The sequence below is a fragment of the Homo sapiens genome, chromosome 20 (genome assembly GCF_000001405.40).
Source record: "Homo sapiens chromosome 20, GRCh38.p14 Primary Assembly".
NCBI classification, from domain to species: Eukaryota; Metazoa; Chordata; class Mammalia; order Primates; family Hominidae; genus Homo; species Homo sapiens.
Genome location: NC_000020.11, coordinates 39,751,779 through 39,895,957, shown reverse-complemented (window position 1 = coordinate 39,895,957; position 144,179 = coordinate 39,751,779). Strand labels below are relative to the sequence as shown.

General features: G+C 40.0%; 2 long non-coding RNA genes across 3 annotated transcripts, besides 2 other annotated features; one reads left to right on the top strand and one right to left on the bottom strand.

Annotated features, from left to right (window-relative positions):
- Positions 69,805 to 69,934: an enhancer, noted in NCBI's record as "active region_17879". NCBI's record gives its function as "activates an Ori minimal core promoter by ATAC-STARR-seq in GM12878 lymphoblastoid cells {active_cell/tissue: GM12878}" and the evidence as "EXISTENCE:reporter gene assay evidence [ECO:0000049][PMID:35858748]".
- Positions 79,930 to 138,756, bottom strand: LOC105372614 (uncharacterized). 2 transcript variants are annotated; one of them, XR_936714.3, is made up of 6 exons: positions 138,478 to 138,756; positions 131,954 to 132,003; positions 130,300 to 130,370; positions 126,191 to 126,327; positions 124,111 to 124,213; positions 79,930 to 82,997 (listed from the first exon to the last, which is right to left on the bottom strand). It is a non-coding gene; the product is annotated as an uncharacterized LOC105372614 (long non-coding RNA). The 2 variants fall into 2 exon arrangements; XR_001754592.2 differs by lacking the exon at positions 131,954 to 132,003 and having other exon boundaries at positions 138,478 to 138,702.
- Positions 94,434 to 95,633: an enhancer, noted in NCBI's record as "CDK7 strongly-dependent group 2 enhancer chr20:38428967-38430166 (GRCh37/hg19 assembly coordinates)". NCBI's record gives its function as "activates an origin of replication core promoter dependent on BRD2, BRD4, P300/CBP, MED14 and CDK7 cofactors, with strong dependence on CDK7, by STARR-seq in HCT116 cells {active_cell/tissue: HCT116}" and the evidence as "EXISTENCE:reporter gene assay evidence [ECO:0000049][PMID:35650434]".
- On the top strand, positions 107,675 to 115,058 carry LOC105372613 (uncharacterized). Its single transcript, XR_936713.3, has 3 exons — positions 107,675 to 107,753; positions 108,568 to 108,679; positions 110,117 to 115,058. It is a non-coding gene; the product is annotated as an uncharacterized LOC105372613 (long non-coding RNA).
- Positions 138,757 to 144,179: the final 5,423 nt, after the last annotated feature.

The following is a 144,179-nucleotide window of genomic DNA, read 5'->3' as shown; positions in this document are numbered from 1 at the left end:
AGTTGAGAAACTTAGCACATTTTATTTATTTATTTTTTTACTTCTTTTTTCACTTCCCAGTATTTCATAGTGCAATATGTGGTCTTGGACAACTGTTATTGTTTCCCACAGTATTTTACATTTTGGGTTATATTTATTTTAAAATTTAGAAAATCCTCCCTCTCATTTCTTTTAGAAGCATTCTTGGCCTTGTTCTTATTAATTTCTACTTTAATTGTTTTTGTTCAGTGTTCTTTTCCTTTGTTTTTGCAGGGTTCTCTTATGTGGATTGTCCCTCCAAGGCTGGTGTCCTGGGAACTCTGTTTTATGTCCTTGTTACCTCTCACTCCCTTTAGTCTCTTGGGTGCCCTCATAGATGCTCATGTGTGCGGCCATCACCCCTGTGCTTGTGTCTATTGGATCTCTATCCTCAAATCAGATTCTCTCTTGACTGCACCATTAGTATAACCAACTGCCTACTGGATAATATCTTTAATATCTCAGAGACACACACAGAACTTCGACAGAAATATTTACAGAAATACGGATGTCTAGCGTTATTGTGCTACCTCTCTAAGTTGGGGAATAGGTGTGAAGAACTAAACAATATTGAGGACCTATGGTATGCTATGGTATATTCATACATCACACCACTCCATTCTCATTTTGACACCCTCTGGTATAAAGACGTAGGTGCGTGCTCAATTCTAAAAGTGGACAAACTGAACGTCAGGAAGGTTAAGAAACGTATCCAAGACTTGGTTTGGGTTCTAAAACCCCTGATCTTCTATTTCTTCCACATTAAAACTTTGCTTTATCATTTCTCCTGATTTCCTTGACCTCTGCAGCTTGATTTCCTTTCTTTAAGAGCAGATCTTAGTCTTTCCATTTGGACTCATCTTTCTGGGTCATCCACTCCTTCCTAAGGGTATTTCTAGGTTTGATTCCACATGTAGAAAGGATGAAGAAGGAAGAGTTTCATTGCCTGCAATTGGCCAGGAGACCAAGTCCACTCTGCGGTGGGACTAGGGGCTGTTCTAGATCCTCAATTCCTCTGTTGTCAGGTCCTGGATCTTAAGGGGAATGGATGGGACCAACCATGGGAAGGGCATCCTATAGGCTTCTAAGAAATTAATTAGCATTCATAACTATTTTTCTTCCACTCTTTCCCACTTTACCTCAGAAGATGGGTGGGACTAGAATAGTACAGAGTTCTGCAAAACTGAACTACTGTGTTTGAAGTGCCATGTGGAAGCTTCTGGTTTGGTTTGGGTTCAGATGGATTCTTCCACTGGTCCTGTTTGTCCCCAGCTAGGTTTCTTTTCTGTGATATTTCAGGCCAACCTAAGATAGCACATCATTGAAATCATCAAGCTAAAGGATCTCTCAAGCTTCCATGTAAAGCAAATGTTAAGAATAGATCTTTCGTCTACCTATATTTTGGGTGGTACAAAATGCCTACATTCCTGAAGTCCTGCTTCTGCAGACCAAGGCCAACAGATTGTTCTTTGAATGTCTCAAAAGCTCTTTTTTTCTTATAATGCCAAATGCAATATTTTTTTGAAAATTCTACACCAGAAGTTTCCCAGCTGAGAAAACAGGCTTGTGAAAAATGGTTTCAGAAAATGTAATAAACCATGCAAAAGTTGTTCAGGATGCGTTTGAAATGAACATCTGGATATGAGTGCAAAATTACTCCTTTCCCCTCTTCCTCTTTCTCACAGCTGTTTGAAAGACTCCTGAGGGCAGGGAAGCAGGTCAATGAACTAAATTGCACCTTCCCCCCTCTTCCAAATCCTTTTGCACCTATGCAAGGAATCTAGCTCACATATGTGTTTAATAAGTGAGCACAAATACAAGAAAAAAAATTATCTCGATTCCTGTTGACTCTCTGCAGCAACTCCAAAGGAAAATAAACTCTGGATTTTAAATTTTTTCAAACAAAACTTATGGTTCTAATAAAATGTTGCTTTAAAGTTGACTTCTTTATATCAAGAACTGAACAAACCACCCATTTCTCTTTATTTCTTAAAAATGAAGGATTATTACATCACACTTTCCCCAAATGGAAGAAAATCCAGTTACCAAGGCTTTGCCTTTTAACTTATAATTGAGAAACATAAATGATTCTCTATGTTTTTACTGAATTTATCATTGCATCTGTTTATTACAAGTCCCTTCCGTAACTACTACTACAATACATACATCTAAAGATGGCATCAACTAGTTAAGTAGATCAGAAAGGAACACGTTGACATTTAATAGATCTTCATGAGATTATCAGTGTTCACAACAAATGCAGCAAATATGAAATAATTACCTCATATCAGAAGAATGTTTAGAGAAGTCTTTGGGGGGACCAGACAGATGTTTTCACATGAAAAGAGGCTGACTCATCAACCCTGTGCTGTCAGAGGCCAAAGTGGGCCTGAGGAAAAGAGGAGATTCACTACTTAACACAGTAGCTTTTGTCATTTGTTTCAAGCACTTGTCTCCTCTACTGGTCTCTGGGATTTTCTATGGTAGGGGAGGAGCCTTAGTCATCCCTGGATCCTTGTGCTGTACTGTCAACAGTACACAGTACATTGCATGTGTTCATTTGTTGAGCAAATGACTTGCTGAATAACTGGAAGCAATTCCTCATATAGATTTTCCAATTACTAGAAAAACTCCCTTATGAAAAAATGGCCAAACACTTGCAAAACATGTTTGAGGACTACAGAGGGCGTATTTCTTAGATTATGTGGAATCCAAGGCCCTCCCATCTTTTTGGTGTCTGAAATTCCTGTCCACATGCCAGAATTATCTCTCAGCAATCTTTCTTCCTCATATCCCTCATGTATGTTTACAGACATACCCTGGTTCTTACTAGGATCATTGTAGAAACAGTCTTTGAACTTGACCTCTGCTTCAAAGCTTCTTCTATCTAATCTATCCAGTTCTTTTCAGCTGGTTTTATTTTTATTTTTTTGAGACAGAGTCTCATGCTGTCACCCAGGCTGGATGCAGTGGTGCAATCTCAGCTTACTGAAACCTCTTCCTCTAGGGTTCAAGTCATTCTCATTCCTCAGCCACCTGAGTAGCTGGGATTACAGGCATGCACCACAATGGCCAGCTAATTCTTATATTTTTAGTAGAGACACGGTTTCACCAAGTTGGCCAGGCTGGTCTCGAACTCCTGGCCTCAAGTGATCCACCTGCCTCTGCCTCCCAAAGTTCTGGAATTACAGGTGTGAACCACCGTGCCTGGCCTTATTTTGTCTAACTGAGTTCCTACACAGTGCCAAGCACTGTGCACAGCAGTGAATACATACTAGGGTGCTATTGAACTGTATGGTAGAGATCACCTGCCCAGAATAGCAAAGTAGGCTTTCTGGGAGAAGCAAATTAGAAGGAAAACAACAATGAACCAGATGAAGAAAGCATCAAGGAAAAGGGTATTTGAGTATGAAGGAAAATTATTAATGGTATCTGATATAGTTTAGACATTTGTCCCCTCCAAATCTCATGTTCAAATATAATCCCCAGTGTTGGAGGTGGGGCCTAGTGGGAGGTGTTTGGATAATGTGGGTGGATCCCTCATGAATGGCTTGGTGCCCTCCTCTGAGGTAATGATGAGCTCTTGACTTTTTAAAAGAGTGTGGCACCCCTCCTCCTCTCTTTCCTTCTCTCTCACTGTGTGACACGCTGACTCCCCTTCCTCTTCCACCGTGATTGGAAACTCCCTGAAGACCTCACCAGAAGCAAATTCTAGTGCCATGCTTCTTCTAGAGCTGCAGAATCATGAGCCAAATAAATCTCTTTTTTAGTAAATTACCCAGCCTCAGGTATTCCTTTATAGCAACATAAAATGGACTAATAAAGTGTCATTGAGTTGAAACAGCATGGAAGAATAGAGGTACTATAAAAAGCTGTGGCTAAAGAGTAAAGCAAAAGTGATAGAATTGTGTGATGGGAAGAAGGGAGCAGAGGCCATGGTAGGAGTCCATATAAGTCATATTCATACATTTGAACTTTACAACAGTCCAGCCCAAATGGATTATGTGAAAACCTAGACTCACCATTTATTCCTCAGACCAAAGTCATTCTTCAGGCCATTCCTACTGCTAGGTATAGTCCTCTTCTAATTTCTGTCTTGTAAACATTTTCCTATCCCACAAAACCAACCCCTAAGAGCCACTCCACAACCCCACCCCCCTGCCAATACATTCTCTCAGAAGTCTTTGATGATTTCCTTGAGTGGGCCCACCTCTCCAGAGACCACTTCCATATCTTGCCTCATGTCATGAGACTGGGCTGCATGACAGAGGGGATATCTCCTATCACTTCTCCTACCCCCATGCAACTAAGGAAATATTTACCAATGAACTGTGCATAATGGTCTGCTAAGAAAAGACTACTGGCCAGAAGGAGCATTGGTCAGGCTTCTCGTTTCAAATCTTGATGCTGTCATCTGCTCCATGTGGAATCCTGGACAAGTTGCTTAATCTCTTCAAGTGTCATTCAAGTGTGAAAGGGGGATCATGGTAATACGTACCCCATAGGGGTTACATGAATATTAAAAATAATACTTGTGATTGACTTAGGGCTCAAAAATGTTAGTTGTTATCCTGGCTTGACAGTTCAGAGACAGTCTCTGAACTGTCAAGCCAGATAATGCAAAATCCTCAGAGGATTTTTGCACCTCACATGTCTGACTCTACTGTCTTTGTCCTCAACAACCCTATAATAATGCAATCAGGAGAAAAAAACATTAAAGAGGAAAAGAATGATCATGGGTTTTTGATTTTTCACATGCACATACATACGTGCAAAAGTTGAGCTGAGGGAGGAACAAACTATATGAAATTATAGACTCACACAAAATAAAAGATGTTTGAGGAATCATGAGACAATGCTCCTCCTTGGACCCCAATTCTGCCTCTTGGTTTGTATTCTCTCTTACCACCTGAAGCTTGGTCTTCCTCAGGGCCTGTTTTTACCTCATTAGATTGTGCCCTCTCCAATCTCTCTCACTGTGGGTTAACCAGGATGATCATAGTGATTATGCAATGATTGTTCAAACCAAGATACTTGGGGAGGGAATGGATGCCCTGTTAAACATTATCCTGGGACCAAAGGTATAAACTGGACAGTCACTGGCAACTTAAGCTGTGTGGTCATCCAAGTTAGAACCAGCAATCTTGCTGACTGGGGTCGCACAGCTTTCAGTATCTTTCAAATCCCTTCATCTCCCAACTAAAGAAGAGTAAAGGCTCTTTCTGATCCAATTTATTTTTAATTGTATCGGAACATTTTAAGCTCAATATTGCACATAGGTTTCCTGGAAGGCCATGTCAATATATTGTGAAACAACTGGATCTTTGGGTATCAGGATGTTAGACTATAATGAGCAATTTTCATCCCAAATCTTTAGAGTCATGTAGATAAACCGATTGGTTTCGATTCAGGGAACTTAACTGCCAGCTTCAATTAGCTCGGCTTCTTTAATATATTCTTTTTCTTATATAGTAGGCAACTTCAATAAATTATTATTTATAGAGTACTTATTAAAATGCTACAGGGAAATCATTCCTGGAAACATCTCACTGTGTAACTGTAAATGATCAAGCCCTCGCTTACTGATTGAGTGTTGGAGGACTTAAGTCAGATCACAGGATCACAGCAACTCATGCCTAAGGGAGACCTCAGACAGCATGCAGGCCACCCACCCCATTCCATCTCCAACCCCCTGCAACAACATCCCTGCCATGTAGGTATCCAGGAAATATCTGACGTATCAGCGATGAAGGGACTCATTCCTGCCCAGAGTAACTTTTTCTTTGCTGAAGGGCTTTGCCAGATAAAAACTGGCTCCTGATTTTAAATGGAAATTAGTGTTTCCTAAACATTTACGCACTGAGCCTCATTCTCTAATATCGACTGCATTTTTCAGTAAAATTAATCTCTTTCAGCCCTTTTTTGTTCTCACTTCACATATGGTGGTGAAGATCTACATCATCGGAGCTGGTGAGAAACAAGCGTGGCCCATAAAGTGACAGACAGTGGGCAAAGTTGTTTATCCCATGGACTAGAGCCAAAGTACTTGAGTTTGAATCCTAACACCACCTGTAATAAGGCAAGGCATTTAACCTTTCAGAATCTCAGTCTTCTCATCTGTACAATGGGGAATGTTAGTGATATCTATTTCGGTGTATTTTTGAAAGATTATAGGAGGCAGTGTATGTAAAGTGTTTAGAACCGTGTCACCTGACATATGGTATACATAGCTATTATCACGTAGAATCCCAGCAAATAGAATCTGGACATTGTCCTGCTATTGTAAGATTAGTGGTCAGTGGGCGATGGCTTAGTCTTATTGCATTGGGTAGCTCTAAAATTCAGCCTCCGCAAAATACCCCACCAAGCATTCCTATTTTTTTTCTTTGTTTTAATGTCTAACTTAGTCTCTGGAGGGTATAAATTCTGGTAATTAAGAGTCAGAGCCTAGGAAATTGTACTCAACTCAGATATATGTTAAATTCATTGGACTGGTTTTTTTAAAATAGCAGTGAAATAGGAATTCTTGAGGGTTCAGAAATGGATATTTTCCGAAAGCTCCTCAGGGAATTCTAATGTGCAGCCAGGTAAGAACAACAGACTTCAAATGAGCCTTTATGGATCAGAATCTGGGCTCCCTCAACTGCCAGCGGCACAAATTAGGGCAGGGTTCTTAATCTCTTCAGGCCTTGGTTTCCATAACCATAAAATGGGAGTGAAATGGAAAGTTCCTTTCTCATTAAACTGCTATGATACTTAAATGAAATAGCACACGTGGATAACAGAGTACTCATTAGGTATTAATACTGAGTACCTGACTTTACTATGCAGCTTCCATCCTCACCCCATCTCTTTCAATCACTTTTGCCTCAGCCTGTCAGTAGGTATCAAAGGGTGCTAAGCACTGCCTCAATTATAGGTGTAACCCACAGTCCTGGACACAAGAATCTATCAAGAGATCTTTACCTAACCTGAGTATATTTCAGGCTGATGGTGATCCACTTTGCTTTTCTGATAATTGAAAATGATTTGCATTTACAGACCATGGGAGCAGACATGGGACCCCAGTGGCAGAGCACTTAGGAGGGATGAAAGCAAACTTGCCAACCTGGGCCATGGTTTATATCAGCCCTGGAATCATTGTCCTGGATGAGTACTTGGGTACTACAAGTGATGAGCAGAAGGGTACTACATACCTGCCACTCAAACCAGCAGCATTGACATCACCTGTTAACTTATTAGAATGACAGCATCACTAGACTTACCTCAGGCCCACCAAATCAGAAAGTGAATATTAGCAATATCCCAGGTGATCTTTTTGCACATTCACTTTAGGGAGTGTTGTTCCTTATCAGTATCAAGAGGAATTCATTCCCAAAGTTTGTAAAACTTTCCAGAAACGACCTTCAGCCTGCCACCTAGGCAGCTGGGTTGACGCTTACATAATACTCTTAAGCAACCCTTTGAATCAAAGCCCTCTAAATTATCAGCTTTTCTCCCTCTCTTGTGCACCCTATACCACTGTCTCAGAAAGTATATAAATGCCTTCTTTGAGTTATTTTCTGACTTGGGGTTTCTACCTGGTTTCTGGTCCTTGCTGGAACTCAGCACCTGATACTTGGTTTAAAGGAAGCCTCAGGTCTGTTTCCTACTTCAGTCACAGAGAGAGAGAAAGTTATTGACTAATACAGTTTCTCTCACTAATTATTTCCTACCTCTGATTTTCCACTCCAGGAGTCTATGATTTTTAGGTGGTATGGAGTCTGAATTCAGTTTGAAATAGAGAGAAGTTGGGCCCTAGACAGCATGTGCTAAAGGCCTTTGCTGAACAAAAGGACCCCAAAACAAAGTCAGAGAATAGTTTCTTCCAATTATCATTTGGCTTTACATTGTCATTACATACATATTGAAATCCTTGATTTCACAGGGTTTTACATAGCTAAACTACAGATGGAGGGAGTCAGTGAATTAAAGCCTTTGATGAAGGCCAGGTGCTGTGGCTCATGCTTGTAATCCCAGCACTTGGGGAGGCCAAGGCAGGCAGATCACTGGAACTCAGGAGTTTGAGACCAGCCTTGGCAACATGGCAAAACCCATCTTTCCCCAAAATACAAACGTATCAGCCAGGAGAGGTGGCGCACACCTATAGTCGCAGCTACTAAGGAGGTTGAGGTGAAGGATAGCTTGAGCCTGGGAGGTAGAGGTTGCAGTGAGCCGAGATCACACCACTGCACTCCAGGCAGGGTGACAGAGTGATATCCCATCTCGAAAAAACAGAACAAAACAAACAAAAAGTAAGAAAACCTTGGGTGAGTCCTGGGGTACAAAAGAGAGCTGTTATCCTTACACATACACACACACACACACACACACACACAAATACACACACATTGAGCATCTATTATTACACTGGAAAATGTTGATCCAAAGGTGAACAACTATGAGTTCTGTCCCCACCTCTCACCTCTGGCCCTATGAAGCTTATACCTTGATGGGGAAACATATATGAATCAAATAACTACCAAAATATATGTTACATATTAACAGTGATAAACACTTCTAAAAGAGAGGTACACTCATGCATGCTGGGCTTAATAACTAGGTGGTAGGTTGATAGGTGCAGCAAATCACCATGTCACACACTTACTTATGTAACAAACCTGCACACCCTTCACATGTACCCCACAACTTAAAATAAAATTTAATAAGGAAAAGAAAAAGAAAAAAAAGAGAGAGAGAGGTACAAGTACTGTGAGGACATATTAAAAGGGAGATGGTTCTACTCAGAAAGGTTTTTCTGAAGAAGCAACAAAACTGAGGGGTACATAGGGTTAGCCAGATTCAAGGGTGTGACAGGGAATGGAAGCCCAGCTGGCACTGAGGTCCTGTGACCAGGGGAATCCATGCTCTTTTGAGGAACTGAAACAAATCTGGTGTGAGTGGAGTCCAGAGAAGAAAGGAGGGGGAGGAGGGGCTTGACTCCAGCTGAAGCTGGAGTGATTGTGGAAGTATGTTGGTCTTCATTTTAAGAATCCGGGGAAGTGATGCAGGTTTTGAAGCAGAGGCAGCAGGGCCAGATTTCTGTTCCTGCACGAGTGGTCTTTCTGCCATGTGGAAACAGATTGGAGGAGGGCAAGAGAGGATGTGAGGAACAGGCCAGTTAGGACTGCACTGCAGTCTTCAATGGTAGAGACGGGCTGCTTACACTGTGGAGGTGATGGGGCAATGGGAAGAAATGGGGAGTTCCAAGAGGGAGTTAAGTGATTAAATCAAAAGAACTCACATTAGCATGGCAGGAGTAGGGGAGAGGGAGGTGTTAAGGATGACAAACCGTTTATAAAACAACTGGATGTTGTTCTCTGAAACAGGGATCTCTGAACAAACACCAGGCAGGGAGGTCAGGGTGGCCATGAGTTAGTTTTTAGATATTTTGAGTTGGAGGCGTTCCCTGACCTCCCAGACAAAGATACACAGTTATGAAATTTGAATGAGCATTCTAACTTGGAGGGAGATATTTTGTAACGGGAATTTAAAAAGTAGAAATGACAAAAGTTACTATTTGTTGAATATTTACTCTGTCCCATGGTTAGGAATCTATTATCTAATTTAAACGGTACAGGACTCTGTATGAAAAGACTGATTCTCCCATGTTACAGATGAGGAAGAGGAGGCCCAGAGGGAGCAGCATCTTCAAGTTCTTAATGACTGTGTCACACTGCCCCCTGCTGAGCAGCTATTACGTGCCAGGCTCTCAGGGCGTTTGCATTCCAGTAAGATGGGCTCACGGGTTTTTGTGTCTTCCATAGCAAACTGAAAGAGAACTCATGTGGTAGGAATTTCTGCCATGTGCCTATTAAACTGACATTTGTCTGCAACAAACAACCCACTGGTATTCACATGCACAAGTACATAGGCACACCTGTGCACACAACTTTCTCACTAGTTTCCTCTCTTCACTTTTCTCCGCCAGGATTATTATTTATTTTCTTCTGATACCTGGTTTTAGGTTGCCCAGTGGCAGGTAGGCTAAACATGATGAACTTCGCCGTGCATCCAACAAGAAACACACTCTATCAGCCTTTAATTTCAGAGTCTTAGACAAACAGGGAAGGGATGGGAGACCAGCAGTACTCTTCTTCTGTAAGGTCAACTAAAACTCTTGCTTGCTGTAGGCAGCTTCCTCCACTTACCTATCTGAGTATTGTTCTGAGGATGGTAAGAATGCCACTTCTAAAACTAGCTGAGAAGCAGAGATAGGCTTACTGCAGCATCTAAAGAAAGAAGAACATTTATACAGCATGATCCCTTCAAGCATGTTCTGCTTTTGCCCAAACATTTAACATGACCATGGAAGAATTTCACTATACCCATTACTCAGAAAAGTTTGAGATTTGAAACTGCAAAATTTTTCATAGTTTTCATGGAACAAAACATACAGATCAGTACTGAAAATATAAATCACTCTTAAACATTTGGTTCTTACTATTTTTGTAAAAAGTAGCACAATTGGAAGATAAATTATGCCCCTGTGTTGACATGTATGTATGTGTGTGTGTACAGAAAAAATAAACAAATTTTCAATGATCCATTTTGGATTTAATTAAAATTCAGTTTTGTCTGTAGTCAAGCGTATTTTTGCTGTTTGAAATAATATAAATCTCCTAATCTAAAGACCCTGGCTGGGCACTGTGGTTTATGCATGTATTCCCAGCAATTTGGGAGGCTGAGGTGAGAGGATTGCTTGAACCCAGGATTTCAAGACCAGCCTGAACAACATAGCGAGACCCTGTCTCTACAAAAAAAATTATCCAGGCATAGTGGCATGTGTCTATAGTTCTAGCTACTTGGGAGGCTGAGGCAAGAGGACTGCTGGAGCCCAGGAGTTCGAGGTTGCAGTGAGCTATGCTTATGCCACTGCACTCAAGCCTGGGTAATAGAGCAAGACCCTGTCTCTAAAAATGAAAATAAAATTATTGTCTATAAGATCAGTGACAGTGATGACAGGAGCAATTTTTATCACAAAGTGAGAAGTCTCAAACAATTGAGACTATTGCTGGAATTTTCTCCTATAAATACTATACAACTTGTCTTCCTATATTCAATCATAGTTTTCATGTATTTTAATTCTCCTAAAACTTATATCCAAAAACATAAAATAAATAATATTTAGATTACCCATTGTTAGACAATTCAAAACAATGCCATCTTTAAGCAGAAAATCAGTGCTAACTTCAAGGATTATCTGAGGTCATTGGCCTTTCTCAAACAAATGAGAGAATACACAAACCTATGTTCAAAGGGGAACATATCATTTGAAGAAATTTTTTTGGCAATGTTATTATGACTTATTTTTACTTAAAAAGTAATATATGCTTATTATAAATCATTCAACTATTAAAAGGGATAGAAAATGGCCCCATTTGAAGGAGGGTGGAGAGAGAATATTAGCTGCTTTTCCCACAGTTTCCCTTATTATAAATCATTCAACTATTAAAAGGGAATAGAAAATGGCCCCATTTGAAGGAGGGTGGAGAGAGAATATTAGCTGCTTTTCCCACAGTTTCCCTAACGGCATCTGAAAGCAAAGTTCAGTATAACTCATTTAAAAAATCATAAAATTGTTCACATTGGTGGAAATACAATGCAGGTAATGCTACCAAACCCAGATCAAAAGCAACTCTAAGAGGTTCCATATTTCTGTCTGAGGCCAGTTCCTCCACCCACCTGTGCTCTAGATGCCATTCAACTTTGTTTCATCCCTAACTTTGCACTCTTTCTACAGTGGATCCTCCCAGAATATCATCTGCTCAAATCTCTCTTTTCTTAAAAAAAAAAATCTTTGATTTTACTTTCCTCTATTTTTCTGTGTTTTTTTAACAGCAGCATTCTCAAAAAGGTGTCTGCATCACTACATCCATTTCCAAGAACTTTACTCCAATTTGGTTTTCATTACCATCACTCCAGGAAATAGTGTCTGGTTAATTCCATCAGAAGTTATCGGGTCATTAAATAAAATGAACACTTTTAAATCTTTTTAATCATTCATTCAACAACTAATTTTTGAATAATTTCTATGTACCCTAGTTCTTTATTAAACATCAAAGTTGATTTATCAAACAAACATTTAAAAACCAATTTTGTCTTAGTTTTAACGTTGCTGCAGAGGGCGTTTTCCATTGTACCTATTAGTGCCCCCATTAGAAGGTTTTATGTAATATATTTCTTTTCAACTGTATCTGTGGCAAGATACATAAAATGAAAAATAATATATTATTTCTCCCTAAAAATCATTCTATTTCCTCTTTTTGTTAGACTTTTCTTTTAACTCTGGCCACCAGGAAGCTCAAAAGCATTACCCAAATGTAATAACTCCATTAGTCTTAAATTTAGCATAATTAATTCTCCAAAGGTTCTGATTGTTTGTATATTTCTAACGCTCTTTCTTAATGTTATATGTTTTAGCTACCTCAAGTCCATTTTAGAATGTATTGTGCATAAGCGAGCAAGGCTTTTCTAATGCTTAACAATAGTTTAGAACCAAGTGTCTGCAAATGTGTCAAATCTAGACCAGAAGCTGTTTCTTAAGGACCTCAACTTAATCTCTGCAACCTGTTATATGGTCTTTCATCCTCAGCTTTAGAAAAGTCATCAGTTTGCTAACTGCTTTAGGGATCATAAAACAAAGTTTGTTCCTAAACAGAGGAAAAGTGTCTAAGAAGGAGAAACTTATGCACAGAGCACAGGGTGAGAAAAGGCCCCTCAGAAGCTTTGCTGGCATAAATCCCAAGCTCATGTTACCAGAAATATTTACATTAAAAATATATCTCCAACTTGACCAACTGCTCTAAGGTCAAGCTCAAAATCCTGCTTGGGAATTCTTTGGTTTTATGAACATTTGTCAGCTCAAACTTTGGCTATGATTTCTGTGCCTTCTGAGGCATGAAGGCAAATAGGGCAGAGGGACAGCTGAAAATAGCAGCCCTGATAGTGTGAGGTGAGAGTGAGGGGTTTCTGAGATTTTTCAGCAGGAAGTGTCTGGTTGCAGCGTTAGTAGCCAAGAACTTTCCTTTCACATACTGACCTTTTTATGTGCAAGAATATGCCCACCAGGAGATGAGTGAGTCTTACCTTCTCTTCTGAGGCCTGCTTCTGGTGATGAACTCATTTGGTCCCCTTTTCCCATCCACCTGGAACTCCCTAAGAGGTCTTGCTGGCTGTAGGAGTAAGAGAGGGAGCGATTTATGCAGTTTCCATTATAATTATAGCCCTAGTTTTACTAGGTTCCTACTGAATCTTAAATATTTTCTCCTAAGCCTGACATTAGTGAACACCATTTAAGAAGGCATATAAAATATAATTTTATTATTAATATTCTTTTAAAAAACTAATATACAGATCTGTGTTTAAAGAAAAATTCAGTGAATAAACTATTGCTGTTTCAGTGTCTCTCAGTAACACCACCAGTTGAAGTAATTCTGTGAGAGACTGCATGTACACAGTACCAAAAAGATCATGGTCACACAGAATTGGGGTTAGGGAATGCCACCACTATGCAACAATGTATAAACAAAACTCCAGCTCCCACTCATGTTCCTAGTATTAGTTCTGAACATCTTGTCCCAAACCATGCCTCATATTTTACTCAGTGCAGTTGTCAGGCTTCTTAGTAGACTACTTTTTCACCAGTGTTGGCCATCTCTTGCAATTTAGACCTGACGATACATATCAATCACCTTTTTATTTTGTAGTGCTGCATTCAGATCTGTTTTCCAGTTCATAGGTTCTCTCTTCAGCTGTGTCTATTCTGGTGTTTAATTTGTTCATGAAGGCTTTAAAAAAAAAGTCTTTATTTTCTCTATTCTTTTCTAGAAGTAGTATTTGGTTCTTTTCTTTCTTTATATCATATTTTTATTACATTTTCTGCTATCTCATTTAATTTTAGTCAGATTTAACATATTTATTGTATAGACACTTCCAGACTTTCATATTATCATCAATTATTAGAGTTATTAAATATTGTGTGTGTCTGTGTGTGTGTGTGTGTGTGTGTGTGTGTTGACTCATTGACTCATTGACTCTCTGTCATGGATTTTTAGCCTGACTTGGTTCTTCTTCCCCTCTAGGTAGCCCTATAAGTAAAGCCACCCCTTTTGGGTGGTAATAAGAAGAGGAAAAGCCAAATATTTGCAGGCAATAGACAGTTCCGTTTCTAGGTTAACTGTCCCATGAAGAGCAGCATTTTTGTAAAATTCTTTTCTTATATCACAATTCCTTCTGGTTAATTACATGAATGAATTGAACAGAAGATAGAATGCGGATGTGCAACTTCAGGATTAATTATCTACATGCTCTCGAGATCGTGGCACAAACAACAAATAAACAAAACAGTATCTAGAAGCTCTTTGGAGCAGATAGTCTCAAGTTAATTTTTTTTTTTTTTTTTTTTTTGAGGGAGGTCTCACTCTGTCACCCAGGCTAGAGTACAGTTGTGGGATCATAGCTCACTCCAGCCTTGACTTCCTGGGCTCAAGATATCCTCCTACCTCAGACTCCTGAGTAGCTGAGACCACAGGCACACACCACCACACACACTAATTTATTTTATTTTATTTTTTGTAGAGCTGGAGTCTTCCTATGTTGCCCAGGCTGATCTCAAACTCCTTGGCTCAAGCGATACTTCTGTCTTGGCCTCCCAAAGTGCTGGGATTACAGGCACGAGCCACCGCTCCCAGCCAAGTTAATTCTTTATAAATGCAAATCATCGACCTCATCATTTTCTTTGCACCCACAAACTGCTCCCCATGCATCCCCTAGGTGGCACTCACCAGGCTACCAGTGTCTCTTCCTAGCATCCTTGCCAGGAGGGAGGCCCATTAATCAGGAAGTGAGGTATGTGCATTGTAGTTTCTGTTGGCCACTCAACTATGTTTGCTCAGATTTCAAGTATGATCTTGACTCATCCCACTCTTGAAGGTGCAGAAATAAATACTTTAAGCAGTTTTTTGTTTGTTTTTGTTTTTTGTTTTTTTCTTTTTTTGTTGTTGTTGTTTGTTTGTTTGGTTTTTTGAGACGGAGTCTCCCTCTGTCTCCCAGGCTGGAGTGCAGTGGCATGATCTCAGCTCACTGCAACTTCTGTCTCCTGGGTTCAGGGTTCAAGTGATTCTCCTGCCTCAGCATCCCGAGTAGCTGGGACTACAGGCGCATGCTTTAGGCAGTTTTCTTCTCTATATCTCGTCTTTGTATCCTGAAGATAGTGTGACCTCCAGAAACTCCCCTGTTCCCAAATATAAAGAAATAAAAGCTTAAGAACAGTGAAATAATTTCTCAAGGTCACACACGTAAGTAAGTAAAGGAAATAGAATGTGCACCCTGGTCTTGCTGGTTGCAGACTCTGTGTTTACATTCTCAGCAGTGCAAGGCATAGGGGAGTAGATACATAAGCCTACTGGATGAGAAGTCTTCTCAAAAATGAATAATAAAGGCAGATTTGCTTTATGTTTTTTATTCATATCTTAAAAACTCATGTGAATTTTATATTCTACTTCATAATATTTTGTGTGACTTTTGAAATGAAACTCATATTGAGTTAAACTACCCTGTTTTTATTTTAGTCCCTTTGCCTTTGTAGCATTTCTCTCTTTTTGTTGAGAACTTGGCTTGTTGTCCATTAAGAACTCATGCTTCTTCTCCATAATATAAAATTGTGGTTGGAATATAGCCACCCTAGCAGGAACTAGATTTCCCAGACCTCTTGCATCTAGGTGGGGTAATATGACTAAGTTATACTTCATAGAATATGGGTAGAAGTAATGTATGCCATTTGCAGGCTTGGATTATAAATACCCTTTGGCCCCCCTCTTTCCCCCATCTTCATCTGAGTCCTTGATGCAGATGCCCAAGACAACCTCAAAAGTCATCAATTAAAGTGTTCTCACTTATAAGTGGGAGCTAAATGTTGAGAACACATGGACACATAGAGGGGAACAACACACACTGGGCTGTATTGGAGGATGGAGGGTGGGAGAAGGGAGAGAATCAGGAAAAATAAATAAAAGGTACTAGGCTTAATACCTCGGTGATCCTTGGTGATGAAATCATTTGTACAACATGCCCCCATGACACAAGTTTACCTATATAATAAACCTGCTCATGTACCACTGAACTCAAAAGTTACAATAAAATCATGCAGTAAGGATGGCTGAGCCTCCATCAGTTGAGTCCTTCTCATGAAACAGAATCTCCACCCTCACCATTGCTGCCAACCGGGCTTTATAAGAGCAATATGTAAATGTATATTGTGTTACAGCATTAAGATTTCACCATTCGTGTCTTAGAGCAACTGGCTTTACTTTACTGCACCAGCCCCCAGTTCCAACTTCTTGTCCTTAATTCCAGTCTCTCTTCAGTTCTGACCAGCCTTACCTCTGACTAAGCCCTTAGCTCTGCTCCAAGGGAAAAGAGTAGGGTAGCATTCCTGAATTAGATTCCTATGACTGCTGAAACAAATTACCCCAAACTGGGTGTCTTAAAACAACAGAAATGTATTCCCTCATAGTTCTGGAGGCCAGAGTTCAAGATCAGTTTCACTGGGACAAAATTAAGGTGTTAGCAGGAACACACTGTCCCTGGAGGCTCAGTGAAGAATTCCTTCCCTGCCCCTTCCAGCTTCTGGTGGCTGCATCGCTTAAATTTCTGCCTCCATCTTCACATTGTCTTCATCGCTGAGTTTATCAAATGTCCTTTTTCTCTCTCTTATAAAGACATTTATGATTGAATTTAAGAACCACCTGGATAAAACAGGATATTCTTCCCAGGTCAAGATCCTTAGTCACATATGCAAAGATCCTTTTCCCTAATAAGGGAACACTTAAGGTTGTAAGGATTAGGAACTGATGCCTGTTGGGGCCTGTTGTTCAGCCTACTACACTACCCAAAGTAGCTTGAGTTTAAGACCAGAGCCAAGGACGACGCAGAAAGAAAGAGCTCTTGAAGTCAGGAGGATGGTGAGTCAGAGGATACTAAAATCTTTCACTAACTTCTTTAGTAAAGACAAGAAAACATACATTACACACACATAGTGAGGAGAGAAGTTTGGGAGCTCCAAATAGAGACTCAAACCAAGAAGAGACCCCCACAATTACCTGGCCTGCAAACAGTAGTCCTGAAAAACACCTTGCTGAGGGAAGCTGCAGACTCACCTCTATTTCCTGTCATTTACTCAATTAACACATAGTGTTCCAAACCTACTACAAATCGAACACACTTCTCTGCACTGGGATATTTCAATGGAAAAGATGCAAGCAGAAGTCCCTGTCCTTTTGGTACTTACATTCCAGGCAGGATAGACAGTAAACGACACATTTAATTAGTAGCTAAATCATGTGTAAATAAAAACATTCCTTGTATCCAGTTTCCAAACTCCTGGCATCTCTCCTATTCCCTTGACTCCCCAAAGATTAAAAATAGAAACCAATAAATCACATCTGAGGGTTCTCTCTTCACTTGTTTTGCATTTGGCCTGTGTTTAAAGAAGCTGTTTTTTCTCCTACCAATATTTTCAATTTATTTTTATTTGGGGCAAGTTTTTTTTTTTTTTTTAGCACACAGTAGGTTATTGCATAACTTTCTATTGATTTTTAGGTTAGAGAGAACTGTCTTAGGGCAAAAATGTATTTTGCACTGGACAGCTCCAACTGCACAGCCTTATACTTCAGTATTTATATTTTTGTTCATCTTTCTTTTCATCATTACATTCTCTTGGCCCTCTCTCCCCATTTCTCCCATATAAGTTCATATGGGGCTGTACAGTCAGCAAGAGACAGACACAAGCTGTCATTGCCCTACGGACACCCTGGCTACTCCTGTCTGCCCTGCTCTCAACAAAACCTGATGAAAAGATGTCTCTGCAGTCAAGCGTTTAACCTCCTCACCTCTCCCCTTTGCCCTCTGCCTTGTCTGAACAGCAGTGGGGGAAGGTGGGAGTGAGAGAAGAGATTAAATCAGGTGGTTGAAAGCTAATACCATCTCCCAGCAACTCTCAAAGTCAACCCAGGAATTTAAACTGTAATATTATCCCCTAGGAAAAAGGAGCAAGAAAATGAGAAAGTCATTGTCTTCCTGGGTTTAGGGTTGGGGTGCTCAGGCAAGGCTGATGACAGGGGTGGGACAGCCTGGCCTTAGCTGGGGTGAATCTGGGAGAGGAAAGAAAAGTGGGGCTTCCACAGACATCCATGTGGGAGCAATCCAAATCGTGCCTGCCAAGCCTCCAGGGCTCTGGGGGACATTCAGAAACTCCAAACAAGTGCATGGAAAGATATGCTTTGTTTTCTTTTTGCCCCCGCTGAGAAATGCTGCCCATTGTGTTTCCGTGGGAGGCTTTTGTGGCTAATTTTGAAAAATGAAGTGAACAGGTAAACTGGAGCTAATGGCCTCAACCTCAGGGCAGACATCTGGGGCGATGTTGACTTTGTTGCCAGAGAACCAGCTGGCCTTTGCACTCCACTCCCCCTTCCAGGCCCGCTCCCTGCAGGCCTCCAGGGGGGCTTCAGCTTCTAATGAACCAACTGCACAGTCCCTGACGCTATAGTTGCTGCTGCCCAGACTCTTGTTGAAGCTCCATAAATGTTTGTTTTATGAATAAGCACGCACTTGGCACTCCTCGAAGATAATTCTCCTTTATCCTGAGAGGCAACAGTTTCCCAGCTGCCCTTCTCTTGCCAGGGGAAAAGAGTACCATCATATATACTCGCAGATCCAGGAAGAGACAGACTCGGCAGAACTGGAGACCAAAACATTCCTCATGAGTTTCTCCTAATGACCAAAGTGATGGGAATGAAAGTAACCTCCTATATGCTGGACACTGCTCTGATGAGGTGTCTAGCACATATCCTTACAAGAATCGTGGGACACACTATGTTTTCCATTTATAGATAAGAACAGTGGAGGCTAGTGCATGTAATAGACCTAAAACCACAAAGTCATCTAGTGCTAGATGTAAAGTTAGATATAAACATGAGTCTAATTATTCAGTGCAATGCTTAAGAGCGTTGCTTAGAAGGCTGAATTCCTGGATTCAGTTCAGATTTGCCAATAGCTTGCATTGTAACCATAAAAAAGTTAATTTACCTCTCCAGACCTCATTTTCCTTATGTACTAAACAAGAGGAGTAAAGGTTCCTGCCTCTTGGATGTTGTGATGACACATGAGATAATGGCTGTAGAAGATTTTAAAAGTATCCCACGCAAATAAGTGCTCAAAAGCTATTTGCTGTCGATATTACAATGTCAATGATCCTTCCACACAACTGCAGATTGTTCCTAGAAGGTAAAGAGTTGCCCAATTTCTAATAAATACTAGAGAATACTAAGGTATATGTGGATGTCCCAGCTGGACTGTTGGTCTGATTTAGATGATCATCTTTGGGTAGAACAAAGGGTCCTTCCCCATTCAAAAGCTGCCAGCCCTGAGTGTGAGAGGATGTGGGGTGAGAAGAACTTGCCATTTCTGGGCTGAGGACTGAGGTCTGCCTTCCCCACATTACCCTGGTTATGGTGACATTGATCTTTGGCACCAGAAGGTCCGGTAAGCATCAGCCCTACCAATGACTGGGAGTCTCAAGGACATTCTAGAGTGGAATTCCCCAGTGCCACTTCCCTATCCTTTGCCCTTGTCTGGTTCCATAGACAAAAAAGAGAAAAAGAAGGTTGGCAGGTCCTTCTTCCTGCTAAATGGTCCCATCTTTGAGCCATTTATTTCTTTATTCATTCAACAAAGTTTTCAACATTTATAATGTTCCAGCCATAGGGTTAAATGCAGCACAAATAACAAAGAGAAAAATAAAGACACGTACAATTGCACATGTATAAGTTCACTGCAGGAAGAGTGCTCAGCCCCTTTGTAGGCTTCACTGTGGATCGGAAGTGTGGATGTCTACACAAAAACACACCACAAGCAAAGAACAGGGAGCCTTCTGTTGATGTGGATGTCACTAATCATTTTATGTTACCCACATGGAAAACTCTTATGCCTGTTTTTCCTGTTCTGCTCCCTGCCCTTGGGCTTCCAAATTTTGCCATCTCAACACTTCACTGTTCTGCTTCTTTCACACAATTGTATTCCCCTGACTTCATGTCTGAGCTTACAGGGACTGTCAGGCAGGCCTCCAAGTTAGCCCTCATACTTTCACAAAGAGCAAGTCTGCATTTCCTTCATCCAGAACATCAAACAGAGTGTCTCCCCTGGGCCCCTGATATCCTTGTTACCACCTCGTTAATGACTGTATGGGGGGAAGTTTTATGAGGCATCAGGGCTGATGTAAACAGATATGGGAGGATGGATGTCTTCTTGCCTGCATCATCATGGGGTAAAAGCAGTACTGACCCTCTTGTGTATCCTCCCAAGGCATCAGCATGAACTTCCTGGGCTTTTACCCTGTGCTACCATTTGCTCATGAGTCTGGGGAGATATAAGAAGGCAGTTTGTTCAATTCCCACCTATGAGTGAGAATATGCGGTGTTTGGTTTTTTTTGTTCTTGCGATAGTTTACTGAGAATGATGATTTCCAATTTCATCCATGTCCCTACAAAGGACATGAACTCATCATTTTGAACAATGAGAACACATGGACACAGGAAGGGGAACATCACACTCTGGGGACTGTTGTGGGGTGGGGGGAGGGGAGAGGGATAGCATTGGAGATATACCTAATGCTAGATGACGAGTTAGTGGGTGCAGCGCACCAGCATGGCACATGTATACATATGTAACTAACCTGCACATTGTGCACATGTACCCTAAAACTTAAAGTATAATAATAATAAATAAATAAATAAATAAATAAATAAATAAATAAATAAAAGAAGGCAGTTTGCTGGAGGAGTTTGGTGGCTCAACCTCAAAGCACACTGGAAATTCATGTGAGGATAGAGTGTCAATCCTTCCTGCTGTCATGGTGGCTGCAGTGGAGGGTTACAGTATTACAGTGTCCAGAATAGCAAAGGCATGGCTACCTCAGTTTCCAGATAGTGTTACCTGGTAGTTGTAGACAGAGTGCCCATCACAAAGTGAATGCTTAATAAATCTTAGTTGAATGGGTGATTCAATAAATTAATAAATGAGTGAGTGATGGGAGGGGTGCGGAAGTTTCTGTTCTCCTATGATGACAAGAGTCAGTACAGTCTCGAAACAGGGGTTAGGGTGGACAAGAGCCTGACTCTGGAGGTGACCCAAGTTAAACTGAGTTTTGTTTGTTTTGCAACGGGAACAGAGCTTCAGGGCAGGTTTCTAATAATTTCACGAAAACTGAGTCATAAGCCCAGGCATCAGTACTAAGCACAAATAACTGGTGTGATAAAACAGATAATAATGGGAAAAATATATTAAGCTTCTACTATATGTCAAGAATTTTCCAAATGCTTTACATTTACTCTTCATAAGCAAACACTATCACATACATATTATTTTTATTTATGAAAAGGAAGAGAGAAGTTAAAAAAAAAAAAAACTCTTCCATTCTTCTAGTGCTGAAGTTCAAATCCAAGTAGTCTTATTTAGGAGACTGCATTCTGAAGACAACTACAGGGGCAGGGAAAAAATTCAATTGAGTGGGCAGGTGAGTGTTTAGGGCTGCCCCTAGACAAAACAGCAAGACCATGCTCAAACTCCACCCCTAGGGGGAGCTAGACCAGAGCTAAAGGGTTGACTCAGGCACTGGACAGCGGTGTGATTGCACGTAGCCATCTGCCTCCAGGGGGTGGGCATGGAACAAGCTGTGTCAGGCTGCAGCTGTGGACAATGGTGGGAAATGATGCTCCTGACTTTCACTTTCCTTTCCCTCAAGTCTCTAAATCACCCTCCTATCTACTCACGGAACATCGGATCTCAGCTCCATGCAGGTGGATCCCAGATATACATTTTCATTTTTAATTTATCCTCCATGTTTCTGTTGCACATTTCCAAGTTCTTTCTGATTATCTGCCCTATTTCCTGTCAGCTCCTCAAGCTTGACTCAAAGTTCAAATCTGGGCTCATCTTTCTACACAGTTCGAACAGTCTACTTTCCCCACTCGTTTTGACTGTCCTTGACACTACCATTCTCTCACTTTTAAGAGAACCAGAGCTCAGAGTCTCAAGATTCATCTCTTTTTCTTTGCACAATAAGAAATCATTGATGAAACCCTGTTAATTTTCCTCTTTTAACTTAAGAAATATTATTACTGAAGGTTCTGTTAGTTTTCTACCTCTGCAGCTGCTCTTTTGTCTGCATCTCCACTCCTCTGTCCATCCATGAGTTCAGTTGCTTCTTGTTTAAAATAGTGCATGGATTCTGGATTTATTCTTGCCTCCAGTTTCTTTCTCCTTGGTTCCATCTTCTACCTGGTGCCAAACCGATCTCTCTAAGTACTTTTCTGAATATGTCACTCCCCTGAGCAGCAAGCTTCAAGGGCTCTCCATTGCCTGCCAAATAGCATCCAGATTCCTTGTCATGGCTTTTCACATCCACTTAGATCTGGTCTCAACTCAGTGCACATTTATTGAGTCCTACTTAGTGCCAGACCCTGCACTAGGTGTTGTAAATGTAAAAATAAACCCTGCATACTTCCGGCCCTTGGAAAAGAAAAGGAAGATAAGCTGGTCCCACAATCTCTAGCCAGTGCTTCCCCCAAATCCTGCCCACTGCTGAAGGTGTAAAGTTGGATTTTTGCTGTTCTCCAAAACTTCCTCAGCACTTTCTTACTTTTGTGTCCAGGAACTTCCTCACTTCAATCTCTGAGTAACCCCTAACCCTCTTCTGCTGTAATAATTTTTCCTTCATGAAGAATCCATGAAGCAGACACATTTGGAAGAGGAATGCTTCTTGGCAGTCACCTTTACACATCTTTTGATGATGGATCATGATCCATGTGCATTATAGCTTTGTGTCTACCTATTATCTCTCCTACACTGACATTCTCATAACTGATATATAACAGAATGCTATTGCATACAGTATTAATTTATGCATGTTATTAAAAAGAAAAATACATGATTTTTGGTTACATTACATTCAACACAATTTAATAGTGTTCTCTCCTGAATGCTTTCTTACAGACTACCAGTTGCATATTATGCATTAAGAATAGCCAAGAAAACAGTGGAGTATGTATTTTCAAAACACACTGAAATATAGGATATTTTCTTTGCACTTATTTGTTTGTTATATCAGTTCACAGACTGGACATGGTGGCTCACTCCTGTAATCCCACTTGGGAGGCCTATGTGGATCGCTTGAGGCCAGGAGTGCACGACCAGCCTGGGCAACACAGTGAAAACCTGTCTCCACATACAAAAAATAAATAAATTAGCTGGACAGGATGTGGTGGTGTTTGCCTGTAGTCTCAGGAGGCTGAGGAGGAAGGATTGCTTGAGCCCCAAGAGTTTGAGGCTGCAGTGAGCTATAATCATGCCACTACACTCCAGGTTGGGTGACATAGTGAGATCTTGTCTCAAAACAACAACAAAAACAAACAAACAAACACAAACCCAAACATCAATTCACATCCATCGTCTGGTATTAGTGTTCTACAAAACACAGTTTTAGGAAGCACTGTCCTGGAAAGTAAGATCATTGAATAATAATGTTAATAGTAATACTTTTTTTAAAAAGGTTTTTATTTGTTTTATTTTTAATATTTGCTCCATGGTAGCCACTGTAGCAAGTGTTTTTATATCCAGGTTTTTATCTAACTTTCATGACAATCTGATGTGTGGATGCTAATTTTAACCCATTTTTCAGATTAGGAAACAGAAACTCAGAGCAGTTAAGTAACTTCCCAAAGTCATTATCATTAGGGAGGTAGTAAAATTGCAACAGGAGCACATCACAGCCTACCCCAGAGCCTGTGCTCTTTGAAGGAGAGTCTGTTTTTAAAACTTCTGTATTCCCTGTTCCTCCAAAATTCATAACAGCCCATGATTCTTGAACACACTTGTGATTTCAGTTTTGCAGTCAGATTTTGTATTTGTGCTTTGATGCTTTACAGCACAGACAGTAGAAAGAATACTGGTACCCTGCTCCTAGTCTCAGGAGACCTAAGTTTATGACCCCAAATCTGCCTTTAATTAACCATGTGTCATTAGGCAAAGAATTTCTCCCCTCTGGGGCTCAGTTTCCTCAGCTGTAAAATAAAGTGAGGTTGGACTCACTGGTATTTCAGGTCCTTGAACCTCTTTATGCCATACTCTTCTCTTTGCCAAGTTTCTGTGATTAATAGAATTAGATGAGCCCTTTGTTACCCATTGTATCTGCCACTGAGAGAGCTGGAACCATCCTTCAAAGGAATCCACGACATGGCCAATTCATTGTGTTGACTCTGAGGCCACTTCAGTGACCCACAGTCACTAGCAGCATGAAGAGCAGAAGCACTTGCCTTTTACCAAATATGTTTTTCCATTATAGTGAATTTTTCTTTAAATTATAGAACATCAAATACATTTCAAAATTTCATTTGGACAATATAAGTGAGTAAAAAAAATCAGATGGAATATATTTCCCTTGTAATATATATGTGATTAAAAAATGAAAAGAAAAATATTTGTAGCAAATATGTTTTGGATTTACAGAACTCAAAGCTCTTGTGGAATAGTTTGAGACTTCCAAAGCACCAATATGCAGCTGCTTTGGCCATCCTTCTATGAACAATCAAACCCCCAGTTGTCTTGGAAACCTGCCTGCATCCTGGGATGTGTTCTCCATTGAGCAGCTAAAATGGCTTGAAGTCTTCCAGGGAAACGTGGTTTGACTGCAGTTCACCCCTTGGGAGCCTTCATAAAAACAAGATGTCTATCTCCTGACCCCAGAGCCATAAGTGGCATGGCTTAAAGAAATAAAACAACAATAGTAGCTAATGTTAGTTTGGGGGTTTTCCTAAGGTGAAGCACAGAATTTCAGAGATGGAAAATTTAGTCTGCAAAAATGGTTCCCATTTAATTATTCCTACCCTAAGAATGGAGAACTGAGGGTTAGTTTACACAAACATAAAGATTAAACGAGGGAAATACAACCATGAAAAAGAAACATGAAGATTCCCCCATTAATTAAAATACTCTGAGACCAGAATTCACAAAACTTGGATTTTAATATGAGTTCTGCACTAGTTATGATAGTGCTAATGCTATCATTTTAATTATGGCAGCTAGCATTTATTAAGCATTTATATGCTAAATCCTTAAATGTGTCATCTTATTTATTTTTTTAACATCTGTAGCAGATACTGTTGGTGTCTGGCCCTGTCCCCCATCAGCTTACCCCAGAGGTCACCTAACAAGAATCCCCATATACGTCAAAGGAAATTGTGTCTCTCTGCCACAGAATGTCCTCTGGCCACAGGAGAACTGTGGCCCACTGCGCTGGACACCCAGAAACCTGAAGGTGTTGACACCACCAAGGGTAACCTTATAATAATTAAGGATAAAAGTTGGTGATGTTGATGAATGACATTCCAACTTCTTTGCCCCATAGCAGGCCAGTTCCAAGGTATGTTCTGCACAGGCTCTTAGGAGTCCCCAATGGAATTGAGGCCCATCTTCCTGTAGCGATAACACACTAGTTAATACCACTTTTATTGCCTCTCTTCCTTTCCCTGACTCATTTCTCCACCCCCTCACTGTGCCTGCTGGGGTCGCAACCCAGATAAACTACTTATGCTGAAATTCCTATCTCAAAGTCAGACTTTGGGGGATACTCAACCAACACATCCTTTTTACAGGAGGGTGACGTGAGGGAGGTTCAACAGCATGTTCCAAGAGCACTCAGTTATCCAGCGAAAAACCACCCATAAGACTTTCCATAGAAAGAAGCCTAGAAGGGTTTGTCATACTGATCTGGGTGCCACCAAAGCTGGAGATTCAGAGGGCAAAGAGCAGGCACTGATCTAATTTGGTTGATTATACCACCAAGTCTATGTGCCATTAAGGTATATTGGAGGATGGCCTCAGGGCCTTTGCAAATGCCTTAGCAGAGTCGGGGTTTGGTAAATGTCACATTCAAGAGCCATACTTCTGGTTTCTTTAAAAGAAAATTAAGCCTAATATTGTCATTGTTTTTAAAATAGCATTTATATTGTAAATATAAAAGCCACATAGGCAATCTTATAAAATATGAAAATATTAAGAAATATATACCCATAATCTCTCTACCCAAAGAAAAGCACTGGCAATTAATATTTTGTGAGTGAATTTCCTTATCTATAAAATGGGTGTAGTAAAAGAACAATACTTCATTGAGTTGTTATGAGAAATAGATTACTTAATGCTTATATTTGCTTAGAACAGTACTTGACACAGAATAACTGTTCAATAAAGATTAGCTATTGTTATAATTTTCAAAATATTCCATTTCCTGTGCTAATGACATGAGATCTAATTTTGTTTTCACACACAAAAAAGTAATCCATATGAGATGTACATCAGTTTACCTGTGTCTCAACTGAACCAAGTGAATAATCTCAGAATGCACTGTCTTCATATTTTACAACAAAAATATTGCAAAGCCAGGATTTAAACTCACATTTTCCTTGCTATGATTTTTTTTTCCTGAAACACACCATGTGTGTAATAACATGAAAAGGTTCTTGAACCTTTGTTATTTTGATATATTTGTTATCCTTGTTCTTTTTTCATCATTTCTCTCTAGTTAATAATTAGTAGTAAAAGCACTAAAACAAAAATGACCAATATTCTTCTCTTTCTTGACAACAAAGCACAGGAGAACAGAAGATCCTGTTCTGGGTCACTTCCTTCTGTGCCGCAGGGAACTTGCTCTAACGATTATCCATTCTCTCATTTGCTTCTTCAATTTATATTTCATGGCACCATACCCTTAGCCTCTAAATGTAGTCAAGACTAGCCTACTCTAAGGAAAAAAATTTTCTTTTAAATTTTATACCACATATATTAGTTGGAGTGTGCTACCTAATTTCCCAAACAACTCCAAAATCTTAGTAGTTTTATAAACAACAGTTTGGTTCTTGCTTACATCAGAGTACAGTGTGGGTCTATGCAGAGGGTCTCTGCTCCATAAAGTCATTCAGGGATCCTTGCTCATTTCCTCTGGAGGTTCTGCTCTTCTCTGGGCCCTTGTATTCCTCTCCATTCTGTTGCAGTATGGGGAAAGATAAAATGGGGAATCTTCAGTGGGCAGTTTTATGGCCCAGGAGAGTAAGTCATGCATATTTCTTCTGTTCACATCAATACATTGGCCAAAAATAATCACATTGCCACACCTAGATGCAAGAAGGCTAAGGTGCATAGTCAAGTAGAGTGCCAATGGGGAAAGGAAATCTCAGACACCATGAGCAATATCAGTCTCATCCATGCCATTTTGAGCAATACCTCATCTCTTTCTGTTCTTGCCCTTCTATAACTCTTGAAAAAAAAGTTACTAACCTCAGTATAATGGGTTATATTTAACACAGCACTGACCCACCTCAACTCCCATCCTCCTTAGCATTTTATAATCCTTTATTAGTGCCCCTGCCCTGATTGACTGTTCTTAAAGACACCAAAGACCAATTCCATCTATGTAAAAATCTGGTGCCTAGAACACAGTCTGTCACACAGTAGATGCTTAACTTGTATTGAACAGATGAATAAAATATGCAACTTTGAGGTCACAACTTGTTTCTCTACACCAAAGGTACTAATCTCTTTTTGTATGTTAGATCTTGTTCTAGCTACTGAGGACTTTCTCAGTATCTAGACTTAATGGCTAGGTCTTTCACAGCAGACGCTAAGACAGGGTTTAACATACAATGTTTTATTAGGGATAGACACTTTTGGAAGGGAGAAGCAAGAAGCAAAATTAGGTGGATGGAGTAGTCAGCTTGTGGTAGAGGTCTGACTTGGACGACCTAGGAGAAGCTCTGGAGTGGCCCATGGGAAGCTCTGGAATACATCCCATCAGAGTTTTCCACATTGGGATGAAGCTACCAGGCCTTTTTACCGCACCTTGATCAGCCCACTGGCTATGGGCTGCCATGGGAGATGCATACCCTTGGACAAAGCACATTCCTGCAGCTGAGGCAGATTCTGCAGGAGCTGAGAGTTGGGACAAGTTCTTCCATGAATGAGGATCTGAGTGGCACAGCTCTATGTCTACAAAATGGGGCCACAAGAATACATGTAATGTGGTCTTTGCTTCAAGGTTTAGTTAGAGATAAGATAGTAACTAATCAAAATAATACAGTAAATATGGCAATAAAGACACGCAGAGGGAATTTTGTGTGTTCTGAAGGGACATTTTTGGCATGTCTGCATAAACAATGGCATGGGGGTCATTTCTTCTCTTATTTCTTTCTTTTTTTTTTTTTTTTTTTTTTGAGACAGAGTCTCACTCTGTCTGTCGCCCCAGGCTGGAGTACAGTGGCGCGATTTCCACTCACTGCAACCTCTGCCTCCCGGGTTCAAGCAATTTTCCTGCCTCAGCCTCCTGAGTAGCTGGGATTACAGACGTGTGCCACCATGCCTGGCTAATTTGTGTATTTTTAGTAGAGACAGGGTTTCACCATGTTGGACAGGCTGGTCTCTTGACCTCGTGATCCTCCCGCCTTGTCCTCCCAAAGTGCTGGGATTACATGCGTAAGCCACGGTGCCCAGCCTCTTCTGTGATTTCTTTGGCCACTCCTTCTTTTTTGCCATACCAGTTCCTTTATTTTCCCTCTTGCTTCCTAAATATTAGACCTACCTAATCTTTTTACCCTAGGTCCCTTTATACATGAGTTATACTCTTTTTATTAATGTCTTCATTAACCTCCATTTTTAGCAACTATTATCTTAACATCAACGTTTCTCAAATAAAATCATGTGAGAAAATTAAGCCCTAAAAAGTGATTTGAGTTACCCTTTCCTCAGTCTTCACAGAGATGGTAGGGAGCTAATCTTCTTTTCCATTCATGGAAGCAAGTTAATTCATTACGTACAATGGATGCCTTAAGACATTAGTGTGTTTACTTTTTTTTTTTTTGAAACCTGATGGAGAAGGGCCACTGTAGACTGAAGACTAAATTGATATCTCCAATCTCAGCCTCCTTGTCCAATTTCAATGCTGTCTAGTCAACTTACAGCTTCTCCTGTTAAATTTATAATATCACGGATCCTACCTCCTACCTCCTTGCTGTTTCTCACACTGGCTCCTAATTTTTGTCTCTCTGTTTGGTTCAGCGGCATCAACATCCACCCAGACACCAAAGTCCTCAATCTCCCTTAATAGGCAACATACCCAACAGGCTATCAAGTCCTCTAAAAATGTTCTTCCATGGTCCTCTTTGATTCCCAAATGTGTGCTTTATATCTATCAAATTATTGCTTCTTCCTACCCAAACTCTTGTAAAAACTTTCTCTCTCTCTCTCTCTCTCTGTCACACACACACACACACACCTCTTTCTGCTTCCATAATCTCCCAAGTCCAATTTCTCCTGGCTATAGCCACTAGTATTAAGTTACTAAATGGAATCACATATTATTCCCCTGTTTGAAAAGCTTCTGAGCTCCTTGATTCCTTCACACATAGTCTCTGCATTGAAAGCCAGATGCAAGTTATGGCTTTCCACTTTGTCGGCATGTCAATACTGTATAAAACTCCCAGATTAGGAGGACTATTTGATAATATCTGAACAATCAGCTATGCTTAGTTACTTGTAGCTCCTATTCACATGATCAATGGCTCTAACCTGGGATTATTCATGTTCCGCAAATATCTTTGCACCAACAGACTTAGTAGGTGACTAATAGGTGTACAATAAATATTAATTATGAATAAGTGAGTGAATGAATGAACAAGTGAATAACATTGTTCCATCTATTCGAAGACTTCCACTACAATATTTTCACTTTTTTTGCCTAATGCCCCACAATACCATGATTTATAATCTATGATCTAGTCAAATACAACAGCTTGTAATTGACTGACTGTTTTATGAAGTATTGTTCTGAGAATTTCTCATTGCTATGCCCTCCCTGTCTAAGTCTTGGTTTCATACTTTTACTTGTTAAAATCCCATCCATGCTATCATATCATATTCTTCATGGCATTTTCTCTGATTCGTCGCCAGATGTTAATTCTCCATTCCTAGAAACTCTGCAGTACATAAATGTATGCCCTTATCATATTCTTTCTTGTAATATGATTGCCTCCACACACATAATGAGGCCTCCTCTGTGTACCTACCATGAGAATTCCAGTGTGAAATTTCAGTTGAGGTTGTCCAAGATTCTATTTAAGCAGAAACCCTATAAGCCTTGTGGAAATGATGATGATGGTGATGATGATGGTGATGGTGACGATGCTGGTGATGGTGATGATGATGGAGACAGAGAGAGAGGGAGCGAGAGAGAAAGGAAAAGGATATTTGTTTCCCTATTTTATTCCTGAAACCAGCATTACCTGTGCCTTACCTGTAGTTTGGTTTTAGCTATTCTCTTAATGTGTTCTATAATCCTACATTTAAAAAATAAATCTCACCTTTTGCCTGAGCTACTGTGAGTTGGGTTTATGTCATGGGAACTAAAAAATTTTTCTGCCTAGTACACAGAGAGAGACAATATGAGGTGAGATTCAGTATGTATCTCCTCACACTGACTTCTGAATCAACCTTTCCTTCCTTCCTTCCTTCCTTCTTTCCTTCCTTCCTTCCTTCCTTCCTTCCTTCCTTATCTTCTTTTCTTCTCTTCCTCTTTCTCTTCCCTGTTTAAATATTTCTTGGCCTGGCATGATGGTGTACACCTGTAATCCCAGCTCTTTGGGAGGCTGAGGCAAAAGAATTGTTTGAGCCCAAGAGATCTAGACTAGCCTGGGCAACATCGAGAAACCTCATCTCTACAAAAAATACAAAAATTAGCCAGGCATGGTGGTGGGTGCCTGTAGTCCCACCTACTCAGGAGGGTGATGAGGGTGAGGTGGGAGGATTGCTTGAGTCTGGGACAGCCTGGGTGACAAAAAAAAAAAAAAAAAAAAAAAACCACTAACAGATAAACACACACATGCAAGCACACATAAATAAAATCATTTCTTGATACTCTCCTCTCCGATACTCTGTGAAGATAGAGACTCTGAGAAAACACTCCAGTAAAAGGTCCTAGAATGTATGCTATGACTAAGTTCCTGTAAGATGATGGTGAGAAACTAAACAATGCATATCTTAGTACAAAGGACACAGGCTTTGGCCAATACAGGCTTGGGTTAGAGTTATAATTCTGTTACTTGCTGTCTGTGTGATCCCAGAAAATTTATCAACACCTTTATGTTACAGTTTACTTTTTCAAAAAGTTCCTGTGATTGTGACTATTTCACCCACAACCCTTCTAGGCCAGGGCCAGGACTAGGGTGAGGCAAGAGGGACCCCTAGGGTGCCACGTTTAAGGAAGCCCTTACTCTTTACAACTGACAGTGAAGGCCTCCTTAAAAGTTATCCTTAGGGGATTCGCAGCTTCACTTTAGTTCAGGCCTTGAGAATTGTGGTGAAGATTGAATGACTTATTACATACAAAGGGGTCCCAATAGCAAATGGTACATAGTAAGTGTTTAATAAACCCTAGGGATTGTTGTTTTATTATAATTACTCTGACTACTTTTCTTTTTTAGTATTACCTGCCCCAATCACTGTTATTACTATTTTAACTACCACCACCACGAATGTCGGTAATGCATTGGTTCTCACTTGGGTTATAATAAAATTATTTTAACTTTTTTTGCAGAGAGGCTTTCCTGTGCCTCATACTTTTTGAGCAAAATGCCAGCCAAACTTACAGCCTGGAATGTGGTAGCTCTGCAGGGAAAAGCACAGCTACTGCAAAACCAAGGAAAGTTTTATCGGCATAACAACGGCACAAAGCAGAGACTTAACCCAGCTTAAAGTCTGGGGGAGGATGTGTCCTAGAAATACAGAAAATTGCAAACTAATACATCTCCAGAAGGCAGGTGACATGACAGCTAAGAGCTCAGGCTTTGCACACCTAGATTCAAGAAATGGCTTTACTACTTCCTGACTGTGTGACATTGGGCAAGTCATTTCTTCTTTCTCTCAGCACCTATTTTCTCCTCTGTTATAATACGCACCAGCTCAGTTGGATTTGTAACAATAAAATGGGATGATGCCTATAAAGATCTCAGCACAGGAATGGCACATACAAAGTGCCTCACTTACAGGAGCCATTTCGCCTTCTCTGTTGTCTGTTAGTGTTGTCGTTGTTGTGCTACTACTACGCTGCTGTCCCTCATCCCTTTATTCTTAAACCCAGTCTAAAATCACATTCTCTAGGCTACTGTGGTCTGGGAAACCACGACACCCAATCCTTCTGTCTTTGATGAAACACTGGTACAAGGAAGCAGGACCAGGGAGTTTGGCCTCACCAGCATCTTCCACCAAGCCTCACACATGGTAGCACCCATAAATGTAATTTAGATTTAAAAATCCAGATCCCTCAACCAAGAGAGAGAAACACAATATCCCTAATTTTTTTTCTAAGTCTGGCCAGACAGCCTTCTCTTTACTTTTTGTGGGTCTCCTCTGTTTGGTTAAATAACTGACACCTCGGTGACAGCATTCTACAGCTGCCCTTCAGCTCCTGGATTGGGGATGCTGGTGCCCTCCATAATCTACCCCTCTGATGAAGAACATGTATCTCTGCTGAACTCCTGGGTGGAAAAGCTTTGACTCTGAGCCATAATTAAGATTTCATATACTCTCAGACTGAAATTGAGTGGAAGGCGGGAATGTTGCATTGGATGCTGCATAGGACTGGATGGGATTCCGGAGTAGACTGTCCCTGTAAAACAAGCTATATGGTTTTCCTGGCCACTATCAAGTACCCTTTGCGTGGCCACCTTGGGGCATGACTATGACAATGTTTTATAACAGCCTGTATTTGGGCTCCTTTCTTGAAGTATATCCCAGAAGCTGAAGGCTGTGTCATCAATAGAAGTAGTCTTTGACATGTGCCTAATGGAAGGGGAGAAAAGTGGCCTTGGGTCCACTGCCTCTGAGCTTTCATTCTGGAATACAATCTTGCTCCCTGGGAGCAACAAAAAAAGAGGTTGGTCTAGACCAAGGCGATGCAACACCAGGCCTCTTGGCTGAAATTCCATGTACATCAGGGTGTTCCTTCCCTCCCACATTGCTTAAGGGAACCCACACAGAGAAACATCTGGCCAGATGCAATCTACAAAACACGCTGTGAAACATATTAGCTCCCTCAGGCCAATGGGGGCCCACCTAGTAAACGAGCAGGAAAGGACCCCTCAGTGAATTCTGGAAGCTGAGATCCATTCCACATGGGACCCATCTTTCTGTAAAGAGTGAAGTTCAAGCCAATAATTTGTGCTGAGGTCTGACAGCATCTGGGAAGCTGTCTTAGGAGTCAGGACCATTAACATAAGGGATCAGTCAGGACCTGGAGCCATTGTCGTGCAGTTTGTCACAACAGAGAGGAGGAAGGAGAGGGAAGAAGCAGGCTTGTGTTGTCAACAGCAAAGTATTCACAAGGAACTGGCCTTAACTCAGAAAGTGCTGCATCTTCAATTACTGTGCTAAGTGCTTTGGAGGCAACATTTCATTTTATTTTCACAATCACCACAAGGTCTGTATATCCCATTTTGTGAGTCAGGTATACGAGGAAAAAGAAGATACAAAACTTACTCAAAGGCACTTGACTAGTGAGTATGGCGAGGAGGGAAACTCATGTCTGCCTGCCTTGAGCCTTTGTAGCCAGACTGTGAGTAAAGCATCAATTATCTGCCTCTAGACACTTTCTCTAGATAACACCTAAGCTTGCAGTCCTCAAGATTAGGGGAGGACCCTGAGTTTATGCCACAAGCTCGCTCTTCTCCAAAGCACCATTTCCCAGACCACCGAGAATCTGGATTTATGTTTTCTAGGGTGACCGCAATGATAGATAAGTGCTGCTGACTTCTCAGGTTAAAGGTGGACATCTGTGTGCAGCAAGCCCCCCGCTTTTTTTTTTTTTACTGTCCATTGCTCAGGTGTGAAGACAAAAAGGGAGAGGAAAAGGGAGGAGTCACACATAATTAATTGGACAATTTAATAGGTTCCGAACTTCTGATTCCAGTTAACCCCTGAACTTAGTTCTGGCCTGACCTGCTGGCTCTCAGCATGATGGACTCAAGCCTTAAAACTGGTTTTGGGTGTGATTTTCAGCGGCTTCCATAGGGGCCTAATGAAGAAAGGAGTGGTCATGATTGAATTCATGACCAGAACTGTTGTGCAGAAGAACAGGCCAGTGATTACAGGGAGAGACCTCAGACTCAGGGAAGCTGGTACAGGGCCAGTACCTTGATTGCTTTCAAGCACAGAACATTGGAGGACAAACAAATAAATGACTCAGACCTGTGAGCCTGAGATCTGAATCAGCAGCACCACAAATAACCACCTGTCCATTTGCACTTCTCTCTCCCACTTAACTGCTGCATTGTCAACATCACACTTTCCATATCTCTTATTACTTCTCATTTACTGAGGCTGATGGGAAGTGAATACTCCTTGGAATAACTCCAATGGACTTTCTCTCCCTGAGATTCTCCAAGCAAACCAGGCCACAAGATTTGGCATTAAGATGGCCTGGTTCAAATCCTTGCTCCACCTCTTCTCATCTGTGTGACCCTGAAAATAATATTTAAACCCTTTAAGCTTTAAACCTGGGTTTCCTTGTCTATGCAATGCGGATAATAGTGGTACCTATCTCATAGGGGCATTTGGGAGGACAAAAATTAAAATAATGCACAAAAAGACCTAGCACATGGCTGGTGCATAACTATTGTTCAATACAGAGTTTTTTGTGATTTATTATTACTACTATTATTAAGAGTATAATTACAAATGCATTAGTTTTCTAGGGCTACTGTTTAAAAAGTACAAAAGAATTGGTGGCTAAACAACAGAAACTGACTGTCTCACAGTTCTAGAAGCTGGGAGTCCAAGATCAAGGTATCAATAGGGTTGGTTCCTTTTGAAGACTGTGAGGAAGATTCTTCTTCATGCTTCTTCCTTCCTTCTGGTTTGTTGGGAATCTTGGTGTTTTGTGGCTTGCAGATGCATCACTCTGATCTCTGCCTTCATTTTCACATGGCGTTCTCCCTGTGTATTTGTCTTTCTCAAAATTTCTCTTTTTTTAATAAGGACATCAGTCATATTGCATTAGGGGCCAATTCATCTCTAGTATGTCCTCACCTTAACTAGTTATATCTGCCATGACTCTATTTCCAAATAAGGGCACATTCTGAGGCATAGAGTTTAAAACTCCAGTGTATAAACTTTGAGAGGAGAAAACTCAACCCATAACAACAAAAGTAATACTGACTCTACTTAAAGTGACATCAGAGCTGTGTGATTATAAGCATGTATTTTTCAACTTCCTTCAGATTGCCTGTTCATATTTCAGGATGCCATGTTGTCATATTAGGACTTAAGCAAGAACTAGTGGAGATGGCACAGAATTCAGAATCTATAGTTGGAACAACATACAGCTAGAACTTGTGGACTGGTGAAATGTCCATCTACCCAATAGAAAGTGCTCAAATTGTTGCAAAATCAAGTTTGATTCAGATTAACGTAGATCCATTCTAGGTAGACAGATGATACACAGTTTATCTCCACCAAGTAAATAGCAGTGGGTCTATAGCAGATGCTCTGGCTCCAGGTGAAAAGAATGGAGAGCTCTCCATCTACCAGGCAGAACGAGAATGCCAGAAGGAGAAAAGCACCCACTTCACAGCTTACAGCTTGTACAATATATAAAACATGTTGCCATTGTATAATGGATGAGAACTTGGATTAAAGAATGCTCCAATGTGTGAAAACTAAATATTTCATTTCAGAAATATTATTTCTTGCTTTTATTTCTTCTCCATCTTGAGATTTCACACTTAGGCACACATATAGGCAGATGTGTATATCTCTCAAAGCATTTTCTAGAATTTTTTTTTTTTTTAGTTTAACTTACTCTTCACACTAACTCTTTTATTTTGTTCTATTATTATTAACATTTGATAGATTTAGAAATTGAGATACAGAGATGTTAAGAAATCATCCCTTCACATTACCCAGTTATTTAAAAGAAGAGGAAAAGAAGAGGGAGAACGTAAAACAGAAGGAAAAATAAACAAAGAGAACAAGTAGGGGAAGGAAGAATACTAGGAAAAATTCATGTTTGACTGTAGGTATGATCTACAAACTCTTGGTCATTTAGTAATGAACACTAAAATTATCTAAACCAGGGACCAGTAAACGATGGTTCATGGGCCAAATTTGGCTCACTGCCTGCTTTTTTGCAAATAAAGGCACATTCATTTTTGTGTTGTCAATGACTGCTTTAGAGGTATGACTGCAAAGTTAAGCAATTATAGCAGAGACTGTATGGCCAGAGAGCCAAAAATATTTATTAATACTATCTGGCCCTTTACAGAAAATGTTTGCTGACCTTATTCTAAATCAGCTCATGATGTTGGTGTTTCAGACTTATTCTATGCCGGTACACTCTGAGCTCTACCTGAGCAGTAGAGTTAGATTTGCCCTGAACTGTCCGTATTTTTCTCACCATGGTCTTTGAAATCAAAATAACCCATTGGTAAAATGGTGACATGTATAACTAGCAGGGGAAAAAAACAAAAACAAAAAATCAAAAAAAAAAAAACAACAGTAGGCTGTGTGTGGGTGTGGTGGCTCATGCCTGTAATCCCAGCACTTTGGGAGGCCAAGGCGGGCGGATCACCTAAGGTCAGGAGTTGGAGACCAGCCTGACCAACATGGCAAAAGCCCGTCTCTGCTATAAATACAAAAAATTAGCCAGGCATGGTGGCACATGCCTGTAATCCCAGCTACTAAGGAGGCTGAGGCAGGAGAATCGCTTGAACCCAGGAGGCGGAGGTTGCAGTGAGCCGAGATCACACCACTGCACTCCAGCCTGGGCGACAGGGCGAGACTCCATCTCCAAAAAAAAAAAAAAAAAAAAAGAAAAGCGAAACAAACCACTAATCTGTACATAGACATCCCTCTCCCAGCCTGTTCCCTTTCATCCAGTGAGCTAACCATTAGGGATCTAGCCATGCTGCAGTAAAAATCCCCATACCCGTGACTGACACCTTTGGCACAGCTTCCATGATCGATAACTTTCATCTAAATTTCCGTCTCTATAGGTTGCACAAATTTTCAGACATATGCAAATATGACTGTGACTTAATCACTAGGGCTGACTGGTGATTAATTTTTTGATTATGATCAATCACTACTCACAAATCACAAGAAAACACTCAAGGCAATCGGCAGCATGCTCATAATGTGAGTTTTCCTCAAACCTTGTAATGACTTCCCAAACTAGTCAGAATAAGCTCTTTGTTGTAATCTTCATTTTGGAAAGGATCTTATCTGAAAAAGGGAGTTCATAGGAGAAAAAAGTCAATAAAACTATGAAAAATGCTTAATGTTACTCATAAATAAAGAAATGCAGTATAAAGGGAGTAATGGTTTTAGCCCATCAAAGTGACATTTAAATGTTAATAATCCTTGAGATGGAAGCAGATTTCAAGATTAGACCTACTAATAAACACTGATGTACTATTTTTGAAGATAATTTATCAAATTTGCCCAAATTTAAAATGTACTTACTCTTAGACCCAACAATATAACTTCTAAGAATTTCTCCTAGAGAATTTTTTATAAAGTTTTTTGTATATGTGGTAGCTATATATGTATATGTGTATGTGCATGCACATTTAGATATATACATATATCATAATACAAGGCTTTTTATTTTAATTTTGTTTATGACGCTAAAGAAACTTGGAAACAGAGATCAATGTGAGATTGTTTAATGAAGTGTGGTATGTACATAAGATAAAGGACCAGATGGCAGTTTAAAGAATGTGTCAGACATCTATTCAATGACATGAAAAGTTATTCAAGGTCTGCAAAGTGAAAGGAGCAGATTGCAGAGTAATATGTAGAGTCCAAAGACTTTATTATGCATCAGAATCACCTGAATATTTTGTTAAAACACAGATTGCTGTGCCCTCCTTCAGAAATTTTGATTTAAGTCATGGCCAAGACCCAAAACTTTGTATTTCCAACAAGTTTCAGGTAGTGCTGATGCTGCTGATTCTAGTACCACACTTTGAGAACCACTGAGGCAAGATATGGTATCACTATATGCCTGCTTATATATATACAGGCATAGTCTTAGAGAAATTCATATTGCTGGTTTTGCCACATAGAACTGGGGCATGGAAGACAGACAGTTTAAATTATACTTCATAGTATGTATACTATTTGAATTTGTACAACTAACATTTATGACTATAGCCATATTAATAATAACACTTTGGTTTTTAAATATTTGCTGTCACTTGATTCATTACCACTTGCATTTTATGTTAAATACTTATTTGTTATGATCAATTTATAAGTTCCATTTTTTCCTCCTTGTCTGTAAAGAGAGAACACATTGTTGATATGGACTGTATTTGCTTTCTACTGCTCGGTATCAAATTACCACAAACTTAGCAGTTTAACATTAGGAACAAAGATTTATTATCTCATACAGTTTCAAAGTTTTAGGAGTCTAGGAGCAACTTTGCTGGGTGGTTCTGGCTCTTATAAGCTCTCAGTTAAAATGTCAATTGAACCTACCATCTTCTCATGCCTTGAAGTGGGGCTGGGGGAGAGAATCCTTTTCCAAGTTTAATTATGTGGCTGTTGTGAGGAGACTTCTGTTCCTCACCGAGTAAGTCAAGTAATTTTTAATTACTTTCTGGGCTCCCAGTAGATAGAAATTGGTAATATGATCGCTGATCCCTAAAATAAAAGTGTTTATTGTTCATACAACAGGAATATTTCTCCAATGTAAATTAATAAATTATTATCTTAGTATCTTAAGAAGAAAAGGAAGGAAAAGAGGCTAGAAAAGAGGAAGAGGAAGATGGGAGGAAAGAAAGGGAAGGGAGGGAGGAAGGAAGAAGAAATAAAGAGTAGAAATGAAAAATAAGGGAGAGGAAGGCAGGGCCTTCATATTTGAGGTTAGAACTCCTCCCACATTTCATGTAGTAGGATAGTCAGGTGGTATATTTATTAACAATTAACTCAGGATTGGAATTCACTTATTTGCTTTTTTTTTCTTTTTTCCAACATCATCATGCAGCTAGTAAGTGCTAGGCCTGGTCTTGGGAGATCAGCATGCACAGATGCAAAAGACAAGGGCTCTGCCTTCAGAAACTCACATGAAAGAGTAACCTACAGAGAGAAAAGCAAACAAAAATAGCTGGTATTAATTTAACACTGGTATGCTCTGCTACATATTCTTCTTGCATGATTTCATTTAATTCTCACAATAACTGTGGATAGCAGCCACTTAATCATCTCCATTTTTTAGAGGAGGAAATTGAGGCATAGCTAGGTTAAGACTATGTGACCTTAGAGCCCGACCTCTTCATCATGACATTAGCCTAAACATCAGATACTTACCCTATATCTTTGAGATAAACTCTTAAATAGAGATGGGGGAGAAAAAGATATGGGAACACAGAGGAGACTGACTCCACCTAAGGACATCAAAGAAGGACTGTTGACATTGTGACTGGGTCTTTAAGGATGACTTGAGGCTTACCATAAAGAAAAGAAGGTAATCGATATCTTGGCCGAAAGAAAAAAATTACAGAGGAAACCACAGATGGGGACATCTATGCAGCTGTTCTGACTGGATTGGTAAATTCTGGTTTGGTTCTGAATTCTGATTGGTATATACCATACACAGAAAAGTAAATTGGAGTGGGCTAGAGGGCAAGTTTGGGGCAAGTTATGAAGGGCTTTGTGCACCAAGCAAAAGATTTAAACTCGGTAAATTGGAAATCAGTAAGTTCTTTACGCAGAATGAGTCATCGTGACTCATATCTTAAAAGGGTCTCACTGGACCAAGTTGGAGAATAATCACAGGAGGAGAAATTGTTGATAGGGAGACAAGCTGGGAGCAATGTTTGTCATGAAGTCAGAGGTGGTGAAGGCAAAGTCTGGACAGTCATTTTTGTGGATGGTAAGAAGAATAGGCTGGATCAGAGAGTATTTGAATGGTGGGTGTGAGCTGGAGAGAAGAGAGACAAGAAAGGAAGAAGGCATCACAGATGCCCCCAATATACTTTGGCCAATTGGAGGTGGGTTTGTTGTTGTTGTTGTTGCTTAAATTACTCCTTATCAGATATATAGGTTGCAAATATTTTCTCCCATTCTGTAGGTTACCTTTTCACTCTATTAGTTGTTTCTTTTGTTGTACAGAGCTTTTTAGATTAAGGTGATCCCACTTGTTTGTTTTGCCTTTGTTGCCTGTGGTTTTGGTATAATAACCTTAAAAGCATTGCCAAGATCAATGTCATGAAGCTTTTTCCGTATGTCTTCTTCTAGAACGTTTACAATTTCCCCGAAAAAGACAGACAAGTGGGCAACAAGCATATGAAAAGATGTTCAACTACACAGGAAAATGCAAATCAAAACCACAATGAGCTATTACATCACACCTGTTAGGATGACTATTATCAAGAAAACCAAAGATAATAAGTATTGGTAAGGACGTAGGGAAATTGGAATCCTTGTGCACTGTTGATGGGAATACAAAATTGTCCAATGGCTATGGAACAGTTGAAGTTTCCACAAAAAAATAAAAATAGAACAATTACATAATCCAACAATTCCACTTCTGAGTATGTATCCCAAAGTGTTGAAATCATGATCTCAATAAGATCATTCCAGCATGATTCACAGTAGCCAACATAAGGAAACAACCTAAATGTCCATCTATAGGTGAATGGATTTTTTTTAATGTGGTAGGTACATACAATGGAATATTATTTGATTTTTTTTCAGACAAATTTTAGCTCTCGTCGCCCAGGCTGGAGTGCAGTGGCACGATCTCGGCTCACCACAACCTCTGCCTCCTGAGTTCAAGCGATTCTCCTGCCTCAGCCTCCTGAGCAACTGTGATTATAGGTGCCCGCCACCAGTGGGCTAATTTTTGCATTTTTGGTAGAGACGGGGTTTCACCATGTTGGCCGGGCTGGTCTAGAACTCCTGACCTCAGGTGATTTGCCCGCCTCAGCTTCCCAAAGTGCTGGGATTACAGGCACGAGCCACCACGCTCGGCCTATTTGATATTTAAAAAGAAGAAATGGAAAAACATGAATGAACCTCAAGACCATTATGATAAGTGAAATAAGCCAGTCACCAAATGAAAAATACTACATAATTCCACTTAATATGAAGTCTCTAAGATAGTCTAACCCGTAGAATCAGACTGTAGAATTACCAAGGGCTTTAGGAACGAAAATATGGAGTTGTTTATCAACAGGAATAAAATTTCACTTATGCAAGATGAATAATTTCCAGAGGTCTACTGTATAGCATTGTGCTTATAGATAACAATACTGTATTGCACACTTAAAAATCTACTAAAAGAGCAGACCTTATGTTAAATGTCCTTATCAAAATAAAATAAAATAAAAGCGGTGATAAGTTCTTGAGTGCTTACCATACAGAAGACACTGTGCTAAGTACTTTACAAGTACTACCTTATCTTTTATCCTAAGAAAAAGTTACCAATTTTATCAGAATTTTGCAGAATGAGAAAATTGAGGCATAGAAAGGTTTATTAACTTGCTTGTACACACACCACTCACAAATAACAGAGCCAAGATTTCATTCCAGGCCTTTAAATTCAGAACTTATGTCTTAACCACTGTTTTACATGGGTGCGTTATTTCATCTTTGTTTTAATAAAGATGTCTTTGGAAGAAAGGGATGTGAGTAGGTAACATTGTTGAGATGGCAGACAGTGTTAAACTTCATCCAAAGTGCAAAGGAGGCATCAGTGTCTACTACATATTTTCAGAATAAAAGATGATGGTGTTCAGAGGTGACAGATTCAGCATGGCCTGTTCTTAGTTAGAGAGTTTCTTTTCCCTCTCCTCCCACACTAATTGTGAAGATGCATTTGCTCTGAATCATTAACCCTCTCTGGCTGGGTTGCCCTGGTGACCACTGGCATTTGCAAGGCAGCTGGCTGAGGTCATGGGTCAGGTCCTAACTATAGAAAACACACCCCAGGCCTTTGCCTCCTCAATAATCAAGCTGGTCTTACCAACTGGGAGGGCTAATTGGCCCCATCCTTTGAAATGCGGGCCCTGCATCCCTCAGAGTTAATAAAATACACAGGCCAGTGGTTCCTAAGCCTGGCTCACATCAAAATGACCAGGGAGGAGTTGGGGACATACGAATCCCTGACATCCTCTTGAATCAGGATCTCTTTAAGGAGATTCCGGGAACCTGTATTTTTTAATCTTAAGTTTCACAGGTTATTTGTTATGCAAAGCTAGATTTGGGATCCACTAAAGATAGCCTCCTCCCATCTTCAGTGTCTCAGAGAATAATTAAATGGAATGGGCACTTCAGGTGCTGAGCTGGAAAAAAACATGGAAGGAGAGTCAGTGCACATCGTATCTGAAGTTTATTTCTCAGGAGTGCTTGTGACTGGAAAGAGAGATAACAATAATGGGGGGCAGAGGTATAGTCATGAAGAGGTGACTTAACATTCCTGCCTTGGTAGGAAGGAAGGAGCCACTGCTTCTGGATTCCTCCAGGGCCTACATGCTAAGTGCTGGGAGTACAGAAGAGACTGCCACTGGAGATGCAATGTCAAAGCTTGCATTCCTGAAGAAGGATCCCGTCTGATGGAGGCAGTGGTAACTGGAGCTTCCTGTAACTCCCAGGAGCTCCTGGTATAGCAAAGGAAGGAAGGCAGCTGCTCTTCCAAGGGCTTGACTCTTCTGGTGTAAATGACATCCGTGACTCTTGGTTTCCCTGTTTCCCAGGCTGCAAGGGACCATCTATGGGGGGCAATTGGCAAAAGAGGCTGGCATCATTTTAAGGTTTTTGCCCTGAGCTACTCTGGCAGGCAGCAAAGATGAAGCCCAGACCACATCTTCATCGGCTTGTGGATCTTAGTTTCCCTTAACATGTATGGGTATCCAAAATTATGCTTCTGTCACTGTCACTTTCTAAACTTGAGGTCATATAGAGACTGGCAAGCTGGCCTCATTCAGCATCCCTGCCTATCCCTAAAGCATTAATCTTCAGTCATGGTTATCAAGAGAAAAGTTTTAGCATCCTTCAAGGAACTTCTGTGTTGCTGGTACCTTTTTTCGTAGGCATTAGACTGAGAACCAACCAAGTTCTTACTCCTAATGTATGTTCCTTCTCCTGAAGTCTGGGCAGGTTTGATGGTGGCTGTAACCAACAGGATGCAGCAGAAGTGATGTACTCTAGGTTCGAGGCCCAAGCTGCAAGAGACCAGCAGCTGTCACTTCCTATTTCTGGAAATATACACTCTTGGATACCTGAACAATCATTTAAGAAGTCCAACACCTTGACCTAGAGGTTCAAGACTGCAGTGAGCTATGATCATGCTACTTCCATCCTACCCCTCACCCAACCAAACCACTGCCTGAGTGACAGAGTGAGAACCTATCTCAAAAGAAAACAAAGTCTAATAGCTGTTGGAAGATCACTGGAGAGGCCCTGAGAATATAAAGATGTAAAGCAACCCAGTTAAGTACAGCATTCAAAGAGAACCCATCCTCCCCAAGGTGTCAGGCACATGACCAAAGCCATCTTGGAGCTTTAGACAAAGCCAGTCACCAGCTGAATAAAACCTAGAGACCCCAGCCAGTGCCATAAGGAGCAGAAGAACAGCCCAACTGAACCCTGTTTGAATTCCTAACTCACAAAATCATGAGGTACAATAGATGGTTGTTCAATAAGATGGCTAGGTTCTGGAGCACTTTATTACACAGCAACAGACAACTAGAACAGCACCTGAAAGAGTAAGTGAAGCTCTCCTGAAACGTTGGCTGGTCGTATCCCAAGTAAAATTCATCTCAGAGCTAAAGTATCAGCTGCACTTCACCAGATAACAGCACCAGTATGTCCTGGGAGCAGAGTCCATCAGTTCCCATGCTATGAGACAGATAGCCTACACACACAAAAGGCCTGACGGATCAACCTATTCCATAAAACTGCCTGCTCCAACTCATGTTCACAGTCTCCTTCCTTCCCTAGGAGTAGAGGAGACTTTGAGGAAAGCAGTCAAATACTCCACGGAAAAGAGTTATCCCTGTTCAATGGTTTTTGCTGAAATGGTGTCAAAATAAAGGAAAGTCCCTGGAAGGCCAAGAGGGGTGACTTAGAAAAGTAAAATGCAGTGACTTTTGTTAAGATGACTCAGCTGACCTGATCCTACCCCGCAAAGTAGGCTGGATTTGGGGAAAGAAATGAATCCCTGGAACTCAGAGCTGCGGGTAGAGGATTTCAAACAGAACCATTGCTAAATACAGGTTCCAGCACCAATGTCTCCCAAAGAGAAAGCAGTAGTGTTTTTTTGTTTTTTTGGTGTTTTTTTTTTCAGCTAAATCACACACACATTCCCTCTCTTTCTTCCCCTCTCTCATTGTTCATTAGCCTTCTTATTTGATGAAACCAGAAGCACCTGGATCCCCTAAAACTTCAGTCCCAGAAAGACAAAGGCAAACCCCCAGTCATTAGGTCCAGTGAAAACCAGACCTGTACATGCAAAGAGGAAGTGCCAAGGCAAGGGCCCTGCTAAGATTACGGGCTGTTAATAAGGAAAGACAGAAGCCAGAAGGTTTGATGTACAACTCCACAAGCAGAGGTTAAGGGGAGAGACGGGGCAAGCTCATTTGCAAACTTGGTCCTGTTTCATTAAGTGAGAGCAGAGACAGCCTGTCTCAGTCCAGCAGAGAAGGAACTCATTATCCATGTAGGGAGCAAGAGATAAGAATCTTTTAATAATTGCTGGGAATTTTTTTATTATGATGTGGAATGCCAATTTAGGCCTCTCCTCGCAGGCTGGATACAAACAGCCTCCTTGGGAGTTAAAGCCTCTCCCCCCTACCCAGCTGTGGTCATTAAGGACAAAGAGGAGAGAGACTGATGTTTGCTCTGAGAAAGGCCTGCTGCTCAGGGGTGCCCCGCTGGCTTCAGGAGCCAAGTCTCCACCGGACAACTCTGGCCTGGCTGTCCTGCCACCTCCAGAACTTTCCCAGAGCTGAGGCTTGTCATCCGAGACCCCGTTTCCCTACCTCCGGTTGTCCCTGCCTCTCCTCAAGATGTTCAGAGTATCTGCAAAGGGCTGAGCTGTGATTTCCTTTTGCTTTTAAAAACTTCATGTATAGGATCTAAACAGAAACTTTAGACAAGAAATACTTCCTATTCTAAAGGATTCACTGTCAAAATGAGTATAATGGAAACTAGGCAATTCTATTTAGGTTTTACCAAGACACCCTTGCCTACCAGAGATTGGGCTTGTTGTTTAAAAGGGAGCTTAGCAAAGGATTAGGTGTGTTTCCCAATCTGATGCATTTCTGCATCTCATCCCAATCTGATGAGAAACTGAAAGAGAAAGAGAATTAAAAGGGGAATGCTTTTTTTTATTAATGCAATTTGACCTCACAATTTGCAGAATGATCCAGATGGACGACTCTACCATTTGCAGGCCTCTGGTTGGAAGGCTGTGCAGGCACTGAATTAGAATCCTGTGTCCTGAGGCTGCATTTTCTCAGGCAGTGACTGTAGTTCTCCTCAAAAGCTGAGAAAAAGGGAAATCAAGGCCTAACTAGGCCTGCAAGTTGCTGATCCTCCAGTCATGGGCTGTGTTGGGGGCTCCCCTTTGATCCCACCCAGATGGGCTTTTAGCCTCAGCACTCCAAAGGATTTTCACAAGTGGGTCCTTAATGCTTTCTCCAGCTCGGTTCCTCCCTCTGCCCTGGCTCTGTACGGCCCTTCCCTTTTTTATCCCCTCCTCTCTCCCTGCATCATGCCTGGCAGGGTGGATGCTGAATGACAGTGATGGTGGGTTTTAAGTCTGAGGTGTCAGGGGCAATGAGGAGTCTTTGAGTCAGAAGGGCCTTGCTGTTTCCATCTCCACCAGCTAGGGCACCGTGCCCAGGGCCGGAGGCTCCGGGAGCTATCTGACTGTGAGCTCAGCGCCTGTTCCTTGGCTGGATTTCAGAGAGGCCTGAGGAAGTGAGGGGCGTTGCTGGCTCCCTGGTGGAATCTGTGCTGACAGCTCTCAGGCTTCGGCGGGTTCCTGGTGCACAGCAGACAGCAGCTCCAGGGCAGATGTGGCCGAGCAAGCTGCCCTGGGCCCTGCTAGCCTGCTCGCTGCTGCACTGCTAGTGTTGCCCCAAAAGCAATAACTCTATTAATAATCATCATCATCATCTAACAATCACAGCTACTGGGTATTGGGAGGCAACGGAGTGCTGCCCTGAAGAGCAGATGTCCCCAGGTTTAGTAATGTGTTGGCGACTTCCTAGCAATGTGACATTGGAGGAGTGGTTTAACATCTCTGAGCCTCGGTTTGCCATCTATAAGAATGGGTAAGTGCAGTACCTACCTGTGCTGAAATTCAAAGAGACAGAGAGAAAGCTGGCTGCAATCTAAATGCAGTAAGACACAGCAGGTGCAGGATAGGACAGATGAAGCTATGTGCTGACTATGAAGACACGTGACATGAGCCCAAGCTGCTCCCGCTCCTGTCAGTGAACCCTCCTAAGCCTTAGTTTCCTTAGCTAGTAAATGGGGATAATTATACCTCCCAAAGCTATTGAGAAAATGGAAATAATAGCTGTGAAATCTCCCATGAGGAGAATAAGAAATAAGTCCGGTTAATTTCGAAGAAAAAAAGAGAGGAAAGGGTGGAGTTGCAGGATGAAAGTCCTCCAATTTGACTTTCTAGGACCCATGTTTTTGGTCTCTGTCCAATTCCATGCCCCTAACCACAACTTCTCTCCCACACAGACCTGCTCTAACCTGGCGTGTCTCCACATGGGCATAAACCATTTGCAAAACTACCCAGCTTGTTTCTTCTCTCTGGAACGCGCATCTTTCTCCTTTCCATCAGCTGATCCCTTATATAAACCCCTACGTCACCACCTTCAAAGAGGCTTCCTTGACTGATTTTGAACGCTGCAATGAGCAGTGATTAATATTTTCACATAAAATAGCTTGTTGAGGTTTTACAAAGAGGTAGCACTGGAGGTGGCAGAGGTCTCCTGCTCATTGTGAACCTGAGCCAGAAGCCCTGATTATTGTAGGCTGGCTTCAGGGTTAACATCCAGATTGTTTTGTTGATCTGGTGTCTTTGAACTGAGGAAATTCTCCAATGGTGTGTTCTCAACTCCCATGAACACCAGAGATAAAACGTTGCAAGAGGAGGAGGCTTAGTTTAGGTACTTAGAGATTGAGGAGAAGAGAAAGAAGGCAATTTTCCTGGATCACTCAGGATGCATAACCATAGTATTCAAAATTAAATTTTGGAGACAGTGTTACTACCATCCTCATCTTGTGCACTCCAGACGTACACAAGCTCCTTAATTCCGCAGCCTCCATCCCTGTTTCTGGCTCCCCATATCTTGAGCCCTCTTTCCCGCAATCCTCAAATACCCGACTTCTGTTCTATCTTCAGGCTTCCATTTAAATGACCCTTCCTCCAAGAAGACTCCCTTGAATGCACTATAGAAAGTCAAGCAATCCTCATTATTTTCTCTCCCTACCTCCTATTAAATATTTTTGATAATACGTATTGCAATGCAAAATTATTTTATATTTCATAATTTTTACTGGGTTATATTTTTGTCTCTCCCTGTATAATAAGCATTTCATAATTTATCTTGCTTGTCACCATAGCTATAGTGTCTATAACAGGATTTGGTATCAATGAGTGTTTTTTGAATACATACGTGAGGGTCAAAAGAAGTTCTGAGTGGACTATAGAATGCTTTTCTTGAAGGGCTTCCTGAGAAAAAGAAGTCCATAAACTGCTCAAAGAACCTTGGTGACTTTATCTTTGCTCACTTTGCCTCTGCTTACTACTTTCAACCACAAATAATTGCCCCCAAATCAGGACCAGGGCAAAATTAAGCGTTGATAATGATTACTGATTAATCATGATTCCTTTTGTGCCTGAAAACTCTAAAGAAAGGACTCTGGCTTGGATGGTGAGGTTGCTAAGTATAATTTGGGATTATAGACAAAGTACTGGGCCAAGCCATGTAAGTCTTCCTCATTTTGTGCTTTAAATGGTTGACAACCCAGAGAAGCAAGTCTGCAAACCCTATCAGAGGCAGACACTTTGTAGCCTCTGCTGCAGTCGCTTCGACATAATTCCTCAAGTCATTGCAAGCCCAACCTCAGAGCTCATCATACATAGGCCAACAGGTCAACATCTCCCAGTGCGAGAGGGCACATTTCTATAGTGACTAAGAACTCATGTGTTGAAGTGGGATGGAGTGAACTTTGAATTCTGGCTCCCACACCACACTTGACTTGTGAGACACTGGGCAATTCAGTTAGCCCCTCTACGTAAGACTCAGTTTGGCATCTGCAAAACAGGAATAAAAATGCCTTCCCCATGGGACTTATGTGAAGGGCAAGTGAGTCCATATCTGCGACACACTTTACATACATGAAAGATTAAGGAAAAACTTGCAAACATTATTATCATGTGCTTTGGGATTTTCTTTCCCTACTGCAGGTGTGACTCACTGTGTCGTTATACCCTCTTCTCCTCAGATCTTTCTAGATCTACTTAGGATGAAATCAACAATACCAAATGCTTAGTGCATGGCAGCATGAAAGAGTCACTGCCCTCAAAGAATTGATGCACCAGTGAAGGAGAATGCCACACACAGAGATAATTAGAAAATAATTTGGGATATCTGAAATGAAGGTAAAAAAATGAATGGGGTACCTGGAGGAGTGAGCAATCTCACTTTCTGGGATACTGATATAAAACTTTATGGAAAGAATGACTTTTGAATTGGATGCTAGGTCATAAAAATGACAGGAGAGAGGGCATGTGTAAAGGTATGGAAGTGTACATGGGGGCAGCGTTCTCCAGGGAGCTGAAGATTCTAGTGGGACTGCAGAATGTCTCACAGTAGAGTGGTGACATGCAAGACAAGTCACACAGCTGCACTTTCTTCCAAGGCCCTTGGAAAATTAAAAAAAAAAAAAGTGGGGAGAAGTGGGAAGAGCACTTGCTCAGGTTTGGATTGGAAAGGGGGCAAGAGTGATGGCAGGTGGAACATTCAGGAGGCTGGTACCTTAACCTATTCCAGAGATAATAAGGCCACATCTTCACCAGGGCATTGGGAGCAGAGGGAGAAAGGCTGGGGGATATTCAGAAAGCTGTATGGAAGGACACGTTAACTAGTTGCATTGCAGAAATTTGAGTGATGGCTTCTTAGAGCAACAAACAAGTAAATCTAGTGAACCTCATGAGAATGGACCTGTTCTCATATTCCTGCCAGCTGTTTAACAGTCTCAGGAGGTGTTGAGGAAGTTGACATGAGCCCCTTTCTGTTGCAGCAAACCTGTGAAGATGGAGACAGCTTATGACCAAAAGTATGGGTACCAGAGAGGTCAGGGAGGCAGCCTAAAGGATGAGTCTAGAGCCTGCCTATCATCTTCTCAGAGAATATTGTCTTTAGAACACACCCGTCTCTACCTTTTCCTTTGTTTGTTAATTTGATTTGTCCGTGGCATCACCTTTGAGGTAGGGGTAGTGGGGTCTCAAAACCCAGCATTTTGAGAATTAATAAACATCAAAAATAGCCTCTCCCTGCTGCCTTCTCTCTGGAATTTCAGGCCACAAGTAAGGTCAGTCTGACCACCAAGTGAATAGGCCAGGGGCAATAAGGAGAATGGGCAGAAAGGTGCTCCATAGATAAGGAGAAGCTTTTGCATTTGGGCCCAAGACTTTCAGGATACACTGCATTTTGGAATCCACATCTCCAGTAATTAGCACCAGCACACAGGGACCAGTTCCTAAGGCTGAACTGATTCCCTGATGTCAGAGCACTGGCTCTGCAGGTGGACAGCAGCAGAGTGCTTCTTATACAAGGACTGGGAAGGCTGGGGCAGGAATCCTGCATATGTACAGGGGCAAAAGGAGAGACAGAGAAATAATAAGAGAGTTCCTATGATGGACATAGGACGACACCATCTCCTGTGACCTTAACTTGTCCCAGTGACATTCATATGAGGCAGGGTTGTTACTATCCTCATCATCTTTCCCCTGGATAACTACGGTGAGCTCCTTAGAGGCCCCATTTTTACCTACACAGTGGCCAGGGCTACTCCTACAAACTGTAAGTCAGGTCGTGGAGCTGCTCTTTTCAGACTCCTCGGATGATTTCTCATCCATCTCCTTCAGAATAACATCCAAAGTCCTTATCATGGCTGCCTAGGACACCTGCTCTCGCTCAGCAGGTACCACTCCCTCCTCTCTGCCTATGTTTCAGCCCCTCCAGTCTTCTTGCTGCTTCATCTTTGCATACTGAAAGCACATATCTGCCTCAGGACCTTTGCACATCTGTTTCCTCTGCCTGGAAGCCTCTTCCTGCACAAGTGTGCATAGCTTACTCCCACACTTACTCACATCTCTGCTCAAACATCTCCTCCTCCATAAAGGCTTTAGCTGCTTTAGCTGAAAGAGCACTCCCATTACTCTCTATTGCTTTAGCCTATTTTATTTTTTCCTCATAACCTTTATCACCTGACATATCACATCTTTTGTCTTTGCTTATTATTTTCTTCCTCAACTAGAATAAAAGTTTTATGAAAGCAGGGACTTGTTACTCTTCTCTACTGTATTCTCAGTGTTAAAAATGTGTCTGTTTCCTATGGTGTGCCCAATAAATATTTGCTGAATATAAGAGTGAGTGTAGAAATTGTTATGGGCCAGGATAAATGCCTTTCGGTAATTTAATCCTTCCATTAACTCAATGATGTAGGTTTAATTGTTACTCCTATTTTATGAATGAGGAAATGGAAGTTTTTGGAGGTCGAGTAACTTGCCCAGGGTAGCACTGCTAGTGAGCAGCAGAGTGGGGATTGGAAACCAGGTCGCCCAACTCTCTGGCCCACTAGGTGAGGTGATCTAGAAGAAAATGAAAGTAAATTAAGATCTCCTACCCCTGAAATTACCCAGGTAAAGGATAGTTTCATGCCCAGGTATTTGCAATCTGGCCTCTGCCCAGAGTGAATGATTTGGGGAAAATTAGGATAATGCTTCCAGAGAAGGCAGAGGTGTAGGGACTAAAGAGGAGAGAATGTCGCTTCCCCACTTAACCCCATGCCTGCAGCCTTCTGAGTACCCATGGCTCACTCCTGCAGGCTCAGCCAGCCTCAGCCTCAAAGCCAACACCAGCATCAGGCAAACGATTTCTTTATGACTTGGCAGTGGTATTGGGTCTGCATCATTTCTGATGCCGTTTCTTTCTTGCAGCTATGTCTGGTGTTCACATGGTGAGATTCTCACTTTGTTTCCTTGCTCAGAATCCATGGTTTTCCATAACAAGGCCAACCCAGCACCATTAAGGTATTGCCAAAACACATTTTTCATATGACCTGGCACCTTCTACCTGCTTCCAGACTTTCTTAATACCAACTTGCTACCTGCCCTTTCTCCTGTGCCACCTATTTGTACCTTCCTGGATGCCCACCCTTTGTCTTATTCTCTGTAACTCGCTTCTTTATGTCTTTCTCATTTCCCATCTCTGGATTCCAATAAACACACAGTGCATGATGCCACCCCAGTCCCAGTTTGGATATTTTAATAGAAACTCAAAAACCAATGATTAGATACTGGAAATTTGGCATCATTAACAGAAATTGCAAAGTCTAGGATATTTGGGAATACTAAGGAGGGGCTAATTTAAAATTTAAATTATTTGCACACTTGGAGCCTGCACATATATCTTGGTATTGATCATGGCTCTTTGGAAGCTATTTATGTTTTCAGCACACCTATAAGGCTGAGATTTATACTGCATTTGGTGTTTAACTAGCCTCTTAATGCATCCTGTTGAGCCATAGTATTGGTGGCCGTATTGTAAATTTCAGCCTCAGTGCTGAATTGATTTGCTTAGTGGAGTTGAATTTAGGCCATTAAAATAAATAAATAAAATGAATAAGAGGGACTTCCAGGACCTCATGTCATATTAAAATCAACCAAAGGCAGAGAGACACAACCTCCAGAGTCATGATTGGGTATGGTGTGCCAGACACAGAACATGAATGAGTCCTTTTGATATGGCCACATGCAGTAAACACTAGCAACGTGGAATTAAGGAAGGGACCAGGGTACAACGTACATACATGCTGATGTGAAATGAAGAAGACCTGAATCCAAATCCTGATTTTATCTACACTCCCACAGCTGGATTTTCTTGTTTCTGGCTCCCAAATGAATGGCCCAGCCCAGTGATTACATAGAATTCTAGTCCTCTTCCCAGAATCTCAACCCATTGTAGGTAATCCTCCCATCCTCAGATTTTGAGGTATGTCCAGCCCTTAGATTGGAACAAGAGGGGAACAGGTCTCAGCTCTCATCTAGGGTTGATTTGAAGGTATCTCTTGCTTTTATTACCCCTCAAAATTATTGAGGAATCTCAATTATTTCAACATTTTAGTGAATCAAATGGCCTCAGTGCATCTCAGACTACTAGGATCCAGGCCAATTAAAACACGGACCAGCTATTTTCCAAAATATTTATTCCAGATAGAAAATTTATTTTGCCTCTTAGATAGGAAAATCACTGGACAATGTACAATCGCTGTGTTCCTCCTGGTTCTCTGAAATGGCATAATTTTCCTTTGCAGTAAGTACAGTGATGCCTGTCACATAAGCTGGCTTTTCAATGGAACCCAAAGCATGCTGGTCATCAGTCATTGTCAAGAGTAGGCTGCTACTAAAACCTTTTTTCTGATGGAGGTGGCACATGGAGGTTGGTGTAACCAGGGTCATGATGGTGCCAGGGGAGATCTGTGGGGATGAGAGCACCAGGAGTCCTTCCTTTCTCCTCAGCTGAGTGAGGCAAGGTCCCATCACTCATCCAGCCTGGGTCTCTTGATTAGCCATTTCAGAATTTTCTAAGGAGGACATAGTCATTTCTTTACAATGCATTGACCAATGTCTCTGCAAATGCTTGCCCCTTAAATAAAAGGTAGACTTGGCTTATTCACCCTTTCAATGCTTCTCATTCTAATCTTAATTTATGAGCACATGGGTCCCATCATAGAAGTTATGTATTTGTAAAAATGTTGGAGCCATAAAAAAGAAAGGGATAAAAGGGAGAGAACATAAATAGATGTTTGTATTTGTGTACCTCCTTCAAATTATCTTTATTTTTTCAATAAAGAAATATTTACTGATGGTGCTTAGTAATTTTTTATTGACAAGCAGGAAGACAGTAATATAGCAGGGCCCTGGTGATTTCCATCATTTGAAACATAGCAAATGGCAAGATAGCCAGATACTACTTGGAAGGGACCTCTAAATTCCAGGTCAAGGAGTTTGGACATTATTCTGTAGGACAGTGGCTTATATTAAAGGGGTTTTGCACAAGAGTGTGACATTATTCAATTTGTATATTGGAAATATTTGGCTGATGGTGATATGAAGAGTGCATTGTACCTGGGTGAACTTGGAGGCAAAAAAATTAATTAAGAGGCCATTGCTCTGGGTGAGATGTAATGAGGCCTTAAAATTATGAGTAAATTGTAATGCCACCTACAATTGAGATAACCTAAAAGGTCATTCACCAAAGTTTATAATTATTCAATTTACACACACACACACACACACACCCCTACCTCACACCATGCTTCCACACCACAGCAATTGCATTCATTTACTTCTCAACTATCATTAAAAAATTTAAAAATGCATTTCAAAAACAATATGGCTCTTCAATTCCTCTTAGACTATGATCTCTTTAAAACTTTAGACATGTGTGAGAAACTAGAGTAAGAATCAATACTGCTGACTTCACAGAGTTCCTTTGTGGCCTCCCTCATTTTAGTCCAGCCTGAGTATTCAGCTTCCTTTTTTCTCCAAGCACATCTGCAGAGCCAGGGAGAAGTTGCCACAAGCCTCTTCTATGAAACTTGGGCTCTCTTCAAAGCAGTGATTCTGTTTCAGTAAAAAGTCTACACAAGAGTTTGCCCCATTATAAAAATCTACTTAAACAGGCACTGGTTTATTTACTGTAACCAGAGCATAGTGGAACTGGAGCTGGGATAATTAAGCCCTAATTTATCAACACTTTATGGAACAGCACTTTTGAAATGGAGAGTTTAAAATTGGGATGAATGGTTGGACTGGGGTAGGCTGGCCTTGCCTGGATTCTGAGAAGGGGCAAACATTTCCATAAGTTGTATACTAATGCTGACCTACACAGCCTGTGGTGTGGTGCCCTCCAAACACCAATTACCCCAGGTCTTACCTGCCATAAAGCCCTTATCTGTGTTCAGGGGATAGGAGGCTAGCTGGGGTCAGTAGAATAGTCCACCTTAGAGATTTCTATGCACTTCTCACAGACTGATATATGGAAAGCATACGCTCGAAAAGCATTGGGCATCTTCTATGTGCCTGTTGCTGTGTTAGTTTTTAAAAATAAAATTAAGTTCTAGGTTGCATGCCAAGTACACTCTTCTTAGAAGGGATTAAATGAGATTTGTTGCCATCTCACTCTCCACATGCATTTCCTGCCATGCCTCTGAGCCTATCTTCATCTCTCTAGTTACTAACAAATAACAGCTGCTTCTAGAACAGACCATGACTTTCTAAATGTCCTTTGCACATTCTCTTCCCTCATCTGTTCCCTGTATTATTCAAGTAACTCTGACATCTGCAGGTCCCTCTCAAGGGTTTTTTTCTTTGAGACTCTCCCAGTAAGAATTATGTCTTTTATTCTGTCATTCCAATTTTCACTCATTTTTCTGTTTATTTGTTCAGTCAGTCAGCAAATATTTATTGTAACATTTAATTACATTACAAACATAGTTGCAGTTGCTTGAGTTACAGCAGTGAATAAAACAACGCTCCTGCCCACATGGAGTTCACATTCTAGAGCAGGGAAGGGAAGGAAAAAGAAAGACAGTATATCAGGTGATGATATGGCTAGGAAGAAAACAGATATGGGAATAGACCCCAAGAGAGTGGATGTTATTTTACATAAGGTGGAAAGGGAAGATGCCTATGACAAAATGCCATTTGAGCAAAGACCTGAAGAAAGTTAGGGAGCAAACTTGGCAGATATCTGGGAGGCAAGTTTGAGGGCAGAGGCAACAATAAGTGCCAAGGCCCTGAAGGATTATGAATGGTGTATTCCAGGAAGACTTGACTCTTATCAGTTATGTGTACTATACACACACATAATGTTTCATCTTGCTATAGTTTTTCATCTGCCTTTACTCCTAGACTGTGGCTCCTGGAGACCAGAGACTATGCTGTATTCATATCTGTATCCCTAAGGTCCAGGGTCTAGCACTGCTTCCAGACCATCATCAATGCTTAGTAAATACTTGTTAAGTGAAAGAATAGTCTCAGTTATCTTCCCAACAGTCATAAAAAAGAGTTTGACAGTTTGGAAAACTGAGACATAGAGAGTTTAATAATGTTTGCATAGCTATTAAATAAGCAGCAGCATCTAGATTCTGACCCATGACGGTAAGTCCCAGAACAAAAATACTTTCACAACAGTCTTGTTTGTGAAGTCAGAGCGAATCCTTCTGCAAGCCTAGGGTCAGGGGCCTGCAAGGTAGAATTTGTGTGGTATCAGTAAGCATCCCTGAACCCAGCTGATGCTGTCCACTTGCATGCTTACCCACCTGGCTACCTTCCATCATGTCCTTTGGAGTAACTGATGCTACAAATGTGACATTCAGTCTGTCCCATGGCTCATCAGAGAGTGTTGTGTGAGCAGAAAAGAGCTTGTATGAAATGCATCATAGGTTGGGTCCATCTCCGTAGCTGGGTGATGGAAGGAAGAAGGGGACACCAAGAAACACTAGTGATGCCTGGAGTGGAGCACTGTGCAAAGTTCAAAGAATAGAGCAAACAAAGGGTAGGCAGGAAGAAAGAAGGAATTCTCTGTCCACATAGCTAAAGTGCACTGACTCAGGCATCGTTCCAATCAGCAGAATTTTCACTGGAGTTTCACAAGGTTGGGATTGAAAAAGAGAGAACAGTAGTGCCAGTGCTGGGTTGGGCAGGTAGCAGGGCAATGGGGACATCTGGGAGCAAGGACGGCAGGCCTGCAGTGAGAGAGGCAAGGGTGCAGTGCCTGCTGTGTCTGCAGTGGGCAGGTGCAGGCCCAGGCAGCCACAGGGTGCTGTGCAGTGCGATGAGAGGCCCCAAGTCCCTGGCTCTGGTTGATTTGCCCTGGGTCTGGATGTTTGCCTTGGCAGCCCCGGAGCATTAGCCTTGGCCTCTATGTCATTCCCCAATGACCAGGCAGCCGGGCCAGCACACCTGAAAGTCATTAGCTTGGGGTCCCATTTTGTTCTCACATTTCCAAGCAGTGACCCGCAGCCGTGTGTGACGGGGCAGGCACTTTATCATTTTGTGCTTTCCAGTCCACCACACCTTTTGGGCTTCCCCTGCCATCAGTCCTTGCCCAAGGCCTACCAGTCCCCCAAAACACAGAGCTAACAAGGACCCTTTTCTTTCCTCTTCAATAAATACTTATAAGACTTGATTATTATGTTTGCAATCTGTTTCAGTCAGTCTTCATTCTTTTTCCATTAATGAGGATCCTGAGGCTCTGAGTGGTTAAGTGACTTGCCCAGAATCACACAGCAAATAAGGAGCAGAGTCCAGGTAAGAGCCGAGGCCTATCTGACACCAACAGGCTCCAGCCACTCTGCCATGATGCTTGCCACCTGTGACATCTTAGCCCACCTTTCCACCTAGTGTTAACCCATTGCTCATCTTCTTAAAAATATCAATTACTGAAAAACTGATACGCTTTTCAGTGTATTTGTAATCACTTGTATTGTTGTTACTTTCTTTTAAAATGTGATTTTAAATCTATTCCTCTAGAAACATGTTTTTCTAGCTTTTCTGGCTACCATTTCTATAAAGCAGTGGTTCTCAACCAGGGAATTCCTCCCTGCCCTCAGGTGACATCTGGCAATGTCTGGAGACATGTTTGGTTGTCACAACTAGGGCAGGAGGGTAGTTCCTGGCATCTAATGAATAGAAGTCAGGGAATCTGTTAAACATTCTATAATGCACAAGACAGCTTCTCAATTTAAAAAAAAATCAAACCCAAATTGTCAACAGTGCCAAGGTTGAGAAAGTCTGCTCTAAAGCCATCAATATATGTACATAAAGATACATTCTTAAGACCATTATTTTCCTACAAATAAATACTTATCTTTGATAATATGGCACCATGAATCATGTATTTAGTGTGTTATATAGTCAGTACAGTGTTATAGCTCATTGTAGCTGACTGTGTGCATGTCTTCCCAACTCTATGTTCAGTGACAATGTACTGAGCTTGAAATTGACTAAGGTGAGACTTTTATGCCATGAACATTGGCAAACTCTATATCAGGGCTTTTTGTTTTTCTTCTGGAGAGCCAGCTTATTAGCATACCATGAAGAACTTTCTCTGGGATAGGAATTGTACATTGTCTGGTTCAATCTTCACAATAACACTCTGAGGTAACTAATACAGTTATCCCAATGTAACATTAGGAAACTGAGGTACAGAAATTTATAACAATCTGTCATACACAATATTATTACTAAGTGGTGGGGACAGAATTTGAAACCAAGCAGTTGCACTGCAGAACCTACACTTTAAGCACTATACTGCATGAACAAATATTAATTAGAAACAACTGTAATGCACTGTGTTTTTCTGAGTTGGTCCATTTGAGATTGAAGAGTGGATATTTACATTAAGCACATTGCATTCCAATATCACCTTACAAATTTGATGTCCTGATAAATGATAGACTTGCTATGAGTACTCCATTTTAGGTAAATGTATACACTTTAAAATGAGCGACGATTAAACAAATTCACTAAAGAGTTCTTAAAATCCTAAAAGCAGTTCTCCTTCAAATTGCTGCTTAAATGTCACCTCTTCAGTGAGGTCTTTCTTAACGAATATTTTAAAATTGCAGCCACATTACCTCCCCAGAGGCCCATCCTGCCCGCTTCTTTCTCATTTTATCCATAGCACAAACTCCTTAAGGCTGTGTTTTGTTTTGTTTCACTTCATTATTCCCAACACCTAGAACACCACGTAGCACATAATATACTCTCAAAAAAGATATATTAAATGAATAAATAAAGGACAAACACAGAGACTTCCCCAAGAATACTAAACAATCCCATCACTCATGGAAAGGGCATATCCTACCATTTTTATGTATTAAATTCCATGTTTAACATGTATCTATGAGAAATGCAAAATAAGGCAGGATATGCCCTTAAACAAATTTGGTAAACATATTTGCAGTAATCAAAATTGGAAGACAAATTATATACCTAAAACAATTGAGCTGGTTTAGCTATATTGATGCTGGTCTTCTAATTAGATGGAACTTCTTGCCAAAGTCATCCTAGAACACTGAGCATTTGCCACTATCATGTTGGGGATAGACTTGGAACCCATACGGCAGACAGAAATAGGTACTAAATACTACATGTGTGCAGAATTGAATCTGTCAAAGAATAAGTCTTGTAGAAGACAATGTTTATTAAAGAGGGACTTCCTCAACATCACTGGCTTTATGCGACTCGAAGAAACAGAAGTTCAAAATGTCCTCTTACATCAGCGTTATCAAAGAGTTTATGACTAAGTCCCCAAAAGAAAGTGCAACAAAAATAAAAATTGACCAATGGGACCTAATTAAACTAAAAATCTTCTGCACAGCAAAAGAAACTATCAACAGAGTAAACAAACAACCCATAGAATGGGAGAATATGTTCAGAAACTACACATCTGACAAAGGTCTAATATCCAGAATCTATAAGTAACTTAAAACAACTCAAAAAACAAACAACAACAACAAAATGTAAAAATGGGCAAAGAACATAAACAGATATTTATCAAAAGAAGACATAAAAATGGCCAATAAACATAAAAAATGCTTTACATCACTAATCATCAGAGAAATGCAAATCAAAACCAAAACGAGATATGATTTCACAGCAGTCAGAATGGCTATTGCTAAAAAGTAAAACAATAACAGTTGCTGGTAAGGCTACAGAAAAAGTGAATGCTTATACACTATTGGTAGAAATAGAAAAGTTCAGCCACTGTAGAAAGCAATTTGGAGATTTCTCAGAGAACTTAAAACAGAACTACCATTCAACCCAGCAATCCTATGACTGGGTATACAACCAAAGGAAAATAAATAGTTCTACAAAAAAAAAAAAAAAAAAAACAAAACACAAATACACTCCCATGTTCATAGCAACACTATTCACAATAGCAAAGACATGGAATTAACCTACGTGCCCTACGTGCCCATCAAGGGTACCTTGATGGATAAAGAAAATGCCATATATATATATATATATATATATATATACCTATAATATATATATTATATATATTATAGGTATATATATATTATATATTATATATATTATAGGTATATATATTATATATATATTATATGTATATTATATATATATGCCATGGAATACTATGCAGCCATAAAAAAGAATAAAATCATGCCTTTTACAGCAGCACATGCAGCTGGAGACCAACATTCCAATCGAATTAACACAGGAAAAGAAAAACAAGCAGCGGACATTCTCACTTCTAAGTGGGAGCTAAGTATTGGGCACATATGGACATAAAAATAGAAACAATAGGCACTGGGGTCCACTAGAGAAGAAGAGAGGGAGGAGGACAAGGGCTAAAAACCTGCCTATTGCATACTGTGCTCACTATCTGGGTAATGGGATGATTCGTACCTCAAACCTCAGCATCACACAATATACCCACACAACAAACCTGCACATGTATCCCCTGAATCTAAAATAAAATTTGAAAATTATTTTACAAAAGAAAAAAGTCCTCTTGGAAAGGAACATAGTTTTAGTTAACGCTTCAGCCTTCCCAGTATTTGACAACTGTAGATAGGTTTGCCAGATATAGCAATAAAAAATACAGGGTGTCCAGTTGGATTTGAATTTCAGATAAACAACAAATACTTTTTCAGTACCAGCATATACATAGATATTGTTTATCTGAAATTCAAATTGATTCGGGTATTTTATATTTTCTCTGGCAACCCTAGCAGGCAGCTCAGGCCAGACTCTAGAGTTGCCTGGTTACTGTCGGGACCTCCGCCATCCAGAGTGCTGAGGAGGCAAGGATGGAGAACAAGGACAGGAAGTAGTCTCCAGGACACGATCGGTCAACAGTTCTGGGCACAGGCAGTCCCTCCCTTCTGCTTCAGAGGAGCACAATATTTGAGAATCAGATAGCCTGATTTCTGGTGTCACCTAAAACTCTTGTTCTGTTTTGTTTTCACTTATATCTGCATCCACTGATTTCTCTCATTGCTTCTGTTATGGCAACAATCAGAGTTGTCATAAAGCCTGCTTGACTCACAGAATGCAAGAGACGCTTTTAAAGAAGCAGATCCGAGGTCTTATCCAACAAACAGGTCTGGGATTGGACTTGGGGATCTGTTTTTTTACATCTCTTTGGGAGATTCTGATAATTTTCAAAAGTTCTCTTGGAAAGGAACATAGTCTTAGTTAATGTTTCAGCTCTCCCACTATTTGACAACTGTAGACAGTAGGGTTGCCAGATGTAGCAATCAAAAATACAGGGTGTCCAGTTGGATTTGAATTTCAGATGAACAACAAATACTTTTTCAGTACCAGTATATATATATATATATATTGTTTTCTGAAATTCAAATTCAATTGGGTATTTTATATTTTCTCTGGCAACACTAGCAGGGAGCTCAGGCCAGACTCAGCTCAGGCTAGGTTATTTGGGGAAACCCCCTATTTTAGGTGTGGGCCTGAGTTCCTCAGTTCCACCAGATGTTATACGTTGTTAGGAAATGTTGGCATGCAGTTTCATAAGTACTCTTATGAAAGTCAGGGATCCAGGCTGGAATGAAATGTGGACCACCCCAGGACTGGGAGAAATATTGGAAAATATGGCTCATGGTGCCATGGAAGGAAGCATAAACAGCCTAGTATGACAGGGATGACACAACAGCAGGCTATGTTTAGAGCAGGTACACAGTGGTGCTGGAGAAACAGGGACAATGGGATTGGGAGATCCAAGGTGAAATAAGATGGCTGCTACCATAGGAAATCTGGGCCACAATTCTAAATCCATAGAAAAAAAGCAGGTGGCATAAAGGAGGCAGTTCACTGAGCTACCTGGCAGCACAAAATCAGATGATCTAAACATTATTTCACCTCTTTAGGCTTGAGTGTGTTTATATGTAAAATGGGGATTCATTAATGTTTTCACTCATTTATTTAATATGATTACCCACAAGTCAGTCATCTATTGAGTGTTGCAAATACATCAATGAATAAAATATGTGAAATGCTTGACTTCATAGAGCTTACAGGCTATCAGGGAAGGCAGACAATAAACAGGTAAAAGGGCATAAACTGTTATTAATGTAAGTAGTTATAGATAGAAATTTCTAGTTAATACTATAAAGGGAACAAATAGTTATAGTACAGGATGCTTTCAATAAATTAAACACACACCCACATACACACAGAGCTATAGAAATATGATTATAGAAGACAAGGGATAGAGAAACTCACCAGTCAAGTGCAGCCAGGAAAGCAAAACACGTGCAAAGTACTTCAATAGAGAAAATTTAATGTAGGGAATTAGTTTTAAGGTATAAGAAGAACTAAAACAGTGAAGAGGAGATGAAGCAAGAAATTAGCAACTGTAGAAAGTGAGTGCCTTATCTAGGGCTGGAGGGACAAAAGAAGAAAGCAGTTTTGCAGGATCCCAAGAGCCCTGTGGAAACTGGGACTGTGGTAGGCCTGCTAGGCCATCAAGGCATACGCTGTCCAGTGAGAGTGGGAGCTGCAAGAGAAGCACAGTTGCTTCCAGAGATGCTGCCCCAGGTGGGAGAGGAAGAAAATTACCCTGGCCTTTTCCTGTCCTGTGTCTTGCCAAGTCCTTCAGTAGGCCATATCTAGCCAGAAACTAGTGGTCAAGGGAGCCTGTAAATGTAGTTTCCTATAATACAGAGAAGATGGAAAGAAGGGTAAGGAATATATCCGAGTGCAGACAAATGACCAGCACAAGCAGTAGGTAATAGGTTGGAGAAGTGGGATAAATGGTACCCATCTCGTTGGGTTTTTACCATGGTAGAAGAGGCTGTATGTGTGAACTTCTTAGCACTGTGCTAATATGAGTTGAGTGTGTAACTGGTGCATGGTCTCAATTTATGTTAGTTTAATGACCTAGCATTGGCTCCTAGATGTTTTGACAACTGAATTCGTGCGTGGGTCTGGGACAATAGACCAAGAAGAATGTCAGGCCAGAGAAAGGTGTCCATAAGAAGAATACAAAATGCAGAATTCAGAAATAGCTGTTGTGCCAGATGAACAAGATAGGGACTATAAGAGAGAGCCCTAGCAGCTGCCTGGTTTCATTACAAGTCCCACAGGACAGGCTGTGCCTAATATTAGAGCCAAATCCTGGTTCTCAAAGCAAAGCATGAGCCACTTTCAGCCAACCAGTCAAGGTGAGTTGATGGTGTGCTCACTGGGTGGATGAAGTTGCATGTGGGAGTTAAGAAAGCCCTATATTTGGAAAGCTAATTGTCTGTGTCCCCTTTTCCCACTGATCATTGATAACTGGACATTGATAATAGTATGGACGTGACAGGGTGAGCATAATAGAATATAACGTAGAAATGTGCTCCCCATATGAGCAATTAGGTTATTAGGTTTCCTAAAGACCAATGCAGTTGGATATATTACTCTGGATATATGCACTTGGTATATCATATAGGGTGCTTCTATCAAACAAGGCACACTCAAAACTGTTTAGCTGGAAAGAATTTAATAAAGGGACTGTTTACAGAGGTGTGGACTGAAAGTTGGTGGGGCACCCAGGAAGCAGCTATAGAGAAAGCCAAGGGGAGGGAACTGGGACTGGTCTAGTGAGAGCCATGGAACATGCCCACCTAAGAGGAGCCTTTTTAGCTAATGTCAGAACTGCAGTGAGGCAGGGAGAGAGTAGGGGTATATATACTCCCAATTCTCTCTCCTTCTTATTTCATGTATCTTGCCAGTGCCTCTTTTTTTTTTTTTTTTTTTTTCTGAGCTTAGCAAGAAGCAAAAGGTCAAAGGACCTTGAGCAGTGCACTCCTTAGGAGTCAGCCTCCAGAGACACAGGGTCACAAAAGGCCAATAATTCATTAGGGAGGAGGGTAGTGGCAAGCCTAATATCTCACACACAAAGTGTCTCAAACTTTGAGAGCATCAAAAGATGGTTCACTCTCCAGTTGTCCAGCCATAATCTTGAACCACTTTCCATTGGCCAATTTCACCTGGAGATCTCACTCATTTGAAGTTAGGACAAAGATCTGAATAGAATCTACAAACTAAAGGACTTACTCAAGAGAGAGTCTCTAAAATGGTGTAGCTGTAGCAGCCCATGTGAGCTGACGATTAAACTTACAGAAATTTTGTGTTCTAGTTGTTAGATGCAGCTGTTAATAAAAATTACATTAATAAACTTTAAGCTAATAAACTGCATTTTAAAAGGTAATAAGTAAATACTCAAAATTCACTATTTTCAATTATTGTACTGCAATCCATGCTTGTGAGGTTGTTTACATCTATTATATCCATGTGATGGAAATGCTATATAATGTTGTAGTACTGTGGGTCCATTCTCAACATTCACATTCAGTGATTCAACATTGATAGCTTAAAATTGGCCACAGTGGTCAATTTTAAGTTCACACCATGGAAAGTGGCATATGCTACAAATGAAAGTTTGTTCCAGGGGAGCTGGTTTTTGAACATTTACCAGCACAGCGCTCGACTCTCCCACCTCACTTCACCCCGCCCCCCATCAAACCTTGACCAGACTTTTGACAATGAAGAAGGGAAAAAAATGATGTCAGAAATCCTTAAGTGCCTTTCCTTTTTTTTCAGGAGCAGAATCATTCGTGGGAAAGGCAAGCACTAGCTTCTGAAACTTTGGCTTTTTCTCCCTTGCCTGAAGATTAAAACAAACAAAACATTATCCTTTTCCATGTTAAGTCTTTAAACAATTACAGCAGGCTTGAGTCTGACACCCTAAAATAGGAGGGTAAATTGGAGAAGGGCCAAGAGTATATGAAGTGGCAGACTAGGATTAGGCAGCATGTGTGGTTGTAGAACACAACATGCTGAGATGCAAAGAGGCCTGCAAGAATGGGAAGTTCTTGGCTGGGCGCAGTGGCTCATGCCTGTAATCCAAGTGCTTTGGGAGGCTGAGGTGGGAGGATTGCTTGAGGCCAGGAGTTCAAGGCCAGCCTGGGCAACATAGCAAGACCCTATCTCTACAAAAACATTTTTTAAATTAGCCAGGCACTGTGGCATGCTACACGTCCCAGCTGCTTGGGAGACCAAGGCAAGATGACTGCATGAGCCCAGGAGTTCAAGGCTTCAGTGAGCTATAATTGCTCCACTGCACTCTAGCCCAGGTGAGAGAGCAAGACCCTGTCTCAAAAAAAAAAAAAAAAAAGTGGGAACATCTTTATTTATCAATACTCCTCTTTACCAGAAGACTATACTGGAAGAGGGTGGAATTAGTAAGACAGACCTAGATTTGTATTTCCTAACAACATAATATTGAGAAGTCTTCTTGTTTTCTTGCCTACAAATTGGAGATTATAATCGTTACGTCATAGAATGGAAAACATTGAGTGATGGAGTATATGACACAACTGACACAATTTATTTATTTATTGATGCATTTGACAAATATTATCATACTATGTTCAAAGAACATATTGAAGAAAACCTATGCAGTCCTGCCCTCATGAAGATCATAGTTTGGCAGGTGAGACATACATTAAACAATTGCACTTAAAATAATTTCATTATGAAGATGACCCTGCTGAAGGAGCATATGTATCAATTAAGCTAAGCCTAGAAAGATTGGGAAACATTTGGATACTCGATAACACTTGTGTTTTCTTTCTCCATTTCATCCTTCTTTCCTATAGTTGTAGCTTTTCTCCAAAGCAGCTGAAGGCTGCTTTGCCCTCTAGCAGGCAGACAGGAAGTAATGGAAATAACACCCCTGGGATTATCTTCACCCACCATGAGAAATGATTCTATGGCATTCTTTGTCTGCCAGAGTGTCCTCAGCAGAATTAAGTTCCAGATGTCCAGGGCACCTATTTTAGTTGCTGTCCTTTTATTCTTATATCCCTGTTTGCCAACAGGTGTTTTCTGCACCTCCCAAATACGCTACTTGCACACAATTGACTCAGAGCTGATCTTATGGGAACCCAAACCAAGAGAACTCACCTCTCAAACTCATCTGTATCCCAAAGCACTTGTATCTCCCCAAATTGGGTGCAAATGTGGCCTAAAATGCAAGAAAAGACTTCCAGGAATAGATTTGTCATATAAGGTATGATCTGAAGCAGGACATTCTGAAGGGTGAAGGAAGCACCATTGAACATACACCAAGAACACAACAGGCATGAACTGGGATTGTATTGGGCAAACTAAGATGCATGGTCAGCCTGTTTGGAGAATGTTTAACTCTTCCAGAAAGACATAAAGGCCAGCATTCTGGTGGCTAACTGGAAGTCTGAGCACTCCTCAAGAGAAAGCAGCTTATTTGTCAAAAACTCAAGACTTATCTGTCATTCTCAGAGCCAACAGAGCAGCAGCCTCCCATGATGCACAGAGAAGCACATTTCTACCCAGATCCCTCATGCAAACTCACAGTTTTTAAGAGAAAAACAACAAAGATTTGTTAATGTCCTTCACCTCTTTGGGGCAGCTGCAGCTTTTTAAGAGCCAAGGGGTCCCCAGTGAATGCAAATCACACCAGCGCATGAGAAATGATTGACTCTGAGAGCTTTGCCGAAATGACTACTAATGTTGAAATCACACTCAGCTCAGTACATTTCCTGTGGGCTGGTGCTGCAGTGGGTGTACTGGGGGCAGGCAGGGGGGATTCCCAAAGAGGGAAGTTTCTATGCAAACCCCGCAGCCCAGATCAGGTTTCAGCCTCTCTTTGCTAATTCCCCTTGCATTTTTCTTTCCCCTAAAACATTTAAACTTAAATAGCTATATAAGTTCAAATGTTCTTTTATAGAGTGAAATAAACAGCTTTTATAGCCTGAAAACAGCAAGCTTAGAGATCAACTGTTCACCACTGAAGCAGGCATGTTTAAGCTAAAGAAATAGATGGCATTCTCTTCGTTATCGTTAGCTATATTTTTCCCCCAAACTAATAGGAGGTAGCATATAAATTAGCTGCCATATAAGTTGTCAGGGAAAGAAGTTAATGCAGCCTCCAGGCATTTTGCTGCAAGGCTGCCCCCCTCTGGCTCCCACCACGACCCACAACATGATTTGTGCAGAAAGCAAGATGTTTCAGAAAGAGCAGTTCAGAGGTGGGGCAAGTCCTCTGAAGGGGTCCAGGGGCTGGTCACTATCTCTCCACCTACTGGTTACTACTCCTGGCTTCTCAGTCCATCTTACACTTTCTGTCTCCAAACATATAATTCAGGTTAAAGAGAAATTTGGCAACCCATGGTTCCTAAACGACATTCGATGAGCGAGTTAGGTGGAAAGGCAGGGAAGCATGGGGAAGACAGAGGTACAAGGAACACTTCCTCCCCTTTGCTAGGGCTGACCTTTTCATTTCAGGGAAAATGAGTGTCTTGCCTTTGGGGCTCTTCTTTCACCAGGGGACTACGAAACACCTGGAACACTCATGCAATAGGCTATGTGGTAGAGCCTGATGCTGGATGTCCCATGGCTTGATTATTTGCACTGAAGTAGCCAATTCTTCTTGATTCATTCAACAAATAGCTTTTGGATATCTGTTATTACCAGGTATACTGTAGACTTATCACAGAGCAGCCCTCACGTGATTCCGATGCCTCAATACCTCTCTTTTCCCCAGCTTTCCTTTAAAAATGTTGCAACATCCCAACACGTGCCTTCGCAATTCATTCCCTTTCTCTTTCTCTACAGCCACACTTTGCATCCCTCTCTAACGTGCACTCCTACAACATGAGGCATTTTCTCATATTCCCAAAGTCTACCCTCCTCAAGTGACTGAAGCCCTATTCTGGCCCCCTCAGCCTGAAGGTTAATCTTTAGCAGGTTAGTCTTCTCTTAATCTTTAGAAACTATAAAATGTTTGTATTCTTTTGCTAGGGCTGCCATAGCTAAGTGTCACAAACTGGGTGGCTTACACAACAGAAATTTATCCTTTCATATTTCTAGAGGCTGGACATGCAAAATGAAGGTGTTAGTCAGCATGGTTGGTTCCTTCTGAAGGTTGAGGAAGAATCTCTTCGTGCCTCTCCCCTAGCTTCTGGTGGTTTGCTGATGATCTTTAGGGTTATTTGGCTTGTGGAAGCATCACCCTGATTCTGCCTTCATTTTCACATGCCATTCTCCCTGTGTGCATGTCTCTGTGTTCAAATTTCCCCCTTTGTATAAACATACCAGTCCTATTGAATTAGGGCCCTAATAACCTTATCCTAACCTAACTAATTACATCTGCAATGACCCTATTTCCAAGTAAGGTCACATTATGAGGTACTGAGGGTTAGTTAGGACTTTTGGGGGAGAGATACAATTCAACCCATAATACTGCCCTTTCCATGAACCCATTCAACAGAGTGAGGAGCTCAATCCCCCCACCTTCCTGGACACATAATTAATTTTGTACAATGCCCATGATATAGCAATGAACCTATTTTTCTTCAATTGTTTGTTCAACTGTCTCCTGTATTTTTTTTTAAGTTGCCTGAGATCATGACTCCATTTAGTCCCTCTGTTACAGGAAAGGGGTCCCGATCCAGACCCCAAGAAAGGGTTCTTGAATCTCACTCAAGAAAGAATTCAGGGCAAGTCCGCAGTGCAAAGAGAAAGCACATTTATTGAGAAAGTAAAGTGATGAAAGAACAGCTACTCCATAGACAGACTAGGACGTTCCTGAAAGTAAGAGGAGGAATATGTCCACCCTAGGTACAATGCTTGTTTATATACAGGATAAGAGAAGATCACTGGGAGACGTGCTCTGCTACAGGGTTTGTGACAAAGGATTGGTTTTCTTAATTACTATATTTTGCAAGAATCAATATTATTATTATTATTTTGAGATGGAGTTTTGTTGTGTTGCTCAGGCTGGAGTGCAATGGCATGATCTTAGCTCACTGCAACCTCTGCCTCCTGGGTTCAACTGATTCTCCTGCCTCATCCTCCCAGATAGCTGGGACTACAGGCATGTGCCACCATCACTGGCTAATTTTTTTTTTTTTTTTTTTTTTGTATTTTTAGTACAGATGGGGTTTCACCATGCTGGCCAGGCTGGTCTCGAACTCCCGACCTCAAGTGACCCACCCACCTCAGCCTCCCAAAGTGCTGGGATTACAGACATGAGCCACCACGTCTGGCCAATATTATTATCTTTAAAGCAAAATTAGGAATGCCTTTGTTCTCAAGATATCGGGATATTCGGAGAGTCCCAAGTCTGGATCTGTTTAGTAAACATTATCAATCTGTTCCCTTAAGTGTAAATATCTAGAGGCTAGGAATACCTTTCTGGAAATGCAACTCAGCAGGTCCCAGCCTCATTTTCCTAGCCCTCACTCAAGATGGAGTTGCTCTGGTTCGAACGCCTCTGACACCTTCAGATGTCCAGTAACTATTTCTTGAGTAAATAATAGCTCATTCTGAATTTCCCCCTCTTTGCTAAGGACCAGAGGGAAAGCATGAAAAGTAAATTCATAAAGACACTCCTAGCTACCTTCCTTTATCAGAAAGGAAAAAGGGTGTTTTCCAGGGCTATCAGATTCACTTCTTCTTGTGACCTTTTCCCCTTTAAAGTCATTAACCTTCTGCTCATTTCTCCTGCTCTTGCTGTTTTCCTTTTTATTTATTTCCAACTCTCCTTACTTCCAGCTGCATATGCCCCTGATATGTGTTGAATCTAAACAGTTATTGTCATGAGGTTGAGGGAAGTGTGGAAAAGTAAGAGTTTATCAAAGTTTTCCTAATACAATTTATAGGCTGTCAGCAGTTGTTTATGCCTTCATATTAATTCTGGGATGTATATTTATTTTATTCTGAGGATATAATATGATGCATAATTGATTTTGAGAGTTTGGAATTGCTTTTGTAAAAATGTGGGTCTTGAGTCATGAATCCTAATGCCTGGCTACCAACAGGATTTTGTTTCAAGTTTCTTCTTATTCGGGAGAGAAAGTTTCACACCCTAGTGTGTTCATAAAAATGGAGAGAGTGTTTGATCTTGATCTTGCAGCAGGTTTTCTGGGAAGTTCTTAGTTGGGGCTACATGTACTACACATGGCAATGTTTGAAGTGCTGGCCAGATCTATAACCCTTCATTTGGTCATGATTCTTCCAGTCCATTCCTAAAGAAGGAAGCTAAGGAGCCATGTGTATACTGGGTGACTGCTCCTTGGTCCTACCTGAAGAGTTCATGGGCAGGTACTTGACTCAAGAGGAGCCAATCATCCTCGTTCTTGAAAATATAAAGTAAGCTCACAAAACATGTGGTAAGATTGAGATTGACTCTGGATCAATAACGTCATGTAAGGTTAGAGCCAGGGTTGCCACCACAAACCATAGGCAAATGCAAGTTCTAGGTAAATGGAAACTTACAGCCGTACAAAGGAAGTGAGCTGCATAGAGGAGAATGCAGAATGTGTGCAGAGGAAAGCAACCACATGAAGCCACATTGACAAACATCTAGCTTCCAGGTTATCTAAGGACACATTTCCCTTTAATATGCCCCAGGAGATCTTCTGTTTATTGTGGCAAAACAGTCCATGATGAAGATCCCTTTGTGTGGAAGCTCCAAGAAAAAAAGGCACAACATAGTCTATTCTGATTTAGAGTTTAAAGTAAAGGTAATTTACTGGCATGTAGTTTCCAGGAGTCAGGAATCCAGGAGCAGCTTAGCTGGGTGGTTTTGGCTGTTGAAGCAACAAATGGGCTATTGGCCAGGTGTGCCTTCATATAAGACATGCCTGATCTGCAAAATCCACTCCCAAGGTGTCTCATGCCTGGCAAGTTGGTACTGGTTATTGGCAGGAGGCCTCAGTTCCTCACCACATAGTCTTCTCCGTAGGGTTGCTTGAGTGTCCTAATGATAGGGTAGCTGTCTTTACCCACAGCTAGGAGCCAAGAGAGAGCAAAGTGGAAACATATCGTATGATCTAGACTTGGAAGTCACACCTTAATTTTGACAACATCGTATTGGCTCATGGTCAGCCCTATTAAGTGGGAGTAAGGACCACACAAAGACAAGAAAACCAGGAGGAGGAGATCATTAGAGGTCATCTTGGACCCTGGATATCACAGTCTGTGACTAAGAAAGACACTAGACTAATTAATAAGAGAACAAATTGAGGCAGTGCTTTTTCCTAAGCCTGCTCCCAGGCATTACCCATGTATATATGATCTATCTGCCAACACCACCTTGTCTTCCTACCTGTGTGCATCGTGTTCCTGTGTTTTCAATGTCCTTCCTTTCCACTCTTACTTAAACTCTCTACTCATCCTCATCCTCCTAGGCCCTATTTGCATGTCATGCCTCTTCTACTTAGCTCTTCCTGATCTTCCAGCACCTGGCAATAATAGATTGTAGCCCTCTGTGTGTTTCACAGTGCTCCCTGTATAGATGTCTTTTTACATTGATTCTACTCTGTGGTTGCATCTTGAAACAGGAACCTTGCTAAGAATCGAAGATAGACAACAAGGCAGGGATTGGTTATACAGGTTTTGGAAAAGCTGAAAACCCAGCAAGCACAGTCTGGACCCTGGCTAAGGCCTGAACTGGGCTGTGACTCCCTGGAGTCCAGTCTCAGTCTCTGGGTTAATCTCAGGACCTCCCTAGAACTGCCAACTCCAACTCAGGATGGCATGATCTGCTGAAGGCTGAAATGAACAGTGCTCAGTAATTCCAAACCAGCACTGGGAACATCTCAGAATACATGTTATTTTCCCAGGTTTTCAAATTACTAAGTTGCTCTCATCTGTCACTTGGTGGTGAGTAAATCCAGAGTGATTCCCTGGAAAGACTGAATTGGAGCTTATGTGTGGATGGACCAATGACCTCAATTCTCTCCTTCTTTTTGCTTGTTCCTTCCAGCCTCCTGACAGGGAAAATGAATCAGGACATTTTCCTCTGGAAAGTAGGGAAAGACATGCCCTGGGCAGAAGAATGTGTGTGTGTTCCTTCTAAAGGAGACGCATACACCAGGCCCTGGGAGGAGCACCCAGAGGATGGAGAATGAGGTTCTGTTAGAGGCCTGTTTAGCAAAGTCCTGATGCAACCTTTTAGAGGGTTCTCCATCCCTGAGAATTAATCCTATTAACTGCCATTTGTGGCTGCTTATTATGCACCAGGCACCATGCTAACCTCCTTACATCATTATTTCAATTCAAGCTTATAATACTTGGCAAGGTAAGTATTATTATTATCATTCCCATTTTGCACATGGGCAAACTGAGGCTCAGAGAGGCAACACAACCTGCTCAGAGTAAACAGTGGCAGTGAGATTGGAGGCAAGGAGTATCCAAATCTGCACCTGCACTCTAACTGGAATACTATGTTGCTTTCGTACTGAGCCCCTGAGTATTCTTGACTCTTCAGGGCTACTATTTGCTTACCTCTTAAAGGAGAAGATGAGCGTGCGCAATTCTTAACACCCAACACACATTAATAAGTCAGTCAATGACTGCCTCCGCAAGAGCAGGGAGGTATGAGCAAGGCCACCGTCCATCCCAGTTGGCCCAGTTCATGCCAGTTGTCTCAATGTTCTATTGGGTTTAGAATTTATCCCACTCCCTATTACCCTGAAAAGTCCCAGTTTAGGTGGCACATCCTATGGTCACCCCATGTAGAGACCCTGTTGGCTTCAGTGACTGAAACAGTAGCTTCTTGAGAAATATTAGTCTCAGGGGAACAGTGACATTCCCAGACTGAGGTGGTAACCCCTAAACACAACCCATAGTCTTAAACTAGGCAGCTGAGGGCCCTGCAGCCAGAAGTGTCCCACACCCCAAATGCCATCGAGCCTGAGGGTCTCGCCCCTTGACCTTGGGTCCCTGGCACCATGATGTGTCCAGCCCTGTTTTTCTCCCACTTTCCCTTTGCCTCTCACTCCCTGCATACATGTCCCCCTCCCTCCCCTGAGTCTGGTTACTAATAATGCTCATTCGTGATGAAAAGCCCCAGCTCTGTGGGAATCACATAGTAAAGGAATGTCAGCATCTGCCGGCCTGGGTCATGCCGATGTCAGTGGCCTCAGCCTCCTCTGTGGTCACTGCTGGCCCAGGTTTAAAGACATTAGTCAGCCTCAGACATAACCCCTCCTTGGGGGCCCAGAGCTTTGATCCTTTGCAGGATTCTGACCATAACCACATTCCAGGCCCTTGCAAGTTGTAAACGGCTATGTCTGCCCTCTTTGGATGCCTATGGTACTTTGTGCCTCTCTTTCTTTCCTTTCATAGTTGAAGTCCTCATATTTGCTGGACATGTGCCTGGGTTCTTCTTCTCCAGACCTCTGCCTGGCTGGCCCTTTCTCATAATTTATAACTCAACTGCCAAGCCTTCGATGCTGAGAGGCCTTCCATGACTACCTTCCCAAATTAGCCCTAGGCACACAGCTTATTAAAAGTTAAATTACTCTATTTAGTTTTATTGTTTGGTTTCTCCACTGGAATATGAGGTACCCAAAAAGGCCAGGTATAATGTCTGACTTTCCATCACTGTCTCCCCAGTGTCTGGTACTGGCTGAATATCAATATTGGCAAGATCTGGATACATTTCCTTTTGCACTGTGCTTTATCTCCCAGGGCTGTGATGATTCATATTCCTCTAAAAACAATCACTTGGTGTTTCACTTTTGCATTCATCTGGGGAACGAGTCAACTTTCTATATTTTTCCATCTGACACCTTCTTAAACTCCATGAATTCTCTAAAGTCAAAGACAATAACTCATGCTTTCAAGTGGTTATTTTATTATCCTAAGATGAATTGTTGATTGTTACGACCGAGGGGGATTGGGTGAAAGTGGGATTATGAAAATTATTGGGTTTTGAGGACTACTCTGTGCCAAGAGCTGGGCAAGAAACTTTATATACTTCAAAGAAACTAATAAAATACATAGGAAATTGCTTTGCTAACAATGATCTGGTATCTGGAAGACTGTTTAGAAATCTTAGTTCCCATGGTTTGGTGATGGTCACCATTAGTATTTGCAGCATTAATTTACCATTTCTTGCTTCTCTCCTCTATCCTTTGTTTTGATATGCCCACGTTTCCTTCATGTCTCATTGTAATTTTAGCCATCCAATAACCTTATATATGTTATGACTGTTATAGTTACATTTAAGAGAAACGTTAACTCAAATGGACTTAATTGATAAGGGGAATGCAGTGGTTCATGTAACTAAACAGCCCAGGGGTACCCACTTCAGGTGCAATATGATCCAGTACTTAAATGTTATAACAACGACTGGGTTTCTGCCTAGTTTTTCTTGGCTCTGCTTGTTTATTGTGGGCAACATTTCTGAAAAGCTCTTCTGTAGGTCTGAGGAAGAGTACCAACTGCTGAGGCTTATAGCATTCCTCCCTCGTGTCCTGTGTGCATGTTGGGTAGGTAGGGGCTTCTTATTTCATTCTACAAAGGAATAAGCCATCCTTTCCTTGCAAACTCAGAAAACATCCTCTCAGGCCAAAGGTGCTGGTTGGGTTACATGCTCGGTTCAGAAGTCATCACTGTGGCCATGATGGAATAGGCAGGTTGTCCTAAGCCCATCAGACACCCTGGGCTGCCAGTCAGTCTCACCTCAAATGCACAGTAGGGTATGGCAGAAAAATGAATTCCCCTATTGGAATTTAGCATACTGTTGGATAACCCAGTAATGAGATACTGGGAAGAAAACCAAGAAATATCCCTGCTATAGTCTACCTATAGAGTCAGGTAGGTTTTTTGAGATGCCAGTCGATTGTTAATTTGTTCAATGAAGGAACTTTATTCTACCACCTACTGTATGCCGAAAGAGCTGAGGTTATAGAGATAAATATGGTAGGGCAACTGCTAGTGAAGGGCCCAAAGTCCACTGTCAATTACTGTTCACCAGAACAAGGCTCCAACAGAAATATGGATTCCTGTGAGAACCCTGAGGAGGAAGTTAATATCTGGAGAACTAAAGGGCACAGAGTAGAGGTAGCACCTTCCGTAAACCTTAAAAGATGTCTGGTTTTCTTGGTAGAAGGGGTTAGGGTGAGAGTGGAGAGAAGTCACTGCAGGGCAGAGGGACTTGGGTATGCAGTGACATAAAGGCTTGAACATGTAAGGGTTTCTAGGAGAGGTGGAAAGCTACGTGAAGAGGGAGCCCAAGATGAAGGGATGAGAGAAACAGGAAGGAGGAAGATAAGAGGAGCCAAGCTGTCACAGGCTAAATGGACCAGCATTCAAACAACTAGTGATATTATATGAAAGGGTTTTGTTTGTTTTTTTTCATTTTTGAGACCGGGACTTTCTCTATCGCCCATGCTGGAGTGCAGTGGCATGATCACTGCTCAGTGCAGCCTTGAACTCCGGGGCTCAAGCAATCCTCTCACCTCAGCCTCCTGAGTAGTTGGGACTACAGGCACACACACACTTATGCCCAGCTAGTTTTTATTTTTATTTTTGTAGAGACAGAGTCTTGCTATGTTGCCCAGGCTGGTCTTGAACTTGTGGGCTCAAGCGATCCTCCCAAAGTGCTGGGATTACAGGCATGAGCCATCACACTCTGCCTGGCAGTGGATTTTTAACCACAGATCAGAGAGAACTGGCTAAGCAAACAGAGAAGAAGTTAGCTTTTTATGTCTCACTATAAAAGAATATAAATTATGTATATCTTAAAAAGTTAAATTTTAAAGTGAAACTATAAAAACATCTTGGGCTAGAAAAGACATTATTAAGTCTTTCACAAAAGCTGGAAAACATAATGACTAAAACTGACACGTAAATATTTGAAGTCTCTTAAAATTAGCAACTAAACATAAAATAATTTTTTTTTGAGACAAGGTTTCACTCTGTAACCAAGGCTGGAGTGCAGTGCTGTGATCACAGCTCACTGCAGTCTTGACCTCCTTGGTTCAGGTGATTCTCCCACCTCAGCCCCCTAGGTAGCTGCTGGCACTACACATGCACACTGCAATGCCCCAATGCACAGCTTTTTTTTTTTTTTTTTTTTTTTTTTGGAGAAACAGGGTTTTGCTATGTTGCCCAGGCTGGTCTGGAATTCTTAGGCTCAAGCAAGTCTCCCACCTCAGCTTCCCAAAGTGCTGGGATTACAGGCGTGAGCCACCATGCATGGCTGCACAAAATTTTTTTTCAAATGGAGAAAGTATCAGCCGTATATGTGAAAAATAAGTGTTTATTATCTTCAATATAAAAAGAGATCTTATAAATCAACTATAAAAATATAAAGAAATGGGCAAAGACTTGCAAAATAATAAGATTATGAAAACATATTCATTTTGATTGGTAACAAAATGAATGCAAATTAAAATAGATTATACATTTTCTATCCAACTGATAAAGTTTTTATTATTTTATATTTAGTTATTTATTTATTTTGAGATGGAGTCTTGCCCTGTCTCCAGGCTGGAGTGCAACGGTGCGATCTCAGCTCACCGCAACCTCCGCCTCCTGGGTTCAAGCGATTTTCCTGCCTCAGCCTCCCAAGTGCGCCACCAGGCCCAGCTAATTTTTGTATTTTTAGTAGAGATGGGGTTTCACCATTTTGGCCAGGATGATCTCGATCTCTTGACCTCGTGATCCGCTCGCCTTGGCCTCCCAAAGTACTGGAATTACAGGCGTGAGCCACCGCACCTGGCCTAGTTTTTATTTTTATTTGTTTTACATAATACTTACTAGTGCTGGCATGTGGTGGGTACCCTTTTACTAGCATAGTCTTTCTGAAGGACAGTGTTACAAAAGCTATCAAAAGTGTTAAAAATAAGACTGCAGTGTCACCAGTTAGAATTTATTTAAAGTACATCATTAAGGATATGAACATAAAAGTATATACAAGGATGTTTATCTTAGCATTGTTTATACTAGCAAAACATTTCTATAAAAGGAAATAACCTACTGTTCAATAACAGGTCAAATTAAGCAATGGATATCTATACTGTGCAACATTGTCCAGTCAATTAAAATTGATTTGGTTGATAAATATGTATTGACATGGAAAGATAGATATTAAAGTTTACAAGTATGTTTTAAAATGTTATGTGTATTCCAATACCAATTTTGTTAAAATTTATACATACACATATACATATCTGCTCTAGAGATATAGCAATTATCCAGAGTGGTAAAATATAGACTCTCTTTTTCATTTATTGTATATCTGTATTTTCATTTACTCTTTCATTTTTTCTATCTGTTATTCTTTCTGCTAAATATTAAACACATAGTATACAATAAAATGCATAATTTTTATGTAAGTTATTAAGTTAGGAAGCCATTCAACTTAAATGCAGTGAATGTGATGTTCAGGTGATGAAAGTCTGGATGAGGAAGAGGTAGAAAAGAGAGATGGAGAAGTGAGTAGTCGAATAAAAGCTCACAGAGGGCTGGGGTCTGGTGGGTAGGACTAGAGCAGGATGGCTATTAGAAGACCTGGGCTCTGGCTGACCAGGCAGGAGAACTGGGTGTAGCACACAGTGTGCGGGGGATGGGGACTGGGATTGGGAGGGGCTTAACACAATCTCTATATCAGTGAATGGGTGAATGAGTGATTAGATGGTTGCATGATAGAAAGCCCAAGAACTTTAGTTCCTGCAAAATAGGGATACTACCTCTTCTTCTTTTTCAAAAGGTTTCTGTAAGCATTCAAATATATTCTGAATATAAGGTGCTTGCAAGTTTTAAGGGTATAATTAGACATGAGGGATTACTGGTTGGTATCCTTCACTATTGCAGACTGTTTTGGGAATAATTAAGGGTGATGTTTTCAGAGTAGAAGACCTCTATAGAGGAGGAACTCTGGCTAAACAGAGGTTCCCTTCTTTTTTTTCCCCTGTAGGTTCTCACATAATATTTGGTAACACTTATGTAGGCCTTAACCCAGCATAATTCTAAGCACTTCTATATATATTAACTTATTTATTTACACAAAAAATTGTGATATAGTACAGTTATTTGATAAAGATCTAGTGGCTATTATGGGGCAGAACAGGGTTTGAACATGGGCATTTTGGCCCTTAAACTAATGCTTTAACCACTATTATTCCATGTCACATGTTGAGTCCCAAATGCAATAGGACAGGTGGATGGAGGATGAAAGACAAGAGGATTAGGTAGGAGGAAAGAGGATGAATGTAATAAAAGCTTCGTCCTGTATAAATGACATGCCATAGTGAGGAGACATTTAAAAGGGGAAAAATCATTTCCATTTAACTTGTCAAGCATTTATTGGGCCCCTTCTCTGGCAAGGAACAGAGCCATAGGGGGTTAAGCAGAGTGAGAGGCTCTCCCCTCTGTTCCCAATGAGCTAATAGGGAGAAGCAGTTCCTAGCAGCCAAATTTGCTCCAATAATCAGGGAAGATTCTGTTTAAAGAATATTTTCTCTGTCATAAATTCACAAATAATTTCCTCTGCCTGGCTCAGAAATGTGGAACTTGACATTGCCAGGAGAAAGAGGTGAACTCTCAGGGCCTGAGGCATCCCTGAAGGCAGGGGCCTGGCTGCCAGTGGAAGCTTTCCTCTATAGAAACTGTAGATTTGGATCTTGACGTCTGAGTGTCACCAGCCAAGATGCCTATTCTTGGTCCTCCTACCTCTGTGGCTTCAGTGCTCTGGTGGGTACTTAAGCATTCATTGCTTATTGAACTTGCCCACTGATATGGTTTGGCTGTGTCCCCACCCAAATCTCATCTTAAATTGTAGCTCCCATAATTCCCATGTGTCATGGGAAGGACCCAGTGGGAGGTAATTGAATCATGGGGGTGGCTCTTTCCCACACCATTCTTGTGATAGTCAATAAGTCTCATGAGATCCAATGGTTTTATAAAGGGGAGTTCCCCTGCACATGGCCTCTTGCCTGCTGCCATGTAAGACATGACTTTGCTCCTCATTTGCCTTCCGCCATGATTGTGAGAATCCCCAGCCATGTGGAGCTGTGAGTCAATTAAACCTCTTTCCTTTATAAATTACCCAGTCTCAGGTATGTCTTTGTTAGCAGCATGAGAACAGGCTAATACACCCATAGTACAGGCCACCCTGCCACATTGCTGAAGAAAAGTTGGCCTCCAATCTGGGACAAGAATGGTGCAACTTGCCTTACGAAATGCAAAGAAAAACTGGTGGGCTGTTGTGCTAAACAAAAGCCTACATTATGATTCAGAAATCTCCCTCCTCAAGAGATGCAAGTTGTGTATTCATCAGAAGACACGTACAAAAATGCTCAAAAATGTTGTTTTGTTTTGTTTTGTTTTTTTGAGACAGAGTCTCACTCTGTCACCCAGGCTGGAGTGCAATGGTGTGGTCTTGGCTCACTGCAACCTCCACCTCCTGGGTTTAAGCGATTCTCCTGCCTCAGCCTCCTGAATAGCTGGGACTACAGGCACGTGTCACCACATCCAGCTAATTTTTGTATTTTTAGTAGAGACGGGGTTTCACTATGTTGGCCAGGCTGTTCTTGAACTCCTGACCTCGTGATCTATAAAAATGTTTAATTCAAATAGCCCCAAACTGGAAGCAACTCAAAGGTCCATCAACAGAATAGAGCAAATGATTGTAGTCTATCATACAACATTGATGGGACTCACAGATTTGCCAAGCAAAAGGAGCCAGACACAAAGAGAACTCACTGAATGAGCTCATTTATATGAACCTTAAGGACAGGAAAAGCTAATTAAAGGGTAGAGGTCAGAGGGTTCACTGTTTTAGGGATATTGATTGAGAAGGAGCAGGTGGGAGCCTTCTTGGTTGCTGGAAATGTTCTCTCGTGTTCTGAGTGGTGGTTACATAGGTGTCTGCATCTGTATAACTGATTTGTGGACTTTACTGTATGTAAATTATGTCTAGAAAATGACTAAGATACTTGAGCAGAAAGGCTTCTAATGTGTTATTTAGTGTGTCCTGAAAATATATATGGAATTTAAATGTGTAGAAGTTGAATTATTGATTTTCATATCATGAGTGATTCATTTCCCCCAAAGCCAAAGTAGATTATAAAACTCCAAATAATATTAATATGTTTCCAATATTTCATGCATATTAACCTTTGAACATAGTATTAAGCCTAATAAGGAGCACCTGATTAAAGGTAATGACAGTAGCTAATATTTATATAATGCTTACTGTGCACTGAGCATGGTCTAAGTCCTTCAAGTAATTGATTAAATTACATAACAAAGCTATGTGATATCACTAGCACCAGGAACATTTCTATGTCATATATGCAGAGCACAGAATGTGTAAATGATTGCCCAAGTTTGCATAGCCAATAATTAGCAGCACTAAGGTCTAAGCCCAGGCATTCTGGCCCCAAAAGCCATGTGCTTAGCCCTACCTCATACTTCTACTTAAATAGTCTCTTCTTTGCAAGCCTAACAAATACTGTCTTTATCTCAATTACATTACATTTAGGAAACTTGCATTTTTTAACACTGGCATTAGCCGTTTAATTTGTCTGTATCATATTCAATTTGAAATAATATTATATGCAAACTGCAATTAAAGATTATTTTCCAAGAGTGTTTTATTACAGGATTCCATCTTTTGAATAAAATTTTATCTTGAATCCAAAAATAAACAAAAAGTTTAGCTCTTCCAACTGAAGCAGGATGAATAGGTTGGCAGTTGTTGAAGATGATGGAGTGAGTTGGTGTGGAGGGAAGAAGGTGTGGATCTTGGCAGCTGCTCCCTCCCTGTGAAATTTTTTTCTAGAGAAGCTTTGGGCAACAGAATCAAAATAATAGTCTCAAAAATAAAAGCAACAAGATCACAAAAACAGAAACAAAGATGACAACCTGCTAAAACAGAACCGTTGACCAGCAGATAACAACAACATATGTGTCAATTTGAAATTGGCTTTTCACTGGCTGATGCAAAGTAGCCTAAATTTGGTTTCAAAATAGTATAGCAGAGTGTATGAAAGGGTGAGTTGATAAAACATTGAATGTAGTTAACCCCAGGGTCACACGCACTTTGGGAAAGAAAAAAATAGAGTTTTGTGGCAAAATACCCCAGCCCTCAAGTCCTTAAATCAAACCCAGCCACTTTCTTCAAGAAATATTCTCCGTGCTGGGATGCAATTTGATGTCCAAAATGTATATATTCCTTAGTTTTCCTGTGATGCCATTTTGAAAAGTCTGCACTTTCAAACTTTACGTATCGACAACCTCATACTGACTTTTCTGTGTTCATATTGCTTTTAGCTTTTGCTTTCTTTTAATTTAAAAAATGTAATACATGGTTTAAAAATGAAATAAATAAAAACTTCAAATGGTACTGAACAGTATCTTGAAAATATGTTTCTTTTTTACCAGAATACTAGCTGTAACCATTATAATGGTTTCCATTTTATCTTTCCAAAATTTTCACTGTAATGCTGAGTTGTGTATGTGTGTGTCTTTTGTATTTTATTTTATACACTCTTCTAAATCATGTCATTGTTATTTTCATTTGTTTGTTCTTATGTTTATTTTTACTTAGAAATACATCTTACAAAGTTTGTAAAAGTTTGCCTCATTCTCTATAGAGATTGGATATTTTCCTACATGTTGATAAAACAAATTATTCAACCAGTTCCCACTGACAGTTATCTAGGTTGTTTCTGATACTTAGTCACTGTAAGCAAGGCTACAATAAACCTCTTCATATATGTGTTGTTACAACAGTTTTAAGATAAATTCCTGAAATTCTAATTCCTGGAGCAAAGTGTATGTGGATTTAACAAGTGATAGATATTGGCAAACTGCCTTGCTATTCACTCTCCATATAGCTTAGACAGGGGCCATTTCTCTCCACCCTCCCCAGCACTTTGTATCATCAATTTCAAATGTTTTCACTTCAGCTAAGGAAGGAGAACTTGGATGATGGAATAGGGGTGCTCTTTGCCGGCCATATGTTCAGTTTATGTGGAGGCACCATCTTTATCTGTAAAACAGTGATTATTTGATAAAAAATTCTAGTTATTACCAACTTGAGGAGATTTCCAGTGTCTCTAAGAATGACAAGGTTGGGTCAATCGTGTCCTTATTTTGGTTAGCCCATGCTGCCTAGTAGACATTTGCAGCCTACATCTGTGGCTAATGCAAAAACAGTATGGTGTATAGGAACTTCCAAACATTAGAGGGAAATCTGAGAGAAGTAACCACAGTATCACCCTGCCTCAGAAGCAAGGTTCTGACTGGCTAAGACCAGCGAATGGGAATCGACTGGTGTTTTCACATCCAGCACTGGCACACACTTTGCATAAAACAAGGGTCCATGCCAGGATGATCTTAAGCACCTGTGAGCAGTCTGTCCCTTTGATGGGGTAAGAGAACCAGACATACCTGAAAGCCCGAGGCAGACAAACCTGCAAGCCTAGGCTTAGGTGGGCGTGATTTTCATTTATAAAGTGCCTGCCTTAGAGATCATTTTAAAGAAAGGCCTTAACAAGAAATTTTTGGGTCATTGGGCCAAAGTAAGTGTGGCTAAGTGACTAAGGAGAGACTGCTTTCTGATGCCTACCCCAAATTCTACATTCATGGAGATTGAATTAATGAGATTTTACTATGCAGAACTCTGAACTCACAGAATAGACAAATCAGTAGAGGCTTAGACTGAGGTTCAGAATTCACTCTGGGTTTAATTTAAGAAATGCTCTAGGTACCTACATTTAGAATAAGCTTTAATTTGCTGGGGCAGCTCTGGTACAGAGAGAAAAGCAGGACTTATTTCCCGGCAGAGTTTCCATTTATGGGCTGTGAGACCTGGGAATAATATCTACTTCACAGGTGTTAATGCGAGCACTGAAACAGATGATGTATATGAGGGCTTTGGGAAAGTGGAGTGCTATAACCCATGTGCAAGCTTGGCTTTCCAGGACACGGCAGCCCTGAAGAAGAAGCAGGCCCTGCACACATGGCTCCAGTTCTACCCCAGCTGGGAGAATGAAAGGTCCAGCTCTACTTACACACTTCCTCGAGTATTTTGGGGCGTCCTCACAGGGTGTCTTTGGATTCTTGCAAGCATGGACTTTTCTCTCACTCCATAGCATCCTTCGTGTTCTTCATTTCTGCTTCTGCTCTTACTGCTACAGTTCTTGGCACCCTCAAGCAATAATGAAAGTGTGAGTGCATCTCTGGCTCATGCAGATGCTGTCAGGGCCACCTCCCACTCAAGCCCTTAGAAAATGACATCTTTTTTGGTCATGGAAGTTTCCAGTCCATGCAGCTTTGTCTCTCTCCTATGCAAATAATATTGCTCACAAAGAAAAGGAGCTTTCTCTGATTATCTATGGCTTCCCCAACATATCACCCCACATGCCATGTTGCTTCAGTAATGATGGTGTTTATTTTGCTCATGAATCTGCAGTTTGACTAGGGCTCGGTGGAAAGATCATCTCAGTTCCACTTGGTGTCAAAGGCAGGGGACTGAAATCATCTAAAAGCTCATGCACTCCCATCTTCCACAATTGATGCTGACTGAGAGCTGGAACCTTAGCTAGAGCCAGGACAAGAACACCTTTATGTGATCTTCACATGTAGCTGGTTGGTTACATGTGCATGGCATGGTTTTGGGCTCCAAGGGTGTGGGTGCCTACAAGAGAGAGAAAAGGCTATATTATCTCTTGTAACCTAGCCTCAGAAACCATACAATACCATTGCTCTGTATAATATTTGTTAGATGCAAGTAATTTCTAACTTCTAAGGCTGGAACATAATCAAGAGGAAGGAAATTAAAATCCACCTCTTGGTGGTAGGAGTGTCAAAAATTTATAGACATATTCCAAAACCAATGCATCCTTATACCTACCTCTACAAGTATGACATTACACAACATGGGCTAAAAACCTGCTTTGCCTGGCAGTAGCAGGTTTTGAGTCTCTATTATAATTTATTAATGAAATACTTCTTGCCATTTTTATTGGCAGTGTTTGCTTGCAGTCCGCTTGCCCTGGGACTCAGATGTAAATTTCTTCGTGCTCCATTGCGAAAATGACACTCTTCTGTATTCACAATTATACATTTATTTAGTAACCAAGGTTTCATTTGTGGACTGTATTATTAACCACTGTTGTGTAACAAACCATCTCCAAAGTCTCCCAATTCTGCAGAATGGCTAGTTCAGTTGATCTCTGCTCTGTCTTTCAATCTCCTGTAACCATGGGGCTAGTCAGGGCATGTTTAGCTCACAATGACGGTAGAAACATAGAGCAAGTGGAAGCAGAGGAGGCCTCTTGCCCTAGTCTCTGAATCAGCCCACTATGACTCCTACCCATATGCCATTGGCTAAAACAGATTCACGTGACTACTCCAAAGTCAAGAGTCAGGAAAATGTACTGCATCCATGAGGCCAGGGTATGTGTGTGGAGACAGGAAAGGGTGCAGGATAAAAGCCAATCATGCTGTCTCACCCATTAATCAATTTTGTGTATGTTGACTTTCTCTGGTCCTTAAGGCAGAGATTGCAAACATCACCACCCCTGACTCCTGCCTCAATGACAATTTTGGTGAAAGGATTCTGCATTCCTTATAGATGATTTGCAACACTCCTCAGAATGTTTCTCAGTATGGTAATATGTAGATTCACTGGTAATTGATAAGATCTGGTAAATGAAATAAACCACGTTTAGAGAAAATTCCATCCCAAGTGGCTCCTGTATTCCCAATTCAAAGTCCCAATCCCAACCATGCTAAGCTCTCCGGGCTTGCCTAGACATGTAGAGATGCTAAGGTGTGAACAACTGAGGCTGCCAATAGAAAGTGTGTTGAGAATGGTCTTTTGAATTATACACACCATTTTTGCTTACCTGTTCCTTCTTGAATAAGGGAGACCAAATTGGTATAATCATGCACACAAACCGTGAACTAAGGAAACATTGTTCTGAACTCTATGATTAGTCTATTTTCAAAAAGGTCTTTTAAAATCACCTTTCTTTATGTATGGGGAAAGGATGGAATCCCTCACATGCTAGAGGTTAGACTGAAAGTTCTGTGTCACATGTACACATATACATACACATCATATACACATAGGGAACTATTCGAATCAGGCACCCAGAGGTGATTACTGCTCTAAGAGTCACATTTTCCTATAAAGGAAGATAGTGATGAGGACACTAGAACATAATCCCTTGTTCCTTTTTAAAAAATTGTTATGGCCACTCAGAAGCTGTCATATACTAAGAAATTAGTATAGTTGTTATTATATTATAAAAAAATGAGAAACACTTTTCTATGTGTTGTAACCATTTAGAAGTAAACAATTTCCTTTGGGTGCATTAATAGCATCTTAGAATACAAAAGAAAAAATTAATTAATCAGAACATACTCCTGTAGAAGTGCCTCCCCTCCTCCTTGGTCCCCAGCCTTCCCTCTCCTTCTCTGCTACGAGGCCAGCAGAGGTCAACAGGGCAGGGTTGGTGTAGGGAACCAACACCAGTGAAGATGAGAGGCAGAGCTATCAGGGAAGAGGGCAGGTAGGCTAGGTGCCTGCAGTCTGCAGAAGGCTGAGAGCAAGGATGCTTCTGAAGAAAGAAAAATAAAACCAATTCTGGAATCTGTATCCAAGCTGACAATGACCATACAGATTAATGTGTTCAACAGGGAGCTACTGACCTTCCAACCCTCTAGGCAAGCTTTCTTTTTTCTTTTCTTTTCTTTTCTTTTTTCTTTTTCTTTTTTTGCCTCTCCTCTTCACAGTGCAGGTCTGGCCTAGCCCACCAGCCCCAAAGCATGATAGTCATCTCTCAGGGGAGAATTGCTACCTTCTGAAGAAAGGCTGACAGTTTAGGATTGAAACATTAATAATGTCCCTAGGGCTAAAGCATTCCCTTTTCCAGGACAGACTGGATAACCCATCTAGATGGTGAGGGGTTTAGGGAGGCACATTGGACTGGTTCTTATCACAAAACATTCAGTGAAGAAGTTGCTAAGACACATCAGCCAATCCAGCCAAAGTGCTAATTGGTTTGCAATTCCCCTAATTAGTGTGTCATCTACCTGGACAGCTTAGCAGCTGGCTGGAAGCCCAGACCCTGCCCAGCCAAATTCACAGTTCCCAGAATTTGGAAGTGCAACAGCAGTGACAATTCCACACCTCATCCACACGTGGGCATGCCCACCCGCACATACACACCTTCTTGCTGAGATGTAAAGATAACAGGTTCTCACAATGTTGCTAACAATCTCATTAGGCTGTTTGATGTGAGGAGGAAGCAAGAGTGGTTCTAACTTTGCTCTAACACTTTGTGAACAGACTATAGAGTTGCTCAGATTAGCTTCATCATGAAGCAAAGACTGCAGTTATGAGTAAAAAGTGTAAAGAAGGCTTAAGGCTCTCAAATATCTCCTCCATCATAGCTAAGAGACACTACGACAAGCTATTAGCCCCTCAGGATTAAGCACCACCTTCTCTCTGCATCCCACATATTCTCTAAATAACTGGGACACTTCTTAGAGTTCCAGGCTTTTAAACTTGGGTGGCATAATGGCCTTTTTGAAGGGAAAAAAAATTACCTGTATGTCCAATGTTTATATAAATTATTTGTCATAATATAACTTCAAAGTATATAAAATAAAGCTCTATATTAACTGTTTATCTTCATGGTTCATGTATGACTATAGCAAAAAACACATTTACAACTTCAATGGAAACAAAACAATAATAACCATTCCATTTGAACTAACAATATCAATTCAGTGTGGCATCTTGTATTGTGTTCCTGAAATTAAATTGCCATTTGAAATCTGAACATGACACTGATAGCTATATTTTTACAGTATCTTTGCCGCCTGACAAGCCCATACTATGGTGCACTGTGCCATGATTCAATTCCTGTCCCCATCCCCTCACGCTGTTTGCCTGTTTGAACTGCTATGAAAGCTTTATTCATACAAATGAATTGAAGATATCCACTGACCTTCACTTAGAATGAACACCTCATTTATTCGGTAAGATCTCTTATCTTTTTTTTTAAATTATTTTGGTGGGGCAGGGTGCTGGGCTTCTTGCATTAAAACACAAATGCAAGTATAGTGAAATAAAAGTAAAACTAAGAGTAGTGATCTTTATGACCCAGAATATATTTGTATTACTGCTTTTTTCTATTATTACCAGAGCAATAAAGACACTGTTGGCCAAACAATTAACACTTACTCATTGTAGAAAATTGCACACCTCCCTTCTCTCTCTCCCAGAAGATTCCTTTACTCTGCATGTACATTGGCCCCCAGCAGTATTCCAGATGCCTCTCAATATTAGGGTGAATACATCTCAGATTAGCATTACAATTCTTGCTATATTTGTGCAGCTACAGTTTTTGTAAGTTTTTGTTTTGTTTTTTTTCCAAACGAAAGCTTTGCAAAGCCCTATGTTTATGTAACATAACCTAGGACAGGCTAAAGTTGTCAAAAAAATGAGACACTTTGAGACTTTGAAATGTCTAAATTCACCAATACATGCCTGGAAAATAAGGCAGTCAATATTTGGATCTTCTTCAATGTACAGAAAAGTCTAGAGAGGCTAAGCCCCTTGGGAGAAGCTGGGTGTTTGCTCTGAACAAGGGCCAAAACTAGGATAAGTAAGTCACTCAGCCAAAAAATTAAAGGAGTTGTCAAGAAACTCAGTAATCACGGTAAATAATAATTTAATACAATATATTTTTAGACATTAAAATTTATGCAAAAAAAATCCATGATGAAAATAATCAAAATTTTAAATAAAGACTGTTGATCTATTTAGCCATATTGAGCCTGAGGCAAAACATGTGTGTGTGTGTACATGCACACATTTCTATACATATTTTTATGTGTTTTCCTAGTGGTTTTTTGCAGAATATTAAAATAGTTGAAAAAATATTGAAAAATGAAATGTAAGTATTAAAATAAACATTATTCTCAGCTTAAGTATAGTATATATACCCAAATATATTTATGATCATTTTAATTTAGCTTCAGTTAATGAAAATGTATTCAAAATTGTCACTGGGTGAAGAGAAATTGTCAGTATGACAATTCTCTTCTTTGAAAATGAAACTAGCAATGAAGTAGATTTTGAAAATATTGTTGATGTGTTTACTTCCATTATAGCCAGAGTATACATTTTTCCTTCTGCCTCAGGCACCAATAAGGCTTGGCACAGCAGCACCCTGGCCAAGGCAGAGGGTAGATTTGAAGATTAATTGATGCCTGGAACAGAATAAATAGTTATTAAATATTAATTGTTATCATTGTTATCATAATCCCTTTTCATGCACTCCAAAGCAGAGCCAGGCCTTCTGGCTAACTGTGCCAAATTCAATTCTGAGAATTTGAGGGGAAGATGCGGGGAGCAAGCTTGACAATAATAATGACTTCTTAAAGTCTCCAAGTGCCACTGTGACCCATGGTGCTGGCATCCAATTTGCACTATCTCCATAACGACCTCAGGAGTAATGCGTGCCTCACTGCCCCCCTTCTCCTAGGGCCTTCTGCCCCCCTTGACCACTTGGGCAGAGGAAAATTTGAATCCTGTAGGAAAGAGGGGAAAATGGAAATAACAAAATGTTGCAATAGGATTTGGGTTAAAGTCCAGACAGTGTCCAAAATTTATACCCCTATGTTCACCCTTACATGAAAATGGGGATATTAAAACTTACTTCTTAGAGATGTTTGGAGAATTAAATGCCCTGAGTTTTATAGTGTCTGAAGCTGTACCCTGCACATGCTATGCCAGAAATAAATGTTTATTAATGGAAAAAGAAGGAAAGAAAGGATGTTTATCTATTTCTTATTACTGCATAATAAATTACCATAAGCTTTAATGGCTTCAAATAACACCATTTTTATCTCACAGTTCTATAAGTTTGGAAGTCCAGGTGGGCTCAACAGGTTTCTCTGCTGAGTATTTTGCAAAGCTCCAGTTATAGTGTCAGCTGGGCTGGGCTCTTATCTGGAGAAACTGGGGAAAAAACCTACATCAAAGCTCATTCAGACTGTTGAAAGAATCCATTTCTTCATTGCTATAGGACTGAGGTTCCTGTTTCCTCACTGGCTGTCAGATGGGGACCATTCAGCTTCTCATGTCTCATCATGCCCCTCCATCTTCAAAGCTACCATCAAATTTTATTATTATTATTATTAATTATTATTATTATTATTATACTTTAAGTTTTAGGTTATTACTCACAATAGCAAAGACTTGGAACTAACCCAAATGTCCAACAATGATAGGCTACCATCAAATTCTTATGATGAAAATCTCTCTGACACCCTCTGCAGTCCTCTTCTGTTACCAGCTGGAGAAAATCCTGTTTTGAAAGGGGCTCGTGAAACTAGATTAGGCAGATAATCTTTCTGTGTTAAAGTTAACTGTGCATTAAAATGTAAGATAATCATGGAGGTGATAGTTCATAGATTCCGGATATTAGGGTATGGAAACTTGGTGGCTGTTATTAAAATTATGCCTACCACCAGACAGAAGGACAAAGTTAAGAAAGAGTGAAATAGTAGCATGTTCTTCAAATAGGCTGGTTTCATGCAAGATATTTTCTCTTTCACTTAATCTTCATAACAGCATTACATGATAAGTAATGTGCCCATTTTATAGATGAGGAAACTTCAGCTACTGAACCTGTCTCCTAAAGTCTCAGTGTCAGCAAGTCTAATCCAAGACTCCACATTTGTATGTCAAAATAAGAGAAAAACAAATTTTATATAAAAATTATAAAGTAATTAAAGGCTTGATTTCTTTTAGGGAAAATGATATGATCATTGACAAGCTTATCCAAGACAACTATTCACCATATTACCCCCTGCTTCCATATTTCCACTTGTCTTCACTCAATTCTTGGTGATCTTGGGTCTACAGATTTTATGCACAATAAGCTATACCCTTCCCTGTGTCCTTCCAAAATGTTGCAAGGAACATACTGGTTAGATACCAGGCTTTTTACCCTAGCTAATATGGACCCATGTTGCTGTAACAATTGTTATGTTTTTAATTCCAATTGAGAGTTGTTCCTTTGCACATGACTTTGTTTTCTTTTTTTTTACTTTATTTAAATGAAGTTTATTAATAGTTGATTATCTGTACATAAGAAACTGCTACTAAAAGTTACACTGGCTTTCAAAACTCTGCAAAACCATTTATGCCATTAGAAATTATCTGAAAATATATTTTTTTCTTTTTTTTATTATACTTTAAGTTTTAGGGTACATGTGCACATTGTGCAGGTTAGTTACATACGTATACATGTGCCATGCTGGTGCGCTGCACCCACTAACTCGTCATCTAGCATTAGGTATATCTCCCGATGCTATCCCTCCCCCCTCCCCCCACCCCACCACAGTCCCCAGAGTGTAATATTCCCCTTCCTGTGTCCATGTGATCTCATTGTTCAATTCCCACCTATGAGTGAGAATACGCGGTGTTTGGTTTTTTGTTCTTGCGATAGTTTACTGAGAATGATGATTTCCAATTTCATCCATGTCCCTACAAAGGACATGAACTCATCATTTTTTATGGCTGCATAGTATTCCATGGTGTATATGTGCCACATTTTCTTAATCCAGTCTATCATTGTTGGACATTTGGGTTGGTTCCAAGTCTTTGCTATTGTGAATAATGCCGCAATAAACATACGTGTGCATGTGTCTTTATAGCAGCATGATTTATAGTCCTTTGGGTATATACCCAGTAAAGGGATGGCTGGGTCAAATGGTATTTCCAGTTCTACATCCCTGAGGAATCGCCACACTGACTTCCACAATGGTTGAACTAGTTTACAGTCCCACCAACAGTGTAAAAGTGTTCCTATTTCTCCACATCCTCTCCAGCACCTGTTGTTTCCTGACTTTTTAATGATTGCCATTCTAACTGGTGTGAGATGGTATCTCATTGTGGCTTTGATTTGCATTTCTCTGATGGCCAGTGATGATGAGCGTTTTTTCATGTGTTTTTTGGCTGCATAAATGTCTTCTTTTGAGAAGTGTCTGTTCATGTCCTTCACCCACTTTTTGATGGGGTTGTTTGTTTTTTTCTTGTAAATTTGTTTGAGTTCATTGTAGATTCTGGATATTAGCCCTTTGTCAGATGAGTAGGTTGCAAAAATTTTCTCCCATTTTGTAGGTTGCCTGTTCACTCTGATGGTAGTTTCTTTTGCTGTGCAGAAGCTCTTTAGTTTAATTAGATCCCATTTGTCAATTTTGTCTTTTGTTGCCATTGCTTTTGGTGTTTTAGACATGAAGTCCTTGCCCATGCCTATGTCCTGAATGGTAATGCCTAGGTTTTCTTCTAGGGTTTTTATGGTTTTAGGTCTAACGTTTAAGTCTTTAATCCATCTTGAATTGATTTTTCTATAAGGTGTAAGGAATGGATCCAGTTTCAGCTTTCTACATATGGCTAGCCAGTTTTCCCAGCACCATTTATTAAATAGGGAATCCTTTCCCCATTGCTTGTTTTTCTCAGGTTTGTCAAAGATCAGATAGTTGTAGATATGCGGCGTTATTTCTGAGGGCTCTGTTCTGTTCCATTGATCTATATCTCTGTTTTGGTACCAGTACCATGCTGTTTTGGTTACTGTAGCTTTGTAGTATAGTTTGAAGTCAGGTAGTGTGATGCCTCCAGCTTTGTTCTTTTGGCTTAGGATTGACTTGGTGATGCGGGCTCTTTTTTGGTTCCATATGAACTTTAAAGTAGTTTTTTCCAATTCTGTGAAGAAAGTCATTGGTAGCTTGATGGGGATGGCATTGAATCTGTAAATTACCTTGGGCAGTATGGCCATTTTCACGATATTGATTCTTCCTACCCATGAGCATGGAATGTTCTTCCATTTGTTTGTATCCTCTTTTATTTCATGGAGCAGTGGTTTGTAGTTCTCCTTGAAGAGGTCCTTCAACATCCCTTGTAAGTTGGATTACTAGGTATTTTATTCTCTTTGAAGCAATTGTGAATGGGAGTTCACTCATGATATGGATCTCTGTTTGTCTGTTGTTGGTGTTTAAGAATGCTTGTGATTTTGGTACATTGATTTTGTATCCTGAGACTTTGCTGAAGTTGCTTATCAGCTTAAGGAGATTTTGGGCTGAGACAATGGGGTTTTCTAGATATACAATCATGTCGTCTGCAAACAGGGACAATTTAACTTCCTCTTTTCCTAATTGAATACCCTTTATTTCCTTCTCCTGCCTAATTGCCCTGGCCAGAACTTCCAACAAATATGTTGAATAGGAGTGGTGAGAGAGGGCATCCCTGTCTTGTGCCAGTTTTCAAAGGGAATGCTTCCAGTTTTTGCCCATTCAGTATGATATTGGCTGTGGGTTTGTCATAGATAGCTCTTATTATTTTGAAATACGTCCCATCAATACCTAATTTATTGAGAGTTTTTAGCATGAAGGGTTGTTGAATTTTGTCAAAGGCTTTTTCTGCATCTATTGAGATAATCATGTGGTTTTTGTCTTTGGCTCTGTTTATATGCTGGATTACATTTATTGATTTGCATATATTGAACCAGCCTTGCATCCCAGGGATGAAGCCCACTTGATCATGATGGATAAGCTTTTTGATGTGCTGCTGGATTCATTTTGCCTGTATTTTATTGAGGATTTTTGCATCAATATTCATCAAGGATGTTGGTCTAAAATTCTCTTTTTTGGTTGTGTCTCTGCCTGGCTTTGGTATCAGAATGATGCTGGCCTCATAAAATGAGTTAGGGAGGATTCCCTCTTTTTCTATTGATTGGAATAGTTTCAGAAGGAATGGTACCAGTTCCTCCTTGTACCTCTGGTAGAATTCGGCTGTGAATCCATCTGGTCCTGGACTCTTTTTGGTTGGTAAGCTATTGATTATTGCCACAATTTCAGATCCTGTTATTGGTCTATTCAGAGATTCAACTTCTTCCTGGTTTAGTCTTGGGAGAGTGTATGTGTCCAGGAATTTATCCATTTCTTCTAGATGTTCTAGTTTATTTGCATAGAGGTGTTTGTAGTATTCTCTGATGGTAGTTTGTATTTGTGTGGGATCGGTGGTGATATCCCCTTTATCATTTTTTATTGCGTCTATTTGATTCTTCTCTCTTTTTTTCTTTATTAGTCTTGCTAGCGGTCTATCAATTTTGTTGATCCTTTCAAAACACCAGCTCCTGGATTCATTAATTTTTTGAAGGGTTTTTTGTGTCTCTATTTCCTTCAATTCTGCTCTGATTTTAGTTATTTCTTGCCTTCTGCTAGCTTTTGAATGTGTTTGCTCTTGCTTTTCTAGTTCTTTTAATTGTGATGTTAGGGTGTCAATTTTGGATCTTTCCTGCTTTCTCTTGTGGGCATTTAGTGCTATAAATTTCCCTCTACACACTGCTTTGAATGCGTCCCAGAGATTCTGGTATGTTATGTCTTTGTTCTCGTTGGTTTCAAAGAACATCTTTATTTCTGCCTTCATTTCGTTATGTACCCAGTAGTCATTCAGGAGCAGGTTGTTCAGTTTCCATGTAGTTGAGCGGTTTTGAGTGAGATTCTTAATCCTGAGTTCTAGTTTGATTGCACTGTGGTCTGAGAGATAGTTTGTTATAATTTCTGTTCTTTTACATTTGCTGAGGAGAGCTTTACTTCCAACTATGTGGTCAATTTTGGACTAGGTGTGGTGTGGTGCTGAAAAAAATGTATATTCTGTTGATTTGGGGTGGAGAGTTCTGTAGATATCTATTAGGTCCGCTTGGTGCAGAGCTGAGTTCAATTCCTGGGTATCCTTGTTGACTTTCTGTCTCGTTGATCTGTCTAATGTTGACAGTGGGGTGTTAAAGTCTCCCATTATTATTGCGTGGGAGTCTAAGTCTCTTTGTAGGTCACTCAGGACTTGCTTTATGAATCTTGGTGCTCCTGTATTGGGTGCATATATATTTAGGATAGTTAGCTCTTCTTGTTGAATTCCGGGAAGCTGGAACTGGGTGGAGCCCACCACAGCTCAAGGAGGCCTGCCTGCCTCTGTAGGCTCCGCCTCTGGGGGCAGGGCACAGACAAACAAAAAGACAGCAGTAACCTCTGCAGACTTAAATGTCCCTGTCTGACAGCTTTGAAGAGAACAGTGGTTCTCCCAGCACGTAGCTGGAGATCTGAGAACGGGCAGACTGCCTCCTCAAGTGGGTCCCTGACCCCTGACCCCCGAGCAGCCTAACTGGGAGGCACCCCCCAGCAGGGGCATACTGACACCTCACACGGCAGGGTACTCCAACAGACCTGCAGCTGAGGGTCCTCTCTGTTAGAAGGAAAACTAACAAACAGAAAGGACATCCACACCAAAAACCCATCTGTACATCACCATCATCAAAGACCAAAAGTAGATAAAACCACAAAGATGGGGAAAAAACAGAACAGAAAAACTGGAAACTCTAAAAAGCAGAGCGCCTCTCCTCCTCCAAAGGAACGCAGTTCCTCACCAGCAACGGAACAAAGCTGGATGGAGAATGACTTTGACGAGCTGAGAGAAGAAGGCTTCAGACGATCAAATTACTCTGAGCTACGGGAGGACATTCAAACCAAAGGCGAAGAAGTTGAAAACTTTGAAAAAAAATTAGAAGAATGTATAACTAGAATAACCAATACAGAGAAGTGCTTAAAGGAGCTGAAAACCAAGGCTCGAGAACTACATGAAGAATGCAGAAGCCTCAGGAGCCGATGCGATCAACTGGAAGAAAGGGGATCAGCGATGGAAGATGAAATGAATGAAATGAAGCGAGAAGGGAAGTTTAGGGAAAAAAGAATAAAAAGAAATGAGCAAAGCCTCCAAGAAATATGGGACTATGTGAAAAGACCAAATCTACGTCTGATTGGTGTACCTGAAAGTGATGGGGAGAATGGAAACAAATTGGAAAACACTCTGCAGGATATTATCCAGGAGAACTTCCCCCATCTAGCAAGGCAGGCCAACGTTAAGATTCAGGAAATACAGAGAACGCCACAAAGATACTCCTCGAGAAGAGCAACTCCAAGACACATAATTGTCAGATTCACCAAAGTTGAAATGAAGGAAAAAATGTTAAGGGCAGCCAGAGAGAAAGGTCGGGTTACCCTCAAAGGGAAGCCCATCAGACTTTGTTTTCTAATTCTGCAGTTTGGAAGATATAGTTCTGGTGCCTAAATACTGGAAATTCAGGAATTTGCTAAAGTTCTGTGGGAGAATGTTTTGAGAAAATTTAAGTGCATGATCATTGGATTACCTACTCTACTACAGACTTTATATGAGCCTCAGAAGATTTGTCTGTGAATACCACAGCCATAGCCTTGATCCTCATCGAGTTGGGAGTTTCATGAGATTGTGGAACTATACCTTGGTTCCTTTTCCATAAGATGGGACCAAGAAATATTTAAAACTAAAAACAGATGTCACCTCACCCAAGGGCTTTCCCTAAAAGATAAAATTAATGGATGGTGTAGTGATCAGTACTGTGGGTCCTAGTAGTCTAACTTAGGCCACTTAATATAATCTGTATTTAAAACTAAATTTGATATGAACTTTGGAGTCTTTAAAAACTATTTTTCTATTTAACCTTTTTGTCTCTGTTTTATCCTTGTTTTATAGTTGTAATTCTTTCTGAAAAGTTCTAAATTATTCTGGAGAACCAAAAGGAAGCAGGATTTTTCCCCCTTTTAAGTCAGGATAGACAGGGAAGCAATATGACTCTAGATAATTAACTTGGGAGTTCTGGCTGTCCTTGGGAGAGGGCCAGTGTCCCAGGAGGAAAGCCAGATGGGGTCAGAGACCTCAAACTGACAGATGTGGCAGTGGAGGGTTCCAGGAAGAAAGATCAGAGCTTGCCCAGAAAAGAGAGCCACTTGCCCAGATGCAAAACCCCAGAGGACTGAAGGTAAAGGCTTGTGCAGTATTTTGGCTGAGTCATGGGAGAAACTAGTCAGCAGCTAAGGTCAAGTTTAGGACAAAGAAACGCTGCACAAGGAGGCTGAGAAAGAAGAAACAGGATAGGGGAGAAGATGTCTGTAGGACCCTGAGGAGTAAGTAGTATCTATGTAATGCTTTTATTTAACCCTTTTTGTGGTCCTACCATGTATATAGAAATGTAACAATATATCCATATCTTGAAATTCAAAGAATTCTAGGAGCAGCAAATAAATTTGCCCCATTGTTTTTGTGTTATGGAGAAATAAAAACTAAAATTTGAAGAACAGAGAGTAAGACGAAACTGTCTGTGAAAACTGTCCAATCTTTCTCAAGTGTGTCATCACAATGTTAAGTTTCTTCTGGGTAACTTGCTGACCCAGAAGCAAAGGATAGTCTCAGGTATGACTCAGTCCTCTATGTCCGAGACAGCTGACACCCACTCACTTGAGAGAGGATGGAAGGCTTTATCCTGGAGACTTGTCTCATTTATGTAAGGGGTTTTGGACCACAGTTTATGTATTCTGATGATGTTTACAAAGTGCCTTTGTCTATGCTAATTTTTAAAAGACCTATTTAAATTACAATTCATATAAAGTTTATTGAATAGCACAATTTACCATGTTTGCCTGCTTTCTTCTTTAAAACAATGATGTTGCTTGTAATATTTTTATAATAACACTAAGCAACTAACGAGAACAACTCACACAAAATAATACCTTCTTTGGACCAGACTGACCTAAGCAATGAGGACACAGATGGAAAAGACATGTCAGAATTCCAACTAATAAATATAGAAGGAAAGATGAGATTAGAAAATCACCACTTGGCAACCACAAGAGTAATAATTGTTTCAGGCAAGGATCATCAATGGATGCTAAAATTAGTAGGTGAAAGTACTATGAGAAACAAGATATTTGCATAGTCTCAAAGTATTTCCCCACAAGATACTAATTAATTGCAAAGAGAAAAATAGTAACTTCACAGTGGAGAAGCCTGGCAGACACTCTTTTAATGAAGCAATTATAGTTAACATCACAAAAAAACAGGACAAATCAACATCATGTGCCTCATGATATGATGCACCGAGAAGGATACAGCATGACTTCTGTGGTTTTTCTGCCAAAGTTGCATGGTCTGAATATAATTATGAGGAAACCTCAGACAAACCCAAATTAAGAGACATTCTACTAAATACCCGGTCTCTCCTTTTCAAATGTGCCAAGTTTATAAAAGACAAAGAAAGGCTGAGGAACTGTTCCAGATTCAAGAGTAACAAAAGGACATGATGGATTAGACAGACATGGCAACTAAATACAACCTGTGAGTGTGGATAAGATCCTGGACTTGGAACCTTGGATTTAGTGGGACAACTAGTAAACTTTGAATAAGGCCTCTATTGACTAGTTAATAGTACTGAATCAATGTTAATTTCTTGATTTCGATCATTTAACTGTGATTACATAAGAAGATGCCCTTGATTTTAGGAAATTCGTACTGAAACATCTAGAGGTAAAGGAGTATCATGTGCAACCTTCATTTAAACATTTCATAATAAAGTGTGTATGTGTGTCTGTGTGTGTGTCTGTGTGTGTGTAGATAGGTGATAGGTAGATAGAAAGATAGAACGGTAAGCAAATGTAGTACATTTTTAAAATTTGCAGACAATCTAAGTAAAGGTCATATACTCTTTTAAATTTTTTCTATAATTCTGAAATTATTTTAAAACAAAAAGTGAACGATAATAACACATAGATAAAAAGAAAAAAAGACAGTCTCTGCCATCAAGGAGCTCACAGCCTCATGAAAACAGATGGGCAAGTCACCATAAAGACATAAATGTAGCTGAGCAAACTACAGAGTGTTATAAGGGCATGGAGGATAGGATATAATTTCTAGAAGTAAAAGAGAATAAAAATTGTCTAGGAAAGACAGTAAGTTTGAGTTAAGCAAATTCATTGTCTTCCTAGCCTTTAATAAATTATTTAGGCTCATAATTCTGAAAAGTCAAGTCAGTTGTTCTGTGTTGATACAAGAAAGGCTTTCGTTCATAGAACAATTTGTCTAAACCATCCACACATTCATCCATCCATTAACATGGCTGTAATACTGTAATATAATGAGAAATATATATTTGGTCTCTGCCTCCAGTTCATAGCACGGAACTCCTAAAACCCTTGTCATTTCCTGAGTAATAAGAGTCTTTTCTGTTCTGAGGCATCTCTTGGTGTGCTCTTGGATAGTGACTGGGCACCAGGAAGACCAAGCCATCATTATGAGCTTGGAGCTTTCAGCTCCACTCCCTTCCTCTGAGAAAGGGAGTGGAGCTGCAGATTTAGTTAATAATATACTATGCCTAACATGATGAAGCCTACGTAAAATCCCCAAGCTATAGGAGAGCTTCTGTATGGCTGAAAGCATGGAGATTTCCTGGAGGAAGTTCAATGCCTATTCTTTCTTCATCTGGGTGTTTATTTGCATCCTTTGTAATACCTCTTCTAAGAAATCAATGAGTGTAAATAAAGCACTTTCCTGAGTTCTGTGAGCCACTCTAGCAAATGATGGAAGCCGAGGAGAGAGTTGTGGAAATCTCCCCTGTATAGCTAGTCAGCCTGATGTTCCTGAGGCCTGAGTTTGTTATTGGCATCTGAAGTTTGGTCGGGGGTGGGGGGGTCAGAGCAGTCCTGTGGGACTGATCCCTTAACCTATGGGATCTGAGTCTAACTAAATGTAGATAGTCAGAATTTAATTAAATTTCGGGACACCTAGTGGGTGTTCTGCCAGAGGATTAATGTGTGGGTAAAAATTTACATGTTTGATGTTAGAAGTGTTCTGTGTACTGCGTTGAGTATGAGAGTAAGAAACATGATTTGTTTTTTCCTATCTCACACAACGGTCATCTCTCTACCCTTGACTTCTCTAGAGTGTCAGCACAAATTAAACAGTTTTACTCTTTGTACTCAAGCTACAGTTACACTGAGCATCTCTGTTTGCTCACAAAGATCCAAGTACTTTTTATACCCCCCTGTTAATTGCTTTGAGGATCACCAGAGGGACAAGATTCCATGAATGGATCCTCAGCCTTATTTAAATTTATTCTGACAAATCCAGAAATGTATCCACTTCTCTCTAGGTAGGCAGAAGTAGATACCTGCTAGGTATTGAGGCAGGTGTTTATGTAAGTAGAGGAAAGAGTTTCCAATCACTTCCATTGACTGCACTGAGGTAAGGGGATATTAGTAGCTCTGGCTATTGGAGCAAGGGATGGATTCTCAGGGGCCAAGGAAGAAGTGAGATTTTGGCAGCTGACAAGGAAGTCTTCCCAAGGTGATGGTACCTGGGCCAGAATAGGAAGCCCCTGGCAAGTTTGAGCTACTGAGAATTCAAAATATCTTCTTATCCTCAACTCCAATAATGCTATTTCACCTCTTCCAGAATCATTGGCTTTGACTGAATTAGTAAATTAATTGACTTCTGAATTCACATCATACATGACCTGGCAAACAAGATTTGGAATCCAAATAGAATCAGATTCTTCCTGATTCTTCCTGACCGATCTCCAGTCAGTTCCAGGATGAGACCCTTCAATCCCATCACTGGGGCCTTCCATAAACATTTATCTATGACGAAGTTGTGAGTGCTTTCATCTGACATGGCATCCATGTTGTACTTAAAACTAAATTCCTAAGAAAATGTTCCTCTTTACTCATTCAGTATCTATTCACTCAATAAGAACTGACTGAATGTCTCTGAAGAACCAGGGGCCAATTGCGAACCTATTGACATGTCATCATAGCTGAAAAAAAGCTGAATTGAAAGTCAGAAGGTCTAGTATGTGCTCCACTTATGTCACCATGTATGTATAGGTAAATGGCTTCTCCTCTCTGGCCTTTGGTTATTTCAGCAGTAAAGTGAGAATGCTTTAACAATCTCCTTAGTACCTTCCAGCATTGTAGTGTCAATAGCCAGGACTAATTGTCCACCTGAAACCTCAAAGGATTATGACTGTACACTGAAAAACTCATTCAAGGACACACATACTAATGATGAGAGGGGATAGACACTGTTGCAAGATTACTTAGTACAAGTAGGAGTGTGATTTCCCCAAAGGTAGGGAAAGAGTCTCACAAAGGAGGTTATAAAAAAGATAAGCTTTGAGATAAAATAGAACCTGACCATGTCAGAAAGAAGGGAGGATCTTCTCAGATGAGAAAGTGATTGTCTCTTCTAATACCTGGACAGGACAGGTGCAGACGAAAGTGAAAAATGGGAATGAAACATCTACCAGAGTTTCCTTGCAATGAATGAATTTAGCCTTTAAAAAATTTACAAGGGAAACTTGTGAAATACCCATTCTTTATAAAGCAAATGACATTTTCATTGACTTGGGAAAAAGACTGAGACATGACTTGTAAGATATTTCCCAGGTCTAAGACGCCATGATAAAACTCATCAAGCAATCATGTTGTTTAATACCAGACTCACTGTTCCAGAGGGAGAAGTATTTTCTTTGAAGACACTTAGAATGTTTAGACATTTGATCTGTCTCCTTTTCCAAATGTGACAAGATTTTGAGTTATTGCCTCATGAAGGAACTGGAAAACACCCTGAGATGCTGTTTATTTCTCAACTGCTTTGCTGGAAGCTGCTGTTTTAAATTCTAAACAGCTTAGTAAAACTTTCCAACAATTTCAGCGTTTTCTAAATTCGAGAGGCCATCTTTACAGCTTTTGAAGAAAGTCCAGGAGTATTGTCACTAAGCAATTTCAGGCAGAAACCTAATTTTAACAGATGAAATAATAACAAGTGGAGTGATGTCATTTAATATTCCCTAACAACTCAGTGTGCATGTGACTAACACCCCATTACCTCACCAGCTGATTCAGAGAGATAGGTTTACATTATACAGGAAGGTCCATCCAAATGTCTATCTCAGCCACTTTGCCTTCAGTCAATGGAGAAACTGACTGATTCAGATAATGCATTGAACTCAAGACTGTGAGTATTTAGGGGTCCATATGGTTTTGGTCTAGGATAGTGGGAGGAAGTCAGTGAGCAAAAGCATGGTGGTAGGCTTACATCTGTGGCCTTTACTTCCTTAAAACCAAGTGTTTGCCAGACAGACCTGGAGCCAAGCCAAAGGCTTCCCAATGCTTGTGGCAACATCACTTCATTCTCACCACCATCCAAAGTAGACAGGATGGTTTCCATTTTTTTTTTTTTTTTTTTTCAAAAGAAACCAAGGTTCAGAGAGGTGAAATGACTTGCCTTAAGCTCACTTCTTGCAGAGCTGGGATATGAGCCGAGGTCAAACTCCAAAGTTCTTCTAGAAACCCATGCTGCCACACTTTAGAGAGTGGCTGTCCTTTGCCTGGGCTCAGGTTGAGACCTTGTCTCTTTCAAACCTGATTTCCACTCCTCCCCTCCCCTCTAGTCACCCCTACTACTCTCCTTGGCTGTTGGCAACAGACTCATCTCCTTCCATTTCAGGCCATAGCTTATGTACCTGTCCACTCTTTCTTGGCCTCATGATATGACATGTCTAGAAAGCAGAAATGCAAGTAAGCTTTTAATGGCTGATCTTGGCAACAGATCCATCACAGAATCAGTCCAGAAGCAGCCCATGCAAATTAATAGCTGAAACAGACAGCCCAGCAGGGATTGACCAATGTGCTTGCTGAGGAGGATCTTGCTTTTCAGTAGACTTCTCCCTCCTGTTCCAAATGTCATTATTGGCACAGAAGGAAATGGGGTATAAAGGTTTGCATTGTGACTGAGATTTGGCAGGGCCTGAATTCCTTGAGTTAAATATTCAGATGCCCCAGAATTCCCCTCCTGTTGCAGAGCTGATGGTTCTTTTCCTCTATATTAAAGGCCATATTAGGCACCTGGTAATACTGTACACCACTATAGGGGAATAGAACGATCTTTCCCTTTTTCCTGTTCATAGGAGACAGTGCAGGTGCTCACGAAACTTCTGCCATAACATCAGCCATGTTTTTGCTGTCCCCAGTGTATGAGATATAAACCCTTAAGCCCAATAAAAAGTATTTAACAAACACCTCCATCTCCCTCGCCCGTGCCATCATAGCCAATCCATTGTATATAAAGCCCTGTGGATTTTACCTCCCAAATTTCTCTTGAATCCACCTACTCTTCCCCATTTTCATTGTCATTGACCTATTTCCAACCATCATTATCTATATACTGGTTGGCACAATTATCTGCTAGTTGGTCTCTTTGCCTTTACTCAGCTCCTGCAATGATCCATTCATTGCCCAGTGAGCTTCTCAAAATGAACATTCTCATTTTGCCTTCTTGATTTTGGCATTTTGATTATTCCACATTGATGTCAATATAAAAAAGAAGTAAACCCAGTAATGTGGCCTGCCTGGACCCACAATGTACAAGCTCTGCCTACCCTTCTGACTATCAGACACTGCACTTGTCCACACTCCCTTAGAACCAGGCACACCGCCCACCAAACTGTCTCTGACTCCAAGCCTTTGCATATACTCTTCCCTCTGCCTGGAATAACTTCTGCACTTTGGTGAGTTCTCAGCTCAAATACCACTTCCTCAGAGAAGCCTCCCCCAACTCCACACCACTGGCCATGTCATGTTCCCCATTCTGTTTACTCCTTATACTTTGAGTCTCTCTTTCTTTGTAGCCATGACAGTTATAGTTTTAATTCTTATTGTGATTATTTCTTTGATTTTTTGTTTCCCTTGCCAAGCAGTTAACTTTTGAGTTTAGAAACACTTTTTTTTTCTAACTATTGAATTCCTTGTGCTGTGGAAGATTGTGAGATGTCTTACAAAATTAATCTCTTCAAGTTACTTTTAAATGTTTGTTTGCATAAATCAATGCAAAGAAGACTCTCAAAAGTGTTGCTAGCTTAATACCACTGTTCTCACAGACAGACTTGGTTAATTACAAGCTTAGGGAAGCCTTAGTCAATGGGCTAATTAATACAAGATAGATGAACACACTTCACCTCTTATGACAGCCATTGTTTCAATTGTAAGTGAATAAATGTAATTTTCTACAACAAACACTCCAGCAAATATAATTTTCAATGACTGACACTTAAGTCTGAAGGCTGTCAATATTCTTTGTAGATACATTAAAACAAATTCCTAAATGTTATAGGAAAGCTCTTTGTACATTTTAGTAAACTCAGTTAGACGAAAACATAGCATTGACAGGATACAGACTAAGTATAGATTTAACTTCAAATAAAGATGCACTGATATGTAAATATTTTTTAATCTTCTTTCTTATCTTTCTTAAAACATGTAAAGCAGCATGTTGGATTCTCAAAACATTTGTGTATCAACTACTTCCCTGAAATATCCTCCTTTCTATACTACTTAGACCTGTGGCATATGGGTTTTAACTATACTTTTGACAAATATTGAATAACTTCATTTGATGTTTTAATAATGTATGTCCACAGAGCCTAACATGGCATTGGCCACTTGGTTGGTGCTTAATAAATATGACTGAATGAATGAATGACCAACCAAGCTATGGAGTGACCTAGATGGGGCAGGATGAGATAGGGTTCTGCATTGATTTCCATGCCTTTCCTCTGGTGCAGTTTCTCAATGTGGCACTATTGACATTTGGGGCTGGCTAAGACTTTTCTGTGTGAGGGGCTGACCTCTGTGTTATAGAATGTCTAGCAGCTCCCCTAGCCTCCACTCACTTGATGCTAGTAGCACCCGCCACCCCAGTGGTGGCAAAACATGTCTCCAGGCATTGCCAAATGTTCTCTGGGGCTCATTTGAGACCACTTATCTAGAGCTGTAGATGAATAGTAATTACATGGGCAATGCTCACAAATTTCTCAAAGTGGTGAAGAATAAGAGGATAGAATATATTCATGACCTGTCCTCTTGGCACAGTGGAAAATTCAGAGACTTTGGAGTGAGAAAGACTCCCGTTTGTATCCTAGATCTGCCTACCTATGTCCTGGCTATGTGATACTAGGCAACTTACTCAACCATCCAAAGCTCTCTGTCTATAAAATAGAGAGAACAGTAGGATGGTTATAAAAAGTACATGAGCCAATACACATGAAGCAATTACAGTATCTGATGCAAAGTAAGTACTCAATAGGCCAGTGGTTACTGTCAGTGTTATTGCTGATATTACTGCCAGCTACCTCCACCCTGCCTTCCTTGCTTGAAAGCTGTTGTGCTCCACCCTTTCCCAATCTCTTCCTCTGACTGACTCCTAGAGCCATCATATATATGCTTTCTGGAACATTTTATGTTACTTTCCTGAGCATTTAACAATAAGGCTGTACAATAATATGCCAGCTTTGGTGCCCTGGAACACTGTTGTCTTACCTCTGGTCATCGCTTCTGACAAAGAGCTGTGTCTTCAGTGTGCCGTCTCTTGCTAAGAGGTCTTATTGTAACAGGCATCCTCAGCCTTGGCTCAGGACACAGCAATTCAGTATAGGCAGCAGGCTGCAGATGTCATTGAGCCAAGTGCTTTTCTCCCCAAACACTGTACAGCCAGGTTGCTTGATTACTGTCATTTGCACAGAGGTGTAGGCATGAAGAAAATTCACAGAATAAGCTCAGAATGTCACAGGCTAGGGGAAGAGAATTTCCTTCAATGAAGGTTCTCAATGGATTGGAGATGCAGAGAACAGAGACAGGCAACTTAATCCAGCCTGATCCAGGGTATCCTGCTGTCTGTACAGTCTCTGCGCTTCTCCAGCTCTGACTGGAAGCTGCGCTGGCTCCTCTCTACTGAAACATCTCATGGGAATGAAGGAAGCATCCTAGGATAAAAAACCTAAAACCTGTAGGTACTTACAGGTACCAGAATGGTAAATAGCTGCCACATCCCTCTGTCATCAAAATCTGAAGCATCTTTGAATGATACATTAAATCCACATAGGTTTTTTTTTTAATTTTGATTTTTTTATTTCAATAGGTTTTTGGGAAACAGGTGGCATTTGGTTACTGAGTTCTTTAGTGGTGATTTATGAGATTTTGGTGCACTCATCACCTGAGCAGTGTACACTGTACCCAATGTGTAGTCTTTTATCCGTCACCACCCCCTGCCCTTTCCCCCACGGGTCCTCAAACACTAATGTATCATTCTTATACCTTTGCATTTTCATAGCTTAACTCCCACATGTGAGTGAGAACATACAATCACATAGATTGTTTTGCTTATGATTTTTCATTTTGTCTGTTTAAAGAGTGGGACTGTCACATTTCTCATTGCTTTTCTAAACCAAACTTAACTTAAGCTTACAGATGAGTCGCATTATTTCCTCTTTATCTCATGTGCTAAATGTGGTGGGCCTGCTTTCATTTAGAATTCACTAATTCATAATTTGTGAGTGTGGAACAGAAACAGGGTTTAGGTTGACCTCAGGTCTACGTGAGAAATGTTTTTTGGGAAATTGATATTTTGGCAAGCATATGTAAATAAATAAGTATAAATTGCTTCCATTCTGCTGAAGACACTATTTACATACAATAAATAGGAAATTATCTTTGTGTATTAAAGGAAGCTGTCCAACAGAAATATAATGAAAGTCACATATGTACTTTTATTTATTTATTTATTTATTTATTTTTGAAACAGAGTCTCGCTCAGTTGCCTAAGCTATAGCGCAGTGGCATGATCTTGGCTCACTGCAACCTCCGCCTCCCAGGAACAAGTGAGCACATCCTGTTAATTTTTGCATTTTTAGTAGAGACGGGGTTTCACCATGTTGGCGAGGCTGGTCTCGAACTCCTGACCTCAAGTGATCCTCCCACCTTGCCCTTACAGTGCTGGGATTACAGGCATGAGCCACCACACCTGGCTGAATATGTAATTTTAAATGTTATGGTGGCCGTATTTAAAAAGTGAAAAGTGAATACAATTAATTATAGTAGCATCGTTTATAATTATAGTAGCATCATTTATTTAACCCAATATAGGCAAAATATTATGTCAACAAGAAACCAATACAAAAATTATCAATGACACATTTTCTGTTATTTTTCTCAAACTCCTTCTTTGAAATCTGGTGTGCGTTTTACACTTACAGCAGATTTCAATTCAGACTAGAGACATTTCAAGTGCTTGCTAGCCACATATGACTGGTGACTACAACACTGGATGGTCCAATGCTAGAAGACTTCATCCCTTTTCCCTTCTTCCTCTGTTCTTCCTGTTCATGAAGTCATCAGCATTATAGAACTTTGTGTTGCTATTGTTTATTTACAAAGATAATATTTACAAAGATAACAAATATTCACTCTAGTACGTTATCTTCTTTGTCTAGAATCCCCACTGGGAATTAGCTATTATGTGTATTGGTTCACATTTTCCAACTCCAAAATACAAGGTCAGGGGCTGTCAAGTTCAAGTGAAAACGAAATTTTAAGACTGAATTTTTGAACAGAAACACATCATGGAAATTCTGGAACATTCAGTTAACTGCTATATGGCCTTTAGGGTTTACAGAGTAGAAGCTGAAGGTCTGCCACACTGAGTTTTAGCAAAGCTTTGAACATATACAGCCTGAAATTTTGGCCTACTTGGTCTTGCATTTCAGGAGCTCTGTGTACGGAGGCCACTCACAAGCCCAGCATCGTTGTCCACACTGGCCCATCAGATCAAAGCACTAACCTGTTTTGAAGGAGCAGATGCATGAGCACCCAGAAATCGAGCAACACAGAGCTTAATTGTGTGCCCTTGGCAAAGCCCATGAAAATATTTAATTCATGAAATGTATTTTTGTGAATTTGATTCCATTTGCAACTTTCTTGTTGACCACTGTATAGAGGTAACTAAACCACAGAAAATAAAAAAGTCTTCATGTGAAAACTCAGCCTTCTGAGATAAAACTGGTCTTCAATCAATCATTTCCAATAATGAGGAAGATTCATGTGTACTAATAGGGTAAGGTGCTTGAGATATCATCAGGAAGAGCTTCACTTGTATTCACTGAACCTTCTTAACAGTCCTAGGGCTTGGGTACCGCAGTTTCATTTTAGAGATGAGGAAACCAAGACATAGAAAGATTGAGTCAAAGACCCAAGGGCACACAGCTGGCCAGCATTAGAATCAGAATGTGGTTTGGCAACTCAGTGACGGTAACCTGATTCTGGTGTTCTCACACCACCCAAAGGCCTGTGGGCAGCAGGTGCCTGCACCCTGAATCCTCAACACAACAGTCCCTTGAATTAGGCAAGATGCGGTTTTTTTAAGGGAATAAAATTTCTGCTCCATCCTACCTGAGGATAGGTGGTAGCCAGAGTTGACAATCTACTAAAGTTGCCTACAAAATAAGGCTGTCAACTTGTTGAAGTGCAAGCCAGGAAGAACAGAATGCCCAGGGAAGGCCAAAGTGGGTGTTTTCAGCACATTGTCACCATTCTAATGACTACAAGTTTTGTTTTAAAGAGAATTTGGGCTGCAAAAAGTGTTACTGCCAACAGGCTGCAATTTTAATGATCTAGCTTTAATTGTGAAAATGAATCTTATGCTTATGAGAAGTGTGGAATCCATCAACAGACTGAGTGAATTATCTTGAGTGCTGCCTGTCTAATCGTGTTGCTTGTCTGTAATCTGCTTAGTATTGAATTATTTTTTAAAAATGTAATTATCATTTCTATTGTTATTATTATCCCTATAGGTCTTCAGGTTACAAACAATAACAAACACCACCAAAGGTAATGACTGATAATGAATTATTAAAGTCTTTTTCCTGTTCTTAACTAATTTCATAATGTTATCCTTAGAAACATCACCAGTCATCACATATCAGCCCTGAGTGAATTTTGATGTAAAGTGTCTTATCCATCCTTTAATTCAGATATGCTTTTGAAAATTTAAAAACCAATGCAGTGAACAAATTTTAAAGATTATCTCTCCCCAAAGCATTTCCTCTTAAACTGTAAGATTTAGAAATTTGGGGAAAATAAAGTCAAGTTAGTCATTGTGATAACGTTACCTTCCCTCACCACTCCCTCCCTTTTTCTTGCTGAATGTAACAACTCTTATGCTTTGAAAATTCTCTGTTAAAGCAATTTTTTCAGAATAATGGATTTTTCTTTTGCACAAATCACTTGAGTTTAAGCACTTTGGCCTGTCTACAAGTACTCTGCAACCCCCCAATTGTTTCTTGATGAACCCATTATATTTCTATTTAACTCTAAGCAAATTGCTTCTTTCGCCACTCAAAGATGTATTTTATCAAAATATCTGGCTGCATCTGAAATACATCAGTATTGTGATTTGTTTGAGCATGTCATTTTCCTCTCTGTGCCTTTCTTTTCTAATTTGTAAAATGGGGATAATAATTCATATTCTGCAAAATTGCTGAGGCAATTATGGAAGATGATGGGTATGTTTAGCACAAATCACAAATGGTTTCTTTCTTTCACCAGGACAGGCTTCAGAAAAATGGAAAATTGATCTAACAAGGAAGAAGTATTATGAAGCAATGTTAAAAAGAAATTGGTAAATGCAATGGCAAATCTTTTAAAATTGCTCTAAAATGTAATAATTGTAATAATAACAATGCCTTATTTAGTGGACAGCAGATCATAGGGTAAATAAGATACTAGAAGCTGTAGCATGAAAATGGAAAGTGGGTAAAACCAAGTTAAAGAATTTTAAGGTTTTTTGGAAGCTAAGAAAGAGACAGGTTGCTTAATTTAAGACTTTGTTAAGATGATTATGCACATAAAAAAACTTTAATGATAACTACTAAAATAGTAGGCAATATATAACTTCCCGACAAAGAAAAACAAACACGAAAACATAAAATAAGCTGGATCATCTGAAGAGAAAACAGGAAATAGGATGGGGTGTGGAGTGAACAAAGAAAATACATGGTAAATAGAAAGCACAGAGGAGGCATGTTCAAATCTGTCAGACAAATACATTTTAAACATTTACCTATTACACATAAGTAAGTAATGTGTGTGGTAAATCTTAGAAATACATTTATACAGTCAGGAAAGACAAATAAGAATTGTAGAATACAAGTTACCTTTGGATTTGAGAAGAGATTGATTGAAAAAAACAAAAGCTTGAAGAAATGAAACTAGAAATTATTCTATCAATCAATCAGCTGGAAACATCAGGATGTAGAATTACATGACACCTGTCATCCCTTCGCTGATACTTTCAAGTTGGTTAACATGGGACCCAACAGACCCATAGGACAGAATTTTAGCCTTGCTTATGAGTAAAGTTCAGACCCATGTAGACATGTCTGATGGATTGCTTGGAACTGGCTTCTGGCTGACTATTAACATTCTACTTTAAGGTAATAATTGCCAACAGAGAAAACCCTTCAAAGAGAGTTGCTGCTTTTCCTAAGGGTTTCCAAGGATCCAAAAACCTTCGGAAGTTCCAAGGATCAAGTCCCAGGATCTAAGGTGAAACTTCATATTCTGCTCTTTTTAAAACTCATGTCTTTTTTCACTAAGGACCAGCTGTTGATCAGGCCCACAGGGCTTGACTCCTCTCTTTTATGTTGGAGAAGTTTGTTTTCCTTTTGCCCTTCATTATTGTTTGCTGAAATCTAGGTCCCAACCTCTCATCCACTATTCTAATTCCATGACTCTGACTCTGCCTTGAGGCCCACACCTCATTTCTGATAGCTGCCAATGACAGGGGTATTGGCTTTAGTTAGTGTCCCATTTTCCCTTTGTGATGTCCCACAAAATGCTACTCTCTAATTTGAGTCCATCTCAAACCCAAAAGTGTTCCAGGGCCAGGCAGACAGAATAACTGGGTGAAGCAGGCTGAGTGGAAGGGGTTGAGAGGTGGGCAGCTGGTAGTTCATCTTGGACAGATTTTTATCGTTAGTGAATAGGGCATGTGATATGGTTTGGCTGTGTCCCCACCCAAATCTCATCTTGAATTGTAGCTTCCATAATTCCCACATGTGGTAGGAAGGACCCAGTGAGAGATAACTGAATCATGGGGGCTGTGTCCCCCATACTGTTCTCTTGGTAGTGAGTAAGTCTCATGAGATCTGATGGTTTTATAAGGGATTTCCCCTTTGGCTTAGCCCTCATTTTCTCTCTTGTCTCCCTCCATGTAAGACATGCCTTTTGCCTTCTGCCATGATTGTGAGGCCTCCACAGCCACATGGAACTGTGAGTCCACTAAACCTCTTTTTCTTTATAAATTACTCAGACTTGGGTATGTCTTTATCAGCAGCTTAAAAATGGAATCATACAACATTAAATAAATGAGGGGGAGAGAAAAGTGGGGACACTGATTATCAAGATGGCTGAGATATCCCAAGAGGCTACAATCAACCTTTGACTTCTCTTGGGTATACGCCTAAGAGTGGGGTATACGCCTAAGAGTGAAATTGCTGAGTTATGTGGTTAACCCATGTTTAACATTTTATGGAACTGCCAGACTCTCTTCCAAAATAGCTGCACCATTTTATATTCCCATCAGCCATGTATGAGGGTTCCAATTTCTCTACATTCTCAGCAGCACTTGTTTGTCTGTCTTTTTTATTATAGCCATCCTCGTGGGTGTGAAGGGGTATCTCACTGTGGTTTTGATTTGCATTTCCTTAATGACTAGTGATGCTGAATGTTTTTTTCATGTGCCCAATGGCTAATGTAAGCTTTTTAATATTGGATATAGATGTTTTCTATGAAAAGGGACATTTCTTTCCTCAGGGGGCCCACATGTCTGCCCAGGGGTATGACGTTCATTCAAAGCTTTGAGACTCACCAGTTACTCATTTCCATACTTACAGGCTGGAAAGGACAGATTCCCAAGCAAGAGGCAGAAGGCCAGAGATTTATGCCTCGTTCTCTCTTTTCTCCCTTTCCTGTCAAATGCAGCTGGACCTTTCCTGGAACAAATTCCTTCAGACAAATTCTCCACCAGACCATCAACTCAGGAGGGCAAACAAGGAACTTGTTTTCAAGAGCTGGAGCCAAACCACCCAGAGTTTCCTGTGCCAGGTGAGCATGAAGAGGGGCCGAAGTCACCCATTACTAACCCCTCACCCATGACTGCCTGAAAGGTATGTCTCAGGCTTTAACCATGAAACCTGTTTCCTCTCTCCCCTCCAAAGTCCAGCCCAGAGAGGCATGATAAAATCACTTAGCAAATGGAAAATATTTTGTGCTTATTCTAAGAAATGTGATCCATCAAAAATGAGCTGACAAGTCATTTCATTTCCAAGGACAGTGTCCACATACTCCAGGCAGCCTCTGGACCTGGAATAAGACACATCTAAGCCACAGGCCAGTAAGGACCATACAGCTATAACGTTATGAGTGATTCTGTAGCATGGTTTTAAGGCACCAGCTGCACAGTCAGACTGCCTGGTTTCAGCCCAGCTCCCTCATTTGCTAGCTGTGAAAACTGGGTGAATTGCTTAAGCAACCCTTAATGACATTTTGTTGTTTTAAAAACGGCAATAATAATAATACTCCCTTCTTCATATGATTGTTTTGAGATTTGGATAAGGCAATAGGTGCTTTATTCGATAAGGACCCTAGAACATACAAATCTATTTTAAAAATGCTATTAATATGGTTTTGCCCTAAAAAGGCAGGTTCTTCTGTTTCTCAAATCTGACAAAGTTTTGTCAGACTCTTGAATTCTCATTAATAGTTCCAACACAGACTATTAATGCTGTTAGTTTTGACCAAATACATGACTCATGAATTAACTAACTCTTACTTGGTAATCTGAAGGAATCAATAAAATCCACACTTAATTCCCCCTAAATCAACTGAACAACTATGGACTATGGAATTGGGGAGATCTGTCTAAATGGCAGCAATATCAACTACGAAAAATATTTATTTAGAGTCTGGGTAGGTACCAAGTTCAATGAACTGCTTAGAGAGTCTGTGTTGCTTTGGTGACTGTTCTAGGCAGTGCTAATTTTGCTACAATTTCCTTTCTTAAGTAAGTCACAACCAGAATAAAAACAAAGTTCTAGAAATCCCATATTTTTACAAACTGGATTGATGAAACCAGTTTTTAAAATATCAGAGGACCAGACTGAAAAAGAAACCAGGTGTAGCAAAAGGCAACTCTTCTGGAAACTGAAAATTCAAAGAAACATGGTAATCTCACTGTATTAATTTTCTTTTCCTCTTGTAACAAATTACCACAAGCTTAGTGGCTTAAAACAACACAAATTTATATCCTACAGTTTGTGGAGAAGTATGAAGTGGGTCTTCCAGGGCTAAAATCAGTGCTGGTAGAGAGGGGGTACAGAGAATCTGTTCCTATTCTTTTCAGCTTCTAGAGAAAGCCTGGGTTCCTTGGCTCAAAGTTTCTTCCAGCAGGGGCATCTCTCTGACCTCTGTTTCCACTGCCTCAGCTCCTACTCTCACTCGAACCCTCCTGCATCCCTCTTATAGGAACCCTTGTGATTACACTGAGCCTTCTCAATCAATGCAGGATAATCTTCTATCTATCTCAAGACCCGTAATGTAATCACATCTGCAAAGTCCCTTTTGCCATTTGAGGTAACAAATCCATAGGCTCCAAGAATTAAGATATGGACATCTTTTAGGGGACCATTCTTCTGACTACCATACTCCCCTAGCTGAAGAATTATTGTGTGAAACAGGGATAAAGGCAGAACTAATATAAATGAGTCAAAGTGGCCAGGAGGTGAAATTTGGCTCCAAACAGAAGAATCTCAATAATGATAAGAGGTGAGTGAAAAAGGACAGGAGCTTTTGAGGAGGATGTGGGCTCTTTATCACTAGGGCTGAGCCTCTCTTTCTAAACATTCACTCCCTCTGCCCATGTTGGGGTTTTGATTGCATGGCATTTGAGGGTCTTTCCAATTTTAAGCTTCCAGGTCTTTGAAAATTTGGAAGGTGTGTCAGTCAGTGTATAGGCTAGGCTATGCTGGGTAACAACCAATCCCCCAAATCTCAGTGATTTCAATCAACACATCCATTGTTGGACTGCATTAGCTCTGGTCGTTGTGGTCCTCTAGGGACTAAAGAGACACCACCACTGCAGACATAGCTAGCCACAGTGCCAGCAGGATAGAGAGTTCTGGAGGGTCTAGAAAGAGCAACTGATACCCTGGTCCACAAGGGTCACACAACACTTACACTAACAGCTCCTCAGTCAGAACTAGTCACAAGTCTCTGGCCAACTAAAAGGAAGACCAGGATAAAGAGCCAATCTGGAAGGCAAAGAAACAGAAATATTGACGAGTGCAAATAGTGACTGTGACAGGAAACAATTGACCCTCTCCATCAATCAATTCACAGATTTTAGTCATAAAAGGAGTCATAAAACTCTTTTGACCCCTAAAGAGTTTTTCTAAACAGGGTGACGGTCAATCGATTATCCTAGGCTCACTGATGCAACAAGATTGTCTTAAGCATGTTCTTCTTTCTTGATTTTAGCTCCATGGTTAGGGTTTCACTTTCAAAAGATTAATAATAAGGTGATAATGATGATGATAATGATGATGATGATGGTAATGCATGCTTTTTGAAAATCACAGTGTACTGAGCATTGTACTCAGCATTTTCCACATTTATTTTTTGAATCTCAGGCATAGAGGCATGAGTGAATCACACTTCTGATTTCATAGCATACTTCTATTGTAAGACTCATACAAAGACTCTCTCATGGTGTATTTTATTCATGTGTCCCCTCTCCTCATTTTATCAACCATAATGTCTTTGATATGATACCTTAATATTTTGTATATTTTTGCAAATTGTATAGTGTTGTTGTTATGTAGGTATTTTTAATTCTATAAAAGTATATTCATGTATACTGGTTCTGTTTATTTCTTCCTTACATTCGGATCTTACTGCATTTATGAGTATATGTCTCACGTAGTTAATGTCTTATAACAGTAACGTAATATTCCATACTGTGTGTCCATTATAGTTCCCTTAGCTTTTCCCCTGCAATGGAACATCTAGGTTGTCTAATGTTCCCTGATACTTTAAACCAGGGGTCAGCAAACATTTTTTATAAAGAGTGACACAGTAAATATATTTGGCTTTGGGGGTTCTGAAGTCTTGGTTTTAAGGATTTTGCTGCTGTTATACCATAAAAGCAGCCATAGACAGTGCACAAATACATGCCTGTGGACATATTTGGCCCATTGGTCATATTTGACAATCCCTAGTTCAAACACCATGGTGATGAATATCCTCTATGTGTTCCCTTATGAAATTGGGGCTAGATGTTCTCTCAAATATACTGTACAAACAAGAGTGAGATTGCAGCATCATAAGATATGCCCAAACATCATTAGACTAAGTATTTCTGGTTGCATCAGCCTGTTCTCTTAACAACAGTTAATAAAAATAAGAGCCCTCAGAAATAACGCCGCATATCTACAACTATCTGATCTTTGACAAACCTGAGAAAAACAAGCAATGGGGAAAGGATTCCCTATTTAATAAATGGTGCTGGGAAAACTGGCTAGCCATATGTAGAAAGCTGAAACTGGATCCCTTCCTTACACCTTATACAAAAATCAATTCAAGATGGATTAAAGACTTAAACATTAGACCTAAAACCATAAAAACCCTAGAAGAAAACCTAGGCATTACCATTCAGGACATAGGCATGGGCAAGGACTTCATGTCTAAAACACCAAAAGCAATGGAAACAAAAGCCAAAATTGACAAATGGGATCTAATTTAACTAAAGAGCTTCTGCACAGCAAAAGAAACTACCATCAGAGTGAACAGGCAACCTACAAAATGGGAGAAAATTTTCGCAACCTACTCATCTGACAAAGGGCTAATATCCAGACTCTACAATGAACTCAAACAAATTTACAAGGAAAAAACAAACAACCCCATCAAAAAGTGGGTGAAGGACATGAACAGACACTTCTCAAAAGAAGACATTTATGCAGCCAAAAAACACATGAAAAAATGCTCACCATCACTGGCCATCAGAGAAATGCAAATCAAAACCACAATGAGATACCATCTCACACCAGTTAGAATGGCAATCATTAAAAAGTCAGGAAACAACAGGTGCTGGAGAGGATGTGGAAAAATAGGAACACTTTTACACTGTTGGTGGGACTGTAAACTAGTTCAACCATTGTGGAAGTCAGTGTGGTGATTCCTCAGGGATCTAGAACTAGAAATACCATTTGACCCAGCCATCCCTTTACTGGGTATATACCCAAAGGACTATAAATCATGCTGCTATAAAGACACATGCACACGTATGTTTATTGCGGCACTATTCACAATAGCAAAGACTTGGAACCAACCCAACTGTCCAACAATGATAGACTGGATTAAGAAAATGTGGCACATATACACCATGGAATACTATGCAGCCATAAAAAATGATGAGTTCATGTCTTTGTAGGGACATGGATGAAATTGGAAATCATCATTCTCAGTAAACTAAACTATCGCAAGAACAAAAAACCAAACACCGCATATTCTCACTCATAGGTGGGAACTGAACAATGAGATCACATGGACACAGGAAGGGGAACATCACACTCTGGGGACTGTGGTGGGGTGGGGGGAGGGGGGAGGGATAGCATTGGGAGATATACCTAATGCTAGATGACGAGTTAGTGGGTGCAGCGCACCAGCATGGCACATGTATACATAAGTAACTAACCTGCACAATGTGCACATGTACCCTAAAACTTAAAGTATAATAATAAAAGAAAAAAAAGAAAATATTATGATCATCTTCTATAGAAGGAAAATTTTAGTATAAAATTTAAAGATGCTTACCACTAAATAAATATATTCTATAAAATTTAAAAAAATAAAAAATAAAAAGTAAAAGATTATTGTTTGCCCATATTCCTCCCAACATTATACAACTATTTTAGCTTTTGCCAATTTGATGGCATAAAGTAATATTGCATTTTTCCACTCATATTTCTGTTTACTAATGAGTTTCAGTATCTTTTTATTTATTTATTGGTCACTAGGACTACCTTGTCTGTGTATTGCCTACTCATACATTTTCCCTTCATTCTATTTCTATGACTTTTGGGTGTTTCTTATACATTATAGATATTCGTCCTTTGCTAATTTTAAAATTTGCAAATAACTTGCAAGTAATTTCTGCCAATCTGTCAACTGTTTATTAACCATGTCTATGGTATTTATGATCAGGGATTCTTAACTTTGACAACATATGATTTGTGATATTTGAGACTTTTTTAAGAAATCCTTCTGTGCTCCTAATCTTAATAATATTTTCTTTGTTTAAACTTCAAGTTTCATGTTTTACACTTTGGACTTTAATCCATCTGGACACCCTTTTATTTGTAGTAAAAGGATTTCCATTGTCATCCACGTGGTAAGTCAAATTTCTCAGCACCATCAGTTAAAACTTACAGATAAAATGTTATCCACTTATTTTTGTTGTCATCTTTTATATATATATATATATATATATATCACCTGCTCAGGTATGCATATAACTCCCTGAGAATGTTCCTTTCTGTTCCACTGATGTGTTTATTCATTTTGGGGGCCACTGCCATACTGTTTTCACTTCTATGACTTTGTAATATATCTTAACATTTAGTGCAGTACATTGCTCTTTTTTGTTCTTCTTTTCCAAAATTGACCTATTTATGGGCTTTTATATTTTTATATCATATACATTTGTGTGCATTTTTCTAGTCTCTAGATATTTTTAAATCTGTCTGAAATTTAGGTTGTCACTGCATTAAGTTCATAGTTTACTTTGAAGATAATTGGTAACTTTAAATATTAAGACATCTCATTCATAAGCATGGAATATCTTTAAAATTATCAGATGGTTTTTTATGTCCTTTATTAGAGTTTTGACACTTTCCCCCATAGGCTTTATATATTATTTGTTAAGACAATTCCTAGACATTTTAGAGTTCTCATTGCTATTTGAAATAGACTTTCTTTTTCTAGCTGATTTTTGCTGGTATAGTGACTTGCTATCGTTTTGTGGGTTTATTCTGTTTTTCTCATATTTGAATCCTCACCTTATGAGAATAGTACTGTTATCTCATTTTATAGGTGAAGAAGTTAAGAAATTTTCCCAAGATCATTTAGTTAATAAGGAGTGCAGCTAGTGTACAATGCAAATCAGTGTTTCCTATCGCAGGGAGTTTTGGTTGTGTGGAAGGGTAAATAGTGACTGTACACTTAAAACTCTCTTGTACTTGAAGAAGTGCTCAGTTTACAAAATGAAAACTCCACATGCAAATATTTTTCTTTGGCTATTCCTCTACTGACGCCTGCTGACTCCCAGGAACATGGCTAATGCAAGACATGCTGTCCATGGCCCTGCAAATAACAGTACAAAGAGAGAAAAAACACTTCCTTTCCCAATGGGCCATTCTAACACATTCTTCTACCAAGTTGAAACCGGCCCTGTCAAGGCAGCATGATGCTCTGAATAAGGCTTCCCCAGGCTCCCTGGTCGGCTGGCACCTCCTGTCATTTCCCTTGTCATTTTTGCTGAAGCCTAGCCCCAGCCCCCACATTAGCTCCCACTTGGAAGTCTCCTGTCTGGAGCCAGTGAGGTTTGTCTGCTTTCTTGGGTTTGGCTAATAAATTGGGATTGTGGGGTCAGGCAGCAGGGGAACTGGCACCCAGGGAGCCCCTGACACCAATTTTATTAGATTTCTCTTTGCAAGGCCCAGGATGCCATCCCAGCAGGGAGTCCACAGTTGCTCAGTAACCAAGATTTTGTCGTCTCTTGTTTGACAAGGTCATTTTTTACTAGAGGAGGAAAAATCCCACATTAATTATACAAGCAAACTGGGGCCAAGGCCATTAGAGCTGGCCTCCCTCTTCTGTGAGGTGGGGGGAGAAGAGGAGGTTGGTTTCCTCTGTAAGTGGAGAGGAGAGCTGGGAGAGGAGTCTGGACTTCTCAGACCCTCAGTCTCTGAACTGCATATGTGCTGTCTAATTCCTGGTACTCACTAGAATGTATGTTTATCTAAAATAGACTGCAAAGGGACTGAGCAAAGCAACATACAAAGTTATTCCCCACTCATTCATTCTGTCAATATGCTTTTATAAGTCACCTATTAGGCACCAAACACAGAGCTAGGCATTGAGAAAAAAATAGGAAAGAAACGTCATAGCTGCCTTCTTAGTGGTTTTCTCAGTATCGCATGAGGGCTGGTTCTCAATACCCCAGGATTATGCCAAAAAGGTGAGCACACCATCACTCTTTTTCTGAAAGTTGGAAAATGCTTCCATCCTCCTTGGTAAACTCTCATGCCAACTCAGTCCATCCTGAACCATCATGCCATCGTATCATTTTGACATATGATTGTTGTTTTCATTGAATAGGCCGGAGTAACTACGAATTTGAAGCCTACATTTGTTTTCTAAAAACATGATAACAACTGCTTGACTCATAAAGATGGAAACAGAAAATAGAGGCTTTTATTTCAGAGATGGTACTGCTTTGTCCGGGAATCACAGTGAAAGATTCAATTAATCTATGAGCATGTATATCAATGTTTATTGGAATGAAGTGGACAGGTTTCCTGTATCCCTTACCTACATATCTCCATTCACCATCTTACTCTATGATTTACTTTATAATTGGAGCCAGTCCCTCATCTTCCGTCTTCTTTCACAGCTCAGCTAGGCTTTCTGATCTGAAGTCTCTGGGAAGCTCGTGTTTTCCTGTGTGCAGATGCTCCAGTAGCTACAACCTTCACACACTGGTTGTCTTCCACCTCCTGAAAAATTTACCTTGATACACTAGATTACTTCATGTCTTCTCAATAAAAAAGCCTCTCTTCTGCCTGTTTCTATCTCCTGCTAGACTTCCTCCTCCTGAGGTGAAACTCATTATGTTTTGTACCACCTTCTCCTCCTGAATCTAAACCCATCATGTTTTCTACCACTTCCTCCTTCTGAGTCTAAACCCATCATGTTTTCTGTCACTGTTCCCAAAGCACTCTTGACACAGAGCAGTAAAACAGCACTGGCAAAGAGCATGTTCCCCACAGCATCTGCAGAAAAATGTTCCAGAACCTCAGTATGACACCATGGCTCTAGGATCTGAGTTTGTTTCCAAATTCTGCCACTTCTGAACTGGATGACAATTAGCAAGTAACTTAATCTCTCTGAATGTTTTAATCTTTATCTACAAAGTGTAGATGGAAATAAAACCTCTCATAAGGAGGCTGTGAGGCCTAAGTGAGATGTAAAATGGTGACTTATTGTCATCAATAGTATTGTTACACTAAAAAGCCCTCTTCCTCTCTTGCTTTCAGCAGATAACCTGAGAACCTGCATTTATACGAAGGTAAAGGCCATCTGGTATGAATGGAGCATCTCCGTCTTCTCTCATTCTCAATGTTCATGGAGGTATCCCCTCACTATCACAATTTCTCTACATTGTCACCATTTTTCTTTCTTCTGGCTTGGTATTTTTTTTCTTCTTTTTGCTTTAAGGCCTCCCCAGTTAGCTTCCTGTCTACATCTCCAGGTCTGCCTGGAACTCTTTTGTGAACATTCCATAAAGCCATTGCTCACACACTTCCCCAGCCTCAAATGTCACCTCACTCTCTTGCTTTCCTTAGTTATACTTTTCAATCCATTTGAATTCTTCCAAAAAGGCTTTGTCTGCTGAACCTTCCTGTATTATCCATCACTGTGTACCAAATTACCACAAATATAATGGACTAACACAACATGCATTTATCATCTTGTAATTTCTGTGGGTCAGCAACGAGGGCACAGTTTACATGGGCTGTCTGGTTCAGGGTGTCTCAAAGTATAACTGAAACCGTCAGCCAGGGTTGAGGTCTCATCTGAAGGCTGCACTGTGAAGGATCTGCTTCTAACCTCATGGAGTTGATGGCGAAACTCAGTTCTTTAATGGCTGTGGGGCTGAGAGCCTCAGTTTCTCCTTGGCTGTAGTCTGCCCTCATTTCCTTGCCAGGTAGGCCTTCCCAACATGGATGCTTGCTTCTTCAAAGCCAGTGAGAGTCTACTAACAAGATGGAATTCACAACTTTACATAACCTAACCATAGACGTGGCAGCCTATAAGTATTGCTGTATTGTATTGGCTAGAGGAAAGTCACAGGTTCTGCCCACACTCAAGGGGAGAAGGTTACATAATGACGTGAATACCAGGAGGTGGGGATCATAGTGCCCTCTTAGAAGCTGCCCACCATATCCTTTTTGTTAAATTATTTCCTTAATCCATAAGCTATTTTTAACTACTCCATAATAGCATATGGAAGAAACTGAAAGAGTGATAAGATACGGCCATTTCTCTTCAGTTATAAAGGAAATGGACAATGCAAGGAAGTATGAGGTAAAAATCTCTAAACTTGCTGCAAAGTGTTCATCCCCTCAGTTCAGAGGAGAGAGAGAAGACCTGAGGTTGGGGTTCTTGTGAAAAGCTTAATGAAGGCAGCAACATTGGAAACTGTAGGTGATACTTGGAGGACAGGCAGAACTCAAAAGAGCAAAATTGGTAGATAGGGAAGAGGCACATTCTAGGTGATGGCAAATCCAAGAGAGATGAAGGTGTAGGAGATGGGCAGAAAATAGAAACTATTAGATTGCTGCAAAAGTCATTGTGGTTTTTGACATTGAAATTAAAGGCAAAAACCACAATGACTTTTGCACCAACCTAATGGTTTACTGTACTATAAACCCCCATAAATAATGGAAAGCAAAGGTGAAAACAAGAACAGGTCAAAATGGGTGGCTGGAGATGCTGTGGCCATCAGAATCAGCCAGACAAAGACCAGGACTGTCTTATCTTCTCTATCCTGAGCTCTCAGTACAAGTGCTGGATACACCTGAACAAATAAACCAACTGGGAAATGCATTTTGAAATCAGGATTACTAACCAAGAGGATTGCAATTGTCCTGTAAGAGGGAATCACTGGGACAACATTGGGCCACTGCAAACTAAATCTGTGACTCAGTTTCCTATTCTGAAAGTGAGAAAAATAATAGAGCCTATCTGACAGGGTTATTGGAAGAACTGAATGAGGTAGGACTTTAAAAGTGTTTGGATAAGGCCTTACATGAAGTAAGTTCAAAATAGCTGTTAACTATTATTTATTATTGTTATTCATAATCTACTTCACCTGGGTTTGCCGTCTTTGGCTCACAGCCTGGAGTTTCTTTGCTGTTCTCTGTCTTTCCTGGCTCAGAAACACAGTGAGTTTCTCTTTCCTGCTGACCCTGGGATACCCCCCAAGGCTTCTCTGAAGGTCCTGCCTTTGTGCCTGAGTCTCTGCTTCTGATGTGGTTCTGCAGAAGCAAACTAGAGCATCCCCAGCCTCGTGGACACCTCCATGCTGAGCTCAGCGCTGAGCTTTGAGGGTGAGTGACTGACTCCCTGGTCGGCACTTTTATTGTGGTTTCCTGATTGGTTCAGGATGGCTGGGCCTTTGCTACCCCATCCCCAAGTGGATTTCCAGTCCTGCCAGAGGCCAAAAGGAGAGTGACTTAGTCATTAGCTCCTCTGGCAACAGCCTCTGGCAGCAGTTCAAGGCAGCTTAGAAAACAGGGCAACAAGTGGCTGCAATATGTATTTCAAAAGCCTAGCACACAAGAAAAGGAAATGAAAACCAGAAAAAGCAGGGATAGTAATGTCTGAACCTGGAGGCACATCCAGACATGATTGGGCATTGCAGACCATGCTCCCAGGCCCTGGAAGTAAGGGATATGGAAGGGTTGTACCAGTAAGGAGCTGGGTCTGAATGGCAAGGCTGAGGCCCAAAGCCTCTCTTCCCTTCTGACATGTGCAAGGCATTAATGAATGAAGACCCTTTGTGCATCCTAGAAAATGATGTCCAGGTACACCTGGCTTAGGGTTTGTGTCCAGAGCACAAGAAGGGTTCCCTATTCTGTGCCAGTCCCTTGCAGAATTCATCTGATTCAAGCATGTTCAGATTTAGGGCTTTGCTGACCAGAATCTTTAGAATTCAGCCTCTACCAGAGAATGGATACACAGGGAGCAATGATGAATAAGCGAGGGTCTCTTCCATCGATTCCATCTTAGGTCATCTAACTCTTACAACACAAAGTGGGTGTTTTTATTGACTCCATTTCACATATGTTGGTGGAAACTAAGGCACAGAGATGTTGCATAACTATTGAATTAATGTCTTTCTTATTTGTCTTCTGCCTATCTAATCAGAACAGAAGTTTCTTGAGGACTGAGACTGTCTTTCTTTTTCATCACTTTATTGCAGGTGTCTAAAACGGTCCCTGGAATGGATCAGATGCTTAAAAAAACAGACTTAATGAGTGAACTTTACCAAAGATCAGAGATTTTGAACAATGCACCCCCAACTCTTAGTATCTACACTAAGTGTTCTCTGATTGGGTGTGATCTGATGAAGATTGTAGTGTTGGCAGGGTCTGGGGCAAGAGAGGAGGGGGAATGTGGTACACGATCACATTTACCAGTTAACGCTCAACTTCAGGAGCTCATAAGAAAGCCTTTATAAAAAGTGAGATGATGGTGTTTACAGTTTGAATGTGGGAATGATCCATCCTTCCTTGAGGACATGACCTTCCTTGGGTTGATCTTAGAACTAAGGGAGATGGTTCCTGCCCATCACTCCAGCCTAATTTTGTACCACCATCACTTCCTGCCTGCCTGCCTTATTTTCCTTCTCATGTTCTAGTGTCAAAGATTTGGGTGGGTAAAGAATAAGATGTGGGGGTAAAATCTAAGCATATCAAAACAATAGTTACTGACTTCAGACACTCTTCTTTACCTCATGCTATTCTTTTTGCTTCCTCTAGAAAAAGGCCAATATTTGGGAGCCTCAAGCCCCTCCCAGTTGTGCTAAAAGGACTCCAACTTTACAGCCAACAACATTTATTGCAGGGAAAATGACTAATGGGAAATACAACTGAGGCCAAATCCTAAAAGCCAAAGCTGGTTCTCACTCAAGAAAAATAAACAAATCACATTAGGCAGGGCACAACCCTGAAAACAAACTTTCATGAGAAAGAAGTTGTCAGTGGGTAAATAGTATAAGGCCTCCTGCAATGAAAGCCTCATCTGATCTTCATAAGGGTTTGTCTTTCTCCGCAGAGAGGCTACCGAGTTCCATTCTCAGTGTCTAGATCTTGGGGTACACACATATGCCACCTAGAGGGCAGGGTGATCCTTCAAGAAAGGGAAACAGTGCTGCCTTCTCTACAAAGCTGGATGGTGGCATGGATCAGGTCTGAGAGCACATGAGGGGCCCTGAATTCTCCCAGCACTCTCTGTTGCAGGTGATGGAAATTCAACTCAGTGAAGCTGCGACAGACCTCGCCTTTGCGACACTCATGTCTCTTCACCCTCACCTCAGTCCACACTAGCCCAACTTAAATTGGCCAGCCCTGCATTTCGTTGCCTGAGGGCTTCCTCTGGTTCTACGAGCCCATGCTGCCACCCACCCACAAGGCAGCCAGAACTTCCAGGAATTGATGTCTCCTGGGATCACAACTCAATAACTGACTAAAGGGCATAGTACATAGATACCCCCAACCCCTCTCTCCACAGGTGGGATAATCTGCAGACACATTTTTATACTGGCTCCTAAGGTTTCCCAAAGAGATTACGCTCCAATTATGTATTGTGGTTACTGCCTGGATAAGAAGACTTTTAGTGACTGTCTTCTGTTCCTTGTTTTGCTTCTCTTCTTTCATACTATTATATCCTAGTATTATCTCTAAGATAAAGAACTTGCACTTAAATCCTTGTCTCAAGGTCTGCTTCTGGGGAAACCAAACTGAGATACTGGTTTAAGAACATAATGGAATTGTTTGGCCTATATAACAAGGAAGTTCATGTTAGTTTCAGGAATGGCTCAATTGAGATTCTCAAGTATATTTGTTATCTTTCAAGTGTGGCTCAGTCCAGACCCTTTACCATCATCATCTTCACCATGAAACTAGAAGAGATGCTCACTGTTAGCCCCCGACATATTTTTATAGCTCAGCAAACCAAAACAAAGTATTTCTATAAAAATATATATTACATATTTTTAATAATATATATATTTCTATGCTAGACATAGAAATATAGATATATAGAAATATATAAAATATTTATTTTTATAGAAATACTGTTATATAAAAGTATTTTATATATAAAAACAAAGTATTTGAATATACATTATGTATTTTAATATATGATATATATTTCTATATAATATATAATTATATATAATATACAGAAATATATAGAATACATGTAGAAATATATAGATAATATATATATTTTCTATATATAATATGTAAATAATATATAGAGAAAATAGAAAATATGTATTTTCTCTATATATATTCTATATATATTTCTCTATATATTCTAACATATAAATATAATTTAAATATTAATAAATATATAGAGAGAAAAGTGTATATTTCTATAGATAAAATATTTTTATCTATAAAATATGTGTATTATATATAGAAAAGATATATATCTCTATATAAATATTTTTATGTGCCTGCATATATATATGCATCATTTCCAGAGAAGAATTTTGGTGGGTTCTGTGGTTATCTGTCCATCCTGCTGCAAGGGAGTGGAAGAATGACATCAATAGTCCCATGAAAAATATTTGCAATAAGGGGAAATGGTTTCACCTAGGAAATTTCAAACTAACTAACTGCAAATAAACAAAAAAGTAATACAACCAGCAAGATTTTATCCACCAAGGTCTTTGTCATGATCTTGTGAAAAGAAGCCTAGGTTGTTAACATAATGGCCTTTATTTACACTCCTTTACCTTCATTTCACCAAGCTCAAAGCAAATACTGCTAATCATTCATGATACTCCCTGTTTAGCCCAGATGTGCCTTCAAAACATTCCCAGCAGTGCCCAGCCATCTCCTTACCTCTCAAACCATCTATCTTCCATTAGTCCCAACACAGCTATCAGATCCACACTCTGCTGATGTCTTACATTCTCAGCCTCCCTTTTCCACGTGTGGTCCTCACCTAGAATGGGTAGATGACACAGCAACTTACATAATGTAGTTAAGGGACAGTGAAATAGTCTTGTGAAGCCCCAATATCACTTTCATTGTCTGTCATTTTGCTTCCATCTCTCCAATTAAATTGGCTATTTAAAAATGGGGTTAAATGGAATTCAAATCCTGGTTCTTGCATTGAAGTCTCATTGAATTTAAAAAGTCATTTAGCCTCTTCGACCTTACTTATTTTAAAATGTGAGTAATAATCTCAGTCATCTTCCCTGATGCCCCCCTACTTGGAGTATCTCAGTATCTTGGGAAAATTCCAAGGTAATCATTCTTGGTTCTTTATTACACGAATATACATAATATAGAATGCAGATAATGGGTACATGTGCTACCTCTTCCATCTGCTCTCCATGATTGACACGGCTGATCAATAATAACACCCTCTCTTAATGAATTCAAAGAAATGCTCATATTTTTCTCAGCATAGGTTCTTGCCTCAGTACTAGAGAAAGATTAGTCGTAGAATAAACAATGTTCTGGTCTCCCCTAACAAATCTTAAAACACAAAATTCTAGAGAACCAGTTTTCAAGTAACCTTATTCAGAACAAAGGTTAAGAACATGCACACACACACACATGCAAGCATCAAACATCCAAAAATGCAAACTTCACAATATCTGGTACACAATCAAGAATTACCAAGTATGCAAACAAAAACTAAAATAATAAGAAAAAAATCAATAAATTAAAACTTCCCAGTATCAGCACAGATATTAAAATTAGTAAGCAAGGACATTGGATGTATAATTTTTCTCATATGTTTAAAAATTAAGTAGAGACAGGACAAATATAAATATAAACCAAAATATTATTGGTAAAATGTAAAATGTTTGAGAGAAAGATCTATGATGTATGTAGCTTAGATATAACTGGAAGAAACATTAGTAAACTTGAAGACATGGTAATAGAAATGATGCAAAATCAAATACTTTAAAAAAGTAAAAAAGAAATGGAGAAAAGCATTAGTGATCTATAGGACGATTTTAAGAGATCTAATATACACTAAATTGGAATACCCAAAAGAGGAGAAGAAAACAAAAATTGAGGAAACAGTTGCCCAAATGTTTCCAAGTTAGATTAAAACTATAAATATGTAGATTTGAAAAGCCCTATAAACACCAAACATAGAAAACTAACCCAAAGCAGAGCATAACCAAATTTCTCAAAACAAGTGATGAGTACAAACTTTCAAAATAGACAAAGAAAAAGGACATGTTAAACACAGAAGAGCAAGTTTAGGGATAACAGTGAACTTTATGTCAGAAACCAGAAAAACAAAAGACAGTGCAACAATCTTTTAAAGTAATAAAAGGGGTAAAAAACTGTCAATGTAGAATTCTATACCCAGCAAGAGTATTTTTCAAATATGAAAGCAAACTAAAGTTTTTTTCAGACATAGAAACACTGAAATAATTTACCACCTACAGATGGTAAAGTTACACCACAAGACACAATAAAGGAAATACTTCAGGCTGAAGGAAAATAAGACGATGAAAATATGCATCTGAACCAGTGTTTCTCAAGTGTTTCTTATTATCATCCCCTAAGGAGTCTTTTTAGACTTTTTTCCCTAAGTACTAAGTCATAAAGTTTTAATGCCACAGATACACTGTATATCTATTTATGTACTGCATGCATATTCATGATTTACACACAAAAAGTAATATTTATACATAAAAAAGTATGTTGGCATCCAAGAACCAATTTCATCCTCTTGGGGGTGATGGTATTCTCACTGATGATACATCATGTATTAGTTTTCTATTGCTACTCTAACAAGTTACCACAAACTTGGTGGCTTAAAAAAACAAATTTATTATCGTATAGTTCTATAGATCATAAGACTGACACAGAGAGCACTAGGCTAAAAATCAAGATATTGGCAAAGTTGTGTTTCTTTTTGAAGGTACTGAAGGGGAATCTGTTTCCTTACCTTTTCCAGTTTCTAGATGTAACCCACATCCTTCCTCTGTCTTCAAGACCAGCAATATTGCAATCCTATGATCATTCTTCTATAGTCACGTCTTCCTCTGACCTCAGCCTCTGACTTCAGCCAGGAAAGGTTCTTTCCTTTTAGAGAATTAAGTGATTAAGTGAGGGCCTTCTGAATAATCCAGGATAAGCTCCTATTACAAGGTCCTTAACTTTGATCACATCTGCAAAATCTCTTTCATTATATATGTTAAAATATTCAAAGGGTCTGCAAATTATGACATTGACATCATGGAGGTAAAAGACTATTCTTCTGCCTAATACACATGTTTTAAACAAATAAATAGCACAAGAAATATTAAGTCTGTGGACAAATATGTAAGATTTTGTTCTTATTGTTTAAATCCTTCAAGATGCAATTGGCTGTTTAAACAAAATAATAAATATGTGATGCATACTTTATAACATATATAAAACTAAAAGGTATTACCACAGTAACAAAAAAGCCCAGAAAAGAATCAGTGGCCCACTCCTGTATTCCCAGCACTTTGGTAGGCCGAGGCGGGTGAATCACAAGGTCAGGAGTTCAAGACCAGCCTTACCAACATGGTGAAACCCCGTCTCTACTAAAAATACAAAAAAATAGCTGGGTGTAGTGGTGGGTACCTGTAATCTCAGCTACTTGGGAGGCTGAGGCAGGAGAATTGCTTGAACCTGGGAGGCAGAGGTTGCAGTGAGCTGAGATCATGCCACTGTACTTCAGCCCTGGAGACAGAGTGAAACTCTGTCTCAAAAGTAAAATAAAATAGAATAAAATAAAATAAAAATAAAAAAGCCCAGAGAAATGAAATAGAAATAGAAGTATACTATTTTAAGGTTCTTATAATGCATACAAAGTATATAATATCACTTGAAGGTAAACTGTAGTAAGTTAAGAATATATATTGTAAACTATAAACTTTAAAGCAACCAGTAAAATGTAATAATAGACAAGAGCTAAAGAATATAAAATGGAATCGCAGAAAGTACTCAATTAATTAAACAGAGGGTAGAAGAAAAAAACAGGAGAAGAAATTAGTCAGACAGAAACCAAAGAGAAAGAGAATAGATTTAAACTGAACCATATTAATAAATATATTAAATGTAAATGACCTAAACTCTCAAATTAAAAGGCTGAGATTGTCAGATTGGATAAAATAACAAAACCTAACTAAATGTTACCTATAAAAATATTGGAATATAAAGATGCAAATAGACTAAAAGTTAAATGATGGGAAAGGATATATTATACTAACACCAGTGAAATAAATACTGGCTTTTAGCTCTGACATGTAAAGGTCTTGAAGGTTATCACTTCTATTCGTACAATAAGAAAAAAAAAACCTGAACAAACCAAAAATCATGACTTTTTCTGAGTCCATCAGAGAATTGAGGTCACAGGGCAAAGTACCACCAAGAAATCTAGAAAGATAAGAAACTGCATGGTTCTGCAGCCATGACTAGCTTACTTGGAGCAGAAGTAGCTGGAGCCATTAGCTGATAGTAATGCTTAAATCATAATTTTAATAAATTGCTGGAGTCTTAGTGTGAAGTAGCTGGAGAGTGAAGAATTCCTAGAAACCACACTCTTAGGGAAGCCTCTACTGTTCCTTGGGTTTTTACCTCCTGAAAACAACAGAAAACCTACCCATTTCTCACAGTAAAGAGGCAAGAGAAAAGCCTTACATTTATGGCAGAAGGAAGGATAAAGTAACCACTTTGAAATATGCCCAGAGCATTCTCCATAAGACAAGTCTACTTGGCAAGAGAAAAGACTTTACTAAAGCCATATCCACTGTGCAGTAAGGGAAATGTCTCCATTCTCCACCCTCTACCCTTCATGTCTTACCTAATATGGGAAAAAACACTGAGATACACTTAGGATGGTCACAGATCAGAGACAGAAGCCCACTAAAAGACTGAGGCTTAATCATAGCATTATAGAAAGTGTATACCTTACCACCCTGTCATCAAAGCTTTCATATAATAACAGTGAATTACAGTTAAAAGAACTGCAAGGCACAGACTATTAAAAAGGAGTTTTTAGGAAAACTCAAACACAAAAAAGGAAAAAAAAATCAAGGACACCAGAGGAAATTGAAATCTTTAATACGCATAGATAAAGAAAACATTAAACAGAGCCAATGCCTAGCTCAGTTTCCATAGCAATGTACACAAAAGCCCTTTTACCTTAGTTCCTATTACTCAATAAGTCATGTTTAATTTTCAACAAAAGTATACATGGCATGCTAAAAGGCAAAAAAAAAATTGAAGAGACAAGCATCAGAATCAGAATCAAATATAACATAGATTTTGTAATTATCAGGCAGATAATTTTAAATAATTAATATGTTAAATGCTTTAAGGGAAAAAGTAGACAACATGTAAGAACAGATGGGTAATGTGAGCAAGTACAGAGTTGGAAATTCTAAGAAAGATCAAACAGGAAACAAAAGCACTATAACAGAAGTGAAGAATAGACTCATCAGTAGATTAGACAAAATCAAGTAAAAAAAATCAGAAGAGCTTAAATTCATGTCAATAGAAACTTCTCAAAATGAAACGAAAAAAGAATGAAAAATAAATAAAAGTACAAAATAGCCAAGAACAGTGGGGCATTCCAAAAGGTGTGACATATGTGTTATTGGTGTGCCAGAATAAAAGGGATAATGAAACAGAATAACTATTTGAATAATGGCTAAGAAATTCCCCAAATTATTGACAGGTACAAAACCTCAGATATAGAAAGCACAGAGTACCAAGCAAGAACAATGCCAAAAATCTACACTCAAATATATCAAATTCAAACTGCAGAAAACCAAACACAAGGAGAAAATCTTGAGCACTTCCAGAGGAAAAGAAACATGTTACCTCAAGGAATAAGGATGAAAATTACAGCAGATTTCTTATCAGAAACTATGCAAGCAAGAAGAAAATACAATGAAATATTAAAAGTGCCAAATAAAAAGTAAGAGAACAACCAAGAATTCTATATCAAGTGAAATTTATTTTCAAATGTTAGGGTGAAGTTCTTCAACAAGTTAAACATAGGTTTTCCACATTATTCAAAAGTTCCACTCATAGGTATATATCAAAAAAATTAAAAACATACTCAAACAAACACATGTACACTGTACACACATATTAAGATCAGCACTATTTGCAATAGTCAAAAGGTGGGAGTAACCCAAACGCCCATAAATGAATAAATGGGCAAATTATAATATGTACATACAATAAAATATTATTTAACCAGGAAAAGAAATGAAGCACTGATACATGCTACAATATGGGTGTGCCTTAACAATATTATGTCTACCAAAGGAAGCACAGGCAAAAAAGATTATATATTGTATAATTCCATTTATATAAAATATGTGATGTAGTAAATCCATAGAGACAGACCCCAATTGGTAGTTTTTAGGGCTTAGAAAGATAGAGAAATGAGATGCAACAGCTGAATAAGCACAGCATTTTCTTTTAGGGTGAAATTTTTGAACTGAATAGAGGTGATAGTTGTACAACATTGTGAGTGTACTAAATGCCATTGAACAGTTCATTTTAAAATGGTTAATTTTATGTTATATAAATTTTACCTGATTTAAAATAAAAAATGAAGAAGAAATAAAGACTTTCTTAAACATACAAAAACAGGAAATTTAGTCACAGACCTTCTGTGCAAGAAATATTAAAAGCAGTTCTTGAAAGAGAAGAAAAATGATAGGTCAGAATTTTGGATTTACCTTAGAAAAGAAAAGCATCCAGGAAGAAGGAATGAAGACAAAATTAAATCTTTCATTTTTTATATTCTTAATTGATCCAGTAGTTAACAATTTGTTAAGAAGAAAAATAGTAATATGTATTGAATAATTATAGCATATAGACAAATGAAATGAATGACAACCATTTTATAAGGAACTGGAGGGAAGAACTGACAATACTCTGTTTAAGATACCTGCATTATCCTTGAAGTGGTTTAGTGTCATTTGAAAATAAACTTAGAATAGTTGTTTACAATTACACTGTTTTCAAATGAAGTCATATTTTGAGGAGGTTAAAACTTCAACATACCTTCTTTGTTGAACACAATTCATCCCATAGCTTGAAGTATATGAGCTTTCTGTATTATCTTCTCAAATTTTCTGTAAGTATAAAAAGTGTTCTAAAACAATAAAGTCCATTTTTAAAAAATTCTGTAATGATTATATTAATATCAGACTAAATTTCAGAGCAAGAAATTTTACCAAGGATAGAAAAAAATTGTTTTATAATGATAAAGATGTAAATTCATAAGAGACATAACAATCCCAAACATTTACATGCTATATTAGTCTGTTTTTACGCAGCTGGCAAAGACGTACCTGAGACTGGGAAGAAAAAGAGGTTTAATTGGACTTATGGTTCCACATGGCTGTGGAGGCCTCAGAATCATGTAGGAGGTGAAAGGCACTTCTTACATGGTAATAGCAAGAGAAAATGAGGAAGAAGCAAAAGCAGAAACTCCTGATAAACCCATTAGATCTCGTGAGAATTATTCACTATCATGAGAATACCATGGGAAAGACCAGCCCCCATGATTCAATTACCTCCTCCTGGGTCCCTCCCACAACAGGTGGGAATTCTGGGAGATACAATTGAAGTTGAGATTTGGGTGGGGACACAGCCAAATCATATCACATGCCCAAAAACAAAGCTTCAAACACAAAAATCAGAAACTGACTAAATAGGCTGGATGCAGTGGCTCACACCTGTAATCCCAGAACTTTGGGAGGCTGAGGTGGGTGGATCACTTGAGGTCAGGAGTTCGAAACCAGCCTGGCCAACATGGTGAAACCCTGTCTCTACTAAAATTACAAAATTAGCTGGGCATGGTGGATTAAGTCTGTAATCCCAGCTACTCCAGAGGCTGAGGCAAGAGAATCACTTGAACCAGGGAGGCTGATGTTGCAGTGAGGCCAGGTTGCATCACTGCACTCCAGCCTGGGTGATAGAGTGAGACTTTATCTCTGGAAAAAAAGAAAAAAAATAAAAAAGAACTGACTAAATAACAAGAAGAAATAGACAAATCAGCAATTACAGGTGGAAACCTAGAGATTTCAATACCTCTTTCTCAATAACTGATAAAGAGGTTGACAGAAAATCAGTAAATGCAAAGAAAAGTGAATAATACACAATAAACTACTTGACTAAATTGATGTTTAGAGAACATTCCACCTAACAATACAATACAAATGCTTTTCAAGTGAACACAGAATATTTACCAAGATAAACCATATTCTGGCCCATGAAACAAGTCTTCAAATTATTAAATTAACACATTTTCAATTTTTTTTTTTTTGAGATGAAGTCTCCCTCTGTTGCCCAGGCTGGAGTACAATGGCACGATCTCAGCTCACTGCAACCTCCGCCTCCCAGGTTCAAGCAATTCTCCTGCCTCAGCCTCCTGCCTCACACAATCCTGAGTAGCTAGGATTACAGGTACACGCCACCACGCCCGGCTAATTTTTATATTTTTAGTACAGACAGGGTTTCATCATGTTGATCTGGCTGGTCTTGAACACCTGACCTCATGATCCACCCACTTCAGCCTCCCAAAGTGTTGGGATTACAGGCGTGAGCCACGGTGCCCGGGCTAAAATTTTAAAGTTGTAAAAAATATGTTCTTTGACCATGGTAAAATCAAATTAAAATGAAAAACAGAAATATCTGAACACAAATAACATACCTCTAGATAAGTTCTGGGTCAAAGGTGAAATCAAAATAAAGTACTTTGAACTAAATGAAAAGGAAAACAATACATTAAAATTTGCATTTGTGAGATACTACTAAAGCAGTACGTAGAGGAAAATTTATAGCAATAAGTGACCCTTCTTTGCTGCAGTACATATTTCCCAAAGGAGTATGTGTCCTTTCTGTCTATGGTCTCTGTCTATGGTTCTTTTTTGGTACAACAACTGTCCATTTTAGTGATGGTGGTCCACTCATGGCAGAGCACATCCATTCTGTCCCTTCCCACAATGTCCACCATGGCCCCACTCACTCTATCCTGACACCTAGATGTGCATTTCTCATTGTCAGTTTAATTACTGGTATATACAGGACGGAAGAGACAGAGAGGATGCAATAATGAAAATCACAGATGCAGATGGCCCTGGAGCCCTTCTGCATTTGCTCCACCCTGAGGAATTCGGGGTCACTAAGGTACAACAGGACCCTGTTTTCTTCCTGCTATTAGGAATATGGCATCCTGCACTTTGCTCTGGTTTCTTTGATTTTCTTGTGTCCCTCAGAAACTAGCTTCTCCTTTCCTTTGAAAGAAAAAAAAATGTATTTTTCAGAAAGATAGGTTTCCTGAGGCTGGCATATAGCTGCACCCATGGAAGGCCTAATAAAGCTTTGAGAAGCAGACTAAGATGAGAAATCTGTGGACACAGAGCCTAGCTCATCAAAAGTACTCAATAAATGCTTGTTCTATAGATGAATAAATAAATGAACTGATTTGTGCCTACAAGTGTTGGAAAATTTGTCTGTCTCTCCTTAATCTGGATTTATGTGTAGTTATATGCGCACACACCCTGTACCCAAGGTTGATGAAACGGGTCTCAGGCCTGAATGCATGACCTTCCTGGTCCGTCCTTGTCCTTGAATCCCCCTATCCCACACTCAGTCGGAGCCCTCTGCGCCCAATTCAGAATTTTCCCCACGCTGATTCTAATCTTCCTCGGCAAAGTGCTGTGGTTTTCCTCTTCCCAGAGAAACACCTACCAGCAGGGAGGGAAATGTATGCATAGTATCCTGGGCATTCAGGAGTAAAATGCCAAGCTTCTGTTAAGTATATACGTTGTGAGGAGAGCTGGGAGATAATGCAGATAAGCTTTTTTTTTTTTCCTTTTGAGAGAGGATCTCGCTGTGTCACCCATGCTGAAGTTCAGTGGCATGATCTCAGCTCACTGCAGCCTCGACATCCCTGAGCTCAGGCGATCCTGCCATCTCAGCCTCCCAAGTAGCTGGGACTACAGTCATGAGCCACCAAGCCCAGATAATTTTTTTGTATTTTTTTTTTTTTTGTAGAGATGGGGTTTTGCCATGTTGCCCAGGCTGGTCTCAAACTCCTGGGCTCAAACAATTCACCCATTTCAGTTTCTCAAAGTGTTAGGATTGCAGGCGTGAGCCACCGTGCCCAGCTGCAGATAAGCTCTTTTATCCAGCATTTGAACCACTGCACGATTTACTTGCTATTTTAGATCCATCAGGAATCACTGACATCTTACTCTTTAGGCTCTGAAACATTTAATCTTGAACTAATGCTGACTAAGAGCACTGTACATTAGCTATGTAAACCATATCTTGAAGCACACAGAGGTGAACACCATCTCTTTGCAGCCTGTAAGAGAAACCGTAGGTTTTTTCTTGCTCTAGAGCTAGAGCTCTGCAAAACAGAGGCCTTAAAATGGAAACATCAGAGGAGCAAATTGTCTTCAAAGTTACAAGACTGCTTTAAATTCTGGTTCTTCCACTTTATTTGGGCAAGTGATAAATCTCTCTGGAACCCAGTCTTTTTGTCTGGATAACAGTAATAATACTACTACTTCCCACAAAGGAACATTAGGATAATTAAATTAGGTAATCTGTATAAGCATCTAGCACACTGCCTGGCACATAATCAATGCATTCTTCAAACAAGGAAATTCACTGTTTAACCACCTAGTGGAGGAGTAAAAAGTCAAAATAATTTCTCATAAGGGTATTAAGTAAAATCTGAGCATCCTGACCACTTCCTTGGGATATGACTAAGATAAACATACAAGGAATGGATTTCTCTAGAAGGAAAGATGCTTAAATCAGAGCTCAAATTGTAGACTCTTTTAGTACACACAGAACTGTCTACATCGGAAAGCAAATACTGACATATTTGATGTAGTTCAGATATTTGCCCCCTCCAAATCTCATGAGGAAACTTGATGTCCTATGTTAGAAGTGGGGCCGAGCAGGAGGTGTTTGGGTCATAGGGGTGGATTCTTCATGAATGGCTTGACGAAGTTCTCATGGTAATGAGTGAGTTTTTATTCCATTAGTTCCTGAAAGATCTGATTGCTAAAAAGAGCATGACACCTTCCTCTTCTTTCTCTTTCTTGCTCTCTCTCTCTCTCACATTGTGACATGTTGGCTCCCCATTCCCTTCTGCCATGATTGGAACCTTCCTAAGGCCCTCACAGGAAGCAGATGGAGGTGTTGGGCTTCTTACAGTCTGCAGACCTGTGAACCAAATAAACCTCTTTTCTTTGTAGATCACCCAGAAATATGTCTCTATAGCAGCACAAAACCAATCAGCACATTAAAAGTCATGCATAGACTATGTTCAGTGAAGTATACTAGATTAAATCCTTGAACAAAAAAGAACAATCATGGAAAAATTGGTGAAACCCAAATAAAGTCTGGAGGTTAGTTAGTAATTTACCAGTGTTGATTTTATAGTTCTGGCAAATATACCATAATATATAATATGTTCACATCAGGAAAAGCTAGAAGAAATATACCAGGAATTCTGGACTAGCTTTGAGACCTTTATACAAATCTAAAGTTATTCCAAAAAGTTTTTTAATTTATTTAAATGAATCAAATAGATCTCTTCGACCTTTAGAGAACCTTCCACAGTGGACTCATTCAGACTCACAGTCCTGTATTTAATGTTAACTTTCGGGCTGATACCTGGAGGGGCTGGAGAGCTTAAGTTCCACTCCTTCCCTGGGTGAAGCTGGCATGAGTGTCACGTGGGCTGCATTATTTTGACTGTTTTTCTCATTTCCCTAAAGCTGACTGTGGCAGAGGGGCCTATTCCAGGCTAGGAACTGCTCACCAGGTTAGCTTAACCTTAGAGAAAGATGAGGTGTTAGAATGGAAAAGTGGCCAAGATTTTGGTTTTCCTGAGCTCATTTTTCTCAGAAAAGCCAATGAGTGCCTAATGACTCTGCACCCACTGCCCCTGCACATACACAGTCTTTGAACAATGTCCCTGACTGTAGCCAAGAAAATTCCTAGTAGCTTCTTTAAAACCCAGATAAAGGCCCCTAGATCTGCCTCACTGATAGGTTAATAAAACAGGAATATAGAGTGCAAGATATCATTTTATTGAACAGTTACACTGATTTAAGATTAGTTTTGAATATTTCGTGTAGTTATGAAAGTCTTATCCCATGACAAGAGAAGACTGAGGCTCAGAGAGAATAGGGCCTGGTCAAGGCCACATCAGTAGGTAGGAGGAGCCATGCAGAGCTGGAGCCACATAGAAACTCCAGTTTCTCCCCTCTTCCTTCAGATACATATAGACACAGTTCTTGCCGAGATCAAGGTATCTCTGACTTCACAAAATCTATGCTGGGCAAACATGCCAAGTGCTTGACACGCATTTAATCCTAGTAACACCTACCCGTTATTATCCCCATTTTACAGAAGAGGTAAATAAGGCTTAGGAAGCTTTAGTAACTTACTCAAGATTTACATAGTTTAAACAATGTCAGGGCTGTACTGCATATTCAGCCAATCTGATTCTAGAGCCTGAATTTTTAATCACTTTATGACTCAGTGAATATTTGTTAAATGAATGACAAACAATTTTGGGGGATGCATTGCATCACAGTCTCAATAATAACATACCTTTCACCCCATATCTGCAGTGAGATATGTTCAAACTCTGCTAGACAGTGAGATAAAGGCTGTGAATCTTTCTAGTCTTGGCAGGGATTTGAATGGATACTGAGAAACAGGAAAGCACAAGTAGAGGGGGAAGAAAAGAAAGTACTTGTCACTACCATTAAAATTTGAAATGAGATGAGCAGTGATGACAGCTAAAACCTGAGCAAGTCTAGCTTTTCAGAACAGAAGTGGTGGGAAGAGTAACAGAAGGAGCTGGAAGTCTTCATCTTTCTACTTACCACTTCTAACGTGATTTTCACCAAGCAAGGTCTGGAAAGGACAAAATATTGTCTGTAAGAAAGGCTCCAGAGGATCTTAAGAGGCATTGTGGATATGAATGGAGCAAAAAGACGAGAGTTTAAGCCTCTGCCTTGCAAGGTGGGTGGCAGGAATGTACCTTAGAAGGCACCTGAGCTGCATCATCTCCTGTAGGACTCCCTTTCGTTTCTACTGGAGTGGACAGTCCCAGCAAGGCCAGAGAACATTCTACTCCCCTGGTTACCTTTGCATTTTCCTCTTCTCTCTCTTCTTGTGCAAACTTGCTTAATGTGCTTAATTTTAATGGTGCTTAATATGTGGTAAGGAGAAAAATACCGCCGCAAATATTTTCACTGAGAGAGAAAAAGATCACAAAATGTAAAGAAAATCTTGGCTTTGCCTCTCACTAGCTGTGGGTGCATGACTTTGGGTAAAGATTTGCAGCCCCCTGGGCCTCTTTCTTTAAGAAATGGGATAACGGTCCCTAACCACCATGGTTCTGAGAAATAGACATCATCTCTCCAGAGTCTCTAGCACAGCAGAGTAGATGCCCTGTACAACTTGTTTTTATATTACTATCTTTATTGTCATCATTGTCTATTATATAAAACTTGTTTACTTTAGCAGAGTCTCATAGCCACATGCCATCCAAACACAAGAGCTGAGGTCACATGTCCCCCGAATTCTGATGCCACCCAGGCAGATGAAAGCACGAGCCTAAACAGGGCTTATCATCAGAGCGGAGAAATGAGGAAGTTCATCTGGGCTGGAAAAAGAAAAAATGTGTCCAAGTTGGCGGAAGGAAGCCTTTCCAGAACTGCTTCATCCATTGCCTGATTCTGTAAGCTAGAAGGGGAAATGCCACCTCAATATTGAGTGCTCAAAAAGATGGTCTTTGTTATCAATAGGCAGATTGGCAATAAAATTCCACCTGAGCTCTAACTTGGAAAAATTGACTAGCAAGAACACCCATAACTAACAAACACAAAATAAAATTAAGCCTTAACTTTGGGAAATACTACTGTTGATTTTTTCTCTTCTTTTTCTTGGTTTCTAATGAATTTGGTTTAAAAATAGGACAAAACACTGTGTTAAAACCCAACAGTTCGTTGTAAGATTCCAGATGGGGTGGAAAAGGCTGAAGAGAGGCTAATATCTGTTAAAAAAAAAAACAAAAAAAAAACCCAGGGTAAATAAAACTGCACAACAGGCCAGGTGCAGTGACTCCCGTCTGTAATCCCAGCACTTTGGGAGGCCGAGGTAGGCAGGCCACCTGAGGTCAGGAGATCGAGAACAGCCTGGCCAACATTGTGAAACCCCATCTCTACTAAAAATACAAAAATTAGCCAGGTATGGTGGCATGTGCTAGCGTGTGCCTGTAATCCCAGCTACCCAGGAGACTGAGGAAAGAGAAGCCCTGGAACCCTGGAGGCGGAGGCTACAGTGAGCCGAGATTGTGCCACTGCACTCCAGCCTGAGTGACAGAGGAAAACCCCATCTCAAAAAACAAAACAAAACAAAACTGCACAACAAAATAATAGTGGTATCAAAAATAATAATAGTATCAACAACAACAACAACAATAGCAAAATAACGAATATCTGTATAGAGCTTTAACATCAGATTGAGAGGAGAAGGATGGCAGGGAAAAATGAAGGAAGTAAAGGGGAAGAAAAGAAAGAAAGAGATGGAGAGAGGGAAATTATTTTTTTAAGTCTTAATTTTATACGAGATAACAATGCAATACTTTTAATCTTTCTTTTAGTCTTCACAACAACCTCATGAATTGTCTGTCATTTTTCATATAAAAAAAACTGAGACAAAGATATCGGACAACTTCTTCAGTCTTATAGCTAGTAAGTATCAAAGATGGAACTGTTGACCTGGCTTCCTGATCCATCTTTCTTGGCTGGTCTTGGGAGTGAGGGTAGCATGGGGCGTCAGGCTGTACTTAGGTGATATCCCCATAAAGTCATCATCCCACTCCTTGAAGTAATGGCCTGATTTTTCTGTCAATTCACACCAGTGAAAAGATGTTCTAGGTCGTCTTCCTTACTCCTCACTCTACTTCTGTGATTTTTTTTTTCAGTGCCAGTGAGTGCTCAGATATATAAGTTTAGATCACCCCGTAGCTGGTAAAAGGAAGACAGAGGCCCAGGTATCCTGGACTTTTGCTCTCTGGACTTTTTTTTTTTTTTTTTTTTTGGACTATCCCCTTTCTTTTTTTCTTTCTTTCTTTTTAATTTTCTTATGGTGATTCTAATCTGACTTGTTTTTATGTCCTCTCATCTTTCTTACCAAGTTGGAGTGTTTTTTTCTTCTTTCAAGGCAGTTGTTTCCAATAAATCCTCACTTGTTTTCTTGGAGTTGCTTAGTTATTTTAAGATTCTTCTTCCACAGGCCTCTGTCTGCATTTCTGCTTTCCATCTGGGCCACTCAGTCCTCTCCTTTGCTGGAATGAAGACAAAAGAAGCCATTAGATGGAAACTTACAGAGCTTGACCTTCTCCTGGGAGCAGAAAGACATGGTGAAGGAATGGATCAAGTCTGCTGATCTTTCCAGCACTTTTATTATATCTCAGATTGACTAGAAACACAGTTAGAGACACCTTGACTGGCCAATAGGCAATGTTACCAGCCCCCTGAAAAGGCAGTCTAGTTCAACATTGAATGAGACCTTTGATCTGAGTGCTTCTGTGTACATCTATAAATCAGGGTCATGGTAGAAAGCAGATAGCACAATCAAACTTGGCAACTTCAAAAGTGTTTAGTAAAGCAACTATTTACAAAGGCATAAGCAGGTTGCAGAGTAACCATAAGGGCACACCACAGTGTAGTGTTCTGGGGATAGCAATACCAGAACTCTGTGACTGCCCTAGACCTGAAGGGATGAGGACAGAGAGCAGTCCCCTGGAGAAAAACAGTCATATGGCAGAAGCTGTAATCTTGGTCAACACATGAAGCCACGCATGATACCTCATAGGAAGGGAGATGACAGAACACATTAATTCCCTTCACTCTTCTTTCTCTCTGAATTTTTCTGCTGACCCCAACCAGAAGCCAAAAGTTGAGAGGACTCATTGAGGTTGGCCACACTTGTCAGACTTCTGGATCGCAGAACAGAGTAAAAGTGGATGTAGAATTGATCTGGAAGTGTAGATGGAAGTTATGCAACTGAGTCTGCATGCATGTGCACATACCTCTGTACTCACATACATATGCACATGTGCACATGAGTATGTGTTAGGCTGATGAAAATAAATATATTTAGTGTTAATGCAGGAACCATTCAGGGGCTGCCCCCTTGCTCTCTTTGGCCTGTATAAGTTTTCCTCTGGTTTTAATTATTGAATATATAAAAAGCAAAGAAAAGTACTGGGAGGTAAAAAGCCTCCCTGGGTTTAGGTATGTGTTGAAAACTGTCTTCAGATATCAAGATGGCAAAAGATTCCATCTAAGGTTGAGATACATCAAAAATAAAGACCTGTACATATTTCTAAAGAACTAATTCCAGAAGAAGTGAAAGTCATGTCAAGGATGAATGTTTCTTTTTGAAGAGGTATACTCCAGCAGCTCTCCTGAGCAGGTAAAATTAGAGACTTATCCAACTGGTGGGTCATTCAGGAAAAAATGACATTTTTTTTCCAGGAGCTACAGGTGAGATTGAATTCAAGAGTTGAGTTAAGACTTTGGTGAATATCCAAAGTAGAATTCAGAGAAGAGACTCTTAGAGGGATGACATGCTGGTAAGTCATGCAGAGTCAATATTCAATAATTGGCACATCAGACAATCCTCTTAACAGAGCACATTATTCATATTCTCATTATACCACTTGTTATTTTGTGGTGTGTTGTTGCCATGTGTTTCTCTACCATTATGTCACAAAGTTCCCAAGAGGATTTGTCTGAGCTTGTTGGCTGCCATATCCCTAATATGACTTGGCATATAGGAGATCCATGGAGGTAATCTGTTGAAAGAATGAATATTGATATTTATCCCTTTCAAGGAATCTACATAGGACTAGGATTTACTTTTGAATTCCACTATATTGGGCCAAGAAAGATCTATCCATGTCATGCAGGCTTCACGTTAACCAAATGTTTCATAAGGTCCAAACCCAGGGGGGAAGCCTCCCATGTGTTTTCAGGTGGACAAGACTCATCACAGTTGACCTGTGCTCCTGTCTTCTTGGTCTAGCCTTTTCCAAGTTCAGGCTCATTAAACTCTAATTTACTCCCTTGTCTTTGCTCCAGTTACATCCTCTTTGGGAATTCAGGCTTCAGATAGACAACTCGATGTACATTGGCATTTTTTTAGTCACATCGGTTTCCTTTTTTTTTTTTCCTTCAACAAACTTTTTTTTTTTAAATTCCATTTCCTAAGGAATTGTAGATACCTCAGACAAAAAAAGAAGCTTAAAATATCCATTTGGTATATAATTTTTGTCCTTTTGTTTCCACAGACACTCTATTACAGTCCTCATCTTACAGAAGAGTAAGGTGATTATCACAAAAATGATATGACTTGCCCAAGGTCTCATGGTATGTCAGAAGCAGTTCTGGTATTAGAACTATGATCAATCTGAAACAAAGCCTTTGTTCTTTCCATTTTATCAATAATATTGGAGTTCCACTTCACCCCAAGTCCTTTTGTAACTATGTCACTTTGAGAGAACTGAGAGTGAAGAAAGGGCACAACTGTCTCTTTGGCAAATCCCATTTCCATTAGAATTTAATTTAGATTCAATAAAATGCTTAATGACTCTTAATTAAACCCAAATTGAAATTAAAAAATGGTTTAACAAGGTTTAATAATGATGTGAGAGATCACACAATTCCACTTCAATAAATATTTTCCTAATAACAAATAACCATTTCATTAGTGAGGAAAAATGTTGCCATTAAGCCTAAATTAAATTAAATTATCCATAATTTACTGGCATAGTTAACAGTATACGTTAATGAAAAATATGGGAAGTACTCCCCACCACCCGCTTGTTAAAAATTACTCCATTTTAGAAAATTTAAAAAGACATTGTATGTAATGTAATGGGCAGAAGGTCTGAAGCCAATGGAGCCATCTCTGAGATTCTGTTGTACCTAATAACAGAGAAGATGAGGCAGGGGGAAGGGGAGACACAGGGCTTTCCACTAAGGCCATGTGAATTTCTACCACCGTCACAGCCATAAAATGGGGTATTGATAGGGGTGGATGATGACATTGTGAATCTAGGGAATTTCTGGCTCAAAAAAAAAGGGTGGGTAGAAATTTCAGGCTCCTGTATTTTGAGCAATATCTGATCTAATACAAAGACATTGAAGATGCAGGATACGAGAGAGAAGATAACACATGCTTTCTTGTTATTAGTGTGTGTTTGTATTCTTTATTTTTAAAAAATTTCTTCATGGCTGAGCTTGAAGAGGAAAGAGATAGTTGTAGCCAGTTCCAGAAAAAGATACAGGTTTCCGGAATGGGATCAGGTTCCAGAGAGAGAGACACATTTCCAGCAAAGGGGCTCAGATTTTAGGAAAGGAAAACAGGTTTCAGAATAGGGCCCTAGTTTGGTTCCCCTCCAGAACACTGGAGTGGGAGGACAGAGAAAGACATGTGAGCTGAACCATGTAACTTTTGCAGCAATTAAGGGTTATCAGAGATTCACATTCTCAACCAACGTTTCTCCAATCCAGAAAGTATCCTGGATTCCAAAGACTCCTTATTCTAAACTTTGAAGAATAGAAAATAGAAAATATCCTCCATTCCTCCATTGTCCAAAGGATATTAACAAGACTTAAACTGACTAAAACTGCAATTTTGAGCCACATGGGACTATTGAGTCCATGAAATGTGGCTACTCCTAACTTAGATGTGCTATGAGAGTAAAATATATACTGAATTTCAAAGGCTTTTAAAAATGCAAATATCTCATTGGTATTTATTTTATATTCATTATTCTGAAATAATGACGCTTTGGACATATTGATTATATAAAAATATTTTTAAAATTAATTTATTCTATTTCTTTTTATTTTCCTCAATGTGGTTACTAGAAAATTTAAAATTACTTATGTGACTTGCATTATATGTCTATTAAATAGAGCTGATCTAGATGGGCCCACCTTAAATAAAGAAATGAACAGATTTCATTCCTTTTTGTGTTAGCATTAACACTCATTCTTTCATGCATCCATTCATTCATTCAATAACTATGTTTGAGTATCCATTAGCACAGACCCTATGTGAGATACTAGAGATATAGTGGTGAAAATAGTCTTGTGTATGAAAATGGTCTTGTCTATCCTAAGCACATTCACACACACACATATTCACACATGCACACATCACACACATGCCTACACAGTGGCACCTGTTCCTGTACATGCAAGTGTGCATATATGGACACAGAAGGACCTACAACACATGAACATGTATACATATGCAAAAATGTGCCAGTGCAGAAAGACATGAATTGAAAGCCAAAATCAGGGTCTAGGATCCAAACACTCCTGAATGTAGTAGACTTCAATTCTTCAGTTAGGTTTAACAATTATAGTTGCCAGCCAGTGACAGTCGCAACTCTTTATTTCCAGGAAGACAATCAGATAATAAAAATGTGGTCATGGTCTCTTTCCATGATTTTGTCAAGGTAGTAGATACAAGATTCCAAGTGAGAAGAATAAATGTGACAAATTCAGATCAATGTATTCATGACTAAACAAACCAGGAAAAGCCAGCAGGGGTAGGCTGGTGGTAGGTCTGTTCCATGGAGGCTCGTCTTCTTAGGCCTTAACTTCCTAGCGACTGAGAAGAGCTCACTCTGAGAGCTGAGAACAGAGACAGCTCAGTTTAGCCCAGAAACAGTGACTGAGATAATGCTGGAATCCTTTATATGATCTCATTCAAATCACTTTCTGCTTTACCACTCAGATTGTTGGCCTAGGGAGTGGGGAGAATGAATGGAGTATATTGGACAGGTATAATCAGGAGTCAGAAAGAACTGCATGTATTCTTTTAACAGAAAATTTAATATAAAGAGCTGTGTTGAGGAACTGAAATGACAAAGATAACACCCTGTGGTATCCAAAAGTAGCACCTGTAGTAAATAGCTACCACCCCACAGCTGTGTGAACAAACGAAAGAGATTTTAATTATGAATACTTAGACCCTTACAGAAGGGACACCTTGGAGCTGAGGCTCAAACAACTGAGGAGGGGTCTAAACTGGCCCATGCTGATTGGGGGACGGGGGTTATGGCACTAGTTCTGTAAGTGTCATTTTAAAAAACCCAGCTGGATTCAGCTGCTGAGACAGGAAAGAACTACTACTGTTAGGGTGAGTACTGTTAGCCGTTGCTTAGGACATCGTTAAAAGAACAAGAGGCAGAAAGAAACAGGAAGCAGAAAGCCTTCTTCTAGTCTTCCTCAACTAGCAGAACCTAGGTGGAGCCAGGTAGTAGAGTAGAAATATGGTTTTAGAGCTCTAGTCCCAGAAACACAAAGCACAAACAAGACCAGTGTGGATATGAACACTTGAGAGGTAGCTGCTGTAGAACCAGCCTAGGACAGCATATGTCAAAATGAGGGATGATGAAGAAATGAACTGAACACCATCTCCAAAATTTTATTGTCCACAATTTTATTCCCAGGAAAAACATCTCACCAGAATCAGAATTCTTGGTCAAATGCGTTTAAAAACTTTCATGATATCCTGCTTTTAGAGTTTCATAATACTGCATTGGAAAAGCAAAAGCTTTGACGAGTCCTGCAGTAAAGAGGCATGTTGTGTTTCATTTAACCCAGAATTCCCCAAATGTCTTTGATCACAGACGTGCTTTCTGTTTCTTTGTTTTCAGAACACCTCTGAATTTCCAAAGCCACACATATTCTACAAACTCTGAGAAGCATTGTACTGGAGATGCTGTAGACACTTAGATAACAAGTAACAAGACATATGATCAACTGTGAACTATTAATAGTGCAACTCATATTAGAATGGGTTGTACT